General features: G+C 40.5%; 2 protein-coding genes across 3 annotated transcripts; one reads left to right on the forward strand and one right to left on the reverse strand.

The window, feature by feature from the left end:
* Positions 1–47891: 47891 nt before the first annotated feature.
* On the reverse strand, positions 47892–49481 carry LOC100448145 (putative protein CRIPTO3). The gene is made up of 2 exons (XM_024243695.3): positions 49302–49481; positions 47892–48368 (listed from the first exon to the last, which is right to left on the reverse strand). Exons 1-2 carry the CDS (start codon positions 49479–49481, stop codon positions 47892–47894), a joined length of 657 nt encoding a protein of 218 aa, XP_024099463.2.
* DAW1 (dynein assembly factor with WD repeats 1) lies at positions 49387–121470 on the forward strand. 2 transcript variants are annotated; one of them, XM_002812941.5, is made up of 13 exons: positions 49387–49546; positions 63168–63240; positions 67660–67804; positions 69059–69117; positions 71586–71708; positions 75995–76094; positions 80833–80940; positions 82698–82804; positions 84014–84116; positions 84916–85030; positions 96365–96441; positions 98959–99121; positions 101491–101910. In XM_002812941.5, exons 1-13 carry the CDS (start codon positions 49507–49509, stop codon positions 101523–101525), a joined length of 1248 nt encoding a protein of 415 aa, XP_002812987.1. In that variant the 5' UTR covers positions 49387–49506; the 3' UTR covers positions 101526–101910. The 2 variants fall into 2 exon arrangements, with proteins under 2 accessions (XP_002812987.1, XP_054405892.1); XM_054549917.1 differs by lacking the exon at positions 101491–101910 and adding an exon at positions 121247–121470 and having other exon boundaries at positions 49401–49546.
* Positions 121471–127695: the final 6225 nt, after the last annotated feature.

The following is a 127695-nucleotide window of genomic DNA, read 5'->3' on the forward strand; positions in this document are numbered from 1 at the left end:
GATTACAGGCATAAGCCACCATGCCCTGCTTCCCTCCACTTTTTATTATGGAAAATACAAAAGTGGAGAGAATCATATAAAAAGCCCCCATGTATCCATCATCTGGATTCAACTGACTAATGGCCAATCTTCTTACATCTACAACACCCAACTCACTTCTTTCCATCTATCCCCCTGGATTACTTTGAAGCAATTTCTAGACATTAAATTATTTTGTTTATAAGTATTTCTCCCTCTCTCTATATATGTACATATATATATATATATATATATATATATATATGAACTTTTAAAAACATACAATTTCACTCACATGGATTTAAAAATCAACACTAATTCTCTAATATCACCCAATGTCCAATCAGTGTTCAAATTTCCCTGCTTGCTCTAAAAAAAATTGTTTTAAAAAACATTATTTGCATCCATCTTTTCTTTAAATGAAGATATAAAGATGTAGATGAAGGTGTAAATGAAGATCCAAAAGAGGTCCACACACTTCATTTGTTTGGCTTGTTTTTTTTTTTTTTTTTACTTTTCATCTGAGAGCTCCTCACCACCAGCCCCCATCTCCTTTCCTTTTCCTTTGCAATTTATGTTTTGGGGAAACCAAGACATTTGTTCTGTGGTTTCTCACCTTGTGGGTTTTGTTAGTTGCATTCCTGTGGTGTTATTTAGCATGTTCTTTGACCCTACTTAGAAATAGAGGCTGGGTTGGATTGGAAGTTACTATGCAAGGGGACAAGGCTGCTGAATAAGTGGCATTGTGCCACATGGGTACAAAGTTATCCACATTGATGTCATCAACAGCAATGAAAAGGAACACTGAGCTGAAGAACTGATCAAGGCCATTAACTGACAGCCAGCGGGAGGGGAAGTGGATGATCTAATGACATCCATATGCTTCAAAGAGGATGATGGGAAAGGTGTGTAGGAATGAGAAAGTGCCATCATGGAACCACAAGAATACTGGTCTCTACCCACTCCTGGCCCTGTGGTGGGAGAGGAGTGAGAGAAGAGCCCCTTCGTCTTGAGAAGACGCCAGGGAGAAGTAGTGTTCTTGCCATAAAATCAGATTTCAGATGAAGCCAGGAGATGGAGAAGTGGAAGACGAAAGGACAGAGAAGTTGCTTTACAACAGAAAAAAGTTTCCATTGAAGGTCATGGGGGGCATTGTGGAGTTGAGTTGGAGGCACAAAGGAGAATTGGGACGGAAGCACTAGCAGTATGAGAAAGAAAAGGTGAATGCAAAGACTTGGGTAGTAATCATGTCCTTAATAATATTTAGATTATTTAAGCATTTGTGTGTTAATATCACCTGCTAAGATTGCCAGTGTACCTCATTGGAATATGAGCTCTGAACTCTATTTTTATGTCTGTTCTTGGATAAAGAAACCGAGGCTCAGGAGAATTAAGAAACTTACTCAAGGTCACACAGTCTTTAGAGATACAATGGAGTCTAGAGTTGGCCTCAGGACTCCCTCCTGGCCTCTGGCATAAGATATTTTTGTGTCAAGGAGACAGCAGCACTTCTGGTGCCTGATGCTCAGCCTTGGGGCTGTTTATTTGCAATCTTCTTGTACATCTGTTTGCTCTGCTGTTCTAGAAGGTACCATCAAAGTATTAGAGCATTTTAGACTTTTTTTTGGATCAAAAAGGCTTCCAAATAAAAAGTTTGTTTCTTCAAGGAGTAAGCTTCAACTGTGATGCGGACGCCTTCTTCCCTAGCGGTGCCAGACATATATTACACTGTTGTACTTTTCTTTCTTGCTACATCTCTTCACAGTTTATTGGATAAAAATAATGTTTTCCACACATTCACTCATTTATTCATTCAACCAAGAGATGTTTATTGAACACTTACTATGTGCCAGGTGCTGAGGCGGTCATTGGGGATAAACAAGACAACCTTGCTGCTTTCATGTGCCTCATGGTTTAGAAGTGGGGACACACAACACATACCACCAAATAAATGTATGAAATGTGAGGACAATAAAGTTGGGAAAAGGGACAGAGGGTGGGGATGGAGAACTTCATATCTGTGTAGAGCCTGACACAATTTCCTGCCTTTTTCTCAGAAACAAAGCCTCCGTCTTCCCCTTGGCTTAGAAAGGACCCTGGATAGGGCAAGGAAGACAGGTCTGATTAAACCTGTCCAAGAGTGTAGTCTTTATTTATTTATTTATTTTTTGAGATAGAGTCTCGTTCCATCAGCCAGGCTGGAGTGCAGTTTCCAATCACTTTGTTATTTTTTTATTCTCCTTTACTGGTTTGACCTCTTTTGCCTGACCTTTAAACACCAAGCATCTTTACACTTCAAGTCTAAAGATTCTTCTCCTCTCACCTTACATTCTTTCCCTATATAAATTCATCAGTGCCATGGCTTTTGTGTTGTTGTTGAGACAGAGTCTCCCTCTGTCACCCAGGCTGGAGTGCAGTGGTGCGATCTTGGCTCACTGCAACCTCCACCTCCCAGGTTCAAATGATTCTCTTGCCTCAGCCTCCCCAGTAGCTGGGATTACAGGCACGCACCACCACGTCTGGCTAATTTTTGTATTTTTAGTAGAAATGGGATTTCACCATGTTGGCCAGACTGGTCTCGAACTCCTGACCTCAAGTGATCCATCCTCCATGGCCTCCCAAAGTGCTGGAATTATAAGCGTGGGCCATCGTGCCTGGCCCAAGAGTATAGTCTTAGTTTTTGGAGATAGCACAGGTCCGTGGAAGACTGTTGCACTAGGTCTTGCTTTACTCTGACTAAAAGGGTAGCTCATAAGTTAGAACCCCTAAGATTATAAAATTTTCTTCACTGAGCTTACCAAGTGTCAAGACTCCAGCTGGGGCCAACTCAAGTTAGGAAAACTTGAATATGCATTCGAACTGTGATTTGGGGATTGCATTAGCACACAGTATCATTGACATTCCTCGAGTCTGGTGATTCTTCGAATTTGTGTTCTTTCTGTGGCTCTGATTCAATTAAAACAAATAAACTATGTCTAGCAATAAATACGATACAATGATGTAGTTACAGAAAATCCTGCCCGTTCTCCAAAATGGTACAACACAATTTGTATTCCTTTCGTTGTTGACATCAAGGCACTTCTAGCAGGAAATGCTCACAAGTTTGAAAAGCTGGTGTACTTTTTTTTTTTCATTTTTCTTGTTTCTGGCCCCCCTCCCTTCACCTGAAAAAACAATAATTTTAAGAGATTGTTAAAATTCAATAATCTAAAATCTTAAATTTAGGTGAATTAAAGTTTAAATTCTTAATTTGAAGAAATTCACCTAAGTTCCAGGTGATGAGGAAAGTATTGAATGTAGATTCATTCAGACTCGGGACATAATGGGCTTAGTGCCTCAGAGGCTTAAATCCAGGGAAGAAAGGACCTGCTTGGTACTGAGAGTTGAAATTTAGAAGCAGATCCATGTACGTAAAGGACCTAGAGACTAAGGAGCCAAGAAGAGCAAATGGGGACTCATGCTGGATACTTTGGGATTTATTGCATGTATTCATACACTTTTTTTTTTTTTTTCTTTTTGGAGATGGAGTCTCCCTCTGCTGCCCAGGCTAGAGTACAGTGGCATGATCTCAGCTCACTGCAACCTCTGCCTCCCAGGTTCAAGCGATTCTCTTGCCTCAGCCTCCCGAGTAGCTGGTATTACAGGCATGTGCCACCCTGCCCGGCTAATTTTTTGTATTTTTGGTAGAGACGGGGTTTTGTCATGTTGGCCAGGCTGGTCTTGAACTCCTCACCTCAAGTGATCCACCTGCCTCAGCCTCCCAAAGTGGTGGGATTACGGCCATGGGCCACCTCACCCGGACAATTTATTTCTAACATTGTTCACCAAAACTATGTTTTTACACATTCCTCTCTTTTCTTATGTGAATTACTCCAGAAATTTTCCCACATCAATCTTAGCCTCATTTTGGGGGTAGAACTGTTTATCAAGTGGTGTAGTCCTGGAAAAACTTCTGAATTAATGAACATCCCATCTCACCTGAATTATTTAGCAGCAATTGCTTCACATCTCAAGCCAAAGGGTGATGCACGTCTTTCTCCCTGAAAAACACACAGGGCATCCCTGTGTCCCCCTGCACCACCCTCTGTAACAGCAGAGGCTCTTTGTCCTGTTTTGCAGCAGTTTCGTGGCATTCCCTGGGCATGTTGTCAAATGCAATTAGAAAGGACACGTGGTCCCTGTCTCCTTCAACGCAGCCAAGTCTGAGGAGATCGCAGTGCTTGCCTCCACCCTCTTTTGTCACCTCGTTTCTTGGCTCCCTGGGTTGGGCATGTTGGGTGCAGTCCCATTTGGCCCGGATGCTGTTTCACTTGTTGAAATGATTCCATTTCCTCAGTTTCCACCCTCAGGGCTCCCTGTGCAGGGCTTGCCCTTGCCACTTGCCTCTTCCTGCCACCACCATTCTGCTCAGCTTGGCAGAGCTGATTTGTCTAGGCCTGACTTGACCCACCCCTCCTCCCTGCCTTACCATAAAAATCAACCGCACTTTCTGTTTGGTGAAACCTGCCTGCCAATGAGCCACTGTGGGTGAAAACATCAGCTTGAAGAAAGGGGTGTTTTCCTTTTGTCTCCCTTCCTTCCTTTCTTCCTTCCTTCCCTCCTTCCTTCCATCTTCCTTTCCTTTTTCTTTTCTTTTTTCTCCTTCCTCTCACTCTCCCTCCCTTCCTTCTCCCTCTCTCTGTGTCTAGACAAACTATGAGTATTTTCTCCCCAAACCTCTCCCTGAGGTTGAGACTTCTCTCTGTCTGTCGGTCTCTCTCTCTGTTGTCTGCCAGTCCATCTGTGTCTCTCCGCTTACCAATCATTCAGGTTCAAAACCACAAAGTCGTTTGGCTCCTTCCTCACCCTTAGTCTTCCACCCCCACCACTAGTCAGGCACTCACCTGGCTGGCTATGGTTGGCAACAGTTTTCCTCCCTACTCTTTGTTTCCATTCTCACTGCCCTCATCTTTCTGTGGCTTTCACCTCTGAAGAGGTTTTCTAGCCTTTTCTCTCTTCTTATTTGAACATGTCTTGCCAAACTTATGCCACAATATTGATTTTATCATTCTCAGGATTCTAAATCGCTTGTGGGTACCCATTACCTATCAAGTCCTCAGTTTGGGGTGCCGGGCCTTCCATGATCCTGTTCTCATCCTGCCTCTTAGAGTGATTTATGTGTTTCACATACTCCAGGTACGTTGGCTTCTTTACCATGGCGTGGGCATCCTTTGCCATTTTCTGTCCACACATCTTCATACATAACTTCACCAAGAATGCTGCACAATCTCCATCTAGATTAAGGTCCAGCTTAAGTGGTTGCGCTCCTACATGGACCACTCCCAGATCAGCTAAAGCTCCTCCCTCATCCCTCTGAGCATCCGTAGCACGTCTCACTTCTCCCACTGATGGAGGGTGTGCCTTGTTCTCCCACGCACTGTACGTCCTCCATGAACTTTCTCTCCGCAATGCTGTGCTGTTCTTCGGATGAAGAACATTGCACAGCTTCTACCTCTTTGCATTTCTTGCAGTGCCTAACATGAAGCCTTGAAGCTAGAAGGTGCTTTTGGGATGATTTGGAATGGCTAGAAAAACTACTTGATAATTCCTGGGGGAAACCAGCGCTCTTATACACAATTGGTAGAAGTGTAATTCAGTAGGAATGTTCTAAATACATGTTTTCAGGATGCATCAAAAGCCTTAAAAATATGTATCTATTTCACAGTACAGTATTTCTATTTCCTGTGAATTCATTCTAAGGAAATAATTGCATAAGAGCATAAATATGTGTGGATAAAGACGCTCATAACAGGGCCGGGTGTGGTGGCTCACACCTGTAATCCCAGCACTTTGGGAGGCCAAGGTGGGTGGATCACTTGAGGTCAGGAGTTCGAGACCACTGTGGCCAACATGGTGAAACCCTGTTTCTACTAAAAATATAAAAATTAGCCAGGTATGATGGTGGGCGCCTGTAATCCCAGCTACTGGGGAGGCTGAGGCAGGAGAATCGCTTGAACCTGGGAGGTGGAGGTTGCAGTGAGCCAAGATCATGCCATTGCACTCGAGCTTCGGCAACAAGAGCAAAGCTCCATCTCAAAATAAATAAATGGGTAAATAAATAATAAATAAATACATACATACATAAAATAGTACTATCTAAAATTTTGATGTAATATCTAGACTTAGTAAAATTCTAGGATGCCTAAAAAATATTTTTGAATCTAAGAGGACAGGAATGTTTCAATCTCAGAGAAAAGTGAAGCACCAGGGACAGTTTTAAAAGGTACCACATGCCATTTCTCTTTCTCCATATCCCTTAATTAAAAAAAATTTTTTTCAGGCTTAGCCTGGTGGCATTAAAAGAAATTAGATGACTATCATTTCTATTAGCACCTTGGGAGAAAAATTTCTCCTATGTTTTGCAAGCCACCTGGCTTCATCTCTTAATTAGATTTTGTCCGGGGCTATGATTCTGAAATAGTGTTTCTCCATATTGCTCGTTAAAAATGGAAATTTCTGAAGATTCTGACTTAGTAGGCATAGAGTCCAAGAATCTGTACTTCTACAAGTGCCAGGCTGATTCTCATGGTTGGGTGAGTTTGCTTTCTGGTCAAAGTTCATGAGAGAGGAAGCAGGCCTGCTTATCTCTGTAAAGGTTAGGATCAGCCTGAAGAGGTCCTCTCTGGATGGATCCTTGAAGCTGGAAAGTTGATTAAGAGGGAGTTTGCAGGGAAAATGTTGTTTTCTTCCTTCAAGAACTGGCCTTCCTCATCTGAAGGACGTGGGTGAGCTTTCTATCTCTACACCATGGGACCAGGTCATTTCCCATTCCAACATGGTGCTGTGTTGATGGACATGTCCACCCTGGGGACCAGGAGGAGAAGAGATAGTAGGTGAAACAAGCACCCAGGCTTACATGTTCAGCAAGAGGTGAGGTCCAGGTCCAAGTCCAGGTCAACTTGGCTGTAAAGTCCATGCCTTAAGAATTCTGAGCAGAATGAGATAATCAGACCATTGGTAGCATTTCAGGTACACTGTAACGTGCCCAGAATGTAAGCTCCCTGATAACAGAGACCCTGCTCACCACTCTATCCCAGGCTGGACAGAGTGTCTGTCACATGCTAGAAACCCTGTAAATATCTGATAAGTTAATGATCTTGAGGTCACTTGCACAAATACAACACAATATGTTTGATTTTCTTTATGTATTTCAAGTCACTAAATTAAGTTTTTCTTTTCTTCTATGAGCTCACTAGTCCTTATAAACAATCACTGCAAATAAGGACTAGTGAGAACTGGTGGTATCGGGTCCACCTTTTACCCTAAACTCTGAGATCCTGATACTCTACTTATCAAGTGCAGAGTCTATATGAAATTATTAACCATGAACTTGCTTCTGAACAGACCCAGATGGGTTTCAAAATGTATCTCATGTGTATTTATTTACTAATGTCAATTCTCTGCCTTGAAAATCAGGTCAGAATATTTCTGATATTGAATTAACAGCCATTCAGTCTTACAATTTTCAAAGAACTCAATGTAATTGATACCCAGAAGAGAGGTGAGGAATTGAAAGCAACCTGGGCACAGCTGTGGTCCACTTCTGCAATCAACAGAAAACAGCACGCCCTCAGCGTTCTTGTCAGAGTCAGATTATTAGGAGTGGATAGGCATTCATTCTCAATTATTTCTCAGGCTTTTAAAGGTGATGTTGGAGGAAACTTTGCCCCTCTGCCTTCATTTTCTGATTTGAGTACCTTGTACACATTTCCACAATAACTTGCCCTTTCAAAATTACAGATTTTTGTTACTTTTTCATTATTTTGCTTTTCTTGTTCATCTTTGATCAACTCTCCAACTGCTTGCACATTAGTGCAGGATCAACAGAAGGGATTAGGTTAGGAAACACCTCAAGGTAAGATTTCAGGAAAAATTAAAGAATGATTAAGTAGGATAGTGAACACAGATTGGCATTTATTTGAAAAGAGCCCTGTATGCCCCATTAAATACAGTGTTTGTTGTTCAACCAGCGACTCAGTAAAAGATCAAGGTGAAGGGCCTCTGAATTCACTTTTTTTCAATGTCTCTCTTTTCTTTCTTTTCCTTCCTTCCTTCCTTTCTTTCTGTCTTTTTTTTTGGCATAATCTCACTCTGTCACCCAGGCTGGAGTGCAGTGCCAAGATCTTAGCTCACTGCAACCTCTGCCTCCTGGGTTCAAGCGATTCCTCCCTCTGCCTCCCAAGTAGCTGGGATTACAGGTGCCCACCACCACACCCAGCTAATTTTTATATTTTTAGTAGAGACCGGGTTTCAACATGTTGGCCAGGCTGGTCTTGAGCTCTTGACCTCAGGTGATCCTCCCACCTTGGCCTCCCAAAGTCCTGGGATTACGGGCTTGAGCCACCGCGCCCAGCCCAGTGTCTTTATTTTCGGACTATGCTTTCCACTATAGGTCCTTGTCATGAATAATTATCTTGAAGGTTGCTTCTAATCTTGTAATACCACGTTTCTGTGATATATTACTTTGAGATCCTGTTTTAGTATATTAATAATATATGGAATGTGTTTTGAGCTATTAAAAATATCTTTGAAGAGCTTAGTTGTATATCGCATACTACTATAAGTTCACTATACATTTTGTAAAGTAAAGTGTGGATTTTGAAGTCACAGTTTAATCTGTGAATTTACTTTGTTGTGTAGTTTTGAAAGAAGTGATTTCATTTTTTTCTGCAAAGGTGGCTTTCCTTAGTAGACTGTCCCTCCCAGGCTAATAAATTACTGCAGATAATAATTTGTAATCTGTAGGAGACGAAAGTTGGGAAATAACGAAATGTCAGCCTCGAGAGTCTTGCATCAGATTGCGTTTCATGATGTCTACGAGACTTGACACCTTTAAGTCTTACATATGAGTCCATGCACTTCCGTGCTAGGTAGGTTGCATCGTTATCACCTGGGGATTTAAAAATGTATTCCAGACTCCACCTTGAGAAGATCTTGTCCTATAGGTCTGGGGTGGAGTCAGGAAATCAATTTTTTTTCTAAGTGTCCAAGGGTGGTTTGATATTCCAGGTTTTGGTATCCTTGCCCAAGTGTAAGTTCCTGTCATTTCAAAATATTATTATTATTATTGTTATTATTATTATTTTGAGGTGGAGTTTCACTCTTGTCACCCTGGTTGGAGTGCAATGGCATGATCTCGGGTCACTGCAACCTCCGCCTCCCTGGTTCAAGTGATTCTTCTGCCTCAGCCGCCCAAGTAGCTGAGATTACAGGCATCTATCACCATGCCCGGCTAATTATTGTATTTTTAGTAGAGATGGGGTTTCATCATGTTGGCCAGGCTTGTCTTGAGCTCCTGACTTCAGGTGATCCACCTGCCTTGGCCTCCCAAAGTGCTGGGATTACAGGCATGAGCCACCATGCCTGGCCCAAAACATTATTTTTTAAAGATATTTATTTCTTAGATTCATAGAGCTTTATCAGAGTTCAGAGTGGAAAATGAAAATCGCTGCAAGTACTTTAATCAAGAAGGGATTTAATATAGGAAATCTGGCCATAGAATATTACTGGAAGGGCTGAAAGAATTGGTTCATAATTGGTCCTCTGGGAATAATTATAGAAACAGAAAGAAGTGACTCACCATGAGAGCTATGCTGGAATTAAGAATATTGATTGGAGTCGGCCGGGCGTGGTGGCTCGCGCCTATAATCCCAGCACTTTGGGAGGCCAAGGCAGGTGGATCACGTGGTCAGGAGTTGGAGACCATCCTGGCCAACATGGTGAAACCCTGTCTCTACTAAAAATACAAAAAATTAGCCGGGCATGGTGGCACATGCCTCTAATCCCAGCTACTTGGGAGGCTGAGGCAGGAGAATCGCTTGAACCTGGGAGGCAGAGGTTGCAGTGAGTGGAGATCGCACCACTGCACTCCAGCCTGGGCGACAGTGTGAGACTCCGTCTCAAAAAAAAAAAATATTGATTGGAGTCACCAACTGCTGTGCTGACAACGTGACTACCACTTCACCCACACCTAGACTACTAAGAAACTAGAGACTGGACCCCCCCTAGCTACAATCCGGGGATTAGAAAGCCTCATCAAGAAGCCCCGACAACTTGTTACCCTTGAAGTTGGTGAAGGATATGGAATCCTTGCAGAAACACTTCATGATCTATGAATTTTCCAGATAGCAAAGACCAGAAAAAATAGATGTAAAGATGACCCTAGCCTGGCATAGTGGCTCATGCCTGTAACGGTAGCACTTTGAGAGGGTGAGGCAGGGGGATTGCTTGAGGCCAGGAGTTCGAGACCTGCCTGGGCAACATAGGAAGACCCTGTCTCTACAAAAAAATTAAAAAATTAGCCTTGGTGCAGTGGCTCATGCCTGTAATCCCAGCACTTTGGGAAGCCAAGGCAGGTGGATCTCTTGAGCTCAGGAGTTTGAGACCAGCCTGGGTAACATGGGGAAACCCCATCTCTACATAAAATACAAAAATTAGCTGGGTATGGTGGTGTATACCTGTAGTCCCAGCTATTTGGGAGGCTGAGATGGGAGGATCGCTTGAGCCCAGGAGGTGGAGATTGCAGTGAGCTGAGATCATGTCACTGCACTCCAGCCTAGGCAACAGAGTAAGACCCTGTCTCAAAAAATTAAAAATAAAAAATTAGCCAGGTATGGTGGTGCATGCCTGTGGTCACAGCTTCTCAAGAGATTGAGATGGGAGGATCACTTGAGCTTGGAAGGTTGAGGCTGCAATGAGCCATGGTCATGCCATTGCATTCTAGCCTGGGTGACAGAGCAAGATCCTGTCTCAAAAGCAAAAACAAAAACAAGACCCTTCCTCATTTCTGCATTCCAAATCTTGTACTAGTTCATCTAATAGGCAGACCCCATTCACATCCAGCACTTTAGCTGAAAGGTAGTTTTCAAAAACGTTGCTTTTAACTTTCTAACCTCTCCAGTTAGAAAAAAAAGGTTGACTGGAAGTTGAGTGAGCCAATCTATGATATCCACCACACTGAGAGAACAAAGCTTTAGTACAAAAGGAATTTTTATGGGTCGGGTGCGGTGGCTCTCGCCTGGAATCCTAGCACTTTGGGACGCTGAGATAGGCAGATCACTTGAGGTCAGGAGTTCAAGACCAGCCTGGCCAACATGGTGAAACTCCATCTCTACTAAAAACACAAAAATTAGCCTGGTGTGGTGGCACATGCCTGTAATCCCAGCTACTCGGGACGCTGACGCAGGAGAATCGCTTGAACCCAGGAGGCGGAGATTGCAGTGAGCCGAGATTCTGCCACCACTGCACTCCAGCCTGGGCAACAGAGCAAGACTCTGTCTCAAAAAAAAAAAAAAAAAAAAAAAAAGGGCATTTTTATGAAGAAGAACAAGTATTTGTTCGGCTGTTGTGGGGAATGTGAATAGGAGTGTGTCAGGAGTCTTCCAATGGAAGTTAGGATTTGATCCTAAACCACCAAAAGAATAACATGATCAGATCTTTTTTTTGAAAACTAATTTTGGCAGCAAGTCATAGGATAGACCAGTACTAGAGGTCAGATACCCTTGTGTTACTTACGGTGAACAGAACTCGGTTTTGTTTACTTTATTCAAATATTTAATATTTTATTTTAAATTCATTTTGATTTGATATTGTCCTATTTTCAAAACACACTCTCTGTTATGAGCTTATAAAGGACGATCTTATTCATTACTCTCTTTTTTGTTAAAACATTTTATTATAAAAGATTTTCAAACATACAAATAAATTGAAAGGCTAGTACAATGAGCACCAGGTACCCACCCACTAGTTTCAACAGTTGTTTTACCATATTGTTCTCTTGCTCTTGCTCAGTCTCTCTCTGTCTGAACTTTTGAGCTGAAGTATTCAAAGTAAGTTGCAGACACAATGCGATCTCACTTCTAAGAATTTAGCATGGGTCTCCTACAGAAATTCTCCTCCATCATCAATGTCAATATCACATCTAATAAAGTTACCAATCATTCTTTAATACTTCTATTGTCCAATCCATATTACAATTCCCTGAATTGTGTTCCACATGTCTTTTTTGGCTGTTCTTTCTCCCTTCCAAATTAGGTTCTAATAAAGGTTTTTAAAATTTAATTAATTTAATTAAAATTAATTAAATTAATTATTATTATTATTATTATTATTTGTAGAGATGGGGTTTCGTCATGTTACCCAGGCTGGTCTCGAACTCCTGGGCTCAAGCAATCCTCCCTCCTCTGCCTCCCAAAGTGCTGGGATTACAGGCGTGAGCCACTGAGCCACTGTGCCTGGCCAGTTATACCTCTTTTAATCTAGAAATTTCACCAGATTTCTAGAATTATCTTTAAAAAAAAAAAAAAAGTTGACTTTTTTTTTTTTTCTTTGAGACCAAGTTGAGATCTGTCATCCAGGCTGGAGTGTAGTGGCATGATCTCAGCTCACTGCAGCCTCCGTCTTGCGGGTTCACGCCATTCTCCTGGCTCAGCCTCCCGAGTAGCTGGGATTACAGGTGAGCACCACCATGCCTTGGTAATTTTTGTATTTTTGGTAGAGACGAGGTTTCACCATGTTGGCCAGGTTGGTCTTGAACTCCTGACCTCAAGTGATTCACCTCCCTTGGCCTCCCAAAGTGCTGGAACTTACAGGCACGAGTCATCGCGCCCAGCCCACGTTGACTTTTTGAAGAGTTATGTGGGCCAGCCATGGTGGCTTACGCCTATAATCCCAGTACTTTAAGAAGCCAAAGCAGGAGGATTGCTTCAAGCTAGGAGTTCAAGACCAGCCTGGGCAACATAGTCAGATTCCTGTCTGTACAAAAATAAAAAAAATTAAAAAAAAAGAATTATTTGTTACATTTTACATTCTGCATTTGGTGGTTGCTTCCTTTAATTTAATATTTTCTCTGACCTTCACATTTTCTTCAAACTGGAAGTTAAGTCTAAAAGCTGAGTAAATTTGGATAAAATTGACATAATTTTATAGGTGACGTTTGGATTACATGCTTCACTTCACAAGGCAAATAATGGTAGTTTGTTGCATAATTAGTGAAGCAAATTTGATCACTTGGTGATCATCGCAGGGTGCCAGCCAGATCTCTCCATTGTAAGGGAGGGTCTTCCCTGTGCAAATAATAAGTAATCCATGGGGTGACATTTTGACATCATGCCAATATCCTGTTCCCAATTATGATTTTGAATAGCAATATTTTTAAATCCATGGATGATCCTTGCCTGAATCAATTACTTTTTTGATGGTTTTAAAAAATCTCTTATTATTCCTTCTGTATTGATTAGCTATAATTCCTCTGTAAAAATGAGCTTTTCCTCAGTCCCTGAGGATAGAGTTAGAAAAATGTAACAATTTTTTAGAGTAAGAATTTGATGTGACAGACAACTGTCAGTGACAGCAAATGTATGTTTCCCTTCCTCTTTCTATATGGTATGGATTTTTATTTATTCAAGGTTTTGCAATCACTTACTGTTGTGGAGCCCATGTTAACCCATGTTACCTCCCCCTTCCTTACACCTTACAGAAAAATTAACTCAAGATGGATTAAAGACTCAAACATAAGTTAGGGTTAGCACTAAGGTTAGAGTTAGGGTTAGGGTTAGGGTTTGTGGAGCCCAAGTTAACCCAAATGTAGCTCCTGTGCCCTTTTGACATGTGCCCACTGGTCTTTGAGCATTCCTGGCTTTCTGTAACAAGATGTCTCAGGCTTGCCTTTGGCCTTCTCTACCTCAGACTTAGAATCAGCTATTTCTCCAAGAAGCCATAGTTATGTTGTGGATGGCAGGTGATGGCATATAGAAACCAAAATCTGAATTCTAAGGTACTCATTGCAAACAGGTGTTATAGCTCCTAATATTATCCATGAGGGAAGAACTAGGAAATATATTGTGAAAATGTGTGAGTTTATATTGATATTTCCAGTAACATCTAATGTTACAGAGTTTTTACTTAATTTCTTGCATTCTAGTTTTATATTTATTGATTTTCATATGTTGAACCAGCCTTGCATCCCAGAGATGAAGCAGACTTGATCGTGGTGGATAAGCTTTTTGATGTGCTGCTGGATTCGGTTTGCCAGTATTTTATTGAGGGTTTTCACACTGATATTTGTCATGGATATTGGCCTGAAATTTTCTTTTTTGTTTTATCTCTGCCAGGTTTTGGTATCAGGACGATGCTGGCCTCATAAAATGAGTTAGGGAGGAGGCCCTCTTTTTCTATTGTTTGAAATAGTTTCAGAAGGAATGGTACCAGCTCCTCTTGTACCTCTGATAGAATTTGGCTGTGAATCCATCTGGTCCTGGGCATTTTTGGTTGGTATACTATTAATTACTGCCTCAATTTCAGAACTTGTTATTGGTCTAATCAGGGATTTGTCTTCTTCCTGGTTTTGTCTTGGGACAGTGTATATATCCATTTCTTCTAGATTTTCTAGTTTATTTGTGTAGAAGTGTTTATAGTATTCTCTGATGGTAGTTTTTATTTGTGTGGGATCAGTGGTGATATCCCCTTTATCGTTTTTTATTGTGTCTATTTCTTTCTTCTCTCTTTTTGTCTTTATTAGTCTGGCTAGTAGTGGTCTATCTATTTTGTTAATCTTTTCAAAAAATCAGCTCCTGAATTCATCAATTTTTTCAAAGGGTTTTCCGTGTTTCTATCTCCTTCAGTCCTGCTATGATCTTAGTTATTTCTTGCCTTCTGCTAGCTCTTGCTTCTCTAGTTCTTTTCACTCTCATTCTGTTTGCTCTTGCTTCTCTAGTTCTTTTAACTGTGATGTTAAGGTGTTGACTTTAGATCTTTCACGCTTTATCGTGGGGGCATTTAGTGCTATAAGTTTCCCTCTAAACACTGCTTTAGCTGTGTTACAGAGATTCTGGTATGTTGTGTCTTTGTTCTAATTAGTTTCAAATAACTTATTTATTTCTGCCTTAATTTTATTATTTATCCAGTAGTTATTCAGGGGCAGGTTGTTCAGTTTCCATGTAGTTGTGTGGTTTTGAGTAAGTTTCTTAATCCTGAGTTCTAATTTGATTGCACTGTGGTCTGAGAGACTGTTATGATTTCCATTATTCTGCATTTGCTGAGGAGTGTTTTACTTCCAATTATGTGGTCAATTTTAGAATAAGTGTGATGTGTTGCCAAGAAGAATGTATATTCTGTTGATTTGGGGTGTAGAGTTCTGTAGATGTCTATTCTGCTTGGTCCAGAGCTGAGTTCAAGTCCTGAATATCTTCGTTAATTTTCTGTCTCATTGATCTGTCTAATATTGACAGTGGGGTGTTAAAGTCTCCCACTATTATTGTGTGGGAGTCTAAGTCTCTTTGTAGGCCTCTAAGAACTTGCTTTATGAATCTTGGTGCTCCTGTATTGGGTGCATATATATTTAGGATAGTTAGCTCTACTTGTTGAATTGATCCCTTTACCATTATGTAATGCCCTTCTTGGTCTGTTTTGGTCTTTGTTGGTTTAAAGTCTATTTTATCAGAGACTAGGATTGCAACCCCTGCTTTTTTTTGCTTTCCATTTGCTTGGTAAATATTCCTCCATCCCTTTATTTTGAGCCTATGTATGTCTCTGCATGTGAGATGGGTCTCCTGAATACAGCACACTGATGGGTCTTGACCCTTTATCCAGTTTGCCAGTCCGTGTCTTTTAATTGAGGCATTTAGCCTGTTTACATTTAAGGTTAATATTGTTATGTGGGAATTTGATCCTGTCATTATGGTTCTAGCTGATTATTTTGCCTCTTAGTTGATGCAGTTTCTTCATAGTCACGATGGTCTTTACAATTTGGTATGTTTTTGCAGTGGCTGGTGCTGGTTTTTCCTTTCTATGTTTAGTGCTTCCTTCAGGAGCTCTTATAAGGCAGGCCTGGTGGTGACAAAATCTCTCAGCATTTGCTTGTCTGTAAATGATTTTATTTCTCCTTTGCTTATGAAGCTTAGTTTGGCTGGATACGAAATTCTGGGCTGGAAATTCTTTTCTTTAAGAATGTTGAATATTGGCCCCCACTCTCTTCTGGCTTGTAGGGTTTCTGCAGAGAGATCCACTGTTAGTCTGATGGGCTTCCCTTTGTGGGTAACCTGACCTTTCTCTCTGGCTGCCCTTAACATTTTTTCCTTCATTTCAACCTTGGTGTATCTGACAATTATGTATGTTGGGGTTGCTCTTCTCAAGGAGTATCTCTGTGGTGTTCTCTGTATTTCCTGAATTTGAATGTTGGCCTGTTTTGCTAGGCTGAGGAAATGCTCATGGGATGATATCCTGAAGAGTGTTTTCCAACTGAGTTTCATTCTCCCCGCAACTGTCAGGTACACCAATCAAATGTAGGTTTGATCTTTTCACATAGTCCCATATTTCTTGGAGGCTTTGTTCGTTCCTTTTCATTCTTTTTTCTCTAATCTTGTCTTTATGCTTTATTTCATTAAGTTGATCTTCAATCTCTGATATCCTTTATTTTGCCTGATTGATTCAGCTATTGATACTTGTATATGCTTCACGAAGTTCTCGTGCTGTGTTTTTCAGCTCCATCAGGTCATTTATGTTCTTTTCTAAACTCGTTATTCTAGTTAGCAATTCCTCTTACCTTTTTTCAAAGTTCTTAACTTCCTTGCATTGGGATAGAACATGCTCCTTTAGCTTGGAGGAGTTTGTTATTACCCACCTTCTGAAGCCTACTTCTGTCAATTCATCAGTCTCATTCTCTGTCCAATTTTGTTCCCTTGCTGGTGAAGAGTTGTGATCCTTTGGAGAAGAAGAGGCATTCTGGTTTTTGGAATTTTCAGCCTTTTTGCACTGGTTTTTCCTCATCTTTGTGGATTTATCTACCTTTGGTCTTTGATATTGGTGACCTTTGGATGGGGATTTCCAAATGGAGTGGACATCCTTTATGTTGATGTTGATGTTGATGTTGATGTTGATGTTTGTTGATGTTGATGTTGATGCTATTTCTTTCTGTTTGTTAGTTTTCCTTCTAACAGTCAGGCCCCTCTGCTGCAGGTCTGCTGGAGTTTGCTGGAGGTCCACTCCAGACCCTGTTTGCCAAGGTATCACCAGCAGAGGCTGCAGAACAGCAAAGATTGCTGTCTGTTCCTTCCTCTGGAAACTTCTTCCCAGAACGGCACCCACCAGATGCCAGCCAGAGCTCTCCTATATGAGTTGTCTGTTGACCCCTGCTGGGAGATGTCTCTCAGTCAGGAGGCATGCGGGTCAGGGACCCACTTGAGGAGACAGTCTATCCCTTATCAGAGCTCAAGCGCTGTGCCGGAAGATCCACTGCTCTCTTCAGAGTCAGCAGGCAGGAACATTTAATCTGCTGAAGCTGTGCCCACAGGTGCTCCTTCTCCCAGGTGCTCTGTCCCAGGGAGATAGGAGTTTTATCTATAGGCCCCTGACTGGGGCTGCTGCCTTTCTTTTAGAGATACCCTGCTCAGAGAGGAGGAATCTAGAGAGGCAGTCTGGCTACAGAGGTTTTTGGAGCTGTGGTGAGCTCCGCCGAATTTGAACTTCCGAGAGGCTTTGTTTTCACTGTGAGGGGAAAACTGCCTACTCAAGCCTCAGTAATGGTGGGCGTCCCTCCCCCCACCAAGCTTGAGTGTCCCAGATTGACTTCAGACTGCTGTGCTGGCAGCAAGAATTTCAAGCCAGTGGATCTTAGCTTGCTGGGCTCTGTGGTGCTGGGATCCACTGAGCAAGACCACTTGGCTCCCTGGCTTCAGCCCCCTCTCCAGGGGAGTAAGCGGTTCTGTCTCGCTGGCATTCCAGTCACAGCTGGGGTACAAAAACAAACTCCTGCAGCTGGCTTGGTGTCTGCCCAAAGGGCCGCCCAATTTTGTGCTTGAAACCCAGGGCCCTGGTGGTGTAGACATCCAAGGGAATCTCCTGGCCTGCAGGTTGCGAAGACTGTAGGAAACGCGTAGTATCTGGGCCAGAATGTACCATTTCTCACGGCATAGTCCTCAGGGCTTCCTTTGGCAAGGGGAGGGAGTTCCCTGACTCCTTGCACTTCCTGGGTGAGGCAATGCCCCACCCTGCTTTGGCTTGCCCTCTGTGGGCTACACCCACTGTCTAACCAGTCCCAATGAGATGAGCTGGGTACTTCAGTTGGAAATGCAGAAATCACCCACCTTCTGTGTTGATCTCACTGGGAGCTGTTCCTATTCGGCCATCTTGCTGTCCACCCTATCCCACTAAGTTATTACAAAGCGTTGTGTTAAAAAAATGACTTTAAATAACTTTTTTTCTCTATGGTATAGTATCATCTTGACAAATAATGAGGTTCATTTCTTTCCTTTTCACTTTAATTTTTGATTTGTTTTCCTAACATTTTATTGTACAAATTTATATAGAAATATTGAAACAGCTGTATGGTGAACACACCTCCCCACTAACAAGACACTGTGATTAATATATGTAATTCCAATTTGCTTCATCTCCTAATTCTATCCGCCATCAACCCAAAATATTTTTTGAAAAAGTTCAAAATAAGTTGTAGACATAGTGTTCTCTACCTCTCCCTATTTCAAACTACCTATCATTAACTATGGTTCAATATTTGTTTATCATGCTTAAGGTAATCAACATAAAATGTAATGCATAAATCTTAAGTGTACCATTCCATAAATTTTGACAAATGCATGCACTTGTCAAAGTGCAAATCCAAACCCCAAAGATATATAGTGTTATTGTCACCCTAGAAAGTTCTCTCACACCTTTTTTCATCAATAGTTAACATCAACCCCAAAGACAAACATTGTTATTAATTTTCCCACCATAGATTAGTTCTAAAACTTGATATAAATGGAATCATACAGTGATATGGTTTAGGTCTGTGTCCCCACCAAATCTCATGTCAAATTGTAATCCCCAGTGTTGGAGGTGGGGCCTGGTGGCAGGTGGTTGAATTATGGGGGTGGATTTCTCACGAGTGGCTTAGCACCATCTTCTAGGTGTTGTTCTCATAATAGTGAGTGAATTCTCATGAGAGCTGATTGTTAAAACATGTGCAGCACCTCCCGCCTTGCTCTCTTGTTCCTGCTCCTGCCACGTAAGACATGCCTTTTCCCCCTTTGCCTTCTGCCATGACTGTAAGCTTCCTGAAGCCTCCTCAGAAGCTGAGCAGATGTCAGCATCATGGTTCCTATATAGCATGTGGAACTATAAGCCAAGTAAGCTTCTTTTATTTATAAATTACCTAGTCTCAAGTATTTCTATATAGCAATGCAAGAACCAACTAAAACATACAGTATGTGATTTCTTTCACTTGGCATGATTTTTAGATTCATCTATGTTGTAACATGTATGTAGCCCATTTTGTTTATTTCTTTTTTTAGCAATGCTACTAACTGAATAGTGTATTTCCTGTTTTATTGTTGAATAGTGGTTCATTGTATAGATATACCACAGTTTATTCATTCATTCACCTCTTGATGGACATCCCCACTATTTTCAGTTTTGGATTATTATGAATAAAGCTGTTGTTGACCAATAAAAAGCTGAACTTTGTAAAATATTTGAAGAGGTTTATTCTGAGCCAAATATATAGGACCATGGCTCAGAAGACAGCCTCAAGAGGTCCTGAGAACATGAGCTCAAGGTGTTGGGTTACTGCTTGGTTTTATATCTTTCAGGGAGACAGAAGTTACAGGCAAAGGTGTAAATCAGTACATGTAAGATATACATTGATTTGGTCTAGAAAGGTGGGATATCTTGAAGAGGGTAGCTATGGGTCATAGGCAGAGTCAATGATTTTCTGAGTGACAATTGGTTGAAAAGGTTAAGCTTTGCCTGAAGAGTTGAAGTTAGCAGAAAGAAATGCTTGAGTTAAGATAAGGGGGAAGCCAAGGTTCTTATTATGTAGATGAAGCCTCCAGGTAGCAGGGTTCAGAGAGAATAGATGATAACAGTCTCTTATTAGACCTTAAAAGATGCCAGTGTCTTAGTTAAGTCTCTCCTGAATAAGGAAAAGACCTGGAAAGGGAAGGGAATTCTCTACAAAATGCAAATTTTCCCCATAAAAGATGGCTTTGCAGGGCCATTTCAATATATGTCAAAGAAATATATTTTGGGATAAAATACTTTGATTTCCTTCAGGGCCTGCTATACTTCGTGTGATGCTATATCAGGGGTAGGTTGGAGTACAGTATCTCATTGCTACAAATAGTCTGTTTTGTCAGTCTTAGGATCTCTGTTTTAATATTAATGCTGGTCAATTTTGCTTAAACTTCAACAACATGGGGTATAATGAGGCACGTTTGACCTCCCTTCCCCTCATAGCCTGAAATAGCTTTTAGGTTTTCTTTAGGATCCCCTTGGCCAATCAGGAGAGAGGGTCCATTAAGTCAGACGGGAGACTTAGAATTTCATTTTTGTTTTACACTGTTATGAACACACTTGTACAAATCTTTTTGTAGACATATATTTTTATTTCTCTTTGGTACATTAGAAGCAGAACTGCTGGGTTGGGGATAAATGTATGTTTAGTTTTATAAGAAAGTGATGGACCTTTTTCCTAAATGGTTATAACATTTCAAACTCCCACCAACCATACATAGGTGTTCCAGTTACTCCACGTACTTGCCAACATTTAGTGCTGTTGTTTTTAAATTTTTTAAAGCCATTTTGGTAAATGTGTAGTGGGCCTTTTGTTTAATTTCTTGAATGTGTAATACATTATTGAAACCATCTTTGTAAAAATTATGACAATGAGAAAAATATGACATAGGACAATTATGACAGTGAAAGAGGTCTGACCTAACTGACCCCATCTTACCTTTAACCTCTAAGCTGCCCTTGTTCATTCCTGGGCATAGGCTGAGCTAACTATAAGAGGAATTTAATTTATAGTTTAACTTTAAAACAAAGATGATAATAGTCCTACCCCAAAACAAAGCCCTTTCTTGCTTGGGGACCAGACTGCCTTTGTAAAACTAATAAATTAGCCACAAGTTTAGAAATTATGGCCCAGGAGTCATGCAGCCAGGGGCCACCAGATTCCTAACCTCCTCAATTGCTCCTATAGATAATATTACTATTGTAAGACCTAAGACGATTGGTGTTCAAAGATTTTTTATGACTGCATTCTGATAAACCAGCTGTTGCCATCCAGAATGGTAAACCGGCTCATCTGGTCTTGTGCCCCCAAGCCAGGAACTGACTCAAAGCAAGAGGATGACTTTCTATGATTTCATCCCTGGCCCAACCAATCAGCATTCTACATTCCCTAGCCTCTGTTTGCCAAACTATCTTAAAAAAAAAAATCCTAGGCTCTGGTCCATGTGTGGTGGAGCATGCCTGTAGTCCTAACACTTTGGGAGGCCAAAGAGGGGTGGATCACTTGAGCTCAGGAGTTTGAGACAAGCCTGAGCAACATGGTGAAACCCCATGTCTACAAAAAATACAAAAATTAGCCAGGCGTGGTGGCATGCATCTGTAGTCCCAGCTACTTGGGAGGCTGGAGTGGGAGGATTGCTTGAGCCCAGGAGGTTGAGGTTACAGTGAGCCGTGATCATGCCACTGGACTCCAGTCTGGGAGACAGAGCAAGATCCTGTCTAAAAACAAAAAACAAAAACAAAAAAATACAAAAACAAAAACCAAAAAAACCTGGCCTCTGAATTTTCAGGGAGGCTGAACTTAGTAATAATAAAACTCTGGTCTCCTGTTTAGCTGGCTCTGTGTGTATTAAACTCTCTATTGAAATTCTCCTGTCTTGATAGATTGATTCTATCTGGGCAAGAAGAACCCATAGGGCGGTTACATTGTGATCTTTCTCTGATTAAAATAGAAGTTTTACTTTCCCATTACTTCTGGACCTTAGTATCAATCACTCAATCACATAAACTAAAGCCTGCATGTGATTTTGGACTTTATCTAATTTATCTAATTTTACAAGTGAAGAAATTGATGTTCAGGGAGCTTGTTCAAGTATACACCAAGAAGGCTATAGCATGGGAACCTCCTAGCCCCAGCTCATTGCTCTTTCTACTCAACAAAGTCCTTGTCATTTAATGATGTGTTTTCCCCCTTTGCTGATGACAACCTCTTCTTGCAAAACATCCTTTATTTCTGACTTCAAAAAAACAACATGGCTGATCAAGAGGGCAAATTTTATATATATATATATATATATATATATATATATTTTTTTTTTTTTTTTTGAATCTGGGTCTTGCGCTGTCACCCAGGCTGGTGTGTGGTGGTGTGATCATGGCTCACTGCAGCCTTGACCACCTGGGCTCAAGCAATCCTCCTACTTCAGTCTCCTGAATAGCTGGGAACACAACCGCACACGACCACACCTGGTGGCTAACTTTTCTATTTTTTGTAGATACAGTATCTCTCTATGTTGTCCAGGCTGCTCTTGAACTCCTGGCCTCAAGCAATCCTCTTGCCTCAGCCTCCCAAAATGCTAGGTGTGAGCCACTATGCCCAACCAAATGAAATTTTTTTTTTTTTTTGAGATGGAATCTCGCCCTGCCACCCAGGCTGGAGTGCAGTGGCATGAGCTCAACTCACCTGGGAGGCAACTTCTGCCTCCCAGGTTCAAGCAATTCTGCTGCCTCAGCCTCCTGAGTAGCTGGGACTATAGGCGCACACCACCATGCCCATGCTCAACTAATTTTAGAGACAAGGTTTCACCATGTTGGCCAGGCTGGTTTTGAACTCCTGACCTCAAGTGATCCACCTGCCTCAGCCTCCCAAAGTGCTGAGATTACAGGTGTGAGCCACTGTGCTCGGCCCTAAAATGCAATCATTTGGAATAAAGTTTTAATCTTTTTTTGTTCTATTGATTGATGACTATAACTCTCTAACAAGTATTTATCCATCATTTAGGAAATGATTTCATGAAGTTGGTAGGGACTGATAACTGGGTGAGATGAAGCTCCGGGGGATTCTTTCCTTTCTGTGTGTCAGACATTGTTTTTTGAAGTGTAACAACAATTTACACAAATTTTCTAATGACTAATATTCTCTTTTCTTATAAACTTGTTAAAAATTCTTTATATAGGGAAATAATTTTCTAATAGACCTGTGTTCTATCTGAAGAACACTTTCAAATGTACATTGTTTAAAGGAAAAAGTTTTAAAGGTCGAAGAGATTTAAAGATGAGAATTTTAAGCCACCTTATCACAGAGACCCTAACCAAATGGCATTAAAAAAAAAAAGTAGAGCATTACCTCATACACTCAATTAACATCTGAATTAAGGGAAACATTCACTTGTAGGTGGGGAAATTTTTATTAGCAAAACTTCACTGACATTAAAAAAAAAATCCTGGAACATGTGTTTATAAGTTTCAGCTTTCTGTGCATGAAGCCCTTCACTTCATCTCATGCCTAGTAGATGATCTCCAGAAAAGTATGAAGACACAGTGCTAGGTGTGTCCAAATGTGTCTTCTTTGACATCTTTTAATAAAAATCCATACATAATGACTTGTAATTTTACAAAATTTACTAGGCATCTATGTATTAGAGGTGAGGATTTAAGGATATGTTCCATAAGAAACATAGCAATATAGGCCAGGCATAGTGACTGACACCTGTAATCCCAGCACTTCAGGAGGCTAAGGTGGGTGGATCACCTGAGGTCAGGAGTTCAAGACCAGCCTGGCCAATATGGTGAAATCCCGTTTCTACTAAGAATACAAAAAATTAGCCGGGTGTGGTGGCAAGTGCCTGGAATCCCAGGTACTCAGGGTGCTGAGGCAGGAGAATCGCTTGACCCCGGGAGGTAGAGGTTGCGGTGAGCTGAGATTACGCCATTGCACTCCAGCCTGGGCAACAGGAGTGAAACTCCATCTCAAAAAAAAAAAAAAAAAAAGTCCAGAGTTGGTGTTGTTCACATGCACTTGACACATAAATCCCCCTAAGATGGATCCTTGGAAAATTTTAGACTTGGACTAAGTCTATAATGATTCATAAACATAAGGGAATTTTATAAAATAACGAATGAGAGCATCTTCTACATGCCAGTCAATCCTGTAGCTCCAGGTATATAGAGACGGAAAATACCATCTCTGCCCATTGGTTGAGCAAGGGTTTTGGCAAGGCTATGAAGCAAAAGGAATTCCCATACACTGCTGGTGAGAAAGAAAACTGTGGTAACCCCATTGAAAAACAGTTTGTCTTAAAAAATTTTTTTGAAGACAGAGTCTCGCTCTGTTCCCAGGCTGGAGTCCAGCAGTGTGAGCATAGCTCACTGAAGGCTCAAACTCTTGGGCTCAAATGATCCTCCTACCTTAGCCTCCCAAGCAGCTGGGACTATAGGCACATGCCACCACGCCTGATTAATTTTTTTATTTTTATTGTTTTTAGAGACAGGATCTCACTATGTTGGCCAGGCTGGTCTTGAACTCCTGGGCTGAAGAAGTCCTCTCATTTCGGCCTCCCAAAGTGCTGGGATTACAGGTGTGAGCCACTGTGCATGGCCCAGTGTGGCGTTTTCTACTAAAGCTGAACACATGTATACTCTGTGAGTCAGCAATTCTTTCTCATATGTGCCCTTGAGTAATGCATGCATACCTGCGCCAGGAATCTTGTAAACGAATGTTTTCAGAAGCATTGTTTATTGTAGCTCCAAACTGGGCCATCAACTTTAGAAAAAATAAATAAATTGTGGGGTATCACACACAATGGAAATCTAGACAGAGGAGAAAATAAACTGCAGCTGAATGCAGTAACATCCTGGAATCTTAAACATGGCATTGATTGAAAGGAAGACGACAAGAGAGAACACCCACAAGATGACCCTATTTCTATAAAATTCAACACCAGGAAAAATTAAACTTTATTTTTAAGCATGCATACAAAGGTAGTGAAACTATAAAGAAGAGTGAAGAAGTGATTACCAGAAGGGAAAGGACAGTAGTTGTTTCCAGGAGCATGTGAGCAGGGTATGGCTGAAACAAGACACATGAGGTTTCAGGGAGTGCTGATTTGCATGCAGGTTCACAGATTTTCAAAAAGTAATGATTCAATATTCTGTATATTCATTTTATGCATTCTTCCATATGTTGCTATAACTGAACAAATTTTTAAAAGATCAAATTTACAATCCCACTTTGAATTTAGAGTGATAATGGAGTTAAATGAGATTTGGCCAACAGGGCTAGGAAGGTGAGAATAAGTCCTCACTCCATGGATAAGTCTTAGAGGGAAAATAGGAAATTAACAGAGAAGGAAAGAACTGTCTAGGCAGAGGCAAGACTCACTCTAAAGTCTTCTTTGCCTATTTCACCCCTTTGGCACTGCAATTCTTCCCTCTACTCCGGCCCTCCAGGTGAGTGTGAGGGTTTAAGAAATGGGGCCCCCAAAGCAGGTCAGAGGCCAGAATATGTCCTGTTCATGTTTAGAAGATTTACTGGAGACTTTTTGGAAGCAAGAACATTTTTGTTATGAAGTAAAAAGGAATATCTAAGATATCCCTCTGGCCGGGCGCGGTGGCTCACGCCTGTAATCCCAGCGCTTTGGGAGGCTGAGGTGGGTGGGTCACGAGGTTAGGAGATGGAGACCATCCTGGCTAACATGGTGAAACCCCGTCTCTACTAAAAATACAAAAAATTAGCCAGGCGTGGTGGCGGGCGCCTGTAGTCCCAGTTACTTGGGAGGCTGAGGCAGGAGAATGGTGTGAACCCGGGAGGCGGAGCTTGCAGTGAGCCGAGATCTTGCCACTGCACTCCAGTCTGGGCGACAGAGCCAGATGGCGTCTAAAAAAAAAAAAAAAAAAAAAAAAAAGATATCCATCCTTCTCCCTTAAAACAAGGAAATACAAACTAACGGAAAAACCAAGGAAGATGTAAATAAAAGAAGAGAAAACTTGAGAAAATTGAGGCACAGATACAAAGGGGAAGAGAGAGAAGGGAATGAGTCAGGAAACAGAGAAAAGAGATTAAGGACATAAAAAGATAAAAGTATAGGGAAGCATTGCAGTGCGAAAGGGAAGAAATAAGCAAAGAAGACTTTGGAAGCTGCGTTCTTGAGATCTCTCTTAGATGAAAAAGGGGAGAGATAAATGAGAGAAAAGTAAAAAAGTTTTAGCAGAAAAAAGAGAAATGATCAGAAATGTTTAATAGAAACATGAGAATTAGAAGTTCATGGGGCAAAAATAAAATGTGGCTTATTTTTATTTCTCTTTCTTAAAAGAGCAAACATTTGCAGGAAATCAAAAGGGCTCAAATTTCAAAGATCAACAAAACCAAGTGATGGGAAAAACCTTTATAAGAGAAACAAGAATGGCATAAGAGGAATCTTAATAGTTTGATCATTTAAACAGGCTAAGGTAAATACTCAGATGAAAGAACCAAAAACTTTGTAAGAGTTATAATGCCAGAGAAAATAAGGAAGAATAAAAAAATAAACACTGTTAGGTTTTCTAACTTGCAAGTCTCTTTCCCTCTTACTCTGCTAAGAATAAAAGAAAAGGCGAAAGGAAGAGATGAAAAACACCACAAAGCCACCCCTTTTGGGTCATTCCAAATCATTAAAACAGGGAAAAACCAACTATTGCGGAAAGGAATGGTGAGCCTGGTAAAAGTTGGGAGGAGGATGGGAAAATGCAAGAACAGGGTTGTTAAAGTTATGAGTTCATTTTCCCTCGCCCCCTCAGGGTACCATACTCACTCGACTGGAAAGGCAAGTTTCACTCCAGCAAATGAAGCAGCAAGGAAGTGACTTCACAAAAATCTTCCTCTGCTCTAGGGTAATTTGGGCCTTTCATGATTTAACTCAGTCTACCACATCTTGACCTAGTTGAAAACTGGGTCAGACTATTTTTCTTGAACGGAAGCCTAAAAACCACCCTCCCTTAAATGAATTTATATTTTTGCACTATTTTCTATATTCAGTTTCTCTTTTACCTTTTTGGAGATGCTAACAAAAATTACTCAAGCCAGTTAAAGACCCTGGACTCAGAATCCATAGACAGAGGAAAAGAAATCAGGGATTTCACAGGAAAGTCGGAAGATTTGCTTTTGGACCTTCTCCTGGTGGGGCCCTGGGTGTTAAGTGATAATCAGCCCATTTCAGTCATGACTTTCCTCCCTCTCTGAGCAATTATTGAGGCACAGAAGAACTCCATTTTGGCTCAAAGAGTTGGTAAACCAAAAATAAAATTTCAAGGCCCCACCAACCATCTGAATGGACCTCTCTTCTTGGACAAGGGCATTCCAAAGTTGGTTCAAGCCATAATGTGAAGGGAGGGTTGGACATGCCACATTACACCCTCCTCATTTTTGGAACTCAGGAAAAGCCAACCAGCATTAACATCAACACAGACCTTAAAGTCTGGTAAGAAATATTTACAATCTATTCTCTTGCAAGCCTGCTACTTAGAGGCTTCATCTGATTGATAAAACTTTGGTCTTCACAACCCCTTATCGTCCTAAACGAGACACTCATTTCTATTGATTCCAGGTCTTTAGATAATAACTCTTTCAACCCATTGTCAATCAGAAAAATTTTAAATCTACCTATAACCTGGAAGCCCCACTGCTTCAAGTTATCCCGGCTTTCCGGACTGAATCAATGTACATCTTACATGTATTTGATTAATGTCCTCTGTCTCCCTTGAATTTATAAAACTAGGCTGTGCCTCGACCACCTTGGGCACAAGTTCTCAAGATCTCCTGAGGGCTGTGTCACAGACCATTGGTCCCTCATATTTGGCTCAGAGTAAATCTCTTCAGATATTTTAGAGTTTGACTCTTTTCCTCAGCAATTTCTATGAGGCACGGAAGAAAGGCGTCAGGAGTTGGGGAAGAGAAGAGTGAGGAATAAATGAGGCTGCCCAGTTAGGTTTGGGGCAGGGACTCCCAGGACGCATTGAGGAGTTTGGGAGGACGATAAAAAGAGTGGCAATATGATTAAAGCAGATTAGAAGAAACAGGCATGGCTGGTGGAGGGATGCGAGAGAAAACTGGCCAGAGTGGGAAGCAAATTGATTCTTGATGAGTAAATGCATCTTGGCCAGGACCATAAATACTCCCTAGAGCATGATTACTCATGATCTTTTCCCCATCTGGCTGGTTGGAATAGGTATAATCCCTAAGGAAGCTTGCCAGATAAAATAAAATAGAGGATGCCTCATTAACTTCAAATTTCAGATAAACAACATATTTTTTTTAGTCCTATTATGTCCCAGGCAATATTTGGAGCCTGCTTAAAAACAAACAAACAAAAAAACCCCACGTGCTGTCTAGCTGAAATTCAAAGCTACTGGGGTGTCCTGTATTTGATTTGCTAAATCTGGCAACTCTATCCCCAGGGCAATCTTGGGAATCATGAGAAAGTAGAGCCCAAAGATATTGCCGGGTCTCAGAGCTGCAAGAGAATTGCACAGGAAGGCTGCCTAGATGTTAGGACTTCTGACTTCCAAAACTATAAAAGTATAAATTTGTATTTTAAGCCACTAAAATGTGGTAATGTGTCACAGTGACAATAGGAAACGAATACATAATCTAACACATTTTTGCCTCTTTCTCTTTCATTGTCTACCCCATAGATATAGACAATGCTACACTTGGAAAGCAGAACCTTTTTGTTCATTTTCAGAAAAGAAAACTGAGGACATAATCACTATTTCCATTTGTAGAGTAACTCTCAACATTCTTTCCTTGACACTATCTACACACTTTCTTATATTTCTCTTCCTCTTCATCTAATTCTCTCCCTCTTCCCAATTCTTTCTATTCCTGTTTCCATTGCTTTTCTTTTCTCTATCAATTACCCAACCATCATCATCATCCATTCATCCATCCATCCATCCGTCTATCCATCATCCTCTTCCCTGCTTTATTTTCATTACTCTAAAAGAGTACTTTTCAAATTCACTCATCCCCGCTTCCCCAAAATACTTGACACATTTTATCCTTCATCCTTCCTTTCACTATGTTGTGTCACTAGTTACAGATCCATTTGAGTAAAGAAACTTTCCTTTTAAAAACACAATACCAGCCAGGTGCAGTGGCTCATGCCTGTAATCCCAGCACTTTGGGAGGCCAAGGCGAGAGGAACACAAGGTCAAGAGATCAAGACCAACCTGGCCATCATGGTGAAACCTCGTCTCTACTAAAAATACAAAAATTAGCTGGGCGTGGTGGTGCACACCTGTAGTCCCAGCTACTTGGGAGGCTGAGGCAGGAGAATCGCTTGAACCCAGGAGGCGGAGGTTGCAGTGATCCGAGATTGCGCCACTGCACTCCAGCCTGGCAACAGAGTGAGACTCCCTCTCAACCAAGCAAACAAACAAACAACAACAAAAATGCAATACCTCCAGTTTGGGTGTCAAATTTCAGCATGCATCTGGGGCACTTGTTTAAAAGCCAGTATTTGGGAGATACTCATTTTGTAGGTCTGCGTGGGGTTCAGGTGTTTGTACATTGGTTAAGCACTTTGAAAAGTGATATGCAGAGACCACCTGTTTGCAAGACTCTGGGATTTCACAGATTGTTTTTTAAAAAGTTATGGGGGATGCACAGCAGAGGGGGGTTGACTAACATGCAGTTTCCAGTTCTTTATCAGAGCAAAGTCATTACAAACCAATGAAAAAGCAAATGTGCCAATGTGCCATCATTTCATTAAAGAAAGGACATTTTAACACCATAAATATGGGAAGAACAATTTTGTTATAATGAAAAACTCATTTTAAGAAAGTCCAGGAGATAAAATTATGTTGATATATAAATTTTTAAAGAGACTCTATTAAGGAATTCAGATATCTTACCTTACTTGGGCTTATTTTTTGTTTCTTTATACAAGCTTGTAAATTTGCACATATATATTTGGTGCACTGTGAAATGAAGTGACAATATCCTACTTCTTCCTGGATTTCATTTTTATCAGTTATTGTTAAAAATCTGTTCCCACATGCATATGTTGACAGAAATAGAAACAACTTTCATAAAGCTATTTCACTCAATCTAAAATATTCTGAATAAAGATGAAGAAGGAACCCCATGGTTTCAGCCATTTCTCCTGCTTTTCCTCATTCTCAGTAAAGATGAAAGCTGCTCTGGTAGGTGATTTGCCTGATTAGCAAGGAAAAGAGCCAGGGCTGGCCCCCAGGGAGCTTAGGGCTGAACATCTGAGGCTGGAGAAGAGAAGCCTGGCAGGAGAAACCTCACCCTACATAGATACCACACCACTGACTTTTGTTAGAAGCCACTTTTTTTTATTATGTTTGGAAAATGTGATGAAAATTTGCCAGCCAGTGGTTCTCTGGAGCACATCAGAATTGAAGCAGGGTTTTTCTCAACCCCTTCACTGGACTTGCAAGAGGGGGTGACCCATTTACTTGGCCTGCCGTGCTCAACCTCTTGTGGGAGGAAGCACATGAGTGAGTGAGTGTAGGATCCAGCTGGCCACTTTGGGCACTGGAGGGAGCAGACTCCATGTCGGCCATGCAGTGGCACCCAGGTGGGTGTTCCTGCAACCCTAAAGTCCTGGAGGGCATGTTACAGTGCCCTCATCACTCCACCAGTGAGAGCAAAGGGCCAGTGTGATGGCCTTTTTTGGGTACCTGCACTAGGTGGGTTCCAAGATCTTGTCTGGCATCCAAGGAGAATGAGGTCGCATGGACACCTGAAGGATGGTGAAGGCAGAGAATTTTATTTAGCGACAGAAATGGGTCTCAGCAGAGAGGGAAGCTGGAGATGGGGCAGGACAGACAATAATCTCCTGAAGTCCAAAGTTAAGCCATCTCTCCTCTGAAGTTCAGGTGTCCCTCTGAAGTCAAGTCACCTTTCTCCAGTCAAGCCATTTCTCTCTTCCTACCGACTGAGTCTGGGGTCTTTATAGGCACAGGATCGGGGGTGGGGCAGGCTGTAGGTAGTTTTGGAAAAGGCAACGTTTGATTGCTAAAAAGACATTATTCAGAAAGAACCAATTGGGAGAGAGCAGGCAAACAGGGATAGAAGTTCTCACTTTGGGTCATGGGTTTCAGGCTTTTTGGCTCAAAGGTGGAGTTTCAGTGGGGTCCTGCCCCTGTCTGCCTAGAATTTATCTGCCTCCTGCCTCTAGCCAAATCACCTGTATTGCTTTTAAAACAGTTACTTGATCCTAACTCAGACCTAAAGGGTCTGAGTTTCTGGGAGGTTTGGCATGGGTATTTTATTTTTCCTAAACCACACAAATGACCTCACCTTTGTTAAGAATCTTGCCATGCATCAATGGTTCTCACCCCTGGCTGCCTGTTACGTTTACTGGGAGAAGTACCTGGGCCTTACTTAGGAATGCTTTGCATCGGAATATCTGGTTGGGGATGATGGGGCTGGACATCAGTGGTTTCTAAAAGCTCTCCAGATGACTCTACTTTGCACCTGGGGTAAAGAATTTCAGGGGAAATATGCTTGTATTCACATAATTGTGCATACAGTTTCAGGAGCTCAGTGTAAGGAATCCTGCACATGACAGTTTGAAGCCAGTAGTCAGCCAGTCTTTAGTGTGACTGAATAAATCACGGGGCTTCCTCAGGAGGCAGACCCAGGGCAAGCATTGTGATACTAACTAATGCTTCTTGAGGACTTTCTGGGTCCCCAGCCCCATTTGAGGGGTTTCCACATATTGCTATGTCTCTCAGGGACTCAAGAAGGTCAGCATTTTTATTATCCTCATTTTACAGGAGAGGGAATGAAGGTCAAATCAATTGTCTGGATTCATGCCCCTGAGTAATGACGTAACCTGGCTCAGCACTTATCCCCTTAACCAGAACGCTGGGCAGGAGGAAGAAGAGCTTGGCTGGGAAAGGGTTTGGAGGGGATTGTTGAGAAGGGAAGTTAATGGAGAAGCTCCCAGCATGTTGGCAAGTAAGGGTGAGTCAGCTTTGCTAAGTGTAGAAGCTGGCGGAAAGGCACTTGGGAACATCCCTGGGTGGGAAGGAGAGTTGGTGCATGAAGTTTGTTTGATCAAAGACAAACTTCCTTGTCCTATTTCAAAAATTCCCCAGAGCTTTGTACCCAGAGGAGAGGATGAAGACTGTTTTTCAGTGTGAGGCATGAGGCATGTAAACTGTAAAGTGCTCTTCAGTGGTGAGCTCTTCTTATTACCATGTGGCCACTCAAAGAAAAGTCATTTGAATTGAAGCTATAGTATTACACGTGCAGTCTCTAGAATGAGAACAGTCTTGACCCTTTCCTTTATGTTGTTCCCACCACACCAAGAGAAGGAGCCACGCTTTGAAAGGAAAAAAGAAGATCAGGAAAATGCTCTTACAGGATGGAGTCATAAAGATGAAGGCACTGGAAACTGTGGTGTGAGGAACCAGTAGGGTTTTGAGGTGATCTTAAAGGCCATGTAAAGCTGGCTTCCTCTGGGCTGTCCTGTAGAAGAGAAGTTAGATATGCCAGGTACAGTTCCAAGGGCTAAACTGGTAGGTAGAGGCAGGAGGTTTTATCCTATTAGAAGAAAGCTACCTATCTCCAACTGTCTTGAGAAGTGTATTGTTTGTTACCAGAAAGAACCAAGATAGGGTGAACATTGGCTTCAAAGAGAGTGTACCTTTCAAGGTCTTTGTAACTAACATTCAGTAGTTCTATGATGATTCCTCAACCTCACTCAGTTATGGAACTAGAGTTTATTGGTTTATTGGTGTTGTGCTGAGCTTGAGTGATGCAGTGGTGAATTCGTTGACTTGGCAAGTAAAGGAGACAGAGAAATAAACAACTCCATTCCTATACTTACTCCAAGACCTAGGTGTTGAGTTCAGATTCTTTAGCACTGTGTTTCCTATTTATATTTTATTTTATTTTTTGAGACAGGATCTGGCTCTGTCACCCAGGCTGGAGTGCAATGGCACCGTCTTGGCTCACTGAAACCCTGCCTCCTGGGCTCAAACGATCCTCCCACCTCAGCCTCCCAAGTAGCTGGGACCACAGACGTGCACCACCACACTCAGTTAATTTTTATATTTTTTGTAGATATGTGGTTTTTCCATGTTCCCCAGGCTGGTCTCAAGCACCTGGGCTCAAGCAATCCTCCCTCCTCGGCCTCCCAAAGTGCTGGAATTATAGTTGTGAGCCACTGTGCCCAGCCTTCTATTTATATTTTAGAGTTCTGTCTCTCTCTCTTTTATTTTTATGTCCCTCTTTCTTTACATTTAGTATCTTCTTTTCCTCTTCTGAAGCCATCTGTCTCTTAGTTATTTTTTCTTGTATCTCCTATTCTTTCACTTATTCCATTCCTATTACCATTAATATATGGGTGTACTCTACTTATATAGGTATATATCTAAATATCTGCTCATTGTTTCTATATTCCTGGTTACAATAGAAAAATCAAATTAGTATAGTCTGCAAATATTTAAGCATCACACATAACTTTCATCAAACCCATGACATATTTCAATAAAAGAGAAAATAATCCCTTCTCTCCTCCAAACCAGTTCTCTGAAAGGAGAACTTCCTTCCTCCACCTTAGTAATGGGAAGTACTGAGAAGTTTATACCAGAAAATACATCTAACATTGTATATTTTGTTACTGGATAATGAATAGCTTTCTTGTTCTGCCTAGGGTTATCAGGTGCCAAACATTTCTAGAACAGTAGCCTCAGTAGGACAGCCAACCCTGACAATTCATTGTTTAAAAAGTGGGGGTTTCCACTGTGAAAAAACGATTTGAATTTTTTTCTTTTCATGTCTATAGGTTAAAATCATGCGTGAATTTTGATAATAAGCATTTCAATATAGTTCTGCTTTACCATGAAAGTAGAGAGCATGTAACAACATATTTTAGGAACACTAACTTGAATACAAAAAAAAAAAAAATCCCTGTAGGCAATAGCACTTCCTGCTTCAAGAGGGAAATTAATCAACATAGTAGTGGAAGCAGGAGGCTGCATATGAACACAGTTCTGTTACCTGTAAACTATGTTCAGGTACATTTAACCATGTGTTTAAACAGTGATATAGTCCAGGAGTTTTAATATGATATTGGCCCTGTATTCTAAAGGAGGCTTTTACCCAGTTAACTTTTTATTTACCTGCAAAAAGAAATGAGACCCCAGTTAGGATAAGATTTTCCCTGGCTTTATGCCATGCTAGATAATAGAAATTCTTTTCTTATCATTCCTGTAATGTTGCACACTTTTTACTCATTGTATCCCTGAAAAAGATATGGCCAGTTGTCTGCCAAAGAGATCATCAATTGTTAAGGGATAGGGAAGTGACATTTCATGATTTGTGCCAGGTACTTTACAAGGTGGTTTACACTTATTTCTTGGGATAATTCTTCTAGGTACAGATAAACATTTTACACATGGAGTACTGAGGCTTGGCTCTGAGAAGGTCAGTAAATTGTCCACATTTTCATAGAGATTAGGTAGCAGAGTAGGAATTCGAACTCCCACCTTTCTGACCCTAACACTTTTTTTGTGTGTGTATTTTTAGTAGAGGTGGGGTTTTACCATGTTGGCCAGGCTGGTCTCAAACTCCTGACCTCAGGTGATCCACTCACCTCGGTCCCAGAGTGCTGGGATTACATGCGTGAGCCACCACTCCCGGCCTCCTAACACTCTTGAACTTTTCATCACAGCTAAGAACATAGCCCAGATTTGGGTTTAAACACCCTGCTCCCATTCTTTCTCACAGCTCAGAGAGGGCTTGGGTGGGAAGGTCACATAAAAAACTTGAGCTGGAAGGATGCCTCAGAAATGTAGTCTTTGGTTTCCCAGCCTCCAGCTTGCGGTGGGGCCATGTCCAGGGGGGTTGGGATGGAGCTGATGAAGCCAAAGTCCAATTCTTGCCATAGACCAAAGCTTTGACCATTTGACACCCATGCGTCCCCATCTTCACACATTTAAACTTTCAAACCACAATAGCAACAAAAAATGCTGTCATGATGGCAATAAAACCATCCCTCATGCAAATGAGAATACTTTTTTCTCAAAGCAGGGACCGCAATGTCATCAGTTGCAGTGTTCATCTCTGGGGGTTAGTCCTTCTTTCTTTAGTTTAACCGCAGTCCTGTATGGTTTTACTATAACCTATGGACAAAATTATGAAGTTAACACCCACCAAAAAGCCTTATGTAAAATCGTGTTGCAGGACTTTTCCTTAATTCAGCTAAAGATGGGGTTCTTTGTCCCACAGCCATGAAAATTTAGGCTCGCAGACAATTTGAACGGTAAGTAAGACAGGGTTTTATGGCCGGGCGCGGTGGCTCACGCCTGTAATCCCAGCACTTTGGGAGGCTGAGGTGGGCAGATCACCTGAGGACAGGAGTTCAAGACCAGCCTGGCCAACAGACTGTCTGTATCTCTACTAAAAATACAAAAATTAGCCGGGCATGAGGGTGGGTGCCTGCAATCCCAGCTACTCGGGGGGCTGAGGCAGGATAATCACTTGAACCTGGGAGGTAGAGGTTGCAGTGAGCCAAGATCACACCATTACACTCCAGCCTGGGCAACAGAGCGAGACTCCGTCTCAAAAAAACAAACAAACAAACAAAAAACCCCCCAGGGTTTTAGTGGGTAAAAAATTTAGAAAAGATGGAAACAGGAACTCTCAGCTAGGCCAGGGTCCCTGTTAGAGGACTTCCTGCTCAGCCATTTGAATCCCAGTTTGCACACAGGAAGAGGAAGGGCCAGGCTCCTCCCTGTTGCAAACGGCATGAACTTGTGTGGCTCCTCCCAGTGTGCAGGCCGGTTGGAGAGGTTGGAGATTCTCTGGGGACCCTCTCCCACCTGGCTGTCTCAATAGTAGAAAAATGGGAGAGAGAAAAAAATAATACACAGCATGGAAAGAAGAAATAAGTTTGCCATAACGATGAACAGTGTTCATTTCTGCAACTGATCATGAGGTTTATTTGGTATTTATTGTATCTATTTCCGCCTCCGCTGCCAGTTCTGTGATCTCTTTGCCTTCAGCAGGCTAGGGTGTTTATTTAGGGGGGTCATCCAAACCTTCCTTTGTGAATGGCATGAATCTTAGGAAGGTCCTTGTCATGTCAGTTCCCATGGTCTTCCACTGACTTTTGCCACCTGACATGACAAGATTTCTGGGTTTGAGGAATATTCTCCCATCAACTGTATGATTTAACAGGAACTCCATTTCCCCTTGATAATCAGTCTACTCTTCCCAGTCAATGTGGTAAATCCCTCCCCTGCTTTTTTTTTTTTTTTTTGGCTTGTTTATTCAGGGACGAAAGGAACCTGAAATGGCCAAAGGGTAGTTTTTAGCTACGGGAACACGGGTGTGTCTAATGGTGGAATAATTTTGTTCTTATGATCTCAGACGTCTAAACAAGCAGAATCACAGTCGAATAGATCATGATCAGACTTTTTTGAGTAAATTACTGGGTGGAATGTGAAGAGATGCCACTCACATTCCCACCATTGGCATCTAGAACAACGTGTTCTGACCATAGGAAAGACAGCACCCAAGATGGTCGGGTGCTGGTTCACAGCAAAAAAACCACATCAAGAACAACACACCCCAACCTAACAAATATTGCTTTTCTTTTTTTTTTGAGATGGAGTCTCGGCTCTGTCACCCAGGCTGGAGTGCATTGGCGTGGCCTCAGCTCACTGCAACCTCTGCCTCCTGGGTTCATGCAATTCTCCTTCCTCAGCCTCCAGAGTAGCTGGGATGACAGATGTGCACCACCATGCCCAGCTAATTTTTGTGTTTTTGTAGAGATGCGGTTTCACAATGTTGATCAGGCTGGTCTCGAACTCCTGACCTTAAGTGATCCACCCGCCTCAGCCTCCCAAAGTGCTGGGATTACAGGTGTGAGCCACTGCACCCGGTCAAGTGTTGCTTTTCCACTCGGCCCTGGAGCTGAGTGTTTTACAGGCCAGTTGCTCAGGCAAGGTATGTGATAAGAGAAGAGAACCATTTGACTGCCTTGATTCTTGTGAGAAACAATATTGTTTGGATACCAGGATGATGGACAAGGTGTTGCAGGAGGGAGCACAGCAGGCAGATAAGGAAAATTCTTTTTTTTTTTTTTTTTTTTTTTGAGAGAGAGTCTTGCTCTGTTGCCCAGGCTGGAGTGCAGTGGCACGATCTCGGCTCACTGCAAGCTCCGCCTCCCGGGTTCATGCCATTCTCCTGCCTCAGCCTCCCGAGTAGCTGGGACTACAGGCGCCTGCCACCAGGCCCGGCTAATTTTTTGTATTTTTAGTAGAGATGGGGTTTCACTGTGTTAGCCAGGATGGTCTTGATCTCCTGACCTCGTGATCTGCCCACCTCGGTTTCCCAAAGTGCTGGGATTACAGGTGTGAACCACTGCGCCCGGCCAGATATGGAAAATTCTTATCTAGCATAAGTCTTTTTCACTGTGGGCAATTTTCTGTCCCCTTAGTGATGAGCAGTTCCAACATAATCAACCTTCTGGTGGGTGTCAGCCTGGTTCTCCAGGGATGGTAAAAGAATGGGCTGCAAGGTTGATTGCTGCAGGCAATTTGGATATGTAGCACTGCAATTGGCAAGCCAGCCCAGTGGCAATAGATAGGCCAGCCTTGGTGACAAGGAATCCTCTATGGGCCATGCCTTACCTTTATCCCAGCCTCTTACACCACTTTATTAATGAGCCCATTGAGCATAAACTGGGGTTGGTGGGGAGGAGGCTGACTGACAGCCAGTGTGGATTTACTTATTTATTTATTTATTTATTTATTTATTTATTTGAGACAGGGTCTCATTCTGTCGCTCAGGCTGGATTGCAGTGGCACAATCTCGGCTCCCTGCAGCCGCCGCCTCCTGGGTTCAAGTGATTCTCCTGCCTCAGCCTTCTGAGTAGCTTGGATTACAGGCACACGCCACCACGCCTGGCTAATTTTTGCATTTTTAGTGGAGACAGGGTTTCAGCATGTTGGTCAGGCTGGTCTTGAACTCCTGACCTCAGGTGATCCACCTGCCTTGGCCTCCTAAAGTGCTGGGATTACAGAGGTGACCCACTGAGCCCAGTCTCTAATCACTTATTTTACTAATTAATGATTGGGTAGGACTCAGAGGTAGTTTTAACTAAAGTGATCGAAATAGGAAGTATGTTTTCCAAACCATTAGTGGGCAAGAACAGATTCTGAGCAGAATTTTCAGGTGGGTCTGCCAAAACAGCACTGCAGAACTGTTCACTAGGTCTGTGGCCGACTCTGTTGTGATCAGGGAGCAGGGAACTGGGACACCAGCACACAGCTGATGGCTGTGGGAGCACAATCTCGCTGGCATTCTGAATGGCCTGCACTCGGCTTGTCACCATCCATGATGCTAGAGCCCAGCTGTGGAGAGCTCTGTTAGAACTGCTGCAGAAGGAAACAGACTACCCCCGTGATGACCGGGCCGAGCTCGCCTGCGGCAGCCCTGACTCTACCTGCCAATGTTGCTTCTGCTTCCAGATGGCACGGGCATCACCTGGGTGTCGCCTGCTTGATGGGAATCAGGCCACACGTGGAACCTGGGCCCTGAAGCTGTCTGCGGTTTCCAGCAGGCACTAGGCCCACTGGCAGGGGAATGCAACAGAACTGAGTGAGCCAACCCACCAAATCTGCCAATGTGGCCATGTCAGAGTTTTGGAAATAAAAGGACTTAGCTGATTAAATACGAGGAAAAAGGGAAAGGGATGTTCAGGAGGGCTTTGAAGAAGAAAGAGATGGTTTAGGAAAAGGAGCTGCTACAAAGGCGGAGTTGGAGACAGAAATGTGGAACTAAAACATAAGAGAGAAAGAAAGAGAAAAAAAAGACGGAAAGGCAGGAAAAAGTGAACAGAGCTTCAAGACAAAAGGGAGTGCCAACAGAGTCCGAGAAAGAAAGAGGAGGTGGAGAGGATCTGGAATCCCCCTTTGGGAGAGTCGCCAAGGTTTGCGCAGCTACACCTTCCCCTCATTACCTACTACTGTTGCTCTTTTGAGATGCTGGGCAGTCCTGGGAACAAAGTTAACAGCGGCAGTAACAAGCATAAAACCATAGGCTTTAAAAGTTTTTATCGTTTTAAGTATTTCCTGTATATATTTCCATTGAAAACAAGAAATAAGAACAAGCTGATCTTTCCCTTTCTACTTTGAAATGTCACTTTTCAGCAAGCACATATTCAGTTCAGTTGACACACACAAAGCCAAAATCCTGGCTGAGACACATTCAAGCTATTATCTTCTTGGAATTTGTTAGACGTTACAGTAAGTCCTGCGGGGACCGTGTGGTGTTGAGTCGGCACAGATGCACCTCAGAGAAGCAGTAGTATAAACAGTTCTGTATTTGCAAAAGGAAATAAGAAAATAATTTAAAAAGTAAAAAATTTAGACCAAAGCAAGTAAAGTTGGCTAAATAAAGAACTATTTCAAAATGGCCGTAAACAGAGAGGGTGTATCAAGCTGTACTCGTCTCTCAAAGCCTCAATTTGTCATCTGTAAAATGGGAACAATGGTCCTTACTGCATAGAGTTTTTGTGAAGATTGAAGCAGATGATTTGGGTGATATGATTAACCCAGAGCCTGGTACAAAGCATGCATTCAATAAATGTTAATTATTATCATTGTTACCATTGCTAGCATGTTTGTATGTCATGGCAAGGAGTTCTCTCTCTCTCTCTCTTCTTGGAGTCTCACTCTGTCGCTCAGGCTGGAGTACAGTGGCGTGCAATCTTGGCTCACTGCTACCTCTGCCTCCCGGGTTCAAGCGATGTTCCTGCCTCAGTCTCCCAAGTAGCTGGGATTATAGGTGCCCACCACCACACCCAGCTAATTTTTGTATTTTTAGTAGACACGGGGTTTCACCATGTTGCCCAGGCTGGTCTCAAACTCCTGACCTCAAGTGATCTGCCCACCTCTGCCTCCCAAAATGCTGGGGTTACAGGCTTGAGCCACCGCGCCCGGCCAAGTTATTTCAAAGATAAGTTTTAGGTAGCTAAAAGGAAAGAATTTGCTCAATACTTAGGCTCTTTTGTCTGGCCTAGGCTCTGGGGTCTCTCCTTCCTTCCCTCCCTTCCTTCCTTCATTTCTTCCTTCCTTCCTTTCTCTTTCTTTTCTGAATATTTTGTTTTATTTATTGTTTATTTTATTATAAAAAGTTTTATTTTTATTATTTGTAAAAATTTTTGTGGGTACATAGTAGGTATATATATTGATAGGGTACGTGAGATATTTTGACACATCATGCAATGTGAAATAAGCACATTTCAGATGTCTCTGAGGATTGGAAAAAAAAAAACCACACATCATGGAGAATGGGTTATCCATCCCCTGAAGCATTTATCTTTTGAGTTACAAAAAAACCCAATTACATTGTTTAAGTTATTGTAAAATATACAATTAAGTTATTATTGACTATAGTCACCCTACGGAAAGAATGTAAATGCTCTTATAAAACAGGTTTACACTGCTGCCCCCTACTGGCAGTGAGCTATTTAGCAGATAAATAACCTTGACCGAATTGCAGCAATCCCTCGATGTGATATTTTATTTGGAATAGATGGTTAGATATATTTTGCATATCAACACGTATTCCAGAGTTAAACAATTTAGTTATAGAGGTGGTTAATTTCGTTATGGTAATGTTCAACGAAAAAAGATTTTAGGTGCCTAGAAATTGGGTATACAGCCCGCTGTATGTATTTACATCATTTGTTTTATACAATAGCCCCATGAGGCAGATAGTATTATTATCCCCGTTTTGATTTGAGCAAGTCGAGGTTCTAAAAGGGATCTACTAGTAAGTGGCAGAACTGGCATTCAAACGTCAAGCTCCTCTGACTCACATTTGTGTCCCTTCCAGGCCATCAGGCCTCCCTAAAGAGGACGAACTCATCAGCAACATCAAAAGTCTGACTCTTGGCAGGTCTGATGTAATTACACATTGCACCATCTTTCCCTCACTTCATTTTCATTGAAAAGCAACTTGCAACCAAGTACACTAGAGGAGAGTATAAGCTCATGAGGGAGTGTGGAGAGGTGAAGGCTTTTTGTGAGCAGGGCTAGTCTAGGGGGTGCCTACAATGATCAGCTGCCCCCTGGGCACGTGTCCAGGGCTGGGTGGCCCACTGAGCAGTCTGAATAGCTCCCAAAGCCCTGCCAGTGAGTGGGGCAAAGCCTGGCCCTTGCTCAGCTTGGGTCTCCTGGCCGCGGGAATGCCCCCATTAGGCCTGGAGGTCCTGGCAGTGTGAAGGAACACCCTCCAACCCAGAGCTGATGCCTTTCCATAATCTGCCCAAAGTCATGGTTTGTGCTAGCGGTGGTGCCATATAAAGCACGGCAGCATGTCATTACCTGTTTGCATGAAATTCACAAGCCTAGCCAGGGCCTTTTTCTCCAGCAAGGCAGAGGGCACCAGTGATCTGATTCCAGTCAATCCCCAGTGCCACTACCACCAGGATATTTAGAGAATGACTCATTTAACAGGGTAGAAGGGAGAAGGAGGGAGACAATTAGTCACAGTTGGAGGTAGGAGGGCAGGAGAGAACTTCTTTGGAATTTTGGGATCCAAGAAGAGAGATAAATGATGCCAAGCTTCTTTGAGGTGATCCTGGAAATCCAGCAAGCCTCACAAAGCAGCTTTCATGCATTGCAGAAAGGGGTGGGCATTGAGTGGAAATGGCAGCCTGATGCAGGCTGGAGAGAGACGACTAATTTATCTGTCGAACTGGCAAATTTAGGTATTTAGAAGTTCACTGGACCCCAGAGTGGGGCATGGAAGTCAGCAAGAACTATAGGTTCTTTAAGGGACCCAGGGCCAAGAGGAGAGACTCCAGAAGTGGCACACAGCAGACTGTCCTCTGGGGTCTGAAACAGGGTGCAGTGACATTTCAGCAAGTTGCTACAGTGAGGTGGTAGGAGGCACCCTGACAAGCTGAGGAGGGCATTATAATGCAAATGGGCGCATAGAACCAATGACAACCAAGGCTAATAATTTCAGACCTTTTCTCCATTAATCTGCAAAGGGCTATTGTATCAGATCCTTCAGGAGTTTAGAATAAACCCTGTAAGAGGAAGAAAAATCAAACAAATAACACTGAATAGAATGGAGTTTTCAACATGAATGAATGAACCATCACTAGGGTCCCGCGAGTTTACTTGAAAGAGGCCAGATGCAGTTGTTGGCATAGGGACTGGAGGCAGGCATTGTATGGTAGGGACATTTTGGAGTGTGTGATGTGAACTCCACACCCAGCACATACTGTTGCAGAAAATCAAATTGAGCATGTGGGCAAGGTGTTCCTCCCTGGGTGAGGCCTCAGAACAGCTGACGTGGGAGGCTTACTGGGTGGCAGGAATGACAGGAATCAAAGCCAGAGCAGGAATAAGTGAGTCGTGGTGTGTGAGTGCTGAATGGAATGAGCGAAAATCATTTTCAGTTGAGTAACTGAGGATTAGAAGGGCAAACGATTTGCTTAAAGGTCATCGATGAAAGGGCAGGATTGGAACTTCTGTCTTCCAACGAGCAACCCACTGTTTCATACCTTTCCACATTTATCTTTTTGTGAAAACACACAGACACACAGTGAGCGCGAGATCATGGAACCATAGAAATGAAAGGAAAATTTTATCTAGTCCTATCTCTCAGCCGACTTAGTATCGTGTTTTACAATCATCTTGGCAACTGGTCAAATTGCCTCAGCTAGAACACTTCCAGTCCTGGGAAATTCTCATACCTTCCGACACAGCTTAGTCTATTCATCCATTACTGGACAAACTGGCATGGAGTTCTTTATAGGGAGCCAACATCTGCCTCCATGAATCCAACTCTCTTAGCCCTGCCCTCTAGTTCCGTACATAATCAATGACTTCCTCTTCCAAATCATAATGAAAATCACTCACTAATCAAGGACCTATGGTGTACCAGTCACAAAGGGTGGCATTATGCCCACTCCAGGGTCTCTGGTTCATGTTCCAGATATCCCTGGTCTTTCTGCACCTGTATTGTTCTTCTCTGGACTGTCTCTAGCTTGGTAAGGCATAGAATCCATTCTTCCCTTCCAGATCCTCTAGGCCATTTATTTAAGAAAGTAAATCTATTTGGGTCCACAGAGAAAGCAGTTATGTTTTTAAAAATGTAAACTAATTTTAATATTTAAGCCAACTATACTAACATTAATTGACATAATTAGCAAGGCATACTTGTCAAGGATCACACAAAAGATTACAAATTGCAATTGTAGCAATTGTTGACCTAGATCATCAATTGAAATGGAAATGATATGTACATACCCTTTCCTCAGTTTCAAACAAATTTAGCGTAATAATGCTTATTATTATCATCACCGTCCCTAATTCTTACAGAATGTTTCAAGTGAATCAGGCTCATAATGACAACTCTATGAATTGGATACCGTGATCATTTCTAGCTTTTTGATGAGGAAACTAAAGCCCAGAGAGGTGATGGAACTTGCCCAAGATCCCATGTCTAGAAAACAGTAGGCTTCAAGTCAAGCATTCTGCTCTAACGCCTCAGTGGCAGAGCTGTTTATCAGCTGTGCTAGCTGTTTATCAGCCTGCCATGTACTGGCATTGACCCATCAGTGAATGTAAATTTGGTCACACCTACAGGTCTGTCTCCCACTGACCTACAATCATTTCTTCCTTTCTTTTTTTTTGTTTTTTTTAGATGGAGTTTCACTCTTGTCACCCATGCTGGAGTACAATGGCGTGATCTCAGCTCACTGCAACCTCCGCCTCCTGGGTTCAAGTGATTCTCCTGCCTCAGCCTCCCAAGTAGCTGGGATTACAGGCAGGTGCCACCATGCCCAGCTAATTTTGTATTTTTAGTAGAGACAGCATTTCACCATGTTGGTCAGGCTGGTCTCAAACTCCTGACCTCAGGTGGTCCACTGCCTCGGCCTCCCAAAGCGATGGGTTTACAGGCGTGAGCCACCTTGCCTGGCCACCTACAATCATTTCAAACTCACCTGAAGTCTGATTCTTTCTGTGAATAACTCCCTTGCAATATTTTTCAGAATTAGATCTATAAGAGCAGCATGCCTGGTACTAGCAGGTCCTTTATACACATTTATTGAATGATACAATTAGTGGCCCTGGCCCTGTTAGTTTTCAAGTCCCAGGTAAGATCAGATGCTTTTGAGTCCTGCTGTGGGGATGGAGGCAGGCAGAGGAAGAGGGTAAATGGCGATATGTGGTCCATATGCCCCTACCCCGATGCTGTTCCTCTGCTCTGGGGCCTGCTGTGACCAGGCCACCTTTAAACCCTGTGCACAGCAGACTGCTCCTGCCTGGCTCTGAGCATCTGTGTCTTCTCTTTCTAGGAGAGGATTGCATCTCTCTTTTTATCTGCTGCTGTCAGTGAGGCTCCAACACCAGTGATGCAGTCATCTCACGAAGTTGGTTTTCTCCAGGAGAAGCTGAGCCAAATGGAATCCACCAAGCCCAGCCGCAGCCAGAAGCCCTACTCCTCCCTTACCTTGCCCAGCCTCAAAAATACAGAATCTGGATCCCCGGGCTGACTCCTTCTTCCTTCTCCTCCTCCTCCTCTTTCTCTCTCTCTCTCTGTAAATATAAATATATGTATGTGTAGACATACTACATCCATATATATATATATTTTGAGACAGGTTCTGGCTCTGTCACCCAGGCTGGAGTGCAGTGGTGTGATCTCAGCTCACTGAACCACCATGTCCTCCCACCTCAGTCTTCTGAGTAGCTTGGACTACAGGTGAGTGCCACCACACTGGGCTAATTTTTGTACGTTTTGTAGAGATGGGGTTTCTCCCTGTTGCCCAGGCTGGTCTCAAACTCCTGAGCTCAGGCAGTCTTCCTGCCTTGGCCTCCCAAAGCACTCTGATTACAGGTGTGAGCCACCAGAGCCACCATACATATTTTGATTTTAGAGACTACCTCCCTCCCCAACTCCCATCCTTCCAGGTACCTTCTGATTCCTCCCTCAGCCTGATGTTCACTGTCCTCTCTCAGTGCATTGGAGCATCTGAAACCCAATTATGTAGAGAATTCCAGCTTCTTCCCATGTTGTTTCTGGGTCTCATTTACATTAGAGGATGTGGCTGAACAACCAGTTTACTGTTCCTGACAATCAGGGAAGACTGCCTGGAATACACAGAAAGACCTGATCATTGGAGATGAAGCCCAATTTCACTCACTTCGTTCTGTCCAAGCCAGTGTAACCTATTAAGCTAGCACAGTGGCTCTCAAGTTCATCATTCACTAGAATCACCAGGAAAGCACATTTAAACATGTGTTTTGGACCTCACCATCAGTGTTTCTGATTCAGTAGGTCGGGACTCGGGGGAGGCAAAAATGTACATTGCTGATGAATTCCTAAGTGATACTGACCCTGCTGGTCCGGGGACCATGCTTGGAGAACTGAAGCCTAGAGTGACTTCACTGTATTAGCCTGGATTGGTTTAGGAGATTAAAATTACTGCTACTCATTATTTAGTTTCTGGTTGTTCAAGGCAGGTCCTGGTGGGAATGTCTTAGTTCAGGCTTCCATAACAAGTACCATTGACTGGGTGGCTCACAAACAATAGAAACTTCTTCCTCACAGTTCTGGAGGCTGGACGTCTGAGATCAGGGCGCCAGCATGCCCTTTTATTTTGAAATAAATCAGTATACTTTTCCTAAGAACAAGGACATTCTCTTACATAACCAGTACAATGATCAAAGTCAAGAAACTTAACATTGATAAAATACTATTATCTAAACCACAATCCCTATACAGAGTTCATCCATTGTCTCAATGATGTCCTTTGTAAGTAATTATTATTCTGGTTCAGGATCTATCATCACTCAGTGCATTTAGTCATCCTCTTTAGATTTATTTAATCTCAAGTATTTCTTTAGACTTTTCTTTCCTTGACTGTCAACAGTTATTTTGTACAATTTCCTCAATTTGGTTTGCTCCAATGTTTCCTTATGATTTGAGTCAAGTAATTCATTTGCAGCAGGAATTCCAGAGAATTGCTGTTTTTTTTTTTAACAAAGTCTTGCTCTGTTGCCAGACTGGAGTACAGTGGCACGATCTCAGCTCACTGCAACCTCCGACTCCCTGGTACAAGCGATACTCCTGCCTCAGCCTCCCAAGTAGCAGAGATTACAGGCACGTGCCACTATGCCCAGCTAATTTTTGTATTTTTAGTAGAGATGGGGTTTCACTATGTTGGCCAGGATGGTCTTGATCTCCTGACCTCGTGATCTGCCCACCTTGGCCTCCCAAAGTGCTGGGATTATAGGTGTGAGCCACTGCACCCGGCTTTGCTATGTTCTCTTCAGTGCATTGTAATACCAGGTAATATATGTCAGTTTGTCCCACTATTGGTGATGTCCTCCCTGACTCAAGTGATCCTCTCACCTCAGCCTCCTGAGTAGCTGGGACTGTAGGGGTGTGTACCACACCCAGCTAATTAATTTCTTTGTAGAGACTGGATCTTGCCTTGTTGCCCAGGCTGGTCTTGAACTCCTGGGTTCAAGCAATCCTCCTAACTTGGCCTCCCAAAGTGTTGGAATTATAGGTAAGAGCCACCGTGCCCTGCCCAAAGATCACATTTTAAATGGCACGAGCACAAGCAATAACATAGGTGACCAAAATCTACCAAAGACTTTCTCATTTCCATAGAACAAACTCTTTGCCTCTCCCTCCATAAGTCCTTCCAGAGTGTCTTAATGGCTAGCAGAAAGTTTGAGCTGGGAGAGAGCTTGGATTTCATATGGTTCCCTGTTTTCCAAGTATGGGATGCTTACTACTGGTGAGAAAAAGATGATTCTTTTTTTTGCACGTTTATATTAAGTTAAATTGTGTCACTTAGTAGCAAAGGTTTTGCCATCTCAATGATCTTTTCAATCTTCTGAACACATCAAGTAGGAAGGCTCAGTTGAGTGCTATTCCGTCTTGTAGCCTGTCTTAACAATCTCAAACATTTGCTAATTTCCTTCTTTCCTTTCCTCCCTCCCTCCCTCCCTCCCTCTTTCCTTTCTTCCTTCCTTTGTTTACAAAGAAAGGGATGGTTTTGGGTTCAGTCTTTGGCAGTATATAGTAATTAGTATATAGTAATATAGTAATATTTAGTAGTATATAGTAATTCAATGCCTTTAGGTCAATATATTTTCCATTTTTACTGTGCATACACATATATACAATGTATTTTAAAAATTGGCTTTACAATATGTAGTTTTATCACTTGGTTTACAACTAAATATATTGTGAACATTTTCTCTTCTACAACAGTTAAAAGAATTGCATAGCTTGGAGGAAACATAATTTATTAAGCAATCTTGTCGGGGACATTGAGGTATAATTTTTTTTTATAAGGAGACTTCTTTTTACAACACCTTTGGGAAAAAAATGGGAGTCCTTGTCTCATATAGCTTTCTATAGATAATGGAAACTTGCCCTTCCATTTAGCCTTTTAACTTTCTTCTCTACACCCACCTAATCACCATCAAGTAACCCATTTTATGTTTTCCAACCTCTCTCTCCCATTTGCTTCCTCTTTCCTACCCAGTCTCCCTGCATACATGCAGATGAACTTCCATTCCTTCAGCCCTCTGGCTCCTCCCCTTAAAGAGGCTTTCTTTCCTTTTAAAGAGACGATTTTAATTGATTTTTATCAACTCTACTCAGAACTGTATCCTAAGGTCCACATTAGGATTAGTCTTTAATAATCTGAAGATATAATTCAATTGTTTAAAAGAACATTTTAAGAAGACCCGGTAGAATTACATGTATCAAGAAACACTGGACTTAGGCACAATGGAGATATGGCTGACTTTCTTTTGAAAAAAGAAGTAGTTTTTGGGGGGAGGGCAGGGCAAAGAGGTAAGAAGTAGTTGGTACTATATGGAAATGTTAGAGACCATTTTGGAAATGTATTCATTATTTTAAGGCAACTAACAAATGATCATCTTTCAGTTAGGACATTGTAGCAGCAGCCTTTACTGGTCATGAAATTTGCATGATATCTAAAATCGTATTTCTGGAAATAAGTCAATGTCAACTAATAGTAACTTTGTATAGAAAGGCAGATGCCAGCTAGCACAAAAGTGGTGCATGCAGACGGTGGTAGTTCTGGAGTCCTGGGAGCCATGAGGTGCTCATCCATCACAAGGCCATCACAGCCAGGTAGAAATGCCTGAGGAAAGCAGCGGAGCTGGCCGTGCCAGCATTTACACATGGAACACTTCTTGGGCAGCCGAGTGTCATGGGGCACAGACCCACAGTTCTCTTTGCAAACGTCTTGCTCACAGTTCCGTCCACAGAAGGAGGGGAGGCAGGCGCAGAAGGACCCGAGCATGCAGGTTCCCCCATTCAGGCAGCAGGTTCTGTTTAGCTCCTTACTGTCCTGTATCCCCATGGGGGTCACAAGCTGGGAAGACCGAGGACGAATTTCAGGCTCCTCCTGGGGCCGAATGCTGGCATCTCTGAAGGCCAGGTCTCCCTGAGATGGACGCACCAAGTTCCTCACGGCCCAGCCCTTAAAAAGCAATTCAACTCCTTTAAAAAATTGCCTTTACTTTTACAGTTACTGGCTGTTTACTGAAAATTTCATATAATTTTAAATTTAGAAATAAAAACTTCACAGATGGAATTAAATTTCATATAATTTTCAGTAAACAGGCAGTAACTGTAAAAGTAAAGGTAATTTTTAAAATTACATTTTACAAAGTGAAGTAAAATAAGCGAGTCAATCTAGAGACATTTTAAGAACTTAAAACTTAGGTATGGATCTCTGGAAGAGGTAAGGAGAGATATGGCTCATAGTAGCGCAGATAACACAGGAATTACTCAAGTTTGAGAAATTCCAATTGAGGCCAAATTCCTTAAAGGAAATTGACAAGTTGGCTGGCTGATTCTTTCTCTCCGCAGGCTTTCTGATGGAAACGTGGCACGCAAACAACGATGCTGGCAAGAAATAGAACAGGCTGCATGAAGGCCTGGAGAGTTTTAAGCACAGGTTGAGAGCACAGGTGTAGGCCTTCTGGTGTAGGTTCCGACGCACCTGCCTTCCACTCCTGCCTCCACTATCCATTTAGGCTGCGACCTCTGGTAGTTCTCCACTTTGTCTAATTGTCAGTTACTTCATCCTTAAGAAGTGGTGCGTAACTCACACCTTGTTAGGATTATATGAGTATGTGTGCTTACACCGTTCAGTGCAATGTATGGCACAGAGTCAAGAAATGCCGGATATTAAGTCGAGGTCATTTTTCTTTTGGGAGGACAAGGACAGGGCACGGGCTGGGGCCCCGGAGTGGTAACCAGCAGCGGGCTTTTCCTCCCACCCTTCCTTTTGGGAAACCCAGTGTGCTAAAAAAGTGCATGCAGCCCAGGCTATGGCCTAGGCTTTCGGTTCCAGGCCATGCCTAGCTCCTCTGAGGTCGTCCTTAGTGAGGACACGAGGTGCCCTCACCTCGTTCACTCTAGACACCTCCAGAACACTCGCCCCCCACGCGCTGGAGCTCTGGGTTACCACCAGCCGCCCGCGGAGCCAGACCTCCCGGCTCTGCGCTCCAGGACCGCTCGGCGCAACATGCGCATGCGCACCCGCGTCCTGCCGCTGTTTAGCCGTTTCCATGGCTACGAAGCCCATCGGCCGGAGATAGGAGAGCAAGAAAATGAAGCTCAAGAGCCTCCTGCTCCGGTATTACCCGCCAGGTACGCGCCAGCCCGGCCCCGTCATCCCCACGTGGGACCCTGGGCTCCCAGACTGGGAGAGTTTGGGGCGGAGGAGGGCGCGGGGACTGAGGGGCGGCGGGGTCCCCAGGTGGGACAGGAAGTCGGGCACTTCCCCACCTGTGCCCCTCATTACTTCAGATTCTGGACTCTTCCTCAAAACATTAACAATTACTCTTTCAGGAATTTAAAGAGTTTAGCTTGACTGTGCATATCAGTCCGTCTGCATTTATTGAGTGCCTACTGCGTACACGCTTTGTGCTCTGTGCTATGGACCTTTAAAGAAGTTCATAGTCCTTGATTTCAATGAGTGAAGTAATTATGAAATAAATTACTTAACTATTACTTAGTAACATAAGCAATACATTACCTAATCCTTGCCTAACTCTAATTTTAGGTGAGGACATGGTCACCTTTAAAGAATAAGTGACACCCATTGATCACCCAGCTTCTTAGGGACAGAAATAGGAGTGCAATTCTTGGGTTCTAATTCAGAACTCGTCTTCTGAATTAGAAACATCTGCAAAAAAAAAAAAAAAAAAAAAAAATCTGCAAAACATGCCACACGGCAGAAGATAACCAAATACACTTGCCCAATGAAGTTTGGTTAGGAAGTGTCATAAAGATTTCAAAGGAGGGTAAGATACTTTGGACCGGTTTTGTTTAGAATAGCTTTATGAGGGGTGGGGCTTGAATTTAAGGTTGAATATCTCGCTTTTCCCCGCAACACATCCAACTGCTTGGTCAACATCTCCGATGACGTATCGCACAGAGATCTCATGATATCTTTTTTCCAGTCCCATCCCAATCCTGCTGCTTCCTCAAACTGTGCCCTGCCAGTAGAAGGTATCATCACCCAGCCTGTTTTTTGCCAGAAACCTAGGTGGTCACTTTTTGTTTCTCTCCTGTGATCATTCACTTCCTCCCCCGGCCCCCCGCCCCCACCCCCTGGCATTCCTTTATCATTCTGCCAGCTCTAAGTCCAAAATATTCTGCGAATCCATCAGATTATCGCTCTTTCTGTAACACAGATTTCTTGGTCTAACATCCCTTCCAGCTGCCAACCTAGTCCAAGCCTCCATTCCAGCCACCATTCCCTTTGGCTGGGCCACTCCAGTGGCTTTTCAACCGGATTCCTGGTTTTCACCCTCATCTCCTACAATCCATCTGCCACTAGGAGCCAGTGGGATCTGAATTAAAGATCTCCAATAGCTTCCTATCATGCTTAGAATACAATCTGCACCCTGTGGGATTTGGCTCATCCTGCGTTGTTGACTTCTAAAACTTCACTTGTCTACCCTCGCTATACTTCTGACTTCTTTAACTTCTTCTTCTAAGACTTAAGAGAGGGCCTTTCACTCATTCGTTTTTTGGACCCAGCTTTCCCTAGAGCTAGGAAAAGCTGCTTCCTTTTCTTCATTCAGTTTCAATCAATGTCAACCACCTGAAAAGACTCTCCTACCTATTCAAAGTAGCCTGTGCTGATTTTAATCTATGTCATAAAATGCTTAAAAATTATATTTGTCATCATCCAAAACTCTACTTGTTTTGTTTCAAGTGTCTGCCTCTTTTCCATTTAATGTAAATTTCGTGAGAACTAAGATCTTAGTGTTTTTTGATCATTGTAGCATCCTCAGCTTCTAGAAGAGATTTGGTGACATAGAAGATCAGGAATGTTTGTTGAATGAATGTATGGATAAATGGATGTGTTTGATGAGAGGTCAGGTATGAAAATTACTGAGAATAACACTGAAAATCTTAAGGGATGCTGCTTCTGCCTCCCTGGAAGACCGATCCTGAACAGCTACTTTCTCCAATGGGAAGTTGACATTTGTAGAGAAGACACTCATTTTCTCCCTCATAGAATTCCAGTTAAAATAATATGAGAAAGCTATATATATGAGAGTATCTAGAGAAATTTATTTTATGTAATTAATTAGTTAATATAATTTTTGAGACAGAGTCTTGCTCTGTCACCCAGGTTGGAATGCAGTGGCGCAATCCAGCTCCACCTCTTGGATTCAAATGATTCTCATCCCTCAGCCTCCCAGGTAGCTGGAATAACAGGTGTGCACTATCAAGCCCAGCTAATTTTTGTATTTTTAGTAGAGACAGGATTTCACCATGTTGGCCAGGCTGGTCTTGAATTCCTGACCCCAAGTGATCCACCTGTCTTGGCCTCCCAAAGTGCTGGGATTAGAGGTGTGAGCCGCTACACCAGGCTGAGAGTATCTATGAAATTTAAATTAGGCATAGGTATATAGTATATAGAAAATTTAAAATTAAGACTAATAGTCTGTTTCCTTTAAGTATTCCATGATTTTCTTTTGGCTCTTTTTGCCCATAGGCCTGTGCTGGTTCCCATAGGTGTACCAATAAATGAAGCTCTTGCTTTCATCCTTTTGTTGTGGAATGTAGGTTAAGAATATGGGCTCTGGGTTCAGAATAACTGATTCTCACCATATACGATAATAAAAAAACTTGGGCAAATTGTATTATTCTATCAAAGCATGGGTACGTGGTGACAACAGCACCACTTCATAGGTCTACTAGACCCTTCCAGCTGCTTATCTTATTTGATTCTTTCTCTTCAGAGTAAAGAAAGCTTTTTGGAAGAATACTCTCCCCAAGTGCTATCCTCCCTTCCTATCATGTTTTCACGCTGATTGTCCCACTGAAACTGCCCACTTTAAGATCTCCAATGACATTCACATTGCTAATCCACTGGCCAAGCCACAGTCCTTGCCTGCCTTGACCTGACAGCAGCATTCGACCACTCTGCTTTTCTTTGGCTTCCAGGACACATATTCTATTTTCCTTCCTGTCTCACTGTCACTTCTTCTGTGTCCATCTTGTTGGTTCCTCTTCTTCTTCTTGATTATTTAATGTTGGAGTGCCCCAGAGGCCAAACCTTGGATTTCTCCTTTCTATCTACACTCATACACTGTACAATCTCATCCATTCTCAAGGCTTAAAAACTATCCTGACCTGACGTCTGGAGTTCAAGACCATCCTGCCCAACATGGTGAAACCCCGTCTCTACTAAAAATACAAAACAATTAGTCAGGTGTGGTGGTGCGGGTCTGTAATCCCAGCTATTCAGGAGGCTGAGGCAGGAGAATTGCTTGAATCTGGGAGGTGGAGGTTGCAGTGAGCTGAGATCATGCCAACGCACTCCAGCCTGGGTGCCAGAGCGAGACTCTGTCTCAAAACAAAAACAAAAACAAAAACAAAAACAAAAACAAAAACAAAAAACAAACGATCCCGCATAGTCCTGAGTACTTAACTGCCCACCCGACACATTCATTTGAATGTCCACCATACATCTCATATGGGGGTCTCCCGTGGTCTTCCCCATCTCAGCAAATTGCAGTTCCATTTCTCCACTTGCTCATGCCAAAGATTTTGGACTCTTCCTTGTCTCCTCTCTCTCATACTCCACGTCTGGTCCACTAACAAATCCTGCTAGTCCTGCCTTTAAAATATAGGCAGAATTCAACAATTTCTTCTACCTGACTGCTACCATTCTTTTTAGCTTGAAAGCTTCCTTCCACCCTTGACGCTCTTCAGTCTATATGGCAATGGGGTGGCTCTGTTAGAACATAAATATAACCACGCCACTCTTCTGCTCCAGCCCTCCAATGGCTTCTCAGCTCGCTTCAAGTAAAAGGGCCATGATCCCCAAGGCCCTGCAAAATCTCACCCCCTGTTGCTTCCCTGACCTCACCACTTTTGACTTTTCCCTCCAGCAACACTCCTCTCCTTGGTGTTCCTTGGATGGGGCAGAGGTGTCCCCACCCAGGTTCTGCAGTTGCTGTTCTTTCTGCCTCAAATAATCTACCCATGGACATTTGTATCGCTAGTGCCCCATATTTTTAAACTCTTTCTTCAAAAGTGTGTAAAGTGAAGACTTAGATGACTCCTTTCTGAGCATTTCTGCCTTCTTCCCATGATATTTCACAGCTCCTTTCCCTGGTTTGTCTTTTCTCCTTGGGGCTATCTTAATCCAATTCATCATTATTTCACTCATTTATTTTGCTTATTCTTCCCCATGAGAATAAAAGATTGATGAAGGTAGAAACTTTGTCTATTTTGTTTACTCCTTATCTCTAGCACCCAGAGGAGAGCCTGGTGCATAAAATGACATTAATGTTTTTGTTGAATAAGTGAGTTTAATGAGATGATGTGTGTTGAGCAGAATGCCTCAAACTCTTCCTGAAATGTGAAAGGGCCAGATAAGTGATCTTTGATCTACTTCAGCTCTAAAAGCCTAGGATTCTTTTTTTTTTTGAGAAGGAGTCTCGCTCTGTCACCCAGGCTGTAGTGCAGTGGCGTGATCTTGGCTCACTGCAAGCTCCACCTACTGGGTTCATGCCATTCTCCTGCCTCAGCCTCCCGAGTAGCTGGGACTACAGGCGCCCGCCACTACACCCAGCTAATTATTTTTTATTTTTTATTTTTAGTAGAGATGGGGTTTCCCCGTGTTAGCCAGGATGGTCTTGATCTCCTGGCCTTGTGATCTGCCTGCCTCGGCCTCCCAAAGTGCTGGGATTACAGGCGTGAGCCACTGCGCCTGGCCAAGCCTAGGATTCTTGTAGCGATCTTAGGCTCACGTAATTCTCTTGACTCATGTTTGCAACTATTGCCTTAATGCTTATCTTATAATGAGGTCACATTACTTAGCATGCTTGACATTTAATTTCTGAATTCCAATCTTTGGTGAGCCAAATCATATGCAAGTTTCCAAGATACTACTGAATAGCAGGTGGGTGTTTCAATAATAGCACTATCAGATAGGAAAAAATTATTCCACTGAATCATTCCCATGCTACCTTTATCCCTTCTGCATATAGAGCAGTTTTGTTTTGCCTCCTAATCCTCTAATTTTCGCCCTCCCACTTTCTTTTGAATAACATATAGGTCAGGGACATTGTCTTGCTGCTATCTACTGAATTATCCCTCTCCCTACCTACATTCCCAACGGCTAAATGTACATGCCAGTGACATGGCTAACCAAACATGGGACATTCCTTTTCATCTTGGTCACATTTATTAATTCATAAGCTCTTTGCTTTGGGAAGAGTGGGTGTTGACTATGTGCTTTTCAGCTGACTCAGTTATGACAATTTTTATATTTCATTTATTGTGTGAAGTCCATAGTTCTTAGACCAGGAGAAGGAATTAAATCAACATTAACTAAACTAGTTAACATTCTGAGCATTTTAAAGGTTTCTGTTGATTGAATATGTAATCTAAGTAAAGAATACTAATATCGTTTGAAGCATGCCCTTTTAATATATTGAAGAATTTGAGGAATAGAGGCTTCTTACCTAAGTGTTTTGGGCATTATATTTATTGAATAATGCACAATCAAGGGAAAATCAAGATTATTAAGATACTATGGGAAACAGTCACTGAAGAAAAGCATGTATTTCTGGCAGCATCTTTGTTTATTTATTTTTATTTTTGAGACATAGTTTTGCTCTGTCAGCCAGGCTGGAGTACAGCGGCACAATCTTGGCTTACTGCAACCTCTGCCTCTGTCTCCTGAGTAGCTGAGATTACAGGCATGTGCCATCACACCCAACTAATTTTAGTATTTTTAGTAGATATGTGGTTTTACCATGTTGCCCAGGCTGGTCTCAAACTTCTGACCTCAAGTGATGCACCTGCCTTGGCCTCCAAAAGTGCTGGGATTATAGGCATGAGCCACTGCTCCCAGACTCTTTGTTTTCTGTTTTTATTCTTCTTGGCATATATCACGGCCTTTTGCTCATATTGGAGCTCAGTAATCATGAGAGGGATGAACATATTGCCTAGATCAGTGTTACACAACCTTTTTTGGCACCAGGGACTGGTTTCATGGAAGACAATTTTTCCACAGACCAGGGGGATGGTTTCGGGATGAAACTGTTCCACCTGAGATCATCAGGCATTAGTTAGATTTGCATAAAGAGTGTGCAGCCTAGATCCCTTGTATGCACAGTTCACCATAGGGTTCCTGCTGCTATGAAAATCTAATGCTGCTGCTGCTGCTGATCTGACAGGAGGCTGAATGAGCTCAGGCGGTAATGCTCACTCGCCCGCTGCTCACCTCCTGCTGTGTGGCCTGGGCCCTAACGGCCACAGACTGGTACTGGTCCAGGGCCCAGTGGGGTGGGGGGACCCCTGGCCTAGAGGTTTTGTCACAGCGAAGCAGTCAAATGTACATGTTTCAATTTTGTAGTTTATTCTCCAGATCCATTTGTACAGCATCCCCACCAATTTTTAGTAGTCAGCTTGAAGACTTTGAACCTTTTTACTTTATTACAAACAAGTAGTGCATAAAGAAAGCAGACTTTTGTTAACTTATTTGCTAAAATGTTAAAAATGCATTTCCTTAGGGTATTAGATCATACTCTGTGGACTGCCAAGTGCTAATTCTTTCCAACCTTTCTCTGAGTTACAGATTATTATTTTATTGCTTATTCATTGTGTACATCGTTTATTTACTCAAGCATTTATTTCCTCAATAATAAATAGCACATAGTAAATACCCTCATATATAATGCAAAAAATCTAAAATTACAATACAGAAAGAAACACTCCCTTGATGATAATGACATCTTGCATTGATACAGACCTTGTATGTTTAAAGTATGTATGTTTCTTGAATTTTCAAATAGCTTTTTAGGGATCTCGATCTTCAAGGGTTTATATTCTAATAATGTTGATCAACTGGGCATGGTGGTGCATGCCTTTAATCCCAGCACTTTGAGAGGCTGAGGCAGGAGGATGGCTTGAGCCCAGGAGTTGAAGACCAGCCTGAGAAACATAGTGAGATCTTGTTTCTACAAAAAATTAAAAAATTAGCTGGGCATAGTGGCATGGGCCTGTAGTCCTACCTACTCAAGAAAATGAAGCAGGAGAATGGCATGGGTCCCCAGGAGTTCGAGGCTACAGTGAGTGATGATTGTACCACTGCACTGCAGCCTGGGTAACAAACAGAGCAAGACTCTGTCTCTAACAAAATGAAAAAGAAAATATGTCGATCCCTATCATTTTTTCTATTTTCTTGTTTTTCTCTTACTTTTTAAACTTAAATTTAAATTTTTTTTTTTTTTTTTGCCCAGGCTGGAGTGCAATGTCACAATCTCAGCTCATTGCAATATTTGCCTCCTGGATTCAAACGATTCTCTTGCCTCAGCTTCCCAAGTAGCTGGGATTACAGGCATGCCACCACACCTGGCTAATTTTTTTGATTTTTAGTAGAGACAGAGTTTCACCATGTTGGCCAGGCTGGTCTTGAACTCCTGGCCTCAAGTGATCTGCCCGCCTTGGCCTCCCAAAGTGCTGGAATTACAGGCATGAGCCACCATGCCTGGCTTCTCTTACTTTTATAAAATATTTATGTATAGTCGAATAATGAAAAATACATCAAGGAATAGCTAAGATGAGCCTCATCCCCCTGAAGATGCGATCATGCCTTGAAAGGAGCCACCTGACACGTGACAGTGCCTGTGTCTTCAAGCTGCTGATGTGGAATATTATCAGTCTTTGTAATCTTTGCTAATTTGATGGGTAAAACTTACATCTAGTTTGTTTTGTATTTTTTCTTAATAATGAAGTTAGGGACTTTCTGTTTTGGTTTGTTTATTGATCATTGTCTGTCTTTGTAAGTTGACCGCTCCTGACTTTTGTCCAATTTTCTTTTTAAAAATCATTTTTGGAGTTCTTTATATTAAGTTCTTAAACCTTTGTGGTTATGGTTGAAACTTCTTTGCTGATTATTATTTGCCTTTAATTTTGTGGTATCTTTTATTGTACAGAGGCTTATAATTTATTTTAGACAAATTTGTCAATTTTTTCTTTTATACCTATTGTATTTCATGTACCTACAAAGGTGATTACAGACACTAAGAGACAAATCCATTATATTATCTAGAATATTTTATATTTTATTTTTAATATTAAAATTTGTAATCAACCTGGAATATTTTTGTACATTATATGTGGCAGAAATCTATTTTATCAACTTTTCAAAAAATCCAGCTGATTATTACATCATTTATTGAACAATACATTCTTTCTCTATTAATTTGAAATATTATTGCATCATTTATTGAACAATGCATTTTCTCTATTAACTTGAAATATTAACTTCATTTTATTTTTAAATTTTGATGCATAGATGATTTTATTATAGTGATCTAATTTTGTATCAAAACCACACTTTATTGTTTTTTAGTTCATTGTAATATCTGGTAGAGTAAATTTTCACATTTCAAAAAGTAAAATCATTATAATTACATTAACTTCATAAATTTGACATCTTTACAGCCTTGGGTTTTCTCATCCAGAAATGTGTCTCCTCATTTATCACAATTTTCTTTTATATTCAATAGTACATTTAGGATTTGCACATTTCTTGTTAATTCTATATTTAGATATTCAGTAGTTTTCTTTGCAATTATAAGTGTGATCTTGCCATTAACTGTGTCTTCAATGGATACAGCATCTCTTTCTTATCTTCTTCCAGTCTTAGCTTTTTGTATTCTATTCATCTTTTGTAAGCACCTTAAATCTTTTTTATAACATGTGGCATACAGTTAGGTTTAAAAATATTTTAACAATGCTGTAATGTCCATATTTTGCTGAAAAGTTTAATGTGACATGAACAGTCTTTTTTTTTTTTTTTTTTTACTCTAGGGAAATAAGTACTGGTTGGCTCTCCACAGAATCCTTCTTTTTTTCTTTTTAAGTTTGCTTTTGATACTAGAGTTTGGTTTCAGGTCTTTAGTACAAAAGAACTACTTCTTGGGGGGAAAAAACAAAACAAAATTATGCCAAACTATCCTCTAACTAGCATTTGCTTGCTGTGTTGTAGTGTTCTGGGCAGTTTCTTGAGTCACTAAAAGTGTTTTTAATTACTTTTCTGTTCTAAAATCTTGCAGTTCATTATGCAACAGCTGCTTGGATTACCTGTTTAGGTTTCAGCACATCCGTGCAGCAAGACAGGGTTGAGAAAAATTCCTTCTGAGAGATCATAGCTGTGCAGCTGAGTGGGTAGTGATGTCCAACAGTAAGGAAGAAACTCCAGAGGAGAAGCAGTGTTGAAGGAGAAGATCCTGAACTCTTTGAGGTGATAGGGAGACATCTGTGTATCTGGAACTCAGAGGAGATATAGCCTGGAGATTTGCAATTAATAGTTAGCATGTTGATGGTAATTAAAGACATGGTACCGACGAATTTAATGTAAGGTGAGAAGAGAAGAATCTGTAGACCTGAAGTTTAAAGATGCTTAGTGTTTAAAGGTCAGGCAAAAGAGGACAAAGGAGAACAAAAAATAACAAGGTGATTGGAAAAACAGAAAGAAGAGATTTTATAAAAAGCCTAAAGAGGGTATATTTGAGGAAGGAGGACATATTGTTTATAGTATTGATTATTTCTGAAAGGCCACATGCTATAAGGTCAGAGAATGTCCAATGCATTAAGCAATCTGAGGACAGTCTTCCCATCATCCACCAGTTAGTTCATGTATTCAACAAGCACTGCTAGAGCATTTTGAAAGAGCATGAAGATACTAGATAAGGGCAGGCACTGTTGATAGAGAAATGGAATCCAGAGAGGGATCTGAATGTGTTGCTTATACTTGAACCTGAACAAAAATCACAGGTCTGCTGTGCTTAAATCATGACTTGCCATGAGAAGGGTCTTTTTGGGAATATAGGGAAGCATATAACATGGATATGTTTCCTTCTTCAAAGATGTTACAATCTCACTGGAAAGAGAAGGCATAAATGCAATTTAAGTAATACAAGGTGACCATGCAGCTTATGCCACAAGGCAGCATTTGATTAATAGCTAGAAAATAAGCACTGTTCATTGAGACTTTATGCCAGGTGCTTCATATACATCTTATTTAATCTCAACCAGCAAACTTATAGGTTCATAGATGAGAAAACTGACATTTGCTAGATCGTGACATAAGTAAGGGGTTGAGGATCTATCTGATGCCAAGTATACACTTTTCAACTCTGCCACATTCTTTTTTTTTTTTTTGAGATAGAGTTTCACTCTGTCACCCAGGCTGGAGTGCAGTGGTGCAATCTTGTCTCACTGGAACCTCCGCCTCCTGGGTTCAAGCGATTCTCCTTCCTCAGCCTCCCAAGTAGCTTGGATTACAGGTGCCTGCCATCATGCCAGCTAATTTCTATATCTTGATTGGAGACGGTGTTTCAGCATGTTGGCCAGGCTGGCCTCAAACTCCTGACCTCAAGTGATCCACCTGCCTCGGCCTCCCAAAGTGGTGGGATTACAGGCGTGAGCCACTGCACTTGGCCTCTGCCACATTTTTTCTCAATGGCTCAGTGCTTTTCAAAAGTAAATAGAGTGTTTTGGCAACATTTCCTATTTTCCCTTGATCGGAAATACTGCTAGAATTATATCTGTTATATCAAACTATGGTCTATAGCAGTGATTCTCAAACTGTTGAGGACTCCTGGGAACCCTTGAACACTTTCAGCAGGGTCTCAAGGTCAAACTTATTTTTCATAATAACAATAAGATGTTACTTCCTTTTCTACACTGCGCTGACATTGTCACTAATGGTGCAGAAGCAATGGAAGGTGAAACTGCTGGTGCCTACTACAAATCAAGGCAGTGACACCAAACTCTAATAGTGGTCACTGTATTTATTCTTCACTGACACACAGTCATAATAGGAAAACAACAAAAAAATCCCAACAGAACAACCTAGTTTTGCTTGAGGATTTCCTTGATGAAGCAGTAAAAATTACTAATGTAGCAAAATATTAACATCGGAGTGCATGTATTTTGAGTATTCCAGGTGATGAAATAGAAAGTACTAAGCAAGCATTTCTGCTCTACAGTGAAGTCTGATAGTTGTTGATACGGTTAGGCTTTGTGTCCCCACCAAAATCTCATCTTGAATTATAATTCCAATAATCCCCACATGTCTAGGGAGAGACCAGGTGGAGGTAATTGAATCAGAAGGCGGTTCCCTCATGCTGTTCTCATGATAGTGAGTGAGTTCTCACCAGATCTGATGGTTTTATAATTGTTTGGTAGTTCCTCCTGCATTCATTCTCTTCCTGCCACCTTGTGAAGAAGGTGCCTTGCTTCCTCTTTTCCTTCCACCATGATTGTAAGTTTCCTGAGGCTTCCCCAGCCACGAGGAACTGTGAGTCAATTAAACCTCTTTCTTTTATAAATTACCCAGTCTTGGGCAGTTCTTTATAGCAATATAAAAGCAAACTAATACGGTTGTCTTAAGGAAAATATAGGTGGTTGCTTGAATTACGAGATGAACCAATTTTTTTCATGGAAAAGCGTTTTTACTGGAAAGAGTGACTGAGAAACAACATGGTTTTCAGACTCAGACATTTGGCAGACATTTTCTTGAAATTGAAGAATGTGAGCCCACAACTTTCAAGCAAAAATATCAGCATTTCTTGTTAGTGATATATTTTAGCTTTCAAGCAAAAAGTATAAGTTTAGAAAACTTTTGTTTACCACCATAATCTTGACAGCTTACCAACATTAAGAGTTTTCTTATGATAAAAATTGGTAGTGAAAGTGGTAAATGTTACTTTCTGATATTGTGTGATGAAATATGTCAACAGTTACAATATATGCATAACTTAGTAGATCAGTATTTTTCAAATGTCCAGTGCATGATTATGCATGGATCATGCATAAATAAAAGATCCATCGAAAGTGTGAAATAGACCAATGAGGTTTAATGCAAATATACGGAAAAGTTCACTAATATGGTTTCAGATTCTATATTGCCACTAATTTTAAGAAGTTACCATTTGTTGAATTTTAATATAATATCAAAAAATGTTCACAATGATATAAAAAGGCAATTATAATACTCCTTCATTTTTCAACTATATATCAGTGTCTGACTACATTCTTTTCTTATACTTTGTCTAAAACATTTAGCAATAGCTTGAATGCAGAAGCAGAGATGAGAATCCAGTGTCTTAAGCCAGATATTAGAGCTTTGCGAAAGTGTAAAACAGTGCTACCCTTCTTACTCTTTTTAGGGGCAAGAAAATAGTTATTTTTACAAAAACTTTGTAAAAATAACATGCTATGAATTATTGTTGTTTTAAAATGACTTAATAAATATTTAAAAAATTTCTCAATTTTAGTTTTTAATATGGAAAAAAACCAAAAACTCTTTGGTGTCCTAAATAATTTTTAAGAGTGTAAGGTGATCCTGAAGCCAAATTTTTGAGATGTACTAGTTTATATCCACAGACAGAGGCAGTAGAGGAAGGTGGTTAGGAGGCTCTGTCCAGTTTTTATTAGCGATGGGCTGTTCGGATGGAATATATTCTATGGATCCATCTTCAAGTTCACAGATTCTATTCTCTGTCATCTCTACTTTTGAACTCACTTAGCAAGTTTTTTATTTTCATTATCATATTTTTCAGTTCTATAATCCTCATTTGGTTTAATAAATATTTTCTGGGATTTTCCATTTTTTCATTTGTTTCAAGTGAAATTGTAAATGACTATTGAAGGATTTTTATAATATCTTCTTTAAAGTCCTTGTCAGATGATTCCAACCTCTGATTCATCTTCGTATTGGTGTTTGTTCATTGTCCTTGGTATAATAGGTGATTTTTAAAAAATTGTATCCTAGACATTTTGATTATTACTGGGATCCTTGATCCTACCTAAACCTTCTAATTTGGCGAAATCTGCTTAGATTTGGCATATGTGCTCTTGGGCTACTTTTGCGGGCGTTAGTTCCAATGGTGTCCGTAGTTTCCTAGGCCCTTGCAATGTTACTGTCCTTTGTTTTCTCGGGTACTGCTAAGGCTCCTGCTCAGTCACTGCTGGCGCCACCTGCAGGGGGCAGAAGGTACTTCCCTAGTAGGCCTGCTGTCACCGAGTGACCTTCCTGGTCACTTCCTGGCCTGATTATGCTGCTGGCTGGAAGGCAGGGAGACGCAGGGCTTTGCTGAGGCTGCCTCAGCGCCTGGTTGTGAAGTGAGGTCTGTGGATGTCACCGCTGCCCCTTTTGCAAGTGGATAGGACCGTCCACCAATGGCCTGGCTGTAGAGTGGGGTCTGGGGGGTTCCAGGACTTTGTTGATGGGGCTGCAGCCAGATCCGACTGCCTGCTGAGGTCCAGTATGTGCACTGGGAATTGGAACAGCCCCAAACTTCCGCTGGGGATCAGACTGCTTGCAGGGGCCCCATTTGTGGGTCAGGGAACAGGGCCCTCTTGTCCTAGTTTTGGGGTGTGGAGTGCGGTGATAAAAAGAAAATCCAGGAATTTCACCATGTAGTCGTTCCTCAAACCCTGAAACGTATAGCCAGTCTACCTTCTTCCACCCAACTTTCTATTATTTTATCATTGTCTGTTGGACAATTTCAAGGGTATTTAGTTATACTTAGAGGGAAGGACTGGGAAAAAGTGTGTCTACATGATCTTGTTTTGGAACTAGATATCACTGCTTATTTTTTGTTAAAAAATTAAAAATTTTAAAAATAAAAATGGAAAAAACTGTGGCAAGGTAGGTTAACTTTTGACCTAGGTGGTCATTGTAAGTGTTTTATAACATGTTTGTTTATTTCTATAGGAATTATGTTGGAATATGAAAAACATGGAGAATTAAAGACTAAGTCCATAGATTTGCTTGATCTTGGTCCCAGGTAAGTAAACTGTAGGATTCAACAAGTAAATGTTCACTGGGAAGCCTTGACACAGAGTGATGTGTGGATGAGCTGCATAAACTGCAGATAATACATTATTTTAAAAAAATTGTTCTTCTGTGGTGTGTTAGTTTCTGTTTGTTTCAGGGAGTCATATCTGAGGGTCTTGCTGAATGAAGAGGAAGTGGGAAAAGGGTTATCATTCTTTTCTTTTTTTTAAGGTCTTAAAAAAAATAAACCTTTTAGTTTATAATTTTAGAAAGGCTGTGAAGGTAGAGTTTCCACACCCCATTTCCCCTGATGTTAACATCTCAGATTAGCGGGGTACATTTATTAGGATTAATGAACCAGTATGATACATAATTATTAGCTAAGGCCCACTTTATTCAGGTTTTCTTAGTTTTTCCCTAATTCCTTTCTTCTGTTCCAGGATTCCATCCAGAATCCTACATGACATTTAGCCATCATGTGTTCTTAAGCTTCCTTAAGCTGCGACCGTTTCTCAGACTTCCCTTATTTTTGCTGACCTTTCTTTCTTTTTTTTTTCCTTTTTTTTTGAGACAGAGTTTCGCTGTTGTTGCCCAGTCTGGAGTGCAGTGGCCCGATCTTGGCTCACTGCATCCTCCGCCTCCTGAGTTCAAGCGATTCTCTGCGCCCAGCCAGTGACCTTTATATTTTTGAGAAGTACTTGTTACTGAGTTTAAAGAATACTGCTGAGCCTGTTATTTTCTTATTAAATACTTCGTAGGGCTGACTGCATATGTTCCTCCTCATTAATTGTCATGGGGCAGAAGAGGGAGACCTCATCTCTATTACTGAAGCTTGCTATTAGCCCAGAGGAAACCCCTTGTGATGTAATAACACCCAGAGTTCATTCTGTTTAGGAAATCTAATGCAAATAGCCAGGCGCGGTTGCTCACACTTGTAATTTCAGCACTTTAGGAGGCCGAGGCAGCAGGGTCACTTGAGGTCAGGAGTTCGAGACCAGCCTGGCCAATATGAAGAAACCCTGTCTCTACTAAAAATACAAAAATTATCCAGGCATGGTGGTGCATGCCTGTAGTCTCACCTATTCAGGAGGCTAAGGGAGGAGATTCGCTTGAACCCAGGAGGCAGAGGTTGCAGTGAGCTGAGATCACGGTGCCGTACTCCAACCTGGGCGACAAAGTGAGACTCTGTCTTCAAAAAAAAAAAGAAAAGAAATCTCATACAAAACTCTACTTCAAGGCCAAGTGTGGTAGCTCACACCTGTAATCCCAGCATCTTGGGAGACCAAGGCAGGAAGATCACTTTAGGCTAGGAGTTTGAGACCAGCCCGGGCAACACAAAATAGCAAGACCCTGTCTTTGTAAACAAACAAACAAACAAACAAACCAACAAAAATCCTACTTCAAGAGAGAGTCAGACTAGTGATTATCCTGTGAGAGCCTAAGTTCAGATAAGGTGAAAATAATCTCAATGGGTGAAAATCACAAAAGAAACAAAACACAAATGTTGTGTTTTAGGTTTGTGGCCTGAGACTGTAAGCAAAAGGAGCTTTCTTATATGGGCTGCTCTCTAGTTTTATAATGAGTCCACTTGACACCATAGTTGATGAGAGAGGGGCTCTCTTAATCCTGGAGTTGCTGCCACTTGGGAGGTTTGATGTTTCTGGGAGCTCCTGTCTAGGGTGGGGATGGGGCATGGCTCAGAGGATGATGGTCTACGTAGGGTCCAAGTCTTATTTCAGGTGCTTGGCACAAAGAAGGTAGTCAATTGATATTTTTTTTAAAATCAAAGAATAAACAGTGGCACAGATCGTGTCATTGAATACAACAATCTTTGTTATTTTCAGGAAAGACGAGGCCTAATATCAAACCCAACCTGTAATTTTTGTAAATGGAACATGTTATTGATTTGTGTGATTATGCTAGCATGCAGGAAGTTTCTTTGTGACACATTCGTTTATTTAGTCAGCAATTATGTATATGTACCTTCAACACATATGTAAGAATCTAATCTGGGTTGCATTCTATAAGAGGCTATAAAGATATTAATCATAATCCCTACACTTGATAGGCTTTTTGTCTAGTTTGAGAAACAACTTGTACAACATAGAACATCACATGAGTGGTACAGATAAGCTTCTATATGAGAGAATAACCTCCAGCTAGACATTCTGCAAAACTACAGATTTTTATATTTAAAAAGTATGAATTATTAGGTGATTTCAAAAAGGACTTGTGGGCTGTGAATCCAGGCACTCAACACTTTGAAGGTCTTCATATTAACTATAGTCACTCAATCATGCTATGCTTTCCTGAGGAGATATAAGGCATAGCCACTCATAAACATGACTTTTGGTGACATGAGAAAGTAAATAAATGTCTCAAAAAAGTGTGAATTTTATTTCTAGTTTTGTGCAAGAATCTAGAAGTATTGTGCCTGTAAAAACACTGGCACCATAGATGACATGCTGGAATTATTGCATGAAAATCCTACAGGGTTGGAGCGTTTAGATTATCTGGTTAATTTGGATCTTGCGAGGAAATCTGTTCTTATACAAGTTGTTGAAAACTTTTCAAAGGGGCATTTTTACCCTTTTAATTGTTATGAAATTAATTATCTTTTTGACAATGGAATATCTCAGGGTTTATCCAAGTCATTACCATGGACGGTCCCTGGTTCATTTTTGTTCAAAATATTCACTCCTACTCTAATAGATTATGTTTCTTGAGAGCTGGGAGCATATCTTTTACAAGCCTAGTGCTAAAGCAATAGTACCAACTCAATAAATGTCAATTGAATGAGCAGGTTCCTAGCTCGGTGCCTTGCACAAAACTGGAGCTTAATGTTTGTTGATGAGGTGAAGAGGGGGATACTTATCAGGGTCCACATTCATGGGAAGTGGATACTGAGACAGAGGTGGGTGAGTCAAAGGTTTATTGAGCAGTGACACTTGTGACAGTCCAGCGCATGAAGCAGAAGCAGGATCAGGCAGGAGGAGCCATCTGACCTCGATGAAGGAGGCGGGACAACAGAATCTCTGCCAATCTGGAGGAGCTCAGGAGCAAAACTTGCCAGCTAGAGGAGTGCCTCACAGGGAGAAACGGCCAGGCTCTTGCTCTGCCCCTGCTCGGCTGTGGACGGAGAACCACCAGAGAAGAGGCGGCCCTGGCCTGCAATGCCAAGGTGCAGCCTGAAAGAGCTGCAGCTAGAAGCTGTCAGGCAACAAAGCTCCAACCCTGACTCTGGGCCTGATTCTTTCTTAAAGGTGGGGGAACCTGCACAGTGCATCTTCTAGACACCTGTGTGACATGATTTGTAAAATGGCTCTTTTTTGGATGCTTCATGGTGTATATACATTGATACCTTTTTTTGAATGAATATTATTCTGTACCAGCAACATTTTTCAGAATTTCTATGAATTATTTGAATGCTAGAGAAAATTTGAATCTATCTGTATATTTTTCAGACCAGTGATCTTTCAGGGAAACAATATTTTAGTCCATAATAAATATTAATATTAGTCTTATGATGCTTTAAATTTATGGTTAGGCATTTTTCTCTTTTCCTAAAAAGATTTTAAATCTAATCTTTCTGAACCTCAGTTTCTTCATCTCTGAAATAATTATGATAAAAGCATTACATTGGCAGATTGTTACAGGATTAAATAAGAGAACATATGTAAAGTGAAAAGTATGATGCTGGGAACATTCAATACATGTTCATTCAAAAGAAACAGGAAAGAAAGAAAAAGAGCTCGTGTTCAGAACTAGTATGGACTAGGCCTTCCTAGGTGTCTTCATTCGTTTTGTGCTGCCATAACAAGAAAGACCTGAAACAGGTCTATTTGTTTCTCATAGTTCTGACTGAGAAATCCAAGATCAAGGCCCCCGCAGGTTTGGTGTCTGATGAGGGCTGCACTCTGCTTCCAGGATGGCACCTTGATGCTGCATCTTCTCATGGCAGAGGGCAGAAGGGCAAAAGGGATGAACTCTCTTTGTCAAGCCTTGTTATCAGGGTTCTAATCCCATTCAGAAGGGCTCCAACATTGTGACTTAATTACCTATTCAGGCCACACCTCTTAATGCTGTGACATTGGTGAACATGTTTCAGTATGAATTTTAGAGTGGACGCAAACATTCAAACCACAACACTAGGTGAGAACATTAGACTCTTGGCACACCCTCCATGAAACAAGCCTGAGCTTTGGAAAAATGTGTTTTAGAAATTCCAAGCTTCTTGCTTTCCTGCTATCATCTATTTACTGATTTGTATGATCCTCCCCGCCCCACCCCCAGATATCTCTTGGGAAAGATAATGGTGTTTTTGACATTTTATAAATATGCTTCGTGAAGCAATACAATCAATTCTTCATGTAATAAAGGTATATGCAAATTTTGACATAAAATAAACTCTTTTTTGGGTGTATTTCAGTACTGATGTCAGTGCGTTAGTAGAAGAAATCCAGAAGGCAGAACCTCTACTCACAGCTTCACGAACAGAGCAAGTCAAACTTTTCATACAGAGGTTACAAGAGAAACTCGGCCAGCACAGCAATCACACATTCTATCTTTTTAAGGTAATGGATTTAAAAAAAATCAGATAGAAGAATTTCAGTGAAATGATTGACATTTTATGAATTTTTCTTTCCCTAAAAATATTTTTTCATGAAAAATTCATGTCAGTGATTGATTGTAGTGCCTCGCATATGTTTGCTAAGATTGTCCCAGTAATTATTTGTTAAATGAATGAGTGAAATCCAAAACACTTATTTCTTGAGAGGTTAAATAAAGATTTCAGCTCTTCATATAATGACAAATTTAAAGGGTTATTATTATTAAGATAGTTTTAAGTTATGGAATAACTAAAGCTTTTTTCTAGTAAAAGTAACATTAAGAAGTTGTGTTTTATGACAAATCAACATTTCATATTTTCTGCTTTCATGTGAACTAAACCATATTTCAGTAAATTATTTATTTGTATGACATGTAATTTTAATGTGATGTAAATATGCTTTTTAAATAGTTTTTTTGATGATTAAATATGGCAAATATAGTCATTTAGTACTTCAAGAAAAACTTTTAATTTTCCTTTGTCATTATCTTAGAATTACTTCATATTACACTACTTTTATCTTTTATGATTTAAATATAATTATGATAATAACATATAATTATTAGTTATAGACTCACCTGATACAAAATATCCAGGCATTCGTTTCTGGAAGAGGATGTTATAGTCTTGTAACATTTCTTTGTCCAGTAGGTGGCACTGTTTAATTTCAAATATGAGCTGTATAACTAGCGTGTCTCATAATTTATTCTCCAAAGGGAACATTTTTGATAGTGAAAGTAGATGCTATTCATAGTTACATTTTGGTAACAGACATAACTTGGACTGTCCCAGCCCAGCCAATCACTCTTAATGGATTGTCCAATTTATGTATATGCGTTCAATAAGTATTCATTAGACATTCACTGTATGTTAGATGTTGTAGGGATTGAAAGATAAAGAAGACATGTTCTGACTCTAAAGGAGCTTCAGGATTCATAAAGTCATAATACCTTGTCAAATATTTATTGAAACATATTTAGTGTATTGCCTACATACCCAGTTTATACATATATACAAAACCATATGCCATATGTAAAAGAAAATATTATAAATTAGTGCTATCAATAAGATACCACATAGCACTGTCTAAAGGTAAATCAGATATTGCCCATTTCTGATGTATATTAAGACAAAATTGAATGTCTTCATTGGTTTGAAGTTATAACTAACAAATTTAATTTGGTTTGAGTCTAAAAAATGGTGTTTTCTTTCACTGAAGGTTCTCAAAGCACATATATTGCCACTGACTAATGTTGCACTTAACAAATCGGGCTCATGGTAAGATTCTCTTTTTATGTCTAATTTTTAGCAATGAAACAAATTTCTGTGTTTATTTATCAAAGATTCCAGTTAGTTAAGTACATAATGTATTCATTTTTCTGATTTCGGTACCCTCTTGGATACTGAGGAGAAATATAAGCCCTTTCTCCCACTATTCTAATCTGAGTTTTCTGTTGTATTTGTGCTGCAGTCAATGGGAGGCGTATTGGGTTCTCAGCAAATGTAGGTGCTGAAGAACTCAACGCAGGAATGAGTCGGGCAGGGTGGCCTCATATCTAACGTGGTTGGTTGTGATCAGTCTATTCAGAGCAGACATTTTCCATCTAGGTCAGTGATTTGGGGTATGGCGAACAGCAGCTTCAAGTCTCTGTTGAGAGCATGGCTGTGATCAGCTGGGAGCTGACGTGCTAAATAGGAGAGAAGGAGAAATCTCGTCTTGACCTACAGACATAAAATAAACATAAACTAGACATAAAATAAGCAGTTTGCTAAGGGCTTCCATAATAAAGTAGCACAAACTGAGTGGCTTACACAACCAAAATGTATTGTGTCACAGTTGTGGAGGTTAGAGGTCAGAGGTCAAGGTGTCATCAGGGTCAGTTCCTTCTGAGGCCGTGGGAAAGAAGCTCTTCCACAGCTCCTGTAGCTTCCGGTGGTTTGCTGGCAATCTTTGGTGTGGAGAAGCATCACCCTGAGCTCTGTCCTTATCTTCACATGGTTTTCCCTGTGTGTGTCTGTGTCTATATGGCCTGTTCTTATAAGGATGTATTGAATTAGGGCCCACCCTACTGCGGCATGATCTCACCCTAACTTAACCATTTTTTTTTTTTTTTGAGATGGAGTTTCACTCTTGTTGCTCAGGCTGGAGTGTAGTGGCACGATCTTGACTCACTGCAACCTCCAGCTCCAGGGTTCAAGCAATTCTCCTGCCTCAGCCTCCCGAGTAGCTGGGATTACAGGTGCCTGCCACCACGCCCAGCTAATTTTTTGTATTTTTAGCAGAGACTGGGTTTCTCCATGTTGGTCAGGCTGGTCTCGAACACCTGACCTCAGGTGATCTACCCAACTTGGCCTCCCAAAGTGCTGAGATTACAGGCGTGAGCCACCGCGCCCGGCCCTAACTTAACTATTAATAATTATATCCGCAATGACCTTATTTCCAAATGAATTCACATTCTAAGGTTCTGGGGGATTAGGACTTCAACCTATAAATTTTGAGGGCATATATTTCAACCCATAAAAGTATCTATAGTATATGTGTATAGTTGCAAATGTGAGTTTGCATCTATCCAAAGGTAGAGGGAGTCTGTGGGAGAAGATGGTAGAAGGAAAATACCTAGGAGAGAATCAAAGATACCTTGTCTTGTCAACCTGCCTGTTTAGTTGAGTTTTGCTATTAGACTTTTCTTCACCTTTTCTTGTTACCACTTGACATTCAGACTGGTTTTTCAATTTTGTGGATTGTTTTCTGTGCTGGCGAAATATATTTTTGTTATACTTTTGAAGCAATATTTTGATTTCAGAGATATTTTAGAAAGAAAGTCTCTTTCCTAATTGAATATTGAAGGAATGATTAAGATGCTGCTATTTTACATTATACTCTATTCACTATTCCTGTAGGAGAATAGCTATGTTGAAGGAACCATTCATTTGTTTATTAAACAGAATATAGGCCCGGTGTGGTGGCACACTCCTGTAATCCCAGCACTTTGGGAGGCCGAGGTGGGCAGATCACGAGGTCAGGAATTGGAGACCAGCCTGGCCAACACGGTGAAACCCTGTCTCTACTAAAAATAAAAAAAAAAAATTAGACAGGCTTGGTGGCGCGCCTCTAATCCCAGCTACTTGGGAGGCTGAGGCAGGATAATCGCTTGAACCCTGGAGGCAGAGGTTGCAGTGAGCTGAGATCGCACCACTGTACTCCAGCCTGGGTGACAGCGCAAGACTGTCTTGGGGGTGGCGTGAGGGTTGGCGGGGGGAACAATGGAATATATCACAATTTGGACATTGTTCTCAATTTAACTTTTTGTTCTGCACACATGATTTCCACTGTATAAAGCATAATAGGCCAGGCGTCGTGTGTCACACCTGTAACCCCAGCACTTTGGGAGGCTGAGGCGGGCGGGTCACCTAAGGTCAGTAGTTCAAGACCAGTCTGGCCAACATGGTGAAACCCCATCTCTACTAAAAACACACACAAAAAATACAGCCAGGTGTGGTGGTGGGTGTCTGTAATCCCAGCTACTCAGGAGGCTGAGGCGGGAGAATTGCTTGAACCTGTGAGGCAGAGGTTGCAGCGAGCCGAGATCATGCCGTTGCACTCCAGCCTGAGTGACAGAGCGAGACTCCCTCTCAAACAAACAAACAGCGTAATAAATAGAGTTATTATCCTACAGGTAAAACATGAAGTCTTTATTAACACACTGCCATTCTTCCCTGCAACGTGTTTATATTCCTTGTGTTAGCTTTATCACAGGAAGCTACGATCGGACGTGCAAGCTCTGGGACACTGCATCGGGAGAGGAGCTGAACACCCTGGAGGGCCACAGGAATGTGGTGTATGCCATCGCATTCAACAATCCTTACGGGTGTGTTCATCCCTTCACTTACCTGTTTATTAATTCATTTATTCATCCCTCCATCTGCTTGGGGAGAAAGGGAAGAAGACAAGAGGTCTAAATTTATTGAGTGCTTGGTATGTGCTTTGGAAGCCTTTTAAATACCTCCTTCAAAGCTTAAAATGGTCTTTGGGTTAGCTATCACTATCCTTATATAGAATACAAGGTTTAAGGCTGGGCGCGGTGGCTCCCGCCTGTAATCCCAGCACTTTGGGAGGCCGAGGCGGTGGATCACTTGAGCTCAGGAGTTTGAGACCAGCGTGGCCAACGTGGTGAAACCCCATCTCTACTAAAAATACAAAAATTAGCTGGGCTAATGTATGTAATGTATGGTGGTGCATGCCTGTAGTCCCAGCTACTCAGGAGGCTGAGGCAGGGAAATCACTTGAACCCAGGAGGCAGAGGTTGCAGTGAGCCGAGATTGCACCATTGCACTCCAGTCTGGGCAATAGAGTGAGACTCTGTCTTAAAAAAAAAAAAAAAAGAATACAAGGTTCAGGTATGCTTCCAAGGATCACACAGTAGTAAAGAAGAGAGCTGGAGTTCATGCTTAGGCAAGACTTGACTCTCAGTCCTTGGGAGTTCCGACAGGCACTGCCTATTGATGTTCACAGCTCTGGGCTGGTGCCTCTGGGGGAATGTGACATACACACACAGCATGTCTTCATTTAGCATTACTTCATTTAGAAGTTAATTTATAGTCTTGCCAGGCAGGAAAAAAATGTGTGTGGCAACATGGTAAATAACAGTACCAAGTACAACAGAAGTATTTTTAAACCAACCTCTAGATAATGGACAGGGGATGATACAGTGTCCGCTATTCTTCCTCATGACACACTGCTGATTCCCATGGCACCCTGAACATCTATAGCAGTGAAGATAGCCACTGGAATGGGCACTCTCCTCCCACTGGTTAGGTTCTAAGCTGATCAAGAGTTAGTTGTATTTGTCAACCAATGTGCTTATGTTGGTTGTACTTTCAATTGTAATTGTGTAACATAACGTGTAATTTAACTAAATATTACATAAACTAATAAAATATGAGTGTGAAAAGAAACCTGGTCTTTTCTAGGGAAGCATAGATAAGGCAAATCTTTGAAAAATTGTTTCACAACTAAATGAAATTGTGGATGAGATCAATGTTCAATTGGAAAGCACACTGTCAAAATCTAGAAAAATTCTGCACTCAGATTGTTCTGCATGTATGTTTAAGTTCTTTAAGTTCTCATTCCACTTGCAAGAAAAGAGAACTAGGTATTGTAGAGGTTTGATACAATTTCTGAAAGACAGATGGTGGACTCCACTTAGCTGACACACAGTCAAAGAAAGACAGTGTCCTCTTGTGAAAAGATTGGCAAACAAATATATATTTATATCTAGTGGAGTGTACCTTTTTTAGACAAGCATGTATTTTTTCATGATTGCACATGTTAAATGAGTTTTTCCATAAAGTAGGCTGGTTCTATAAATATGGTTCATTTACTATAGTGTTGTGATGACTAGAACAAAACAGTAAATGATTTAACAGTTAAGACAAAAAAGTGATCACTGTGATTTCTCCTGGTGAGAGTCTTTAGTGATGGTGTGAGCTGAAAGCAGACGCCAGAAGGATGGAGGGTGGTGAGCAGTGGAGAGAACACAGGGGGCAAAGAGACTTCAGCAGCTCAATGTCTCCAGGAGGGGATTCATCAGGCACACTCAGTGGCCAGACTCTGTAGTGACTCAGTGGCCAGTCTCTGCAGTGAGCATTTCATGTTGAAAAACAGAAGTATGTGAGGTCAGAGCATTCAGTGGAGTTTAAACTCTGTCCTGTAGGACCAAGTTGCCATCAAGGATTTGGGAACAAAAAGGAGAACAATGAAAGTGATGTTTTAAATAGAAGGATAGCTCTGGCAGAGAGAAGAGGTCAGAGGGTTTGGATGTGAGAAGAAACAAGACGCAAGGAGGACATTTAGGATGCAGATATGACAATACACTCATGATACCATAATACACTCATTGCCTGGGTAGGGGCAGGAAGAATAGAGGAATTTCATAAAAATTTGATACACTTAGAGTAGACATTTTATACTATAGTTAAAAAACTTGATATCTAGGTTGCCAATATAATATCTTTTAAAAATGTAGTACCCTTTCAAAACATGTTAATTGTGATGGCACCAACTTAAATTGGTACATTAAAATGATTAAATGTTCCAATTAAGTTATAGAAAATTTAACTTTGATCTATGCATTTTTATATTCCAAAGAATGACAGTTTTTATAATACCTTATTATACAAGCTTATGAAAAGATAAAGATTTTACTGAAATTATAAATGACACTATTTTACTTCTGGTATAATTACTACTTTCATTGCAATGCTATTTAAAGGATATTCTCTATAACATAATGCCATGTCCTTTAATAGTCTACTTAACAAACATGTTGTGTTTGGGTGTCTATCTGAGAATGAAGTTTTCTCTTGCTGGGGAGGTGAGGGATAATTTTTGACTCTTCAACTGAATTCTACCAAGAGCCCCTGATGAAAAAAACCCACTTGTCCAATCAGTTATCTTCGCCTGATGATTTATGTATGCGTGAATGCAGTGTTTCTCATTGCACTTTGGGGTCATTGGGGTTTCCGTAGCATAAATTCAACACAATCACCAAAGAATAAGAGGGAGTGTGTGTGTGTGTGTGTGTGTGTGTGTGTATGTGTGTGTATATGAGAGAGAGAGAGAGAAAAGAAATACTTCAACCAATTTACTGTTTTTCTGCTTTATACCTTAGGGCAGCAGTAAGCTTTGATTCAATAAAGTAATTTTCGAACACATTGACATGAGAGATATCTTCTATAACGTGGTGTCATGTGGATCTAGAGAACAGTTTGTGTTAGAATAGATATTAGTCAAGAAACAACAGCAACTCCAGTCTCATATGTTTGAGGGTCGGGAAGGCTGGAAAAATGAATTGAGGGAACTGATAAAGAACGTACATAGTGAGACCTCATCTCTACAAAAAATAAAAAAAAAATTTAGCCAAGCATGGTGACATGTGCCTGTAGTCCCAGCTACTCGGGAGGCTGTGGTGGGAGGACTGCTTGAGCTCCGGAGGTTGAGGTTGCAGTGAGCTGAGATCGCACCACTGAATTCCAGCCTGGGTGACAGAATAAAATTCTGTCTCAAAAAAAGAAAAAAAAAGAAAAAGCACAGGGCTTTGAGCTTATCTTGAGCACGTATTGGAAGACATCAGCAGCTGAAGTAAAATGCCCTGGGCTGGAAACCAGAGGAGAAAGCCAGGTCAGACACTCTGTTAGGAAGCTTTGGGTGGGTGAGTGTTTGCCAGTACAAGCTGCCCTTGGAGCATTGACAAAGAGGGTGCCACTTTGCTTTAGTCTGAGAGACCACGTAGACACTATAGAAATATGGGTGTCCTGGGACAAGGGGGAGAATCAAGGCATCAGTGTTAGTCTGGATAAATACACATTTCTAGTCTGCTTTAGGATATACGTGTTGGATCGTGAGATCTCTTACACTTTGGGAAATTGAGCTTGTACCGTAAATGATAATCCAATTGGGTAAACATCTTGAAGAGCTGGTGTAAAAGACAGATGTAAGCCAGGGTTAAAAGAAAGGTTTTAGTTCCAAGATCAAAGGCCAAACAGGGTAATCTACTCTTGCTTGTTGGGTGTTGATGATAGCTCTGCCCCCAAGTCAATATGAGAAGCCTCTTAGTTGAAAGTGACTGAAGTCTTTGTATTTCCTTTCTAAACCCTCTTACAACTGGAATAATATAGGCATTTCCTTAAGAGGACAAACACTGTCTAAATTCTCAAAACCTTATTAACCGTATTTTTAATGGGATTTATCTTTTTTCATTTTTCTTTTACATTCAATGTTATTCTTTTCCGTATACTTATTAACAGAATTTTTCTATGTTTACACAGTTCATACTATACATTATTTATTTTAATTTGTAAGTAATTTTCTAAACTAAACCTTTTGCTACATTCATTAAACTCGTTTTAAAAGTTGTTATAATCCCAAACAAATATACCTATAACTTTAATATAAAACCTTTAAAATTAAATGTGTAAATTGGTACCACTCAAAAATAAGACTTTTATTTTATTGTCCACTGAAACAAATTTAAGATTGCTTATAGCTTTAGAAGTGAAGTAAATTTTTTACTCATGTATTAATATCTCTTATCTTAGTTCAGTTTATTATGTAATGTGTCTTTTTTTAATAATCCACATTTCTATTAAATCTTAGTGACAAAATCGCCACTGGGTCCTTTGATAAAACTTGTAAACTCTGGAGTGTAGAAACAGGAAAATGTTACCATACCTTCAGGGGTCATACAGCAGAAATAGTGAGTATATTTAACAATTTATTATTATTTTATATATATATATATATATATATTTATTTATTTTCTTTGAGACGGTGTCTCGCTCTGTCACCCAGGCTGGAGTGCTGTGGCACAATCTCAGCTCACTGCGAGCTTCGCCTCCTGGGTTCACGCCATTCTCCTGCCTCAGCCTCCCGAGTAGCTGGGAATACAAGTGCCCGTCATCACACCCGGCTAATTTTTTGTATTTTTAGTAGAGATGGAGTTTCACCATATTAGCCAAGATGGTCTCGATCTCTTGACCTCGTGTTCCACCCGCCTCGGCCTCCCAGAGTGCTGGGATTACAGGCGGGAGCCACCGCGCCCGGCCTTATTATTGTATTTTATGTTGCTGTTTCTTTTTAGGATTCTATTATAAAAGTAGTGGGGCTACTTTTATAATTAATTTTCAAATTCTACCCCACGTTTTTAGTCTGCCTATATTTATATGGTGGTACCGATACTATTTAAAAATTACTCTAGTTAATATCTTGCAGATTCTATAAAGAATTGTATCCTGCCTTGACTAAATAGACACGTAATATGATAAATTTATAAATATAATAACCAATCTTATTTTTTCTTTTTCATTGACTTTTCTTTAAAGTACTGACTCAATGAGGGTCAATTAAGTTATAAAAACGGTTTTAAAAATAATTTTTAAACTACTATGTGAAATATTTAAATATTTAGGCTGATTGTTCTCTGTATATCATTAGAGCTCAAATTTGCCTAAATAGTCTGATACTCGAAACAGCTTTCACTATTGGGAAGCCCTTGTTCTTGACCAATTCTGAGACATATCTGATAACAATTAGTGCAATAATTGGCATTCTGTAAGAACAGATGATAGCTTTTAAAAATAAACAGGCTGCTGCTCCAAATGATTAGTAAACCTTAAATGGTTTTAATCAAAGATTTAAATAAGGAAAAATTGATCTGATTTTAACAAATCCCCAAGTTATGTTTTGGTCTGTTAATGGGGATCACACCTTTCCCTCCATTTCTGGACTTCATTAGGTAGAATGATTCTTCAGATATTTAACTCACTAACTTTGTTGTACTTTGAAGTTACTCTTAAGTGGGTAATACCAAAAGAGAATCCACAAATAGAAGGTACTCACTTTACCAATGCAGTAGTAGTGTGAAAATAGTAGAGACTTTTGAGGGTCAAAGAGAGAAAAGGCTAAAGCAGGAAACAAAATATAACCACCTCTCCGGTAACTGTCAGTAGGGAAATATAGCTCAGTACTTTTTGAATTGAACAGAGACGTAAAAAGAATGTGCTAATAACTATTATTAGATGAAGAGGGGAAATTGATAACAAAGAGCAACAGGTCTTTTAACCTCAATATTCACTGGAAAAAAGATACCTGCTGTGAACCAGAAAGAGCAAACAAGAACATACAGGGGTGGAGGGAGGAAAAGCAAGCCACGGTGGCGACAGCTTTTGTGAATAGTTGGTGACAGCCAATCTGCCAGCAGTGTTCAAGTGCTAGCACCCACACCCACCCCTGGAACTTAGGAACAAGATACCTAGGACAGACTGTGGAATGCTTGGAAATATGTCTTGAGGATAAGGAAAGTACCTGGAGATGGGAAAGGGTCCTGTATCCTGCTTATTTATGTACACCTTAAAACAAGAACAAAAACAAGCTGCTTATTTTAGAAGTAAAATTTATTTACACTCATCCTAAAAATTCATGGTATATTCATCCATAAAGAACTCATGCTATGTTGAAGGTACTTTGCTAGTGACTGGGAATACTGCAGTGAAACATAACTGACCCTTTGACAGCACTTGCTGTTTGAGAGGCACTGTCCTAAGCCCCTTTACATAGACAAGTATTAGCTTAGTTGTGCCTCACAGCAACCCTAAGAGGAAGGTATTTCCCCATTTTACAGAGTAGGGTACTGAGGCATTGAAAGCTTAAGTAACTTGCCCAAAGTCAAAGAAAAACATAATGTGTGTCCTTAGAGTGTGACCATTTTTCCACACTCCTTTAGATTTTGGGGAATATTTTCTTTAGATATAATTCCTAGGGAGACATTCATCTTTTTCACAGTCAACAACATCCGTCCAATAAGTATTTATTAAATATTGACTATGTGTGGAGCCCTGGCCTACGTGCTTAGGGTACCTGAGAGAATCAGACACAATTCTTACAATTTAATAGAAGGAGTAAAAGCGTTAATGGATAAGTTGAAAAATGTGTTACAAGTGTCAGAAGTGGATGGGGATTTCAGTGTGGACACAGAGGGAGCAGTGTGGCCTCCTGAGCCAAGGAAAGGTGTTCGTTCAGGAAAGACTTCCCAGAGGGGTGGCATGTGCATTCCAGGCAGAGCGAGCAGCCCTGGAAAATGCTGAGAAGAGGTACGCAACAGTGATGTGTGCCTGAAACTCAGGTGGTTCTGTGTGATCAGAGCAGAACTTCCCGACCCTCCGTGTGGTGGCATGTGCGAATGTGGATTTGCAGCACACTGAAGGGAGCTGCCTGCTGTGCATGGCTAGAGGTGATGGGCAAGGATCCCTGCTGCTGCCCAGGTGCCTGTGTTAAAAGTGTCCATGCCTTGGCACACCTGTAGCCCATTCAAATTCAGATCACAGGGTGTGAGCAATTAAAGTAGGAGAGGCAGGCAAGAGCCATAGTACGCAGGAGGTCATATACTATGCTAAGGAACTGGATTTTATTTTGTAGGTAATGCCCCACTGTTGAGACTTTTTGGCTAGGAGATGGTATGATCAGCTGTGCTCTTTGGAAAGATTATTCCTGTGGCACTGTGAAAAAGAAATGGGAGGGTGATACAATCAGAGTTATCGGCCAGTTGGGGATCTTGCTGAAATCCAAGTGAAAAATGATGAAGGCCTGTAGTAAAGATAGATGAAGAGAATGTGAGTAGAACTTGGTTACTAAGTAGTTATGAGGCATAAAAGAAAAGGGGAACTCAGGATGGATTCCCTGATTTTGTGTTTGCATGATGGGCAGTGCCATTCACCAATTCTGTGCATAAAAGAGGAGGAGCAGGTTGGCATCGATACGACTTTTGTGTCTTAAATTGATATAAGCTGCCTGTGTGATAGCCAAACAGAGGCATCCATTTAGCAGTTGGCTCTTTGTGGCTGGAACTGAGCAGTGAGGTCTGGGAAAGGGACTTGGATGCATGAGTCACTGGCATCTGGGTGGCAGTAGAAACCAATGAGCAATTGAAATTGCCCAGAGGAAAAGGTAGAGTATGGAGAGGGACTGACAGAATCTTGGGAGGATGGAGAAGAGAGAACTTCCAATGATACAAAAAGAAAAAAGAAAAATAAGAAGAAAGAGAGGGAAACTAGAGAACAAAGGAGTCAGTGCTGCAGATGTCAGGGAGGTTAAGTAGGATGACCGACCAAACCTGGATTGAACATTTAGCCAGAGTGGTTTCAGAAGAGTTGAAGAGTGAGCAGAAGATGGACAAAAATAATGGTAGACTGTTTCCCAAGAAATTTGGTTGTAAAGGAGGAAGAAGAGTAGCTAAGAGGGATATATGAGATCAAGGGAGGATTTACTCATACATATTTACAGGCCACTGAAAAGGATTTAGTCCAGAGCGAAGGAAAAGCGAGTGGGTGCATCTCCCCTAGGTATGCAGGGAAGGGGGTCTTAGAATGGTGGAAGGACCCCTCTGCATCTGAGACTGAAGGGAAAGAAAGCAAGATCCAAGTGGGGAAGTTCCTACCTGACAGGAGAGTTTTCTCGGGGAAGTGGTAGGAGGCCAGATTGTCTGCTGAGGAGGGATGAGGATGGAAGTAGAGGCAGGAGTGGGGAATGGGAGAATGTATGGAGCGAGAGGCATCTTAAACAAAGTAGGGAACAGTGCTGAGGACTCTGTTGAGGACAGAGGCATGAAGGAGCAGTACCAGTAACTTTCTGTGCAGTTCTCTTAAGCTACCTTGGCTGGGTGATAAGGCAGGGAGGCAGGTGATTGGATAAAATCCTTGCCTGATAAAAGTTAATGTTAGGAGTTGGTACAGAAGGTGCATCAGATAGATAGGGACTAAGAGTGTCGAGGATACTGGCAGGAGTGATGCTTCCGGGGTGTCAGTTGAATGGGGAGGATGGACCAGGAGAAAAGGCAGATGTCTCAATGAGATGAAAGCTCTTCTGGGGGAGGGGAGTGGGAAGGGAAATTGTGACCCTGGATTGGTAAATTGGTGGTGAATCTTCTAGAGAAGATAATACTAACGTCCATGGTGTGGCCATGGGAGAGACTACTGAAGAGGCGTCCGGGGCATGGGTCTGGGGGAACTGGATGGATTGCCCACGTGAAGGCCACCTAGGACTTGGCATTGAGACTACGAGCCAGTAGTCTCTTGATGAGTGAGGGGCCGTGATTGGAAGGACTGTGGTGACAGCAGCAAGGAGAAGGAGAGCCATATAGCATGGATCTTAAAGGAGGTGGGCTTCACTTTTGTTCTTGTTCTTCTGTGGTCTGGAAGTGGCAAAGAGAGCTAGTACCCCTCCAAGCCTGAGCTGGGTGCTGTGGGAGAACAAGCAGCCTCTTTTCAAGAGGAGGACTCTGAAGGACTCAACCTGGGGATAGCAGGTCACACATACGTGGGGTTTTGGACAAAGAATTAGACTGAATCTGGTAAGGTAATTTCATCTGGAAGATTTTTTGTCTATAATTAACACTTTGAAACTCTATCTTCCTAAAATTTCTCCCATTTCATGTAATTTAGGTGTGTTTATCATTTAACCCTCAAAGCACGTTGGTGGCAACTGGAAGTATGGACACAACAGCCAAATTGTGGGACATTCAGAATGGCGAGGAAGTTTACACCTTAAGAGTATGTCAATAATTTTAATAAGCCTGTTATTTGTGTTCATTCTTATTTGTGTTTTTGTTACAAAATGAGCTCTAAGTTGGAGGTTGTTGAGTTGCTGGTTTTCAAATTTTAGTGGTGAAAGAGTGTTCCTACTGGTTTCCTGGCTATTCCAAAAGACTTAGGTGGAGGTGCTGGGGAAGTCCGAGGAGCTTTTTATTTGACTAACTTTAGTCTGCAAAACACATAAACTATATCTTAGAACCCATCACCATCTCTCTGGCTGAAAGGAAAGCAGGTGGAGGCTGGCACTTTTGGAAGAGGCAGAACTGGAGAACCATGCCAAGAGAATCCTTAAAGCAATGACTGTGAGCACACTCTCCTCTGCCTGCTGGTCTTTCAACCATCCTGTATCACGAAGTCTGAAATGACAGAGGGCAAGTGACCAGAGGGGAAAAGGCCCACAGAGTGAGTGCTGGTGGGGCGTGCTCTTGTGTGTCACCACCATGCGCCCAGCACCTCCCCGCCACCTGCCACTCTCCCTTTCCTCCCACCCTCCCCTCCTCCCACCCCAGCCCAAGTCACCGCAACAAAACTAGAGTGACCCTATGTTGTAATCAGCAGGAACAGCCGGATGGGAAATTCAGTTTCCTTGTCCTTTCAAAATTATAAATACATTCTTAAAAACATGATTTGTTTCCTCAGCTTTTTCTAAGAAAGTTAAAACATGGACTGAAAAAGAAAAAAAATCACCATTTTAAAATAACAGTAATGGCTTTTCTTTCTTAAATCTGATTATCTAGCATTATTAGTGTAAGTATACTCTTTCTGTTCTCAGTTCCTTTTTTTTTAAATCATTACTATCTCTTCTTTCAGGCAAATGTGCAGGGAAAGGCCCCCCATTAATGCCGCACTTTCAACTAAAATGACCCCTTTTACAGACGTGCCTAAGAGCACTCTATGGGAGGGGTCCTGTTTGGCACACCTGTCTGCGCCAGAGAGTGCATTTGTTTTGTGTACTTAGAGTTTGAATATTCAACTACATTTCATTTTGTCCTGGAAATCAATCAGAAAAATCAAGTTATAATTCAACTTTTCTAATTCTTTGTATTATTTAAAAATATACTTATGTTAATTTACTAAAATAATGAAGGAATCAAGGGATATATGTACTCCAACCAGGATCCCCTTATCACAGTTCGAGAATCTGCTGTGGAGAGTGGTTTCTTCTCATTGTCTTACAGTTTGATTCACTAACACTAGACGGTAACCAGCTGAAAGTCAGGCCAAAGGCGGGAATTTATCGATCGATTTCATGTCAAGTTATCCTAATAATTTCCTTTTTAAAAGTAATTAGTTTTATTTTATACACTATTTACTTTTGCACACCATGTGTTATTAGCCCATGGAGTCCCCTGCTCTGTAGTGTTTCCAAGGCAATGTAAAGGACGTCCTCTAGTTTCCCCAAATACAACCTCTTTCTTTTGTTTTTAATCAACATTATTAAGTTAAATGAACTAGCTGTGTGTAAGTCACCAATTTTTAGTAAACTCACAGAATTGTGCATCCATTACCAAAACCTAGTTTTCAAACCTTTCCATAACCCCAAAAAGAACCCTGCGCCCACGTGCAGACACTCCCCATCCTCACCCCAGCCAACCGCTGACTTCCTTTCCTAGAGCTCAGCCTTCTCCAGCATTTCCTTTTAGACTATGATATTGTACACTTGCAGAAATTGTTTTATCTGCAGGTATGCTTGACAGTATCTGCTCTTTTTCTAGGGACATTCTGCCGAAATCATCTCCTTGTCATTTAACACCTCAGGAGACAGAATCATCACGGGGTCTTTTGATCATACAGTTGTAGTGTGGGACGCTGATACTGGAAGGTAATTCTTAGTTCTTAAGAATTGTTTTAACCTGGATTGGGGGGTTCAGAAAACCCTCTGTTATTTTTTAGTTTAAGCTACTATCTTTTAACTCTGTTTTGGATTCCATAAAAATAGGACATATTGAAAATATAAATTAATTCATTCTTTAATGATATTTCTGATTCACAAAATATGTGCATTCTTTGAATTCTGAGCAAATAATGACAAACAGCAACATAAAAGGAGAATGTTAGCAATAGTCTGGTTATATAGCTATTATTTATTCCACGGATAATCAGATTTCAATGGCTTGTCATTATGTTAGGCATGAATATCATGTATAAATAAAAACTCTTAGTTAATTTCCCAAACCAATTTAGTCCAAGAACTTCAATTTCCTTCCTAATGATTTTTGGTCCTAGTTGCTAGGAAGTTAACTAAATTAGCATATTTGTGTTGGAAAAGTCTACTCTTGGATTTGTCTGTGATTTAATAGAGGGGCTAATTATCAGGGGTGCCAACCAAGATGTATGCAACAAGAAATGACAGAGGAAGAAGGACCTTTCAGTTACTTGATGTGTGATTTCTGAACAACCAGGGGTGCACTCATCCGGTGTAAGAATACTTCTTACCGGCTTTACTATTTGTTACCCATTTCTTTTTGAAATGTTGCCTTAAGTAGCATTATTTTGATAGTTTAAAATCTAAGTACATTTTTGTTGAAATGAAGTTATTTATTTATTTAGTTAGTTAGTTTTTGAGACGGAGTCTCACTCTGTCACCCAGGCTGGAGTGCAGTGGCGCGATCTCGGCTCACTGCAAGCTCCGCCTCCCGGGTTCACGCCATTCTCCTGCCTCAGCCTCCCAAGTAGCAGGGACTACAGGCGCCCGCCACCACGCCAGGCTAATTTTTTGTATTTTTAGTAGAGATGGGGTTTCACTGTGTTAGCCAGGATGGTGTCGATCTCCTGATCTCGTGGATCCACCCACCTCGGCCTCCCAGAGTGCTGGGGTTACAAGCGTGAGCCACCGCGCCCGGCTGAAATGAAATTATTAGTAGCTTGTTTTTGAGCAGTAGTAGAGCCATATTTGTTTTGTCATCAAATATATTATTTTGTAAAAACCAAAATTTAGATTAGCTTACACAGATGGGCTTGGCCTCATTATTCATGTGCATGTACTGAAGTAAGATATCTTTCACTAGTTTTAATTATTTTTGTGTTGTAGGAAGGTAAATATCTTAATTGGTCATTGTGCTGAGATTAGCAGTGCCTTATTCAATTGGGATTGCTCTCTAATATTAACTGGCTCTATGGACAAAACCTGCATGGTGAGCTAAATAAATAAATATCTTTGCTTTATATTGTGTCTATACTCTTTACTGTGTCAGATATCCATTGTAACATTAACAAATTTCAAAGGTGATAAAAATTAAGATATTAATTTACAACTAATAATTGGTAATTTTTAAAATTTCAAGTTTTGGATTTTCCAAATTTGAAGGAATTGTCATGTAGTAAAGCAATTTGAATTGCTTCAAGTATATTAAATATCTTATTTGAGAAGGCATTTTATTTTTATTTAATATCCCACTGTTCATTTATAGAACTTCAATTAGTAGAGTGACCCTCAAGGAGCCTCAAACACAGTGTTTCCTTGTCCCTAAGTTTCTATACTTAAAAAATGGTTACTAAGAGATTATACTATGGAATTATCATTTGTTTATGTAACAAATATAATCTTATAATGTACTTTCCATTTTCTGACATTGTAGTTTTATATCAAGCTCCTAATCATTTGACGTCCTTCCTATAAAAAGAGCACAACTCTTTACCAACCAGTAAAGCATACACGTTGAGATATTTTTTCTTTCTTCAGTGTAGTGGCAGATTCTAAATGTCTGACTTTGGTTTTCTCGTGACTAGAGTGTGCCTTGCTTGATGGTTGGCTGTGGTCTCTGGTCATGAATCAAAGTAAATCTAACTGAACATGCGAGAATTACACAAGTGATTTTTGCACAGTTATTTAACCAGCCATAAGCATGTCATGAAGACCACTGACCATCTTCACACTTTAGACAGAAAGTCATAGTCTTTTTTTGTTTTGTTTTTTGTTTCTTTTAATTGTAGCTGTGGGATGCTACAAATGGAAAATGTGTGGCAACCTTAACAGGCCATGATGATGAAATACTAGACAGCTGCTTTGATTACACCGGAAAGCTTATTGCAACTGCTTCAGCCGATGGTAGGTGATCTCTTCATTCTTTTAATTTTTGGAGAGATTTATGCTTTGCTTGATAACCATGCATAATTCTACACTATGGGTCATTTCTTTGATGACCAGCTATGATAAAAACCATGTCTCATCTCTATGGTGACCATGTATGGCACAATAGTGTGTCTGTATCATATAGCTGATAACAACGTGTAATGTTATACAATGTCTGTGTCACCTCCTAGATAACGAGGTATATGAGGTCTTTGCCATCTTCTTAATATCTGTATATGATGCTATATTCTGGGTCATCTCCCTTATTATTATTATTATTATTATTATTATTATTTTGAGATGGAGTCTCACTTTGTTGCCCGGGCTGGAGTGCAGTGGTGCGATCTCGGCTCAACGCAACCTCCGCCTCCCAGGCTCAAGCAATTTTCCTGCCTCAGCCTCCTGAGTAGCTGGGAATACAGGCATGCACCACCAAGCCTGGCTAATTTTTGTATTTTTAGTAGAGATGCGGTTTCTCCATGTTGGCCAGGCTGTTCTTGAACTCCTGACCTCAGGTAATCCACTTGCCTTGGCCTCCCAAAGTGCTGGGATTACAGGCGTGAGCCACTGCACCCAGCTTCCCTGATGATTACATATGTTACCCTACGTTGGCCTTGTCAACTTAATTGCCATCAATGGTGCTATAATCTCCTTTATAACCACATGTGCTGTTCCACTATGTCTACCGCATCTTTGTGATAAGCGTACATAATGCTATGCTATACACTGTCTCTTTGATTACCACTGTGATTCTACACTATGTGTCATCTTATTGATAACCATATATGGTGCTATCCTAGGTGTGCTTCAATCCTGTGACAGTCACATGCGACACTACACTATATCTGTCATCTCCCTGTTGCTCACATGTGACATGATATTGTGTCTGTCTTATCGCCTAAGGATCATGTTTATTTCTACACTGTATCTGCATCATCTTGTTGAAAGTTGCATATTATGCTACACTGTGTTTTCATCTACTCCTTTAAAACCACATTTGATGCTGGGCCATATCTGCATCATATTCTTGATAATCATATATGATGCAAAACCATGATCATCTTGCTGACAAATATGTATGATACTAACACTCTGTCCACATCATCTCATTGAAGCCACATGCAATGCTGTATGATGTTTTTATTATCTCAGTGACAACCATCTGTACTGGTGTACTATGCATGCATCACGTACTGGATAACATTTTATGATACTGAACAACAAGTCACTCCCATGACAACCATATATGATGTTATATTATGTGTCATCTCTTTGACAAACATATGTGATGATTCATTGTGTCTGCACTATTTCCCTGGCAAGTATTTATGATGCTACTCTATGTCTGCAGCATATTCCTGACAAACGTGTTAACACTATATAATTTCTACATTATCTCCCTGACAATTTCCTATTTTACACTAAACTATGTCTACACCATATCCTTGATAACCACATGGTACTATACTGTGTCTCCATCATCCTATGTCTCCTTGGCAAGCATATGTGATGCTATACTAAGTCTATGTCATATCATGACATCACATACCAGGCGTGATGCTATTCTACGAGGCATAGAATATGAAGTATGAACTATGTGTCATCTTCCTGAAGATACAGATGATGCTAAACTACATCGACACCGTCTACCTGATGACCACGTATGAAGCTACACCAAGTGTGTGTTATCTATCTGATGACCGTGTATGATGCCATATTGTATCTATGTCATGTATCTGACTACTATGTTTAATTTACACTGTGTTTTTTATCCTCTTTATAATAGTGTATGATACTATACTGTATCTTTATCCAATTATTTATAACCATGTATGATACTATTCCATGTCTTAGTATTTCTTAGAAATCCATGTATGATGCTATAGTATTTATACCTCATTGCCCTGGCCAACATGTCTGCAAGGTCCACTATATCACATCACCACCTTAGAAAGGTGGTGATATTATCTATCTATCTATCTATCTATCTATCTATCTATCTATCTATCTGTCTATCTCCTATTGGTTCTGTTTTATACTATATATAATTTTATGTATTTTTTATATTATATATTTGTACATTTTTATATATTATATATTTATATGTATTACACTATATATACTATATATAAATTCTGTTTATACTATATATAGTATATAACCAATAGTATATAAATACACACACATATATATAGTATATAACCAATATTATATAAGTATACACACACACATATTTATATATGAAGGCTGAGAAGTCTTGCCATACGCCATCTGCAAGCTGGAGAATCAGGAAAGTCAGTGGTATAATTCAGTGTAAGTCTGAAAACCTAAAAACTTGGGGGGACCAATGGTGTAACCCTTAGTCTGAGGCCAAAAACTTGAGAGAACTGAGGAGGGCACTGGTGTCAGTCTTGGAGTCTGGGGATCTGAGAACCAGGAGCTCTGATGACCGAGGGCCAGAGAAGATGGGTGTCCCAGCTCCAGAAGAGAGAATTTCATCCTTCCTCCACCTTTGGTTGTATCTGGGTCCTCAATGGATTGGATGATGCCTGCCCACATTGGTGAGGGTGCCTCTTTTTTCCTCAGTCTAACACCCTCACAGACACACCCAGAAACAATGTTTTACCAGCCACGTGGGTATCCCTTAACACAGTCAAGTTGACACATAAAATTAACCATCACAATGCCACACTGTGTCTGTGTATATGACACTATATGACACTATACTATATCTGCATCATCTCCCTGACAACCAAATACAATGTCGAGATGTTTCCGAGGTATCCTAAAACATGTGTTATGCCTACCTTATTCTTTGGTAGTCATATGTGAAGTTGTACTATGACAGTTTCCTTGATGATCATGTATGATACTATATAATATATGCATCATGGCCAGGTATGGTGGCTCATGCCTGTAATTTCAACACTTCGGGAGGCCAAGGTGGGAGGATTGCTTGAGGCCAGGAGTTTGAGACCAGCCTGGGCAACATAGAGAGACCCCATCTCTACAAAATATTAAAACAAAAATTAGCAGGTGTGGTGGCATGCACCTGTAGACCTAACTACTCAGTAAGCTGAGGAAAATAACTTGAGCCCAGGGGTTCAAGGTTACAGTGAACTATGATTATGCCACTACACTCCAGTCTAAGTGACAGGGTGAGACCCTGTCTCCTTGATGAATATATTCGTTGTTGAACACACACACACACCCCCCTCATATTCTAGACAGCGATATGTGGTGTTACATTATTTGAAATGTATTGGACAATGATGTGTGATGTTATATTATTACTATATCACCCCTTTAACAACCCCATAAGATGCTATATGTTACTTTGTACTATTTCAGCATCATATTCATAATAACCATTTATTACACTAGGCTACAACTAATCTCCAGGACCTACAAATGTGATACTACATTATGTCCATGCCATTTGGAAAACAGGGTATGATGATACAATATTTTTGCGTCACTTCCCTGACTACTATTTATGATGCTGCAATATATCTGCTTCATTTTCATGATAAACACCTGTGGCATTATAACATATCTGTGTCAAATCCATGGTATCTTCATATGACACAAAATTATATGTCATCACCCAGATACTTTTTTTTCTGCATCCAATCATCCATGAGACCCTGATGTCTTGTATGACACTATGCTATGTGTCGTCTCCCTGATAACGTATAACACTGCCCTATATCTGCATTATCTCTCTGACAAGCTAAGTAAGCTTATACTATTTTTTGAGCCATATCCTTGACAATTGTATATGAAGCTATACTATGTCTCATCATTTTTTGACAATGGATGAAACTATACTATGCTTGCATATATTTAAGAATCATGTATAGTTATATATATGTATACACATATATATGTGTATATATACATACATAATATGTGTATATATACATATATTTTATATATATGTGTGTATATATAAACATATATACATATATACATGTTTATATATACACATGTATATATATAAAATTATACATGATTATAAATATTATATATATATTACATTCTGAGATATTGGGAATTAGGACTTCAACATATGAATTTTAAAAGGACACAATTCAGCATATAATAGCACATATGACATACTGTGTGTGCTGCTTCTGCCTGAAGACTGCATATTATTTTATGTTTTTATCATCTTCTTGAAACCACTTATATTACACTGCGACTTCATCATGCCGTGTACAAAGGGCTGTGCTATACCTTATGGGCGACATGGCCTAGTTATTTAAGGATGATGCTACAATATGTTTACTTTGTCTCCCTGATGATCATTTTATTTGTAAGAACATGTTTTCATCCTCTCCTTGGCAACAACTTATAATTTCTCCACTATGTCTGTGTCATTGCCTTGATAACCACAGGTACTCTTACTGTATCATCTTTCTGACTACCACATATGATGCTGTATAACGCATGTGTTATATCCCTGATATCCACATGTGATGCTATCTTATCTCTTACCTCTCTTTAGGACCTTTATGAGATTACACTATGTATACGTCATCTCCCTGATGGCCACAAATGGCAGCTACATTACATATGTGCCATCTCTCTGACACATATGCCCCTATACTGTCGGTTTCATCTTTCTCATGACCATATATCCTGCTTCACTATGTGTAGATCCTTTCATGACAACAATTTTTGGCTCTGTGCTGTGTCTGTGTGTCTATACTGTGCTACACTATGCTCTACTCTTCTATGCCATACCATGCCATGCTATACTGACTTATGTGTGTACATTGTCTTTTTTGGAACCAAGTATAATGTTACATTCTGCCTCGTCTCCATGGTCAACATGTGTGATGTTATGCTATATCTATGTCACCTTCTTTCTCTTTTTCTTTTTTTCTTTGAGATGGAGTCTCGCTCTGTCGCCCAGGCCGGAGTGCAGTGGCACGATCTTGGCTCACTGCAACCTCTGCCTCCCAGGTTCAAGCGATTCTCCTGCCTCAGCCGCCCGAGTTATGTCACGTTCTTGGTAATCATGTTTGATGTTATCTGGTGTGTTCATCTCTTTGATCACTGGATGTGATGCTAAACTATACCTGTATCATCTGCTGTCAACAATATGTTATGCTACATGCTGTGTTCCTTATCTTCTTGATGATCATATATAATTCTGCACTGTCTAGTATGTCTGTTTCATATCACTGGAGGTCTGGACATTGCTACACTTTGTCTTCGTCATCTCAGTGATGACCGCCTATTGTGCTTCATTTGTATTCTTCATTTCCTTGAAAACAAAAATGTTTTCCTATGTCTGTGTCACCTTTTTGAAAACCATACATAAGCTATACTGCTGTCATCCCCTACCTGTTAATCATGTAGGATGGTATACTCTGGGTTATCTCCTTGATGATCATATAAAAAGCTGCCATGTGTCTGCAATGATAAACATGATAATTGTGGATTGTGCTCTCATATGTTTGCATCTATATGTCTTAGACAACTATGTATGCTACAATATCACTCCAAATCTCCTTGGCAACCATATATGGTGCCACATTTTGGGTTCTATCACTGATGATCATGTTTGATGCCCCATCTCTGACAGCTATATGTTGTACAATATTATCACTGCTTATAGCATCATAAATGCTACAAAGAAGTTTGTAACATTTGGCAAGCATGTATATTGCTAAACTATTTCTCTGTCATCTCCTTTACAATCGCAGTCATGTATAAGTCTGTACTATATCTGAATCATCTCCTAGATAACAAAGTGACATGCAATTTTAGGATTCATCTTTCAGAACCACACATGAGAAGATCATCTTCTTGATGATGATTTGTGACACTATCCTTTGTTTGGGTCTTGATATCACCACATATTGTGTTAAAACATGACCACATAATATCTTTCATATCCACATGTGATGTTATATTATGTGTACTTCATTTCCTTAATAACTATAGATGATGTACTAAGTTATCGCCTTTATAATCATGTGTTATATCTCCCTATTTCTGAGTCATCACCTTGATAACCACATGCGACATTATACTGTGTGTTTCATCATGTTGAAAATCACGGATAATGCTTTTCTCCTTGATAACCACATATTATGCCTGATATTTATATGGACCAGCTCCTTTGTGACATTTATGATGCCATAATATAGGTTACTTCCATGAGGAAAACCCACAGTGCTACATTCATGTATGTCATCTCCTTGATATTCATGTATAATGCTATCCTGTGTGCCATTTTAAAATTCCCATATGTGATGGTACTCTACATGCACATCATCCCACTGATAACCATGTGATACTATACGTGTGTCATCTCCTTGGCACTATGTATGGTTCTAAAATCAATCTTTGTAGAATCCTTGTACACCACATATAACCCTGCACTATGCATATGTCATGCTCTTTATGGTCACTAAGATGCGACAGAGTCTCTGTCATCTCCCTGATCATCATGTATGACATTAAAACATGTCTACACCTTCTGCCAGAAGACAGTCATCCTATGTATCTATCTATCTGTCTGCCTATCTACATCTATCTATCTATCTATCTATCTATCTATCTATCTATCTATCTGTCATCATCATCATCTATCTATCTAATCTATTGAGAGAGTCATATATCTGTATCTCTCTCTCTCTTTCTCTACATTAGGTCTACTCTTGTTCCTAAAGGCCTTTATAATGCAACAATATTTCTGTGGCATTTCTTTGATAAACACATAGGACCTCACATCACATCTGTGTCTACCTCATTTGTTTGATAACCATGAGTGATGCTGTACTATGTCTGCACCACCTCCTTGATAAACAAATATGGTGCTATAATATGTCTTCATCATCTATGATCCTGTACTGAGGATTATCTTATATTTTAGGTCATTTCTCTGATCATAAGGTATGATGCTACAATATGTCTGCATCTTAAACTTGATAACCGTGGCTGGTGCTATAATACTATAAGCACCATCTCCTTGATAACCACCTATGATGCTATACTATGTATACCAAATCTCCTTTACAACCATTGATGATCTATGCCATTTGTCACCACTTTGATTACTACTTATGATTCTACGCTGAGCCATCATACTGATATCCATATATGATGCCACTCTGTGTCATCTCTTTGAAAACCATGTATGATGCTACACTCTGTGCACCTTATATCCAAGAAGATTACATATGATGTTACACTAGATTATGTCATCTCCCTTATGCCCACATTTGGCATTGTGTTGTCTGCCTCATCTCACTGATGATCACTTATGAGGATACATGATGTCTACTTCATTGTCTGCATTAACATGTATTGTGCTGATTGTGCTGTGTCTTATCAGAGTCATCACCTTGAAAATCACCTATGATGCTACATGTTTTCATCACCATCTTGAAATTTATGTTGCATTCAATATGATATCTGTCTTAGATAATGTTGCACTAATATATGTCATCCCTTTGCCAATCAGATGATATGTTTACGTTATTGATAATCATATATATTTCTAGGCTATAGGCCACCATAACGACTACATATCATGCTATACTATGTCTGTATCATCTTTTAACATACTACATATGTTGTTACATTATGACTTTTTCACCTCCTTGAGAGCCATGTATGATACTGCTGTACTATGGCTAAACTCCCTGATGATAGTGATGCTACATAATGTCTGCATCATACCCTTGAGAAAAATATATGGTGCCACACTCTGTCTGCATCATAATTTTATTACGGTATAGTATGGTGTTATGGTATAGTATTACTGCAGCACACTTTGATAAATATATGATGCTCTGCTTTTATTCATGTTGTGTAGTGATGTAAACTATATCTGTATCCTTTACTTGATGATGATATATGATGCTATACTATGATTTTATTATTTCCACAGTATTCTCAAATGACAATCTATTATGGGTCATCTTTTTGATGATAATGTATGGTGTTACTCTATGTATGTGTCATCAACTTAAGTACCATGTATATGCTATTCTATATTTGCCTCTTTTTCTTGATATGCATAAAGTATGCTATTTTATGGGTCAGTTTCCTGATGAGCATGTTTGATGCTTGAAGATGTCTGCATTATCTCTTTGAACACCAAGTGGGATTAATACTGTAACTGTGTCTTTTCTGCAATGACCCTGTGTGATGCTAAACTATTTCTGTGACACCTCCTTGACAATAACCTCTGATAATCATCTCCTTGAGAATGATGTGTGATGCTGTAACATACCCTGTCTGTAGTAACTCCTATGATACTAGACTCTATTTGGGTCTTCTTAATAACACTGAATATATGTACTATGTTTCATCTCACTACTCCTGGTTATTATGCTACAATATAATTGTCTCTGTCAACCATATGTGATGCTATCTTATGTGTCATATCCTTAATAGCCATATATAATGCTACACTGTATCTACTTCCTCTTCTTGCTAACCACATGCAATGTTATACTATTGTCTATATCATGTCCTTGAAAATTCCTTATGATATTGTGCTGTAGTTCATCTCATTTAGGACAATTTAGAATGCTACAATGTTTGTGCCATCACCTTGAAAGTTACATGTGATTATACATTATTTCTGCATATTTTCACGATAGCTATTTTATCAGTCACATATTTCTAATAAACATCTGTGATATTTAAATCTTTGTGATTTCCCTGACAACCATGTATGATGCAACATTATGTCTTCATTGTCTTACTGAGACCCTGTATGACTATTACCCTGAAAATAATGTACTGCTACACTATATCTAATATGTAATCATCTCCTTGACAACCACTTATGGTTATATACTATGTCCGCATTGTTTTTAACAGCAGTACATTAATTTATACTATGTTTACATCAATTTAAAAATACTTATGCATGATATTATGAGTAATGTCACTGATGACAGTATTTGATGCTGCAAGATATCTGTGTTATCACCTTGACAACTATATATGGTGCCACACTGTATGTGCAAAATCTGCTTGAGAAGTACATATGATGCTGTTATGACTGCATTATCTCTTTGATAACTATGTATGATGTTTAAACCAAGGTCATTCTCTTTGATAGTCACATATTATGAATGTCAATGTGCATGTCATCTACCTGAAAACCAAGTATGATGCTATACTATTTCTCTGTCATCTCCTTGATAACCTCGTAGAGTGCTATACTATTTTGCATCATCTTCTAGACAATTACACATGATAATCATGGATATGTATCATATCTATGATGGCCATGTATACTATATTATTTGGGTATAATCTTCTGTAGTCCACATATGACCTGCGAAGTCTCCATTATTTTCTTGATGATCATATATGATGCTACACTATGTCTTTTTCATCTACTTGAACTTGACAATGATCACACATCAGGCTATACTATGTCTGCATTATCTCCTTTAAATCCTCATATGATGTACAGCATGTCTACATTAACATTCTGACTCCTGTGTAGATACTACTATACATCTGGATCATCTTACTGATGATCATGTATCATGCTACACTGTGTATGTGTCAGCTCTGTAATTCTGACCTATGTCTGTATAATCTCCTTGTCGACAATGTATGACACAACGCTATATCTGCATCATCTCCTTGATAACCATATTTGACCCTACACTACGTTTGTGTCATCTCTCTGACCACATGTGACATTAAGCTATGTCTGTGTCATCTCCCTCATGACCACACATGACACTACTCTATCTATCTATCTATCTATCTATCTATCTATCTATCTATCTATCTATCTATCTATCTATCCATCCATCCATCCATCCATCCATCCATCTATCTATCTATCTATCTATCCATCTATCTAATCTATCTATCTATCTATCTATCTATCTATCTATCTATCTATCTATCTATCTATCTATCTATCTATCTATCTATCTATCTATCCATCCATCCATCCATCCATCCATCCATCCATCTATCTATCTATCTATCCATCTATCTAATCTATCTATCTATCTATCTATCTATCTATCTATCTATCTATCTACTTTTTCTTCTTCATTGGAATTATTCTGAAGGCTGATTTTTTTGTTTCTTTAGTTGTATCCCTATCTGTAAAAAAATTACAGTGTTGCAGGCCATATTATTTCTGAGTTTTGTGAAGTTTGGGCATATAGTTTTATAAAATTTAGAATGTAGATCTATGAAGCACATTCTCTTTCACGTTATTGACTCTGAAACCAAATTGATCACTTCCCTTTAAGGCTTTTGAAATGTCCAGCTGAATTTCAAGTTATATATTTTTTAATTACATTAATTCTAAAATGGCAGGTTTTATCATTTTTTGTACTTCCTCATGAGGTTGACATTGTCAGAAAGGCAAGTAAAAAATTTATTACGATATTTTACTTTTCCCTGGATTCACATCAAGTACCTAAAATTTTGTATCCTTGCTATATTTTACTACTATGTAATGCTATAATTAGAGATTTAAAAAAGCAGTCTTCATCTGGCAAGGCAAACTATAACTTTTCTTCTAACAAAAATTTTACTTCTCATGTTTTTCTCTTTCAATGCTTATTTATTTAACTTATTCATCCTGTACTTATAAGGAAATATCCATAGTACTTATTCCATCCATTTCTCCATCCATCCATCCATCCATCATCCATCCATCATCCATCCATCCATCTATCCATCCATCCATCCATCCATCCATTTCTCCATTCATCCATCCATCCATCCATCCATCCATACTACAGCTATTTATTGAATGGCTAATATATGCTTGGCACTTTTGGTGCTGGAGGCAGAGCAGGAACAAAGCATTCTATTAGCTTTTTCTGTGGAAAAGGGTTTTTGAAGCCTGTTTTTTGCCTGTTGAGTAGCGGCTGATGCTCCTTCTTGGGATGTTCCTTGTGCACCTTGCAGAAACTCAGACTTACCCCTAGTGTATCATGCTGGTCTTGCTGCTTATTTCATCACCTGCTTCTTGAAACTTGCTCTAATTCCTCTTTTTCTCTTAAAGTTTTTTCTTTCTGGATTCCTGTTTCTTGCTCTCTTTTCTACCTTGGAATACATTATTTCTTCTAATAAGCTCAGGGCTAGAGAGGAGCTCCCTCTCATCCTCTCCTACAATGGGACCAGAAGGAATTTACAGTATTAAGTATCTGGCTCTCACCACAGGCAAGAAGATGAACTTAGCATAGAGCTCATGTGTCAGGGGGATATATATTTATACAATGCAAGTTCTTTTATCCAAAGTTCTGTATTTAAGATGAATTTATATATATCCCCACCTCTCTCAAAAAGGAACAGCAAGAATTTTCAGTGCTGCCACAAGAAAATGCATTGCCAAACTGGAAGGCCATGAAGGTGAAATTTCGAAGGTGAGTTGCTTTCTCATTTGGAGGAGTTTATTTACTTTCAAAAAATAAAGAGCAGGGCCCGGGTGCAGTGCCTCACACCTATAATCCAAGCACTTTGAGAGGAAGAGGTGAGAAGACTGCTTGAGGCCAGGAGTTCAAGACCAGCCTGGGCAACATAGGGATGCCTCATCTCTACAAAAGACAAAAGAAGTCAGCTGCGCATGGTGTCACCCACCTGTAGTCCCACCTACTCTGGAGGCTGAGGAAGGAGGATTGCTTGAGTCCAGGAGGTCAAGGGTGCAGTGAGATGTGATTGCACCACTGCATTCCAGCCTGGGTAACAGAGCAAGATCCTATCTAAAAAAAAAAAAAAAAAAAAAAAAGCATGCTCAGTATAAATAGGTCTATTGGAATTGAAGTACTAAGATTTGTTCCATTGTCTCATTTTTTTTTTCTAGAAATCACTTACCTAAAGACTTTATTTTTAACTGTGCCCTCAGACTTAGCATAATAAATGATTTCTAAAACCTCTTAAAAAGTATGGAACAACATTTGCCTCCACTGTCAGCAAAAGCTTTAGTTAGCTGAAAATACTTAATACAGCAATTTAAGGAGTGTGTAAACTGCTTTTCCTGGTTCCGGTAAACACATAAGTTTATGTTGTGCAAAAAATATGCTGTGCAGCAAGTATCAAGTGTTCTGTAAGTTAGATGCAATTGAGGAAGTAGTTCCTGGAAATATGTAAAATTATAATTAAAATTAAATTATACAATTATCCATTTTGAAACTACAAAGCTGTATTTTAGGATTTTGTATAAACTTCCCCCAAAGGATCATTCACAGAGCAGGCCCACCCAGTCAGTGATCTGAAGTTTAGATGTGTCATCAGAACTTCATAGAGTAGGCTAGGACTTGATGGCTCTCACCTCCCAGCTCAGGAATCCCTTGGTTCCCTGTCTGAGATCAGATTTGTTCCTACTTTGTAAAATATCAGCTTGATGATTTTAGGTTTCTAAAGGCTCCATCTAGACCCTGGAACTCCACCCCATGCTGTACTCTTGGCCTTTCTGCCTCTGCACCTACAGCTGGTGATCATTGCCCTCTGGCTGGTCGGTGGTGGTCTCCAAGGCATGCAGACTATGGCCTCTTCATAAGCTGGGAGGCTTATGGATGGCAGGAGGGGATGGAAAAGTGGGGTGTGGGAGGCAGGATGAGGAGGAAGCCTGGCCCATGTTTCTGAGTGTCTGGCTAGGTAGCTATTGAGACCTCTGGTGTGTCTCCTCCACAAGTAAACATCTATTTTCATGAAAGAGTGAATATGAAGAATTCTCTAGTGCTATTTTATTACATTTTATGCTTTTTAAGTGAGCATATTACTTATTGAATTGGCATCTGGTAAGGGTATTTCTTTGGGGTGCAAAGCTGAAGTATTCACTCATTCAGCAAACATTTTAGAGAGTGTCAACTGTGCTGTGCATTGCACAGCCACTGGTAACAGAGTGATAAAAACAGATATGGCCCTGCCCTCCTCAAACCTTCAGTCATTGAGGAGATGGCCCGAATCTCTGTCTTCTGGTGATTAGAGAGGGATGTAATGTGATGCCCAAAGGGATGCAGGACTAACAGGTTCCTTTGATGGTCACTCAGATGCCAACTGGCAACACCTGGCACATGGGAGGCACAGAAGAGTATTTATGGAAAATGCTATACTTGGTGGGGCAGTAGATGGGAACATCCTTTCTTGTAGGTTCTACATTCACTTATTCTATGGCACAGATTAGAGAAGGATCTGTGTGCTTTTTAAAATTATTTATTTATTTATTTATATTTTTTATTATATTTTTTTGAGATGGAGTCTTGCTCTGTTACCCAGGCTGGAGATCAGTGGCATGATCTCAGCTCACTGCAGCCTCCACCTCCCAGGTTCAAGTGATTCTCCTGCCTCAGCCTCCCCAGTAGCTGGAATTACAGGTGTGCGCCACCATCCATGCCCAGCTAAATTTGTATTTTTAGTAGAGACAGGGTTTCGCCATGTTGGCCAGGCGGTCTTGAACTCCTGACCTCAGGTGATCCACCTGCCTCGGCCTCCCAAAGTGCTGGGATTACGGGCCTGAGCCACCGCCCCTGGCCCGGATCTGTGTGCTTTTGACCACCAGGATGACACCAGGGTTTGGCTATGAAGGATCCTGACTCGTGTGTTCATCCCACCAGGGCCCTGTGTCTTTGCGCAGAGAAGGGCATCGTGCATCTTTGGAAAGAGGCTGGGTGGGGAATACTCAAATTATAAGGATGCTTTGGTCTTTATTCTTAGAAATGTGAGGAGTAGGCAATTAAATTTTCTCTCTGGATTTTAATTTCCATATACTAGTCCCTGCAATATTTTTTTCCATCATGAAGAAATTGTTCTATGCAAGAATAAATACCAGACTAGGAAGGTGACATGTGCTTAGTAATGTCTTTTTTTTTTTTTTTTTTGCTGATAAGAAATGTTTTGGAAACATTACCCAAAGCTTGATCATTTTTCTTTCTCTTTTGCAGATTTCTTTCAACCCTCAAGGGAACCGTCTTCTAACTGGCAGCTCTGACAAAACGGCTAGAATCTGGGATGCTCAGACCGGCCAGTGCCTCCAGGTTCTTGAGGGGCACACTGATGAAATCTTTTCATGTGCTTTCAACTACAAAGGCAACATAGTCATTACAGGTATGGAAGACATCAACACCATAGACTCGTTTTTTCTTGATTGGCTGTTAGAGTTCCCAAGCTGAATACTAACAGGAGTTCATCCCCATTCCCTACCTCTTTTCTGGAGTCACTAGCTCATCTTGGCCTGCCCTCATATTTTCATTATTTAATTTTAGTTTTATGAGGACCTGCAGGAGTGAGCTCTGCCATTGACTGTAGTAAGGCTTTGTGAACTTTGAATTTTATTTGCTCTAGATAAGGTAACAATTTGATAGCCTGCCTTACGGGTTACTAAATTTCCCCAGGTGTTTTCTGTCAATTGAATGGTTAATATTTAGTCAGCCAGGCGCATTGGCTCATGCCAACAACCTCAGTGCTTTGAGAGGCTGAGGCAGAAAGAATGCTTGAGGCCAGCCTGGGCAACATAGTGAGACCCCATCTGTACAAAAATATAGAGCATTAGCTGGGCATGGTGGCATGCACCTGTAGTCTCAGCTACTCAGGAGGCTGAGGCTGGGGGAGCACTTGAGCCAAGGACTTGGAGGCTTCCGTGAGCTATGATCAGGCCACCGCACTCCAGTCTGGGTGACAGAGTAAGAGCCTCTCTCAAGAAAAGAATTCAGTTTATGTCAGTAAGTGTTAGTAACCAAAACAAATCAGGATCAAAATTCTCCCTAGTTGGCTTTATAGCCCATTAGAGATTTATTCTTTGAGCAGAGTTGTTTTCTCCCCTGCTAAAGCACTAATGTCTAGGGGGAAAAGAACATGTATTAACCATTTTTCAACCATTAACAGTTTATGGTGAATTAATAATATTAGCAACATTTCATAAGAAAAGGGTAGTTTAGATTGTGGAAAGGGGAGAAAAATGACAAGATGATGGAATACTGTTAGTGCAGTGCCTCGAGGGGAGGCCGTGGCAGGGAACGGGTGCCACAATAATGTGGAGTACGGTGCCCTAAGTGAGCACAGAAGACCAGTTCTGCCTAAGTACCAGTGATTCTCATTGTGTTGAGCAAATTTAAAAATTACTGGTCTAATAAGTTAAATGTCACAGGCCCAAGGCTGGCTTTACATATTGGCTAATTAGGGGGTTTCCTTGTCAGATAACTTCAGGGGTGCTGAGAATTATCTCCCCTTACCACCTAAAATGCCTCCCCAGTCTACTTAATCATGGACAGTTTCCAAAATCACAGAGCTTATGATCTTCAAAATCTTCGGGCTTATGATTTTCAAGTGTTAACTAAGCTGTAGGTACTTTGAAAGCACCGGAAAATAAGCCATAGATTTTTGTTGTGAACACAATATCAAACCCTTCTCCTTGATGAGAAAAGAGGTGAGGGGCTATGATGCAGGGCACAGGGCGCTCCTGCAGGGAGTGAGAAAGAAGGAAGACCAGCCTTTCCTAGCCTACATGGCCTCATGTGAGGCTGGCTCTGCAGTACCTCTTCCCTCAACCAGTTTTCACAGAAGACCCTGGAGAGTTTAGCAAAAGGATTTTTGTTATTGTGCCTTGCTTTGGTGCTGGCACATACATTCCTGAGCGCTTCTAAGACACCACTGATTAATTTAGTGTATCCCAAAGTACCAAAGTGCTTAACATTGGCTCACTAGACAACAGAGCTTATTAGAATGCGGTGACACTTTTCTCTTGCCATCGATAGAGCAATCACTTTATTTGAAAGATTCTACTCTATTTTCCGAGTGGACCCCAGTGTGATAAACCGCAGGCATTTTGTAGTGGGCTGCCTGAGGCTGGGTTTAGAATCATAAAGCAAATGGCAAAAAAATAGCTGGCATGACCTTTACATTTGTTAAAACATGAAGTGTCATTTTGTGGGATATGGTTTTTATAGGCTTTCCTATTTCCTAAGGCACTCACACTTCTTATACTGATGTTATGTGCCTGGTCCCTGAAGGTGAGAAAACCAGTAGTGCCCACTGATGATGAGAAAAACCCCCTAAAATTTTGAAATCTTCCAAAGTGGTATGTCCTGCCTCTTCCTAAGCTTATCACCCAAACCTGGAGATATTCAAAGTTGCTGTATTTCCACTGGATGGTAATGTTTGAGGGGACGGCAGAGGGGATGGCTGAGGTGGCTGCATTCTCAAGTTCTCTCCCATTCTAGGAAGCCATGAATCTTGCTAGTGTAAGTAAGCAGGATGTGTACCTGCTTAATTTACAACTAGCTGGTATCATGAAAAAAAAAAATCACCACTTCAAAAATGCCTGAGCTGCTCAGAGACTCTGCAGCTAGGCGCGGAGAACTTAGCCCGTTTAGCACGTTGTTAATTACCAATGGCCCAGAAAATGTCAACTTGTAGAAAGAGAGAATGAGATGAATGAAATGAAGAAAAAAATAACTCTGTGAAATCTGTTTTATTAGGCAGCAAGGATAATACCTGTAGGATATGGTGTTGACTGAAGGAAGCTGGTCAGTGAGCAACCTTGCTAGCAATGGTAATCAAGAACTGGAACTTCACAGACAGCAGCTCTTTTAATATTTCTTATACTTTCTCTTTTTCTACAAGTCAACTATTTATACAACTGTTCTTTATTTCACGGATATGACCATTAAACATGACAAAGTTATGCCACTCCAATATTATTATTTGATGGCGATGGCAGGACACAGCATAATGTTTGGCTAATGCCACCAGTTATTTCAGTTGTGTTTGTTTTTCAAAAGCATTATGATACTGAAAAAGGAGACTAGAGTAACTGAACAACGTGTCTCCTGGATTTTACTTTGAAGCTTATTGTTATAATTTCTGTTGAATAAAGTGTTTGGAGGAAATTCCTTGTACATCTGTATTTATGATGTATGCTTTTAGGGTGAAGTAAGGGAAATAATATGGATCTTATTTAATAGCAAATATCTTCTGTATTGATACATGGAAAAAATGTTGGCAGGTTTATTTCTAAGGAAGTTAAACAGAATATTCAGGCTATCGCATTTAAAAATCTGGATGGGGCCAGGCGCCATGGCTCACACCTATAATCCCAGTGCCTTGGGAGGCCGAGGCAGGCGGATCACTTGAGGTCAGGAGTTTGAGACCAGCCTGGCCAACAGGGTGAAACCCCATCTCTACCAAAAATACAAAAAAAAAAAAAAAAAAAAAAAAAATCAGGTGGGCGTGGCGGTGGGGGCCTGTAGTCCCAGCTACTCGGGAGGCTGGGGCAGGAGAATTGCATGAACCCAGGAGGCGGAGGTTGCAGTGAGCTGAGATCATGCCACTACACTCCAGGTAGGGTGACAGAGCAAGACTTCATCTCACACATACACTAAATAAATAAATAAATAAATAAATAAATAAATAAATAAATAAAATCTGGGTGGAAAACGATTGAAGTATGAGAGAAAATGATCAAATACCAACCTGAATACTGCTGAAATATTTTAAAATGTTTTTTAAAAGCTTGGTTTGTGTAAAAGTACCCAAATACATATTAAAATTAATGTTAAAAGAAAAGTACAAGCACTAATAAGGCCTGAATCTGAAGCAAGAGAATGCCTGAAAATCTTATAAAATCATTTTTTAAAAAGAGCTTCATTGATACGTAATCAATATATAAAATATTGCATATATTTAATGTATACATTTTCATGAGTTTGGACATATATGATTCCATCATCAAAATCAAGGTACTAAATATACTCATCAACTTCAACCATTTCCTTGTGTTGCTTTGTGATTTTTGTTGTTTGTTGGTACAAGCACTTTACATGAGCTCTATCCTTTTAGCATATTTCAAGGTGTATAATACTTTATTGTCAACTATAGGTACTGTGGTGTACAGCAGATCCCCAGAACGTGTTCTAGAACTCATTTTCTTAATAATGCGAATAATACCAATATGGCTGAGTGCTTACCATGTGCCAGTAATGCCCAACCACTTTATGTAGAACATCTCATTTAATCTTCCTAACAACTGTTACAAAGTAGATACAAGCCCTGATTTAAAAATGAGGAAAGTGAGTCCCTGAGAAGTTAAGTAATTTGCCAAGGGCATCTGGATATTAGGTGGTGATGTTGGTTTTAGAAACCAGGGATGCTGGCTCCATTACACTGTGTTCTTAAGTAGAAAAGATTTAATCTGGGAGAGGAGAATCAGATGTATAGGTAAGATGAATTGAAGTGAGAATTACTTCTTGGATTATCTATAGATGTTAACCCTCAAGAAGAAAAAAATAAAACAAACACAGGCCGGGTGTGCTGGCTCACACCTATAATCCCAGCACTTTGCAAGGCCGAAGTCAGAAGATTCCCTGAGCCCAGGAGTTCAAGACCAGCCTGGGAAGCATAGTGAGACCCCATCTCTACAAAAAATTTAAAAATTAGCCAGGTTTGATTGTGCAGGCCTGTAGTCCCAGCTACTTGGGAGGCTGAGGTAGGAGGATTGCTTGAGCCTGGGCGGTTGAAGCTACAGTGAGTTGTGATTACACCACTGCACTGTGGCCTGGGCAACAGAGTGACACCCTGCCTCAAAAAAAATAAATAAAGGAAAAAAAAAATTAAGTAAATAAACACAAAAGAAAATAAACCAAACCTTTGTTGGGACTGTTGGGAAGAGGAGGTTCCAATATGATGAAGCCAAGAACTTAGATTGGAGAAAACTTTGCCAAAATTTGGCCACTTCTTTTTTTTCTAAAAGCAAACCTCTTAAGCTTTATTAGTTTTTTCAGCTTTATTGAGGTATAATTGACACACCAAAATTGTATTATTCAAGGTATACGATGTGATATTTTGATATCACAAAATGAAATAATTACCACAGTCAAACTGCTAATTAACAAATCCATCACCTCACACAGTTACCTTTTTCTCCCCTATGGAGAGAATACTTAAGATCTACTCTCTTAGCAAATTTCAAATATGCATTTTTAACTATAGTCATCAAGCTGTACATTAGATCTCTGAAACTAATTCATCCTGAAACTGCAAGTTTGTACCCTTTGACCAGCATCTCCCCATTTTCCCCACTCCTTGACCCCTGTAACCACCCTTCTAGTCCGTTTCTACTGAGTTTTACTTTTAAAAATTCCATATGTGAGATAATACGGTATTTGTCTTTCTTTGTTGGGCTTATTTCACTTTGTCCTCTACGTCATCCATGTTTTTGCAAATGAAAGAATTTTCTTCTTTGTCCAGGCTAAATAATATTACATATATCTTTATACAGGTGTACCTCATTTAATTGCAATTCACTTTATTGCACTTTTTAAACAAATATTTTACATGTTTATATTACATGTTTTAAACAAATTTAAGGTTTGTGACAACCCTGCCTGGGGCAAGTCTGTCAGTGCCATTTTTTCCCAATACCCTGTGCTCACTCTGTGTCTCTGTGTCACTTTTTGGTAATTCTCACAATGTTTCAAACTGTTGTATCTGTTATGGTGATCTGTGATCAGTATTCTTTGATGTTACTATTATAATTGTTTTGGGGCACCATGAATCATGCCCATATAAAACAGCAAACTTAATAAATGTTGTGTGTGTTCTGACTCCCCCACCAACCAGCCATTTCCCATCTCTTTCCCTTTCCTTGGGCCTCTCTGTTTCCTGAGATGCAACAATATTGAAATTAGGCCAATTAATAACCTTACAATGGCATCTAAGTGTTCATGTGAAGAGTCACATATTTCTCACTTTAAGTCAAAAGCTATAAATGATGAAACTTAATGAGGAAGGCATATTGAAAGCCAAAACAGGCTGAAAGCTAGGCCTGTTATGCCAAATAGCCAACTTGTGAATGAAAGGGAAAAGTTCCTGAAGGAAATTAAAAGTACTGCTCCAATGAACACATGAATGATAACAAAGCAAAACAGCCTTATTGCTGATATGGAGAAAGTTTTAGTGGTCTGGACAAAAGATCAAACAAGCCACAATATTTCCTTTAGCCAAAGCCTAATCTAGAGCAAGGTACTAACCATCTTCAATTTTATGAGTGTTGAGAGAGGTGAGGAAGGTACAGAATCAAAGTTTCAAACTAGCAGAGGTTGGTACATGAAGTTTAAGGAAAGAAACTGCTTCCATACATAAAAGTGCAAGGTTAGCAGCAAATGCTGCAGAAAGTTATCCAGAAGGTCTAGCTAAGATCATTAATGAAGGTGGCTACATTAAATAAAAGAGTTTCAATGTAAATGAATATCCTTTCATTAGAACAAAATGCCATTTAGGACTTTCATAGCTAGAGAGGAGAGGTCAGTGCCTCATTCAAAGCTTCAAAGGATAGCTGACTCTATTGCTAGGGGATAAGACAGCTGGCGACTTTAGTTGAGGCCAGTGCTCATTTGCCATTCCTGAAATCCTAGGTCCCTTAAGAATTAGGTGAAATCAACTCTGTCTGTGCTCTGTAAATGGAATAACAAAGCCTGGATGACAGCACATCTGTCATAGCATAGTTTACTGAATATTTTAAGTCTACTGTTGAGACCTACCGCTCAGCAATAAAAAAGATTTTTTTTTCAAAAGTATTACTGCTCATTGGAAATTCACCTGGTATCCAAGAGCCCTGATGGAGATGAACCAGGGGATTAGTTTTCTTTTCATGCTTGCTAACACAACATTCATTCTGTTGCCTATAGATCAAGGAGTAATTTTGACTCTCAAGTCTAGTTATTTAAGAAGTACATTTTGTAAGGCTATACCTGCCATAAATTGTGATTCCTCTGATGGATCTTGCAAGGTAGATTGAAAACTTTCTAAAAGGGTTTTACCATTCTAGTTGCCATTAAGAACATTCGTGATTCATCTTGAATGATGAATCATTTTGAGGAGGTCAAAAAACATCAACATTAACAAGGGTTTGGAATAAGTTGATTTCAATCCTCATGGATGACTGAGGGGTTCAAGAAATGTGGTTCAAAATAGCAAAATAACTAGAACTAGAATTAGAAGGTGTGACTGAAATGCTACAATGCCACAATAAAACTTGAATGGATGAGGAGTTGCTTCTTACGGATATACAGAGTGGTTTCTTGTGATGGAGTCTACTCCTGGTGAAGATGCTGTGAACATTGTTGAAATGACAACAAAGGATTTAGAATATTATATAAACTTAGTTGATAAAGCAGCAGAAGGGTTTGAGAGGATTGACTTCAATTTTAACAGAAGTTTACTGTGGGTAAAATGCTATCAAACAGCATTACATGCTACAGAGAAATCTTTCATGAGAGGAAGAGTCAATTGCTGCAGCAACCTTTATCGCCATCTTATTTTAAGAAACTGCCACAGGCATCTGAACTGAACCTGCAATATCTCCAAGGTCTGCCTGCATCTATATTATACATCTGCACACCTGTGTTCATTGCAGCATTATTCACAATTGTCAGGATGTGGAAACAACCTCCTAAGTGTTCATTGATGAACATATGAATAAATAAAATGTGATATATATATGATAAAGATATATACGTATATGTGTATTAGATTTTCTTACCTTACATTGTCAGATAAAGATACATATATACATATATATTACATTTTCTTTATTGATATAGACATATATATATATATCACTATATCCATATAGATATATAGATATCACATATTCTTCATCCATCATACATCTATGCACGCCTAGGTGGTTTCCATGTCTTGGTTATTGTGAATAATGCTGCGGTGAACATGGGAGTTCACACACCTCTTTGAGATACTGATTTTATTTCCCTCGGATATATATCTAGAAGTGGGATTGCTGGATCATATGGTAGTTCTGTTTTCAATTCTTGGAGGTTCTTTCATACTATTTTCCATAATGGCTGCACCATAACTCCTTATCTTACATATGGTTTGCAAATATTTTCTCCCATTCTATGGTTGTCTTTTCTTTCTGTTGATTATTTTCTCATTTGTGCAGAATATTTTTAGTTTGATGTAATCTTATTTGCTTTTACTGCTTGTGCTTTTGCTGTCATGACCAAAAAAAAAAAAAAATTCTTTGCCACAACCAGCTCTGTGGAGCTCTCCCCCTATGTTTCCTTCTAGGATTTTTTACAGTTTCAGGTCTTATATTTAAATATCTAATCCATTTTGAGTTGATTCTTGAGTATGATGTAAGATAAGGATCCAATTTCACTTGTTCTATGTGGATATCGAGTTTTTTCAGCATCGTTTATTAAAGAGACTATCCTTTTCCCATTGTGGTTACTTCTTTTAAAACTCCAAAAAAATAAACAGAAGCAGATGCTGACTCTTGCCTATCTGACTCTTTGATTGCTTTAGGGAAGGGTGATACTCTTTTGTTACATCATTCAAAAGAGTCAGCCAATGTATGGTAGTGGAGATCCAACATCCCATAGACCAATTTAGGTGTAGGAAAGCCTTGGCCAGAAAATGGCTTATTTCTCTAGTTTTTATATGTTGAAGAAGTCTTTCTTAATATTTATTATGATTTTCAGATATTCCAACCTACTTAAAATAAGTGTTTGAATACTTACAATCGTAAGTAAAGTGATAATATGCCCACTTTATTTTCATTTGCAGGAAAAGGCATTGAAGAGTTGTAGTGCAGTATGTGTGGGGTCTGGAAGTCAGATTGCCTGCATGTGGATTCTGATTCCAACTCTAATCAATAGGCAAGTTACCTGACCACTCCTCTGTGTCTCAATTTCCTTACTTAAAAAGTGATAATAGTAGTTCTCTTCTTTAGGATTAGGAATACGTGGCACAGGCTGGGTGTGGTGGCTCACACCTGTAATTCCAGCATTTTGGGAGGCTGAGGCAGGAGGATCATTTGAGCCCAGGAGTTTGAGACCAGCCTGGGCAACAAAGTGAGCCCCTGTCTCAAAAAAAAAAAAAAAAAAAAGGAATATCTGGCACATAATAAACATAGTAATCAACATTTACTGTTATTATTATTTGAGACAGGGTCTTACTCTCTTGCCCAGGCTGGAGTGCAGGGGTGTGATCTGTAACCTCTGCCTCCAGAGCTTAAGCAATTCTCCCACCTCAGCCTCCCAAGTAGCTGGGACTATAGACACATGCCATAATGCCCAGCAAATTTTTTGTTATTTTGTGTAGAGATGAGGGCTGGCCATGTTGCCCAGGATGGTCTTGAACTCCTGGGCTCAAGCAATCTGCCCGCCTCAGCCTCCCAAATTGCTAGGATTACAGGTGTGAGCACCTGTACTGGCCAACATTTACTATTATTTTTATGAATAAAAACTTAGTCATCTTATTTAAACACATTTCTCCAGAAAAAACACGGTATTATTTCCTCAGAAATCATACTTGAGATATAACTGACTTTAATGTGTTATAGGTATTGTAAGGAAAATTTTCTAGATCAATTTTTTATGAATTAGAAATAAAAGTTAAGGTTCTTAGAGTATTATCCTTTTAAAGGTTCTGTATTGAACAGAGGAACTGAGAAGTAAAGAAATCATCAATATAGACTATTATGATCTAATCCATCTTCTTCATATGTTTAGTTTTCTTATATGAGTCTACGAAAGAGGATTATTCTTACAAAAAGAAATAGAGTTTCTAACAGCTCATATATAAAAATATATTAGCTCATGATTTAGCATAATTCCAATTTTAAAGTTAAAATAAATGCACTTTTGAACTAAACAATGCTTTTTATACACGTGTGTCTCACATTGCCATTTAAAAACACATCAATCATCTTTAAATTATAAGTAAATTTATCTTCTGTGTTTTCACTGCTACTGTTACTCTAAAACAATTTATCTTTTTAAGTTTCCAAAGGAGTAAAATTTGAAGTTAAAAAAAAAAACTGTTATCTTACCAAGATTACTTTATATTTTGCTGAATTCAAATTCGCTGTTGTCTTGGTTAGAAATGCTTTTGTTGCAAGCAACAGAATACTTGCCATGATTAAATATCACAATTAATACCATGATTAAAACAATGTCAGTCCCAAAGGTGGCTATGCAATGGCATGAGGACTTAAAGACCCAGAGTTTGGTGACTTTCCATTTTTTCCATCCTTAGCATGTTGGCTTCTGTCCTCCTGAGTAACCTTGCTGCTTGCAAGATTGAGGACAGAGCTTTATTAGCTTAAGCATCTTGCCATCTATTTTAATCTCATCAAGGCTAAAAGAGAACTGCTTACTCGCCTCCCTATTCCTTCCATTTTCTGTATCATCTCAGCAATGCTATTTCTGCTAACAATAGAATTATCATTCTCTTTTTCCTTTATTTTCTCTATCTATCCCCCAAATCATAAAGATTTCCCTCAATTAAAAAATCCTAGTTATCCAGTCTTATTCCATTTTAATCTAGAATCTAGAATCTCATTATCACCCTGGCACTAGAAACTGAAACAATCCTCTAGTTAATTGCCCGAGCTTCCTCCTGCCCTACCAGGTTACTTCTTTCTAATATAATCAGAAAAAATTCCAAATATCTGTATATTTTACAATTTATGATACTTTTGGATAACTAGTTCATTGAATAATAGGAACAAAGTAGGAATTCTTAGAGCCTTAATTTAAGCTGACAACACTTGTTTAGGAGGTGGTATAACTTTGAGTCTTTTATCCGTTTTTACTACCCGCCCCCACCTTCTTCTTGCCTTTCCTCTGGAACACCCTGGTCTATATAAGAAATTCCTAGGATGAATATCGATTCAGCATATGAAGGGGAAATCATACAGTTGTGAATGCTGCACATCAGAGCAAAACCACCAGTTTCTCTCTGGTCCGAAATTTTCTGTCGTGCTTTGCAGTTTCAGGTTGTGTTACTTAGAAGTATACTTATTAAAAATGAGTATATGAGTATTTGTGGCCATGCAAACAATGGGAATTCCAGAAAGGCTCTATGGGAGCTGTAAATACTCTGAAGGTGAAGATTGCTCTTTGTCATACCTTTTGGGAAATGTTGGATGGTCTGCTTTGAAAAAAGTTGCCTTTGCTACTATTTTCTTGGGACTATAGGATTTTAAGTAATCAACACAACAGGCCAGATGTTCATGTATTTCACTTAACAACAAAGCGAATACTTTTTACTGCTCTCACTAATGAAAACTAGAAAATGTCACTGTTTTAAAAGTGCATAACTTTGCACATTTTTGTTAGTTCTCTTACTCAGCAGGTGACAGTGTTCATCTTCCAGCAGATAAGTAAGTGCTGGCTTCTTGCAGCTACACATAAAGAATAAAGAGTAAGCTTTTTTCTACATGAAGAATAAAGAGTAAGCTTTGTATTGTGTCCCTTACAGATCAGGTTTATGGGTGGATACATAACGATGCTCAGATGGTGGTATAATTAAACTTAGGACCACACTGACAGATTGGGGCAAATGACATGTCTTCTTAATCCTGATGCACTGTAGAGACATCTTCTAATCTATTTGTGAGGACATCGACCAATAAGGCGAGTAAGTGATAGTTCCATTTTTCTTCACAGGCCCCTCTGTTGAAAGCCATATTATGATCATTTATTTTACAGGACTGCTGTTCAAATTAAAACATGAGAACACCCTGGGAAATAATTTTATCCTTAATATTTTTTTGAAGTATTTGATGAATTCCCTCTAATTTTTCTTATAAAAATACTTTATCATCTGAAGTACTGGGAGGAGGATTTCAAGATTTGTCAGTTGCCTTTAATTAATGATATTTACATCTTACTCCTCATGAACAATGATTTCCATTGCTGTGCAGAATGGAGGAGGCTTCTTAACCTACTTAGAGGTTTAGAGATTTGCGAAGGGGAAAAGTTACTATAAAGCTGGATTGATACAGAGTCATTGACTACCATGTGTGGTCAGGGAATTCAACACTCAATTTTGTCTTTTAATGTTAATATCTGATCAGAGTATGACATGGATTATTTCTGTTTTAATAAAGTTTACTGTGTTTTCAATGGATTGAGTGTCTAATAATTGTTAAGTACTTTGAATTTGATTACTTTTACGTGACTATAAACCTAAAGGGTCAAACTGGTTTGTGTTTGGTTGTCAAAGACCAAAGTAAGTCTGAGACCAGACAGGGAAACCATCTGCTGTCACTTGCGTTTCAGCAGGCCATCAGAGGTTCAAAGGAGACTCCGTTTTATTGAGTAAAAAGAGCAAATGTGAGGCAGCCTCTCATTAACAAGCGTTCTATGAAGACAGGAGCTTTGGAAGTGGGGTGACTTTCTAATTGATCTTCAGGTACATTTGGCAGTTTCTTTAAAGATTGCTCAATGCTATGGGTGGAAGGTTTTCTGTGGTGACCATTTCTTGGAATAAGTGGAGGTCAATGGTGCTTTGTTGACATCAAACTGTCATAACGGTTTTTATTTGAGAGGAGGGGTGGCTGCCATGACAGCCCATTTCTCATGAGTGACAGCATTTTGGTGATTGAAAATACCGACTCTGGAATCAGAATGCCTGTTTTAATATCCTGCTCCACCAGTTTTTGGTTCTGAGACCTTGAGAATTCAGTTTGTGACTCAGTTTTCTCACCTACAAAATGACCTTCTCTTTCTCCATTGAGAATGTGCCATTTCAAGGCTGGAATCAGTTCTGTCTGTGCGACAGGAGCGAAGATCTTGCATGCACTGCCCTTCCTGCAAAGTGCAAGGGCAGCTCCTCTGCCTTTCTGAAGACCATTCATTGCTGCTGCAGCAGAGCCTTTCTCTCTCCAATGTGCTTCTGAGTCACTCAGGTTTTACTGACTCCCTTGGGGAAAGCAGGTGTTCTACATTTAGAATAGCGTTAGCTGCTTTCCCAAGAATTTGAGCTAATACTTAATGAGTATTAATCCAAACCTTTTTGTAGCAATGGCTATATGTACATTTCAGATAATCTCTTGCTATCTATAAGATCTTCCTCTTAGGGTTGGTTTGAAAGAAGAGGATAAAAATAGGAGAATGTGGATATATATATATATCTCTATATATATCTGAAAGCGAGTATCTTTAGAGGGAAGTGTTGATTGCTGCAAAATCACATTATAACATTCAAAGATAATTTATTTGTAAATGAATCATGTTAGCATATTTAACCTTCAATTTTGAAGTTTAAATGAGTGAAGTGTGTCATCTCAGGTGTTCATATTGCTCACTATCTAAAGAAGTTCAAGTTTCCCATTCTTATATTCCCAGGCATCTGTGAGCTAATCCTAATCTGCATTTCTGGCCCCATCTTTCCTGCTCCTGTATATCCCACATGTTGTAGGTTGAGTTGTGTCCCTCCTAAAATTCATCTGTTGAAGTCCTAACCCCCAGTACCTCACAAGATAATTATTAGAAGATAGGGTCTTTAAAGAGGTAATTAAGTTAAAATGAGACCACGGGGGATGGGGGGGTTCCTAATGCAATATGACTGGTATTCTTTTTTTTTTTAAAATCCATCCCCTCAAGTATTTATTTATTTATTTATTTATTTATTTTACTTAAAGTTCTGGGATACATGTGCTGAACGTGCAGGTTTGTTACATAGGTGTACATGTGCCATGGTAGTTTGCTGCACCTGTCAACCTGTCATCTAGGTTTTAAGCCCTGCATGCATCAGGTATTTGTTCTAATGCTCTCCCTCCCCTTTTCCCCCACCCCCCACAACAGGCCCCAGTGTGTGATGCTCTCCTCCCTGTGTCCATGTGTTCTCATTGTTCAACTCCCACTTTTGAGCAAGAACATGTGGTGTTTGGTTTTCTATTCCTGTGTTTGTTTGCTGAGGATGATGGCTTCAAGCTTCATCCACGTCCCTGCAAAGGACCTGAACTCATTCTTTTTTATGGCTGCATAGTATTCCATGGTGTATATGTGCCATATTTTCTTTATCCAATGACTGGTGTTCTTATAAGAAAAGAAGGAAACACGAGGCAGGCAAATGCATAGAGGAAAGAGCATGTGAGGACACAGTGGGAAGGTGCCATCTGCCAGCCAGGGAGCAAGACCTCAGAAGAAATGGGAGCACCTTGATCTTGGACTTCTAGCTTCCAAAACTGTGAGTAAACAAGTTGTTTAAGCCACACATTCTGGTATTTTGTTATGGCGGCCCTAGTAAACTAATACAGCAGATAGACTACTCACTAGGTCTCAAAAATGTGCCATGCTTTCCTTTCTCTGTGATTTTACTTTTACCTAACTACTCTAAAATTCCTTTTCCATCCCTACAACTGGACAATGTTACCCCCTCATACTTTAGAATTTACTGCAGATATCATTATTTTCTTGTACTCCTTTTTGAGTTTCTCCCACCAACTCTTGCCTTCCACACTGGAAAAGATAGGCTTCCCAAATTCCATTCGTGCATGCGTATTAATTATACTCCTCTTGCAAATGTAGACTAGGGTTTTCAGAACTTGGGCTGGAGATGGAAAAGGTGAAGGAACCATGGATCATTGGAGGTAATTGTGGTTTGTTTTTAGAATGAAAGAGGCTTACATCTGACTGAGAAGATGGTCCTAGGGGAAAAAGAAGTGAAGAATCAGAAGAAAATTGGTATTTGCTGAAGCCAGTTGCTTAAGGAGGAAGAGGAGGAATGAAAGAGCAGACAGAAGGGGAGGTTGACATTATAAGGAGAAACAGCTCCTGTTCTGAGACTGGAGGAGAGGATGTGAGGAAGACAATGGTCTTGCTAAATTTTCTTTGTTTTTATTTCTAAAATCATTAAGAGCATGAGCTCTGGAGTGTGAGACAAACTCACCCATCCAAACCCAAAGAATGGACTCAGAGACCCGGAGAACAGTGTGAGACTTTTAATAAGGATCTTGCAAGATCAGGTGTCTGATAGGCAGGCACACCCAGCGCAGTTTCCACAAGCAATTTAACACCTAGTGCACAGGTCCCTCCCCTGGTTCCTCGTAGGCTGAGTACTATGGGGGTCACAGTCTTCCCAGATGTCACCTATTAATTGTTGCACAGGGGCTTCAGGTGTTTTTTTTTTAGAGTTGTCTTGCTGCATTTTGTTGCAGCCCACAATGCATTGCAATCCTAGTTAGCTCAGGGGCTCTTCAAGTATTTGACTTATGACCTAAGTAGCTGGGCAGGCTGATAACAGACAAAACCAGCTATTTTACAGGCTAGTAAACTTTCATCTTAGACTAAACTTCTTTGGTTTGGGTAAAGGCAACTAAGTTGCCGCGGGGGGAGGGGGAGGCTGACAAGCAGGCATCGGCTATCCAAGCAGGGGCCTAGTATACTCTCTTTCTTCTGTAGTTTGCTGACCTAAGCCGGTTCAAGGCACTTTGTCTTGGAAATGGACCACTGTATACATTATTTCATTCAGGAGCCAGACTCCTGAATCCCTCTACCCTTTATGCTGGATCTGTGACTTGGATGGCTTTTTTTTTTTCTTTTTTTGAGACGAAGTCTCGCTCTTTTGCCCAGGCGGGACTGCAGTGGTCTCGCTCTTTTGCCCAGGCGGGACTGCAGTGGCGCTAGTGGCGCTATCTTGGCTCACTGCAAGCTCCGCCTCCCGGGTTCAAGCCATTCTCCTGCCTCAGCCTCCTGAGTAGCTGGGACTACAGGCGCCCGCCACCGCGCCCGGCTAATTTTTTGTATTTTTAGTAGAGACGGGGTTTCACCGTGTTAGCCAAGATGGTCTCGATCTCCTGACCTCGTGATCCGCCCGCCTCGGCCTCCCAAAGTGCTGGGATTACAGGCGTGAGCCACTGTGCCCGGCCTGGATGGCTTTTTATTTGATTCAGTGTTAGTGTTTCCGTGTCTACAATGGGTACAAATCCTCACTATCATCAAAGGATTAAATGGATAACACATGTAAATTACTTAGTACAGAACCCAACAAAGGCAATCTTTTTTTTTTTTATCATTCTTGTCAATATCCCCCAGCTGAAGACCACCAGGAACATGACTACAGTTGAACGAATTTGCTTGATGATGCCTTGGAGAGAAAATGCACTCCCTGGGAAAGCATGGAATGTCTCAGAGAATTTTAGAGAGAATTTATTATAGGATGTGAGCTTGTGTTAGGTTAGGTTTAGGGACTTTGCTCTTTGCTCTATATTGGACGCTATCAGGAAGTGAAGATAATTCTGTATGATGGGGTACTTCATAAAGTATCCATAGGGATAGCAGACTAGAGCAAGCCTAACGTGACTGGCAAACGAGCAGCTGTCACTCATATCAGCCAAGAGATGGGGTTGTTTCGTCATTTTTATGGCTTAGACAATGCTCACGTTCTGTCTGTTCCGACATGATTCTAGCGTGGTCTTGTTTTTGGTCTTGACCTCCATCATGATCACAGAGTAGCCTTGTTTATGTTGATGTTCTGTGAAGTTGTGTTCAACTGGAAAACACCAAGGCCTGGCTCTGAGTATCAGGCCAGTAGCAACACCAAGACCTGAGTAATTAATGCCTGATGACTTTGCTTTCTGGTGATGTCTGCTGAGAATGAGGTGTTTAAAGACAGAGGTGGACATTGGCAATTTTTTTTTTTTTTTCAGGGAGAATTGTCACTGAAGAGAATCATAAAGGGCTGATGGGCAGCATCAGAGGTGCAGCCAGAGTCGGAGTTGATGGAGTTACTGTAGCGATCAGCATTCTGATTGTGTGATTCTCTCCCATGGGGCTAGGCTATGCAGCACTGGTGTGGAGAAGGCACAACCTAACACTAGTCCTGGGCTGGGGGTTTACAAAGAGATCAGGACAAAGGACAGTAGTTCAGAGTTGAAAGTGCCAGGGAGCACAGATTTGTTGGTTCCCTGTGAGGAATGGGCTATTCCATGAATAAAGACAGAATATGAGAAGACTAACCACCAAGAAAAGAGGAGACTAGCTATCTTTTAGAGAATGTTCTGAGCTGAAGCCTTGCTGGGTGATGGGAAGATCATTGGCTGGAAAGAGCCTAGGCCATTTAGAAATAAGGAGGTTGGGGAAAAATGGAAAGTCTTTCAAGAAGGTCCAGGAAAATAGATTTTGAATTCTCCTTGGGACTCTGTGGATTTGTCAAACATCCTGCTTTTTCCAAGACAGCATGCAGGTGAAGTGACAAGTGCTTCTATCTCTGTCCACTGGGATCATCACCTTTTCCTGTTCGGATAGATAACATTTTCTCATATTCCATTTTAAAAATCTATTCCACCTCAAGTGCCTTTTGGCACTGCTTTAGCAGTTTGCTGTGTGGGCTGTAAAGCAGCTCTGCTGCTGCCCCAATGTTTCACAGAGATGTTTATGATGGAGCACTTTGTTTTTAACTTATCTCCCCAGGGCTGTGGCACAAGTTCACGGAGGAGAGAGGAGGTGAGGAAAAATGTGGCTAGTACACATCCACAGTGTTCACAACAGTCTGCCTCCTCTGTCAGGGACTCACTGTCTTTGGAATAAGCCTCATAGGACCTGGAGGCTGCTGCTGGACCTCAGTAATGTACAGAAAGACCTGCAACCTCAGGAGTGTTATTGTCCCTTTTCAATCTGGTCCCACTACCAGGAGACGAAGCTTCTCTTCTTACTCGGAGCTTCTGCAAAATGTGGCACGTTAGAGTGCTCTAAATAGTTAATTAATTGATTGCTTGAAGGAGTAAATACGTGAATGAATTAAAACTGACATGGCTCATGACTTTAGCATTGATTTTCAAACTCAGCTTTATGGAGCCTCAGCTATTTTTTAAAGCTCAGTGAGTGAGGAGCTGAGTACACGGAATCCCGTCTTTCACATTGTAATTTAGCCAGAGAAGTGCCATTAAAAAACACCTTTTTTTGTCTTTGATTTTAGCCTCCAAGTAAAAAGCATTTGAAGAAAAATTTTTTGAATCTTGAGATAGAGAGATAGATAATTAAATAGATAGATAGCAAGAAACCACTAGCTGAAAGAATGAAGTTCTGCATTTAATTGTGTAAAATCTGGTCATGATCTATTCTTCCACACTTGTTTTCCCTCACTTGCTCACATGAATCGTTTGTTTAGTTTATCTTGTACAATGTGTCCAGATATGCCCTTTCTAATCTCTACACTTTTGTTCCCCCACTCTCTATCCTTTAACCCCAGGTCATATTATAAATCTTCCCTAATCTCCATGGCCAGATGTTCTCACTCCTTATGCTGAATTCCAGTAGCATTTGTTGTGTCTCAAGGCCCGCCCTTCATGTTGCATGTTTTACCTCTTCAACCAGATTGTTCCTTCTTCCCTTCCCCTTCCTTCCTTCCTTCCTTCCTTCCTTCCTTCCTTCCTTCCTTCCTTCCTTCCTTCCTTCCTTCCTTCCTTCCTTCCTTCCTTCCTTCCTTCCTTCCTTCCTTCCTTCCTTCCTTCCTTCCTTCCTTCCTTCCTTCCTTCCTTCCTTCCTTCCTTCCTTCCTTCCTTCCAGCTTTGCTCTTTGCTTTAGACGGAATACTCTCAGGAAGTGAGATTGAGTGTCTTCATAAATTATCCATTGAGAAAGCAAACTAGAGCAAGGTTAAAGTTGTAATTGGTAAAGGAGCAGCTGTCACTCGTACCAGCCAGGAGACGGGGCTGTTTAGTCATTTTCGTGGCTTGGACAATGCTCATGTTGTGTCTGTTCAGATGGCTGTACGGTGATTTTTTTGTTTTGTTTTGTCTTTTGTCTTGGCCCACATCATGATCACAGAGTAGCCTTGTTTGTGTTGATGTTCACTGGGTGCCTGTTATGGGCCAGGCGTGTTGCTAGGTACTGGGATTCATAAAAAGGAAGACAGACACCTCTCCCTCACGGTTTATAATTTAGTGAGGGTGGGGGAGTATATCAATCGAGGTTCAAACAATGAACGGAGTAAGTAGAAAACATAAAGAGATTTACTGTAAGGAATTGTCTTCCAGGATTGTGAGGCTGACTAGGCAAGTCTGAAATTCTTAGGGAAGGCCATCAGGATAAGTGTCAGCTGAAACTTTTGTCCACAGGTGGAATATCTCATTCTCCTGAGAGGCTTTTATTCTTCTCTTTAGATCTTTCAGCTGAGTGAATCAGGGCCATTCAGACTGTGTAAGATAATTGCCCTTACCTAAAGTCAGCTGATTATGGATTTTAATCACTTCTACAAAATACCTTCATAAGACTCAGTACAGTGGCTCATGCCTACAATCACAACATTTTGGGAGGCCAAGGTGGGAGAAATCTGCTGTTAATCAGATAGGTTTTCCTTTACAGGTTACCTGATGCTTTGCCTCATAGCTCTTAAGATTCTTTCCTTTGTCTTGACTTTAGATAACCTGATGACAATGTGCCTAGGCGATGATCTTTTTGTGATGAATTTCCCAGGTGTTCTTTGAGCTTCTTAAATTTGGATGTCTAGGGCTCCAGCAGGGCCAGGGGAAGTTTTTTTGATTATTCCCCCAAATATGTTTTCCAAACTTTTAAATTTCCTCGGGAATGCTGATCTTTCTCAGGAATGCCAATTATTCTCAGATTTGGTCATTTAACATAATCCGAAACTTCTTGGTGGTTTGCTCCTTTTCAAAATTCTTTTTTCTTGTCTTTGTTGGATTGAGTTATTTCAAAAACCTTGTCTTTAAGCTCTGAAGTTCTTTCTTCTGCTTGTTCAATTCTATTCCTGAGACTCTCCAGTGTGTTTTGCATTTCTCTAAGTGTGTCCTTTATTTCCTGAAGTTGTGGTTGTTGTTTATTTATGCTATCTGTTTCATTAAAGATTTCTCCCCTCATATCTTGTATCATTTATTTGATTTCCTTAAGTTGGACTTCACCTTTCTCTGGCGCCTGCTTGAATAGCTTAATAATTGACCTTCTGAATTCTTTTTCTGGCAATTCAGATTTTTCTTCTTGGTTTGGATCCATTGCTGGTGAGCTAGTGTGACTTTTTGGGGTGTTAAAGAATCTTCTCTTGTCATATTACCAGAATTGTTTTCCTGGTTCCTTCTCATTCAGGTAGGCTATGTCAGAGGGGAGATCTGGAGCTCAAGGCTGCTGTTCAGACTCTTGTGCCACGGGGTACTCCCTTGATGTAATACTCCCCCTCTTTTCCTAGGGATGTGGCTTTCTGAGAGCCAAACTGTAGTGATTGTTATTTCTCTTCTGAATCTAGCCAGCAAGCAGGGCTACTAGGCTCTGGGCTGGTACTGGGGGTGTCTGCACAGAGTCCTGTGAGGTGAACTGTGTTCAGTTCTCTCAGCTGTGGATACCAGCACAGTATTTGAGATGTCTCCTGGATCCTGCAGGAGCAATCCACTTCCTTCAAAGGGTCTGTGGATTCTCTTGGCTTTTCTGGTATACTCCTGCAGTAGTTTTTGGAGCAATAGTCCACAATGCTAGACTCCACATTCTGCTCTGTCCATCCAGAGTGGGAGCTGCATTTTAGTACTGCCTCCTATCTGCCATTTTTTTTTCAGTCACCTGTCAGTTGAGAAATGTGTTTCTATTTTCCTTTGGATAACTGGAAGCTAACTAAAGTTAAATTTAATTTTTAATTTAATGTTTAATATTAAGACTACTTAAAAGACTTATCCCAGGAGCTTAATGCAATTATTAAAGTCATTGAATCTGAAACTAGAGAACTTTGAAAAATACCAATGCCTGGGCTCCACTGTGGACCAATTAAATCAGAATCTCTGACAGTTAGGGCCCTGACCTTGGTATTTTGAAAATGTTCCCAGGTGATTCTGATATAGCCAAGGTTGAGAATAAATGCTCTAAATATATTTGGATTTTTTGGTTTTCCTGTTTTATACATGTTTTGATATTGAAATGATCATTCCATCATCTTTGGAAATAAATGCCTTCATAAATTGGAAATAACTAATTATTTCGGTAAAAATAAATACATGTTATTAAAGCCAGTGAGACACTTGAAATCACCTTTCTAGACTGTAAGCACATGGAGGGCAGGTACCACGTGTTAGTTAGACATTCATTAGGATAGGCAAGGTTGTGCTATAGAAACAAACAAACAAACAAACAAATGCAAAATACACAAATTGCTCCCCTCTCAATTCTTAGATGATTAACAAAACAGAAGTTTATTTCTCACTTCTGTAAAGTAAGTCTGCTGTGACTCTAGGTGACGCTTTGGGGCACCAGTTTTCTGTGGATGACTCATGTGCTGCTCCACATCAACATATGGTCTCAGGATCACTGAGACAAGGGCAGAGAAGTTGTAGAGTTCAGAACTGACAACTGACACATGACACTTCTGTTCAGTTTTTTTGGTCACCTGGCCATACATAACTTCAAAAAAAGGGGGAAAGGGCTGTGCACAGTGGCTCAAGCCTGTAATCCCAAAACTTTGGGATATCAAGGTGGGAGGATCACTTGAGTCCAGGAGTTCAAGACCAGTCTGGGCAACATAGTGAGACCTTGTCTCTACAAAAAAAAAAAAAGAAAGAAAAAAAAGAAAAAAAAATTAGTGAGGTAGGTGGCATGTGCCTGTAGTCTCAGCTATTCAGGAGGCTGAGGGGTGAGGATTACATGGGCCCAGGAGTTTAAGCCTGCAGTGAGCTATGATTGTGCCACTGTACTTCAATCTGGGAAACAGAGTGAGACCCTGTCTCTATAAAAAAGGTGGGGAGGAATGTAATCCTTTGAGTACATGGAAGTTGAAGAAAAATAGATACTGATGAACATTAGTAATATCTAGTCTGTTTGGTTTTATATTTCTGCACTTAATCCAATAACTCTCATAGTGTGAGAGCTTACTAGATATTCAGGAATCCACATTAAGTTATCCCTCTCTTATCCTTACATGATATGTTCCAATCACCAGTGAATGCCTGAAACCTATATATATAATATTGAGCCTTATATATACTGTGTTTTTCCTGTACATGCATAGTATGATGAAGTTTAATTTACAAATTAGGCACAGTAAGAGACTAACAATGATAATTAATAATAAAATAGAACAATTAGAAAAGCTATCACAATATACTATAATAAAAATTATGTGAAGGTAATCTCTCTTTTCCCTCAGCTACTAAGTGACTGAGGGCAGGTAGTGTCTACAGCCACGTGCTGGTCAAAGGGATGATTCGCTTCCCAAATGGGACAGAGTGGGATGGCATAAGATTTCATCATGCTACTCAGAATGGAAAGCAATTAAAAATATATAAATTGTTTATTTCTGGAACATTTTACTGATTATTTTTGGGTCCTTGGTTACTCAGGGACCACAGTTGACCTTGAGTAACAAAACTACAGAAAGTGAAATTGTGGATAAGGGGAAACTACTGTACCACATTTTCTTCACTGTTAGAGATTATGCATCATTGCATGTGTTCATGCATGTGTGTGCATGTATATTTTTCTCTCCATGCAGGTGCATCTCAGCATATTGGCTCTGCGAGTCTACAGCTCTGCAGATTTGCTACCTCTGGGAGTGGAAGAGCAGAGCTGGGATTCCCATACCTATAGCTGTGAGATCCAAGGTGACCTCAACCACAATAATAGTGCCACCACAGATACTCCAACTACTCATTGATCCTCACTCATGTTTTCAGATTTTTCTCAGTTATACTCAATAAAGAAGCAAATAGAACTTCCAGAGTGTTTAAATGACTGGGGACGATAGCCTTGCCAAGTAGACACATAAAACTGACCCACCTTGGGAAGAACAGTGAACACATTATTCAAAAATATCACAATAAGTTTCAGGGAGGAGACAAATAACTCTATTTTCTATAGACAAAAAAAAAATCATTTTGCAACAAACCCAGATAAGTTCTGTCGTGAGTCAGTAACGTAGTTCCTGGATTGCTCCCCTGGTCAGATACATACCACTGGCTAGTGCTGTCCCTGCATCCCCAGATCTGCATAGCTCTGGAGAATGGTGGCTTGACTAGAAAGGGAAAGACAGGCTGTCCCGAGGTCAAGGCTTTTCAAGAATCTTACCAGTCACCTGCCAAGCTTCTGTACTTCCCAACCCCAGCTGTTCAGGTATCACCACCTCAAAAGGAAGGTTCACTTGACAGAGACTTCCACAGGACAAACTCACCAGAAACCCTCTTTCCTGAGACAAATTAGAATGAGAACATTTTCATAGTAGAGAGAAAATGAGGACAGACTCATATTTATTCAGACACTAAATTTTCATTGGAAATACCCTGTTTGTATTTAGGTTTTATAAAATTCCCAGTTGAAAAACTAGATTGTGATCGAAGTTGTTCCAACCATGTTGCAAAAATTGTCCAGTAACTAAACTGAGTACCAAATAATCATTTTTCATTAATAGTCACACCCACATTGACAGGCCTGGTATATCTTTTTTAGAAGAATTTTTTTTTTTTTTTTTTTTTTTGTTGAGACAGGGTCTTGCTCTGTCACCCAGGTTGGAGTACAGTGGTGCAATCTTGGCTCACTGCAATCTCTGCCTCCCAGGTTCAAGCTAATCTCCTGCCTCAACCTCCAAGTAGCTGGGATTACAGGCACCCACCACCACGCCCAGCTAATTTTCATATTTTTAGTAGAGATGGGGTTTCTCCATGTTGGCCAGGCTGATCTTGAACTCCTGACCTCAAGTGATTTGCCCACCTTGGCCTCCCAAAGTGCTGGGATTACAGGTGTGAGCCACTGCGCCCAGCCAGAATTGATTTGACCTTAAAGCAAAAGCATCTGTTTCAAAACTACATTTATTCAAGTTAAATAAATTCATTAATTCTTGTGTCACCTCAATATGATTAACATCAAATTAATAAAGTGAAAATGTTAGTTCTTTAGTCACACCAGCCACATTTTGGGTACTCAATAACCATATGTCACCAGTGGCCACCATTTTGGACAGCATGGATATAGAAGTTATAATACTGCTTCTGCATAATGCAGTCAGATATATTTATAGCTGTAACTCTAGCCACATCAAGGCAATGGCCAAGGGCAGGGCAGTGGACAGCATTTGCTTTTCCTCTACCTAGCTTGTAAGTCTTATACTTTATGGGCATATTTGTAATCACCTGATGTGTTCTTGCCTGCTGCACAGATAAGCCCAATTCACTGAGACAGTGGGATTGCAGTAAAGAAAGGGTTTAGGCCAAGTGCAGTGGTTCATGCCTGTAATCCCAGCACTTTGGGAGGCCAAGGCAGGTGGATCATGAGGTCAGGAGATCGAGATCATCCTGGCCAATATAGTGAAACCTCGTATCTACTAAAAATACAAAAATTAGCCAGGTGTGGTGGCACGTGCCTGTAGTCCCAGCTACTCGGGAGGCTGAGTCAGAAGAATCACTTGAACCCGGGAGTCAGAGGTTGCAGTGAGCTGAGATCATGCCACTGAACTCCATCCTGGGCAACAAAGTGAGACTCTGCCTCAAAAAAAAAAAAAAAAGTTTAATTAACTTAAGGCTGGTCAAGCAGAAAGGCTGGATTTATTACTCAAATCAGTCTCCCTGAGAACTCAGAGGCTAGGTTTTTATGATTTGGTGGGTAAGGGGCTAGGGAATGGGTGCTGCTGATTGGTTGGTGATGAAATTTTAGAGATATGGGAAATGGTCCTTGTGTACTGAATCTGCCTCTGGGTAGAGGTGGGCACAGCACCAGTTGAGTCATGAGTCACAGGTCTGGGTGGGGTCAATCAGTTGTCAGAATGCACAAGTCTGAACAACATGTCAAAAGACCAACTTTAAGTTCTGCAATAGTGATGTTATCTATAGGAGCAATTGAGGAAGTCACAGATCTTGTGACCTATGGCCATGACTCCTGAGTGATAAGGGATTATAGAAATTATGCTTGGCTGGGCATGTTGGCTCATGCCTGTAATCCCAGCACTTTGGGTGGCTGAGGCACCAGGATCAATCGAGCCCAAGAGTTCAAGACCAGCCTGGGTAACATAATGAGACCCCATCTGTTAAAAAAAAAAAAAAAAAAAAAAAAAAAAAAAAAAAGAAAAAGAAAGAAAAGAAAAGAAAAAGAAAAGAAGAGAAAAAAAGAGAAAAGGAAACTACACTGACATTTTAGCAAAATTCAGGCCCCTCCAATAATCCTAATCTTATAGCTTTTCATTAGTAAGGAGAGGTTAGGTTTAGGGAGGGACTATTATCATCCTTGCTTCAAAATTAAATTATAAACTAAATTCTCCCCATGGTTAGCTTGGCCTACACCCTACACACAGGAATAAGTGAAGACAGCCAGCTTGCAAGGGTAGGAGTAAGACGGAGTCAGCCATGCTAACTTTATCTCATTGTAGTCTTTGCAAAGGTGGGTCATACTGACTCTAATTGATTGACTGCCAGACTAGACTCCTTGCTAGTCCAGGGCCTTGGATGTATCACCCAAGGCCTTTCTGTGAAAGACACTCAAATATTTGTTCAATGATTTCTAATTTTATCCATTACTTATTTGTAGCTTCAAAAATAACATTTGAATCTTGTTTCAACTTGAGTGAATTTTGTTTCTATACCTCTTCAAAGAAAAGGAAGATTGAAGGGGTCTTTAACTCCTCCATTAACTCCTGCAACGTGAATTTGATATACTTTCTTTTGCATGAATTCAGCTTTGTGATTTCTGAAATGGTATCACCTGAAAGCCACTTAAGACAAGACCAATGAAATGTTATAGGCAATATTTGAACCTAGGACTGACTGGTTTTTTTGGCTCTGCTCATGTCTCTTCCAATTCTAAAATTTTATGATTTAATAATTTTGGAAATGTGTCAAAGAGAGACTTAGTGTAATTCAAAATAAATTTCAAATCTGAGGTGTCTTGTTTTCCTTTTAGATATTTAGCCTGACAAATATAAAGTTTTGAATCTTAAATATAATTTTTATGTTTTGCTCTATCAAAAACACAATGGCAAAATAAGAGGTGGAAATGCATTTCTCAAAGGAAACTGCCCTAAATTACTTCAGCAATCACTTTTGATAAATCTTTAGCCATCTGTGTATATTATTAAAAGATCAACCAGCAAGAAAGGTATAATTTTACCTGGGTGGAAGTCTTTAGTTTTAAGGTAACGAAGACAGGTGAATAACAGCATTCTCAGACACAGCCTATTCTGAACAATGAGCTTTGACAGAACCCTGCTAGAAATTTATTCTTTGTGCTTCAGTCTTCTGATGAAAGTTTCCAGCTTGAAGCAATGGATTCAGGTACTGTATTATTTATGCTTCTGCCATAATTCTAAATGGACCCTTTTGAATCAAGAGCTAGCACATCTTCATAGGAAACCTCAAACTTGTACACACCACCCCCCCATACCATCTAATTATAAAATCGAACATGATAGAAGAGAAGAAAAGAAGATAAAATGAGTTTCTTTAGTACTTAACAGATGAGCCATTTGACTAGTCTCTGTGTATTATAGTTTTTTGTTTACAAGAATGCTTTTCAGTGGAGCAGGGACCTTGTTTTATATTTGGTGCTCCCAGGATGCTTGGGTACAGTGATACTTAATAAGTGCTTTTCTAACAAAGTGGCATTCAAGTTAAAGCTCAGTCAGGCAGCCAAATTCCCCTTCCAAGCATTAAGCTATACTTACAGTGTACTTAAAGGATATTTTATGTGGAATTATAAAAGTTAACACTTCTGGCCAGGTGCAGTGGCTCATGCCTGTAATCCCAGCACTTTGGGAGGCTGAGGCAGGCGAATCATTTGAGGTCAGGAGTTTGAGACCAGCCTGGCTAACATGGTGAAACCCCGTCTCTACTAAAAATTCAGAAAATAAGTTAGCTGGGCGTGGTGGCAGGTGCCTGTAATCCCAGCTACTGGGAGGGTGAGGCAGGAGAATCGCTTGAACCCAGGAGGCGGAGGTTGCAGTGAGCCAAGATCGCGCCACTACACTCCAGCATGGGCAACTAAGCGAGACTCTGTCTCAAAAAAAAAAAAAAAAGTTAACACTTCTATTCTTCTTTTGTCTGGGTCTAACTATCTTTAGACTTTGTCTCTTTATTCATACTGAGATCTGGATAAGAGGCACATACAAATCACACTTTCTCTTCTATTGCCAGAAAAGGATCTTCAAGTGTTAGGCTTCAACTCTAACACGTTTTTCTCCTTCACTGAAACAATTGATGAGAGTTGAAACAACTACTGAATAAGTATTCTTATAAGGGCCTGTTGCTTTCCATGAAAGAAAATATATTTGCAGACCTGTGAGCACCAAGGGATTGCGGTCAGGGGAAGGCTAAAGCTTTCTTCCTCCACCAACGGATTGCTTAAAGCCCCTTTAGACAAACATAAAGGATTCATAAAGTTAGTATGCTTCACTTCAAGCACAGCTTTTTCCTACTAAGCTGCTCCTACTATATGGAAATTCTGGGGATGTCAATGTTTGTATGCCCAACTGAGTATCTGTTATAAAATACACTTTTCCCAAGCCCCCACATTAATAATTTCTGACATATAAAAAATTAAGAGTTCAGATTTAATTAACTGAGGACATTTAGGAAGGCTAATTTGAAAGTGTATAATATGGTTAAGCTTTGTGTCTCCACCCAAATCTCATCTTGACTTGTAATCCTGATAACCCCCACAGTCCCTATGTGTCAAGACAGAGACCAGGTGGAGGGAATTGAATCATGGGGGTAGTTTTCCCCATGCTGTTCTCATGATAGTGAGTGAGTTCTCACGAGATCTGATGTTTTTATAAGAGGCTCTGCCCCCCTTTGCTTGGCACTTCTCCTTCCTGACACCTTGTGAAGAAGGTGCCTTGCTTCTTCTTTGTCTTCTGTCATGATTGTAAGTTTCCTGAGGCCTCCCCTGCCATACTTAACTGTGAGTCCATTAAGCCTTTTTCCTTTATAAATTATCCAGTCTGAGGCAGTTCTTTATATCAGCGTAAAAACAGACTAACACAGTAAATTGGTACTGAGGTAGTGGGCTGCTGCTGTAAGGATACCCAAAAATGTGGAAGCAACTTTGGAATTGGGTAACAGGCAGAGGTTGGAACAGTTTGGAGGGCTAGAAGAAGACAGGAAGATGTGGGAAAGTTTGAAACTTCCTGGAGACATGCTGAATGGCTTTGACCAAAATACTGATAATGATATGGACAATGAAATCTAGGCTGAGGTGGTCTCAGATGGGGGACTTGTTGGGAACTGAAGTAAAGGTCACTCTTGCAATGCTTCAGCAAAGAGACTGGTGGCATATTGCCCCTGCCCTAGAGATCTGTGGAACTTTGAACTTGAGAGAGATGATTTAAGGTATCTGGTGGAAGAAATTTCTAAGCAGCAAAGCATTCAAGATGTGACTTGGATGCTGTTAAAAGCATTCAGCTTTATTTATTCACAAAGATATGGTTTGGAATTGAAACTCATGTTTAAAAGGGAAGCAGAGCATAAAAGTTCAGAAAATTTGCAGCCTGACAATGAAGTACAAAAGAAAAACCCATTTTCTGAGGAGAAATTCAAGCCTGCTGTAGAAATTTGCATAAGTAAGGAGGAGCCAAATGTTAATTGCCAAGACAAAGGGAAAATGTCTCCAGGGCATGTCAGAGATCTTTGCAGTAGCCCCTCCCATCGTAGGCCTGGAGAGCTAGAAGGAAAAAATGGTTTTATGGGTGGGGCCCAGGGCCCCCCTACTCTGTGCAGCCTAGTGACTTGTCATCCTGTATCCCAGCTACTTTAGTCGTGGCTAAAAGGGTCCAAAGCACAGCTCAGGCCATGGCTTCAGAGGTGTGCTGCAGGGGTGGAGCCCTCATGAAGAACCTCTGCTAGGGCAGTGTGGAAGGGAAATGTGGGGTGTGGGCCCACACACAGAATCCCTACTGGGACACTGCCTAGTAGAGCTGTGAGAAGAGGGCCACCATCCTTCAGACCCCAGATGGCAGATCCACTGACA

The sequence above is a fragment of the Pongo abelii genome, chromosome 11 (assembly GCF_028885655.2).
Source record: "Pongo abelii isolate AG06213 chromosome 11, NHGRI_mPonAbe1-v2.0_pri, whole genome shotgun sequence".
NCBI classification, from domain to species: domain Eukaryota; kingdom Metazoa; phylum Chordata; class Mammalia; order Primates; family Hominidae; genus Pongo; species Pongo abelii.

Bases quoted from the DNA above. Each gene is read 5' to 3' on its own strand.
- DAW1 (XM_054549917.1), top strand. From the start codon at position 49,507: ATGAAGCTCAAGAGCCTCCTGCTCCGGTATTACCCGCCAG. The intron at 71,709-75,994 runs GTGTGTTCATCC...ATTAAATCTTAG, and splicing joins GCATTCAACAATCCTTACGG to TGACAAAATCGCCACTGGGT. The intron at 84,117-84,915 runs GTGAGCTAAATA...TTTTAATTGTAG, and splicing joins CTATGGACAAAACCTGCATG to CTGTGGGATGCTACAAATGG.
- LOC100448145 (XM_024243695.3), bottom strand. From the start codon at position 49,481: ATGGGCTTCGTAGCCATGGAAACGGCTAAACAGCGGCAGGACGCGGGT. The intron at 48,369-49,301 runs GTGAGGGCACCT...TTGCTTTTTAAG, and splicing joins AGGTGTCTAGAGTGAACGAG to GGCTGGGCCGTGAGGAACTT.